Here is a 144,179-nt window from a genome sequence, read left to right as displayed (position 1 = left end):
GACCAAATCCTGCAAACAAATTCAATTTTCGCTCTATTCTCTGTTCTTTTCTCGGTTATAGTACCTCACATAAGGGTTATAAATGTTTGGACATCACAAAAAATAGAATGTATATCTCCCGAGATGTGGTGTTCAATGAGGCTTTATTTCCCCTTTCAAACTCTTGGCCCAACTCTCTCTTAACCCCCTTAAATACAGAGACAACCCATTTACCCATTTTGCAACCATCTATACTTGGACTTGGCCCAAGCCCAATGGCATGAATTTCCACATCCGAAAATCAGTATTTGTCTACCTCTTGTTCTCCTGTCATCTCCTCTGCAGCCTCTCCAAACAGTTCCTCAACTCCAATTTTACATTCCGCTTCACCAACTCTTATTGCACCACGTTCTCTCATTATCACCCCAGCCCAGACAAACTCTTCTCAACCTCGAGTCTTCATGGATGGAACCATTCCATATCCTTCTTGTTTCTGTCTTACCACCTCTGCTACTGTTCCCGATGAAACATCCAGTTACTTCATGGCTTCAAAACTCACTGAATGGAAGGATGTGATGTCTCAGGAGTACATGGCACTGCAATGAAATAAAACTTGGACTTTAGTACCTTCCACTCCATCGACTAACATTATTGGTTGTCATTGGGTATATCGTACAAAAATAAATGCCAATAGATCCTTTCAATGCAAAAAAACTCGTTTAGTAGCTAAAGAGTATCATCAATTACATGGCTTGGACTATAATGAGACATCTAGTCCAGTGGTAAAGCCGTCTACTATGCGGCTAATTCTGTCAATTATTGTCACTCGTGCATGGCCATTGAGGCAAATTGATATTCAAAACGCATTTTTGCATGGCTCTTTAACTGATGTTGTGTATATGCAAAAAACTCAAGGATTTGTTGATCCCACTAAGCCAACACATGTCTGTAAACTACACAAGGCTATATACGACCTCAAGCAAGCACTGAGAGCATGGTTTGTTCAACTCAGCTCTTGGCTTCTTGGGTATGGTTTTTTTTGCATCGAAGGCAGATCCCTCCCTCTTAATTTTAAATCATGGTGATCTTCATATATACTTATTGGTTTGCGTTGATGACATAGTCATCACCTCTTCTAAGTTTTCAGCAATTGACCTTTTGTTACATGACTTAAGTGGTGCATTTCCAGTGAAAGACTTGGGTTGATTGTCCTATTTCCTTGGCCTAGAAGTTGACTACACCGTTGCAAGTGTCTTACTTTCTCAACGAAAATATATCAATGCCTTATTGGTCCGCAGCAAGATGCTTCATGCCAAGCCTATCTCTTCTCTCATGGCAGCCTCCCTGAAGCTATCAAAATATGACTCGCCAGACTTTGATGATCCAACTCTGTATCGTAGTATATTCGGTGGCTTGTAGTATCTCTCTCTAACTCGATCTGACATCTCATTCGCCGTGAATAAGCTATGTCAATTCATGCATGCTCCCAAAACATCTCACTGGGTTGCAGTCAAGAAAGTTCTAAGGTATCTTAAAGCTACCATCAACCATGGCCTTCTCTTCAAAAAACAATTTCACCTTACTCTTCAAGCATACTCGGAAGCTGATTAGGGGGGCTATCCCAAGGATCACAAATCAACTAGAGGTTTTTGTGTCTATCTCGACAATCACCTAATCTCTTAGAGCTCGAAAAAGTAGAGCACCGTAGATCGTTCATTAACAGAGACCGAGTATAAATCACTATCATCTTTAGCTGTCGAAGTGATTTGGCTGCAGACTGTCCTTCGAGAACTGGGTGTGCCTCTAGCTAAAGCTCCAATCCTCTAGTGTGATAACATTGGAGCAACCTTCTTACCAGCCAACCCCATTTATCACTCGAAGACCAAGCATATAGATATATATGGACTTTCACTTCATAAGGGATCGAGTTGCTACCCACAGTCTACAAGTTCAGTTTTGTGGCTCAAAGGACCAAGTAGTAGATATTCTTACAAAACCTCTTGTTTAAGACAAATTCATCAATTTTCGAATGAGCCTCACTGTGGTTGATACCCCACTGGACTTGAGGGGGCGTATTAGAATAAGTGATCTTATGGTGCATTCTCACAAACATAAGGAGGGCATACACGGCACTGCATCAATCGACAGCAATCAATAGCAAGGATTTTACAGTGTACATGAGCAGTAGACACAAATGTATTCTAGAACCTAACAACAGAGAAATAATTAGTTACTATTTTGTCTCAAGTATTGTAACAAAACAATATTCTTTTATTCCTTTTTTACTGTGTATAAATACATGTAAAATAATCAATGAAATGTTATGTTGAAACCCGGCCTTATACTCTGTCTGTCTAACAGTACTTCATAAACTTTTCTAAAACTTCAGCGGGAGTAACCTGGTTTAATGGGGACAGCTTGAATACGTGACAAAAACCTTAACCAATCAATATGGATCGCAAGTTACTTATAAACTTTCAATAGGAACATCTGTCCCCACCGATCACTTAAACGTGACTCATCGTCACCAATGAGTCATTCTGCGCGTCTTACAACTTCTTGCAAACCAGAAACTGACTAAAAGAGGTGGATAATAGATCATATATATATATATATATATAAAGAAAATAAAAGATACGATTGTTGATGATCATCAGCTTGATAGTTGTGCTAGCTATTAAATTAATTAATTAAATAGAAAAATCCTGCTTTAGACTGATTTGATAAAACGTTAATAAGATGGTTTTAATGACTAATTCGACTAGTGGGCATGTTACATCTAATCATATCATAAAAATATATATATATATAAACCCTTATCTTTGCAAAAGTGGCATGTCAACTATTCTTATGGCATCCCAGGGGGGTGTTACCAGCCACTAGATCTGTGGCGAAGTCATATGAAGCTGGGTCCCACATGATTATAATATTAGCATATAGTAAAATAAAGTTAATATTTTTCGGATTTAAAATTGGGCGCAGCTGATAAATGGTTGTCACCATACATAAGGTGGTGGTAAGAAATTCTGATTCACTGAGATCCATTGTGGGTCCCAATGTCGCATGATGGCTTTGGACCCCATGTAATATGCTGCTGCATGATAATGAAACCTAACGACAGGGATTGCTCAATAATTACGTACAGAGCATGAAGGAATTAAGGAATTATGTGACATGAAAAAGGGTTTACAGAAGGCCTTTGGTGCACTAGCTAGCTAGGGGCGAGAGTGGAGATTATTAGTCAAACAAGAACTCGATTGCTGGCCGGAAAACATCCGGCAGGAGCCGGAATTGCCAACCAAGCCAAAGCCTTTTGTTAAAAGTTGTCATATCGGTATATGGGAGTGAGTTGTCACCCCGAAAAAAAGCTTAATTAATAATAATGTAACACAAGAAAGTTAATTATATGATTTGATTTCAGTACTAATAATTAAAGAAGAATATTTTTGTTAGCAAATGTTTGAATCTTTAAACTTCATCTAATGAGGTGTCGTCCATATATAGCTTGGTACGTAGTTTGTATCTTTTATTATTACTTGCAGGCTAGCTAGCTAGCTAGCTACTTCCATATATAGCTTTGTAATTGGACGGTTTATACATATTATAATTTAAAGGGATTTTTTAAGTTTATAATTAGTCATTTTTATATATATATATATATATATATATAAATATAAAGGTTTTTTTTTTTCTTTTAGACAAGAATTAGTTATAATTATAATTATAAAAAAATTTCTTAAATATAAAAGTTATAAAAAAAAAGTTCAAATCACATATGTAAAGATTAGTTATAATTATAATTGAATTTTCTTAAAAGTTCAAGAGCTCGATCGGATTATTAGAGTCTCGATCGCCAACATAATAATTAGGAAAAAAAAAAAAAAACTGTGCTGATGGATCGCCAGGCTTCAATAGTAAGCCGGCCCACAGCTAATCCGTTCAGAGCAAATTATAATTAAGCAAGTCATGTCAGCCAGCTGGTATTATTAAGCTAATGATCATCTGGGCCGGGCCAAATCGGGTTTCAAGCTGCCACTTTAATTATCAGCTGATTTTGAAAAGATCCAAATTAGTAATTATCTATATATAATTATAATTGGGATAATTAATGTTGGAGTTAAAAATTGTAACAAAATATGAAAAGAAGTATGCTTAATGCTACTTGGCTCATTTTATTTGCTCTCTCATTTTGACATTTTATGTATTTTAAATTTTTTTTAATTTTTTTTACTTAATAGTAACTAAGTGACTATTAATATATGTATATTTTTTTTTTATATTTTTTAAAATGATGAAAAATATATGAATAAAAATTTAAAAAAAAAAAAACAAAAAGAGAATTTTCAACTAATTAAGTACTATAAGATCGAGCAGTACTGCACTCTGAGCGGCAGAGTCTAGCACCGCTCATATGAAAATACGCGGTCCGGACTCTAGCCTCAGGCCAAACACCAGAAACGCTAGATGAATAATGCATATATAATATTGACAATTACAAATTGGTTTGGTTCACAGGACTTTTATAGTAGTAGTACTATTGTACTCGCTCCCGTAACTAAAACGAAACCAATTCATCAAGATCTTGGACTACTAGGAATTGTTTTCCTGCTTCGATCTTACTCAAACTCACTTGGAATTAATGCTAGCTTGCATTTTATAATTTATTACACTTGGCCGGCGAGTGAGAAACGAAAGATGATCTCGTCAAGCCAAATATATATGAGTGTGGAGTCTGTTCTGAATTATATCACTACTATGCATGAGTACTCAAACTGATCAGTCAAGATCACTGGCCGTTAGTGTAATAGTTCAAACTAGGGATTTAAGAGTTATGTATGGATTCAGATGAACATTCATGTATATTGATAAGAAAAAGATAAGGCTCTCTTCGAGGGGAGCTCCTCCATAGATGAAAACAGAAAATAATAAAAGGTTCACACACGTTCTGGATGCTCCTCATTCCGTTACAATGCCTAGATATACTAGTAATGTAAAAGGACTGGATTACCCTTAGGTTATTGGATTACAACTTGAAAGAAAAGTAAAGCAGGAATGTGTATCAGGTCTGGCCCATTCAAGGCCCACGAACTCCACCTAGCTGCCAATTGTTACGGCCCATCCATTAACTCAGCCCACGCACGATCCTAATCAAATCCGACACAAGTCTTCAGAAAGAACCCTAAGTCCCGAACGCTCAAGTACTTCTCCCTTGCTGTTCTCTTCTCTTCATTGTCGGCGTGTAACACTCCCTCCCCCATCACAACACCTTGCCCACAAGGTGTGGGTAATCGGTGCACAACTGCGTGTACGGCTCCCAGGAGGCTTCTTCGTGCGTTTGGCCAGTCCACCGAACCAAGAGCTCGACGACGGGTAAGTTTCTCACTTTCTTCAATCTGCGTTGGAGGATTTCTTCGGGTTCTAGTTTTAGTACTCCATGCTTGTCCGTGGGTGGTAAAGTTGGGATGAGATTGACCTGATTTCCCAATTTCTTCTTTAATTGCGAGATGTGGAAGACATCGTGAAGTTGAGAGGAAGGGGGTAGTTGAATTCGGTAAGCTACCTCACCAACTTTCCGAATCACCTGAAAGGGGCCGTAGAATCTCGGAGAGAGTTTCAGACAGTGGTGGCTGCGAAGTGAGGACTGGCGATACGGTTGGAGTTTCAGGTAAACCCAATCACCGACTTCTAAATGTTGTTCCTTTCTATTCTTATCAGCATATTTCTTCATTCTCTCCTGAGATCTGACCAAGTTTTGCTTCAACAGGGCCCAAAGCTGGTCTCTTTCGCGCAGTGTAAGCTCTACCTCTTCTAATCTTGTAGTTCCTGATGTATAACTTGTTAGCTTAGGTGGTGTATATCCGTAAAGTGCCTGGAAGGGTGTTATTTTACTCGAGGCATGTTGGCTCGAGTTATAGCACCACTCTGCCAAGGCCACCCATTTAGACCACTCCTTAGGTTTATCACCAACATAGGATCTTAAGTAGTTTTCCACCCATTTGTTAACAGCTTCGGTTTGGCCGTCTGTCTGAGGATGGTATGCCGTGCTGAAAGCCAACCTAACCCCCTGTAATGATAGGAATTCTTGCCAAAACTTGCTAGTGAATGTTGGATCTCGATCTGAGGTAATCGAGTTGGGCATTCCATGTAGTTTGAAAATGTGCTTGAGGAATAGCTGGGCGATAGTCTTTGCTGTGAATGGGTGGGAAATTGGAATAAAATGGGAGTATTTGGTAAACCTGTCAACAACTACCCATAATGCATTGAAACCACCAGAATTAGGTAAGCCTTCCACAAAGTCCATTGTAATGTCGGCCCACGGTATTGTTGGAATTGGTAGGGGTTGGAGCAAGCCACTAGGTAGTGTATTATCCACTTTGACAGTTTGGCAAATGTCACAGTCCTTTAGGAAATTTCTCACATCTAATTTTTGGCCAGGCCAGTAAAAATCCTTCTTGACCCGATAAAGGGTCTTATCAAAACCCAAGTGACCCCCTAAGGGGCTGCCATGTAACAAATCCAGGAGTTTGTTTATGAAAGAAGGAACTGTTAAACTCTGCCTTTATAAAACAAAATATCACTCTTCACTGTGTAAGGGGACTGCAGCTGCCCCTGTTTGTGTTTCTGTAAAAGAATCTTAATTTTATCATCCCTTGAGTATAAAGATTTGATATCATTCATCCAGTCCCAATGTGGAACAGAAATGAGAGACACCATAACCTCCGAGTCTAGCCCTTGCCTAGATAAGGCATCCGCTACCATGTTTTCCTTGCCTTTTTTATATTCCACCACAAAGTCATATCCCATGAGTTTCGCAATCCATTTTTGCTGCATAACTGTCCCCACTCGTTGGTCAAGCAAGAATTTCAAACTTTGATGATCCGTTTTGATAATAAATGGCTGGCCCAATAGGTAATGGCGCCACTTTTGAACTGCTGAAACTAGGGCCAGAAATTCTTTTTCGTAGGTAGAGAGCTGTAAAGATCTTCCTTTCAAAGCTTGACTAAAAAATGCGAGGGGTCTCCCTGTTTGCATAAGCACTGCCCCAATAGCTTCACCCGACGCATCACATTCAATGACAAAGGGTTTTTGAAAATTGGGCAATGCTAAGACAGGGGTTCAGTCATAGCTGTTTTAAGTGCATTAAAAGCTGTTTGGGCTTCCTCATCCCAAGTAAAATAGTCTTTTTTTAGTAGATTGGTCAGTTTTGCTGCTTTCAGCCATGGTGAAATGATAATATATAAATTATGAGAAATGATAATTACAATCGTGAATACACAAATATCATGTAATTATTTATATACTCCATGACTCTGTACAATATTACTTTACAAAACTATTCTAGTATGAAAAATAACAAGATATATATATATAATGTATAAGTGGCATCTTGGCCTAAACAAGCAAAGATAATTTTGTTTGCTAACTACAAGTAACCTGTAGATGTTTCAAGCTTATATATTATGATTTTTTTATTTTTTTTTATTTTTATCTTTAACTTGAGGAATATTACTGTCATTATCATTGTATTTTCAATTGTGGGTACGTATTCTCATGCATGCAATTGAGGCTAGAAGTAAACTGCATGCATATTACTGTGTGAGTGTGCCTACTCGAAACTTCATCGACTACGAGCATGCGCCTGATAGTCGTACAGTACTTGCATGGAGTACTACTTCACATTATGATACAAGAACATGTAGTACTAGTACGTAGTCAGAATTATGGCTTTTTAGTTGTTTTCATGATTTATCTTTATGTAATTAATTTGCCAGATCGGATCATGTATATATATATGGACGGGAAGTTGCACGCGCCCAAATATTAATAAATAAATAAATTAATGAACAACGTTTCAAGAAGAATATCCATCTTCTCTTGCAATTTCCAAATCAAAATTAATGGCCTTGTGTGAGAACCATCCGGCCATGCAATAGGCCGATTCATGTTACAAAAGCAAATTAGATGATCTTGTTACACATGCATGAACATATCATGGGATTACTGATCACTTAATTCTAGCAGGTGCGGAAGCAATCGTTATACCTTAATTATAGATAAATTGTCTAGGCCAATATATAAAAGGCCTCCCATGTTTTTCTCTAATCAACATAAAATATTCAGGCCGCTGGTACAATTAATATATATTATGGAGATCCAAATTACAAAAAGAAATTGATAATTAATGATTATGAGAATATAGATCTTTGAATATTTAATAGTTATTTATAACAATTTTAAATTTGGGAAATTGACTAACCGTCCATGCCTGCGAATTATTAATTAATAAATTAGCTAGCTTTTTTTTTTTTTTTTTTGAAGAAAATAAATTAGCTAGCTAGAGGATATACTGATGTAGAAACTTAACCATGCATAGCTATATATATATATATAATTTCAAACGATGGTATCATTACTAAAAAGAATGGCCAAAAGCCGCAGTTGGGGGGCCGATCTGAAAATCGTAACCAAACACTGCCTAAGATTACGTTTTACGCGGCCGCGGCAGAACCGAGCTACGCATGACAGAAACACGGCTCTAATTAAGAATAAGATCAAATGTACGTAATGTTTCACGCGGCCGCGGCAGACCCGCTAGATACAACCTACGAAAAACAGCAACACACGGCTATATATATATTATTCGAAGTGAACATGAATAACCATTGATATTTTCTTAGTAGATATGTTCACAGTCAAAATTAAGACACTTTTGTTGATCAAGTACTCCTTGATAAAACTCCACATTAACAACGTTCTCCTTTAAAACTGGGACCTCTCGATCGCTAATAGTGTCGAATAGCATCAAAAGCGTGGCTAGCTCTTGGCTTATTGGTGGGGTTGGTAGTGCACGAGCCACATATTATATATATATAGCTGATCTCTACCCCTGAAACTCGGCTGAAATGGATTAAGAAAGGTGGCCCCAGAGAGTTGAATCCGCACACTGCTTAAATTAATTAGTCAAGCGTCGACATAATAAAAGTAATACTACTTTACTCATTTTATTTTTGGGAGCTGTACGGACGAAAGGCACTTGGCAAATTCAAAAGGGGATTATTTTTAATTTGGCTTGTACATTAATTAAATAAAAACAGACTGACTTCCTACAAAAACTCAACATGCATAAGCAGCTAGTTCTACATGCAGATCAATGCTTATATTATATATACCAGCTTGTTGCGGATCAATTGATATTAATATTGGAGAACAGCATCTCTGATAATTAGACGGCCATGAACATACCTCGTTCACGTAGATGGGCATGCAGACAATTAAGGAATTCAAATAAGACGTACGGCAATGCTAGCTAGGACGTCCCAAACTGTTAGATTTTGGAATTTCTAGTCTTGCCTTCCTTCTTTTTTTTTTTACTAAAAAGAGTACGTAATTAATTATTAAATAAGGTCTGCTGTCTTGATCATAATGTTATAATTATTTATTCTATGTTTTTTTCTTATGCAATTGGTTAGATAAATAATATGTTGGTTGCTTGCAAGTTGGAGATTCCCGAACGTTGTTGGTCAAGGTGTGATGATACCGGCCGGGTTCATGTACTTAAAAGGCTAGCTAGAATTCATAACAATTAATACCGCGATTAAACGTGTTTGGGAGGTCAGTGGGTTGGTATAAGAAGATGGCATGGCTTTTGAAGGAGATTTTACTTAATTTGTGGTCTTTAGTCTTGCTAGCTCAGGTTATATGTTAAAGAACTTTTAATTGTTTGATTCTTCTACTCTGAATAATAAATATCCTTTTGAGTTACCGCATGGCAAATCGGGTACTACGAAATCATTATTAGGAAAATCAACTACGTACGCCCCCTCCCTTAAAAAAAATAATTAAATTAAAAAGCCTATGTGTTTGAAGGAAGTATGGTGGAATCACCGTTAATTAGACATCATGATATTCCTTCATATTTTGATGAAGTAATAGGTTCAAAGGGTTAACATCTGAAAACATCTCAGATATCTACCTTCAAAGATATCATGAATTAAACATGACTTCACAACGTACTCGCAAGGTGCAAGTTAGGACTCGGGTAGCTAGCTAGGTTGCAATCGATCGACACTACTAGCTACATTAATTCTAGTTTCCTTATTTGAATATATATGATCAATTAACCTTTGGCCTTGCGGTACTTCTCGCACTTTATCATTTACATATATATAGCGATTATAGTTTATCACCAAAATTAAAGCAGGAGATAATTACAAATTAGAGAGAGTTGAATAGAAGAAAGGAATCATCACCATGTTGATAGGCAACTTAATTAATGCCATGCCGATGCGATCGATATATGTTAAATAAAGACTGGAAATCTGGAGTTTCTAGGTCTAATTTTTCACAATAGTAGTATTTTGGGTTGGCTTTAAGGATTCAGATTCTAGCTATCGATCAATATCTTTTAATATTGTATTGAACCGGGGATATACAGGCATGTAGCACGCCGTCGATCGATATCAAATTAGAGTACTGAAGCATGTAATTTATTGGTTTCACATGCTAATTAAAAAGCTGGTATTTCAATGAAGGCTATTTCACTGTTAGAGATCTTAAGTGGCCGGCCGTCTTGTATTATTGACGAGAGGCGATCTAATAAGTGATGTCTCCTCTGAAACCCGAGATACTTAATTTACTTACAACAACTGTAGAGGTGATGTGTAATGCATAGTAGTGGTACTTAGGGTTCTTTTTTGGATGAGTGCATTCCTTCTCGACCCAAAAACACTACTGTTGCATGTTGACGTTAATTAAATAGTTTTTTTGCCGCAAAAACAATATAGTCCTACCCAGGTGTCCAACACAAAGCTGGCTTACACCCCCATCCTCAGCTAGCGCAGTTCATAAACAACTGGTTAGCACTTTCTCCTCAGAACTCCTTGCTCTGCAACCATGTTTTGCCCTAAATTTCCATCCACCATAAATGGCTTCTTTCGGTCTCCAACGATCCAATCTCAACTTCCCGCCAATCTTCCTCCCCCTAGTGAAATACCATGCATTACTACCAGTTATCCTCCACCTATACGAATTCTAGCGGTAATAGCAACAACGGCAGAAGTGAAGCAAGTGGCAGCAATGCCTCTGTTACTGCCGGGTCAGCACCTCCCACTAGCGGGCGTCACCCAGTTTATCGTGGAGTAAGGCGTCGGAGTACTGGAAAATGGGTGTCCGAAATTCGCGAGCCCAGAAAGCCTAATAGAATCTGGCTAGGCACATTTCCTACACCTGAAATGGCTGCAGTCGCTTACGATGTGGCAGCGATTGCTCTCAAGGGTCAACGTACTGAACTTAACTTTCCCAACTCAGCCTCTTCTTTGCCGGTACCCGCCTCCACTTCCCCACGCGATATCCAAGCAGCAGCAGCCTCTGCCGCCGCTGCTTTAGGGGCTGCAGCAGCTGCTATGGGGGCTGCAAGAGATGCTTCAACCGGAAATGAGGGTGGTGGGGCGCGAAGCACACTTGAGCCAGAAATACCAGATTCTGATGGATTTGTTGATGAGGATTTGATCTTTGACATGCCCAATGTTCTTGTGAATATGGCTCAAGGAATGCTTCTTAGCCCACCTCGCTTGGACATTGCAGGCGATGACGCTGAAAACGCCGAGTATCAGAACCTTTGGAAATTTCCTTAACTGCTATATATATCTACAATATTAGGAATTTTCCGCCAAAACAAAACATGAAGAAACTTAGCGTCAATAATATACGAGTACGCAGTGTTCCATTGAAAACTTAGAATGCAACATGACAGCATCAATCAATGCATGGGTGTGGTACTGGCTTGTATGTTTTAATAATCTGTGCAGGAATGTGTATTGGGAATTTCTCTTTCTACAACTTCCAGATGTTTTCTTCCTTTAAGAGTCGCACAATGAGATCAAAGAAACGTTCTTATATATGTAATTCATAGAGCAGCTTGAGTTGATTGCATCCGCGCGAGACTGAAACATAATATATATATACATCCAATCCTCGCCAGAAGAAAAAGCCGAAAAATCACATTAAATTCGCCTCTGATTAAAATTATAAAGGTCTTGATCTCGATTCCAGGTTACTATGCTTTGATTGAAACTCAAATAAAATATACAACAGAAAGCTTTAGCTAAAATTTAATGTTCATGAAGTTGTCCATACCACCATTAACTGCCACCAACTAAATTTGCAACTTCCAGCTTCCAGAAGATCGATCTAAAGGAATCCAAGGGAAATTTGAGATACGAGATATTCTTCGAAAATAACTATATTCCCAGGAACTGAATCATAAACAGCACCTCAATTTGCATCATTATATACCATGCATCTATATATACTTGCTGCATAATGACTCCCCATCACAATCCCTCTAAACTTTTGTTATAATACTAGCTAGAACCACAGTACATCATGCCAAGAACACACGATCAGATTCAGTTTTGCAATAGCAATGCGAATGGAAAGGTTTCTATAATTGTTGGGATGCCCGATATTGATTGTTCTGTACCCGAGGTTCCATATTAAGCAAAAATAGGATGAATGGTTTGGTGAAGAAAAGCATGTAAGTTGGGGAGCCTAGTCAACAAAACAATCAAGATGTTGATTTTTTTGGGAGCTTTATATATATTTCCTCTAACCTTGTAGTTAATGACATGACTTCAATATTTCCTTCCAACCATATATACTTAATATGTGATTATTAGGATGGAGCTTCTCAAAAGGTAATTATGGCCCACCTTACCCTCTGTTGACATGTCATTTTCACCAGTGTGGTTCGTACGACGTGGCACTCGACAGTGGGGGATAGAAAACATGAAATTCGAGATGGATGTTGACGCTTCACCTAGCTTCGACCGTTCGACGGGGTCCACAAAAGTCATGCATCGTAGGAGTAGTAGGGCTCCCAAGAGAAATAATATATATGGTAGTTTTCAGTTTAGGAAAGTGGGATTGCAAGGAGATGAGACTGAGATCAGGGTTAGTGGGAAGCAGGAAGCGGATATATATGGTTATAAACAATGGTATACGCACCTAGACATAATTAATCTTAGCACTTGGGAGATCATGGAGCTTTGTTAAGATGAAATTTAACTTTTTTAATTAAAAAAGCATAAAATTAATCTTATATCAAGAAGCCTAGCTAGCCAGCTAGTTAATTAATTGGAATATTAATGTTAATTAGCAGCCGCCCGCTAGCTAGCTCCTGATTTTTGTACCAAATTAAAATAAATGCGTTTGTAACATCAAACGTACGTTCATCTCTCCCAATTCAAAACCATTCTTGACACATGCACGTACATCACCTAATTAAAAGCTTTTTGGATATACTCATTTTTTCCTAATTAAACAACGTTATGATCAAGTACTTTATATAATTTAACATGATAAGTGTAAATATTAAAGAAAAATCAAAGGAGCCACCGTTGTGACGATTGCTAATTAATCCTCATGTTAATTAGATACAGCACAAATTAATATGGCTAATATATATGATCTAGAGTATGAGCAATAATAATGTCACGGTAGTTTATCCACAATCATACCAACTTATGTGACTCATTTTACATATATAATTTTAAAGTACTATTATATATATATACATATATGTAGCCAAAACACCACATGATAAATAAGTGACTTCTACATAGCAAGCCGCCGCCATTAGGTTAGCATGATGTACTAGTACTCCATGCATCATCATATAAGTTAATTATGACTAAAAAAACATACTATATATATTGTATTACTGATCATGTGTTTTCAATTACTTTTAATGGCCCGGCCACAGACATAAATATATATATGTAACCAGTGCTATCTAGACCGGCCAGTAGAAAAGCTTATATGATACTGGATGATTATTATGGGGCAACATTTTTTTCTTAATTACTTTAAAAGGACGGACAGTAGGCGAAACTCCATCAATATAAGAAGTCAATAAAAGTGATAATTAGGCACATTAATCGATGGTTTAAGCACCAAATAAAGGCTAATTATCAACTTTATTGACTGAGCTATTTAACATTTTATATATGCTGCTTCTATTCATGCCCAAGGATGACATGGGTCTCCCATTTTTGTTTAGTGCCTATACTGCGGCTTTGCCAATATTTGAAGGACTTGCGTTGATACAACCCAGAACATGACAACTCATGATGTCTTGATTAAATTAAACAATCCGCATTTTGAAATTTGATTTCCTAACTTTGCAGTATTAATGTCCATTTTCGAAATATATATGTAGTTTGGCCCCAGATCATACAGTACTGTGCATATCAACTAATAATTTATTCGATATATGTAAAAAAGATTGGGATAGCTACAAAAATTATGTCCTTGATTGGGATTAATCTATTTGATGGATCTTATAAATATATATATGTACATTCCCCTTGTTTTTTAAACTATATAGTTGGTAAAAGAAAAGCTAAATGTGCAATTAAATGACGCTAATGTTGGAAAATTTAGGTATATTGGTGGTGACGGACAACATAACCTGCCTACCACTTCCTAGCTAGCATATTGACAGACAATCCTTCACATCTTATTGTATTTCCATCCATCCTTTTTTTCTTTTATTTATTATTATTATTTTGGATAGGAAAAAAGAGTAACGAGTTTAAGCATTCCCAATGGATCTTTTATAATACATTTTTTTTTTTAATATAAAGAAATGCTCTCAAAAGTGCCCTCCATTAATGGATCTTCTATTTTAAAGATACTTTTACATTCTACTATAGTAAACCTATAGATCATGTAGAGAATACTATTTATCATTGTAAACATTTTTAATTAATTTCTCTTCCCTCATCTTGCTAAGTTTTCCATTTCTTCAACTCTCTTTATTCACATTATATAATCATTTAGAATGGATATTCTCATAATATATTTTGAGAATATTTTCATTATATAATCTCTTCTTTTTAATTAATTTATATTTTGATTTAGCTTATAAATTTGGATTAATTTAAAATATGACATAATTATATGACATTTTATATGGAAAGATATTGTAAATATCAAAAGATACGATAATATCATTAGTAGTTAGAGAAAATATTTGAAATAAATAAAAAATATTAAAAAGTATAATATTTAAATGATATGAAGAAAAAATAGATAAACTAATATATGGTATATTATAAAAGTTAATATGTAAAATAAAAAAAATAAATTTTGATGATATATTTTAAAAAATAAGATGAAGAATATATTAAAAGTGATCTGATTTTAACCCTATCTCGAACCCATAACTTCGTAATGTGTTATGGGTTGTTTCTGTTGGCACAATTAATAATGAGATAAATTGGTCACCACACAATGGCTTGATGGCACGGATTCTCTCCTTGGGACACTTTATGCGCTGACTCCTGTTCTTACGGCCTGTACTGTTCTCTCTTTTTGCTAGGCCCAAATCAGATAAGGCAATTATATTCAAGTAAATGGGCCCAAGCCCGTCGAATCTGGATCTGTCATTGATGTGCGCATGCTTCCGGGGACACCTGCTAGCCCGTATAGTTTTTAGCAAGTTCTACTAATTAATCATAGTCGCACTGTTTGTGGATAAGAATTAACTCGTTTCTAAGCTAATGAATTCCTAATCATTATGTTAAATTATTTTTTGGTTCAAAATTCTGTCCAAATTAAATGCTGAACGTGGTGTAACAAATGGATGCAACAAGCTATATATTTTACAGTCGTGACCAAATGCCTTTCTATGTTATCATTTTGGTACGTATCACCGCCTCATTTTTAAAATCAAAATAAGTTAAACATAAAGAAATCCGAAACATGATTAGAGAACCAGAAAGAAAAATTAAAACAAAAAATGCTAATAATGTATTAAAGATATAATCCAAGTCAATAATTTAATCAGATTATTATTCTTATGAGATATCAAGACAATTGATTTTCGTGGATGGTTGCTGATGTGATGAGGCATTTGTGGAGGCATGCATGCAATGCAGAGGATGGAGCTCATACCTTTGTGCATGGATTGAGGAAATTGAATCGGCCCATAACTATTTTATTATTTGATGTTTGTGGTCTGGAAGCCTTCGCCTGCTTAATCATATTTTGATCTTATTCCAACTGTATGACAAATCGTTTAATATTCACAATGAGTACTAATGATTTCCCCCATCCACGTTCGAGACGGCAATTTGTCCAGCACACTAGACTAGGAGCAAGATCTGGGTTTGTCTGGTTGGAATGGTTTGAATGTTAGTTGGCTTGACGTAAACAAAATGACTTCCCTCTCTACGTTAGTTAGGGAAAAGAAAATTAGTTGGATAAGTATTGTGATTGGGTGCATCGATCGTCAAAGCCCCAATCGGAAACCATGCCATCAAACACGTGCGACGGTTGAATGTGTGGTACATTTTATATATATATATATATAGCAGATACTCCTGAAAAAGATCAACATGTATAAAGAGGGGATCGAGCATCCTTTTACTTTCGATATATATAATGTCAGCAATATAGCGAGGAAATTGTAAAGCATGACCTATATATATATATATATATATATATATATATATATACATCTCCGAACTTAATTCCCTTGGCAAAATACTCTAAATATGACAAAACAAATACAATAACTTTACACTAAAAAAAATACGCGTTCCTCTTAAAATGAACTATGACCGGACAGTACTGTTCTATGCAGCGCATTGGGTTATGCATGGATAAAAGCATAGATGGTGTAAAAGGTCTGTAAAAACGAAAGCACTAAGAGCACAAAGGCAGCCAATGCCGAAATGAATGACCATGGGGTGTCAAAGTATGTATACTTGAAGCTTGCCCACTGCACGTGCCAGCTATTCTGATGATAATCATGCACATCATTGAACAATTTGGACAAATAACACTTGTCGATATCAAATGCTACCTCCTTGCCCATGTTGTTGATGAAGTGTGCAACCTCACCTTCGGTCCCATAGTTATTCTCAATGATGTTGCGGTCGGAAAGGTACTCTACGTCCTTGGCTGAATTCACAAGGTAGTCCAACAAAGTAACATAAGTGGTGACATGCTTGAAGCGGCTTTTGTGACACTGCTCGAAAGCCACACAGTTGACCAAGAAAGAGCTCATGAAATCGTCGATGGTTATGCTGGGCATCTCAATAACGCCATGTTTGAATTTCACCACCATGAAGCTCTCTGCCTTACCCGGGTTCAGCCTAATCCCTGAACGGCGAAGCTTCGAGATACGGTGAATAATATGGGTCGGTACGATACCTTCGTTTGGTGGAAATTCATGATCGGGTGGTATAAAGCTTGATCGTACCAGGTCCAACAAATGCAAGCCTTTGAGATTGCGCAACCCATCTATGACTTCCTCGTCTCTTAACATTGCGTTGTTGAAGAATCGCATAGCGAGCAAAGAAAAGGATGGACCAAATTCTTCGTCGGGCATCTTAGAAATTTCAAATAACTTTTCAAGAACAAAGAACGGAATCTGATTCTCGAGTCGGAGAAAGTCTCTGTAGAAAAATGGTAATATCCACGCCATGGTGGCAAGAGGGTCGTCTTCTACAAAAAGCGTCGGATTGTTGACCTTCCGAAATAACTCTAACATAAAACAGCCATCAAGAATCATCATTTCCAGAAATTCATCGGAATCGAGGTGGATGGTTTCAGAATAAGAATCTCTAGCATCCTTTTCAAGCGGGTGTATGCTTTGGAAGTAGTTCTCTAAGGATATACCCATGGTCTGGGTTCTGGAGAGCAAGGAGCGGAGGTACCGCCACTTGTGCTCCTCAATCATCTGGAGGTGAGGCTTGCCGCGGTGGTAAGGACCGATGGAGACGATGCGGGGGTGGTAGGAATTGCCGCCGTTAATCTCGACGAAGCTCTGGGGGACTCTGAAGATGCAGCAACTGCTTTTGCCGGCTGCTGTGCTTAATAACTGAGGGGTGGTGTTGGAGATCCTGTCTTGCATCGACTCTTGGTGTTCCTTGTTGGCCACCCAAATATCCACGACATGATTGCCCATCGCGGAGTTTTGGTTTCTGTGACTTTGAAGCTGTGGTGTGCAAGGCCGTGTGCAATTAATTCAGGGTCCAGTGTCTTTCTCTCACGGTAATTGATTCTAATTAACTCCGTGACGAAGAAAGAACGAACTTTCCCAATGGATCTGTTGGGATGTAAAATAACCCCTTTTTTTTTTTTTCTTTTTAACACACATCACTTGTCTTAATACATTATACAATTATATTTTAAAATGAATAGTAATTTAATAAAATACTTTATAAAAATAACATCACTTTATAAAAATATCTTCACTTTGAAACATTTATTGTAAAATATATTATGAAATCATGTATTGTATGGTTATCCTTGCTCATTATCAATTGTCTAGCTGGCATCTTAATTTCCGACAATGACAGCTAATTTTTCAACAAGCGCCCGATCGAGGATATAAACTTGAAGAAGTTTTCCCAAGCCTCAAAAGTTATATTATACAGACAAACAATGAGAAAATACTTTAGTAAAGATCTAGAATCTTATTTTTCCAACATAATTAAATCCTAGCCGTATCTATAGATTAATATCCAGGGCTAAAGTAAGGCTAAATTCAATTCTTACAATTAATTAATTGGGTGTGTATGCTAGCTACATGTTGCCGACGAATGCAAAGAGTACTGGTCATATCTTCATCTAACCACCCTCGTCACTTTCACTAGAAAGACAAAAAACAAAAAACAAAAAGAAATTACGTTGGAAACAAAGATTTAAGATCAGACAGCGTACAACATGCGCGTTGTCAAAAGTCCACGAATAAATAAGAATTGGACCTGCTTAATTACAATGTCATTGAATGAGCTATAATGATAGGCCGAAGAATCACCAAGAACACGAGGCCCATAAATTTTTCGCGACTTTGCATGGGCTTCTAAAAACACCAATATTGGTCGAGGGAATTAGATTCTACCAATTTAACTTTTAGGTCTCGTTTATTTTTTTTTATAAGAGAAAGAAATTAAAAATTAAATTAAATATTATTAAAATATATTTTTTTAATATTATTTTTATTTTGAGATTTAAAAATACTGAATTTTTTATTTTATTTTATTTTATGTAAAAATTTAAAAAAATTATAATGATTAGATGAGATGAAAATAATTATAAAAATAAATAAACTTTTTGACACGCTTTGGTGGATTCTTTCGGCCACGAGGACAGGCTGAAGCTGCGTGAAATTACTTGGTACATACGTTGAGAGAATTTGGAATAAAGTGGGATATTATATCATCTTAATTTGTGCTTTATTAATCGCATGACAAGAGCTGCGTTAATTATTTCGTTCCCATACAATTCAGTAGTACTAGGTACAAATTTACTACGAACACAAACGGCAATAGTACTAGAAACGCTTGAGCAATTGCATGCATGGATGTATGCCTTTACCATGCATTAACTGCATGTGCATGAATTACATTTACATGCAACCTTATAGCTCCATATAATATATATATACTTGTATTTTTTGGTGCGCCTCATGAGTTATTGATCATCTCAATATTGGAAAACACTACTTTGATTTTCATGACCCATAATCAACTTTAATTTTTATATTGCGCGCAATTACTTTCAGCTAAGTTATTAATTGGGACCATTAAGCTGAAGTTTTCCTTTATTTCTCCATAGAAGGACGACTAAACTAAATGATCGACTGAGGGTTTGTCTGGTTGGAAATTTTTGAATGTTAGATAGCAATTAAGCATAATTTGCTGGATTTTGGTAAAAATAAAAAAGTTGAACAAAAGAATATATATATATATATATATAACTTCCCAAAAGGTTTAGGAGGAAATGAAAAATAATCTGATAATTATGGCTCTACTTTAGTTCCTTGTAGAAGCCCTAATCCGATGATCAGCATTCATACACGGCCTGTTTAATTCACGACCCTAGCTATATATTTAAACAGGATATATAGTTGAATGTTTGGTACTAGTGCTTGTGCTTTTGATTTCTTTCAAGCATTGAATGTTTGGTACTCATGTTTGTAGCATGCACGGGCCATTTTTCTCCTTAAATATTTTTATTTGAGGAAATAATAAATCGCATATTGATGATTCCCACCAGATGAGCATTTCATACACATCCAGTTTCACATCACAAGAACTGAAAATCAAGACCAAAAAGTACGACAACTTATTACTTTTAAACATTCATGATTCTCTTAAAACTATATAGCAGATGGTGTTTATTATATATGGTGTGGAGGGGGAAACAGAATTCTCAGATGACCCAGCTTATGGTACTCTAGGATGCACATAAGGATAGATAGTGAAAAAAGTCTGTGCAAGCGTGAGCAATAAGAGCACAAAGGCAGCCAACGCCGAGATCCCCGACCATGGTGTGTCAAAATACGTATACTTGAAGCTCGCCCACTGGACATGCCAACTACTTTGATAATACTCATTCACATCATTGAACAGATTGGAAAGATAGCACCGATCGAAATCAAACGCCACGTCCTTGCCCATGTTGTTGATGAAGTGTGCAACCTCGCCTTCTGTCCCAAAGTAATTCTCAATTATGTTGCGATCACAAAGGTACTCTACATCCTTTTGAGAGTTCACGAGACAGTCCAACAAAGTAACGTAAGTGGTAACGTATTTGGAGTAGCTGTTGTAGCACTGCTCAAAGGCCACACAATTCACCAAGAAAGAGCTCATGAAATCATCAATCGTTATGCTAGGCATTTCAATTACACCGCGTCTGAATTTCACCACCAAGAAGCTGCTCTCCGTCTTACTCGGGTTGAGTTGAATCCCAGAACGGCGAAGCTTTGAGACGGAATGGATGATATGGGTTGGTGTGCAGCCCCCGTGTGGTGGAAGTTCTTGATCGGATGGTATAAAACTTGAACGAACCAATTCCAACAAATGCAAGCCCTTGAAACCGTGACACTTCTCTATGACTTGGTCGGGTCTTTGTATTATGTTGTTGAAGAATCGCATGGCAAGCAAAGACAAGGGCAGACCAGAATCCTGGACAGACGTTTTGGAAATTTCAAATAGTTTTTCAAGAACTAAGAATGGGATTTGATTCTCAAGTCGAAGAAAGTCCCTGTAGAAAAATGCTAATATCCAAGTCATGGTGGCCAGAGGATCGTCAGGGCCGAAAAGTACTGGATCGTTAACCTTTCGAAACAGTTCTATTATGAAGCAACCATCGAGAACCATCATTTCAAGGAACTCATCGGTGCTGAGATGGATGGCTTCGGAATAACACTCTCTGGCATCCTTTTCAACTGAGTGTATGCTTTTCAAGTAGTCCTCCAAAGTTATACCCATGGGTTTGGTCCTGGAGAGCAAGGAGTGGAGATACCGCCACTTGTGCTCCTCGATCATCTGTAGGTGAGGCTTACCGCGGTGGTAGGGCCCGATGGAGACGATACGGGGCTGGTACCAGTTGCCGTTGATCTCGATAAAGCTCTGGGGGACTCTGAAGATGCTACAAGTTCTTCTACCCGCAGCAGTGCTTAGCAAGCGTGGGATGGTCTGGGAGATCATCTTTTCCATCTTGTCTAGGCGTTCCTTGTTGACCTCCCAGATCGTGACGACGTGACTGCAACCAGCTTCTCGTTCATCGGAATCCGTTGCCATCTGAAGGCCGAAGTCGAAGCTGGTGAGGGGCTTTCTGAAAAGTGAAAAAGAAGTTTGAGGCCTCCCCACTTGGTTTGATATTTGAAGCCTCCAATTTAAGGGCTAGTTTGTTTTCAGAGATGAGATGAGATGAGATGAAATGAGTTGAGATTAAAATTAAAAAGTTGAATAAAATATTGTTAGAATATATTTTTTAATATTATTGTTGTTTTGGGATTTGAAAAAGTTGAATTGTTTATTTTATTTTGTATGGGGATTTGAAAAAGTTGTAATGATGAGGTGAGATGAGATGAGATGTTTTTGAAAAACAAACAAGGCCTAAATGACCATTAATGCCCAGTCCCCCTTTTTCTAATTTTCTCGTAAGGGCATTTAAGCCCCCCACACACCACATCTAATTATATATAATAATTTTTTTTTATTTTTTTATTTTTTAAAAATTTTTTTGATTTTATTCTTCTTAAAATAATTAAAATTTTCTACTCATCATCTATATATTATATATTTAATAGAAAATAAAAATAATAAAAAAATATGACATGTGGTATATAAAATTTATAAATAAAATTTTTTTTCTCTTGTAATAGCCTGAGCATACAAGAGAAAAATGTACGTACATATTCAGATAAAGGGAATTAAATGTAGTCGAATAATTGCACGTTTGAGTTTGAGTTTGGTGGCTTAAAAATTTCTTTTAATAGTTGAAAAGTTTTTTTTTTTTTTAAATATGTTTGATAAATTTTTTTTTTTAAAAAAGTGCTTTAAGCACTTAAAAAACTTGAAAAGTCACTTTCTAAAAAAGCATCAAATTCAAGCTCTTGTTGAAAAGTTGTCACAGATAATGTGTTTTTTAAAAACTACTGTAATTAACTTTAAAAGCCCTTTAGGTGCATGTTTATGTAAATAATTTTTAAAAAATAGAGATTTTTACAATTAAAAGCACTACTATAAAAAACTCTATTTCTTTCTGCAATCTCAGTCGGGCCAAATCAAATATATTTTGACAAAATCCCAGTATGAGATCTCAGTTAGAATCCTCCGTGATGATCCCCATTACTTAGGAATATATATATATAAATAAATAAATAAAGCTTGAATATATATTCATTAATATTTTTCAATTAGAAGAAGGTAGGCACAAATAATCCATGCCACCTACCTTCTTCAATGGTTAGTTGTGAACTTGTGGAGTTGTAAACATGAAAATGAGTCTAACTAAATGCTGATCTGGCCATGTGATTATGTGAAACTGTTGATCAGAAAATTGCTAAGAGGGTCACAGATTGATGAAAAGTGAATTGCTTTGATGGTGTCACCAATTAGTCTTCCCCGTGCTTGATCGATCGATCGCATGCATGATATTGTATGATAAATCATGTACGTACGTCCACTGGCAGTACAGCAAGCACCAAATTTGGCAGCAATCACTTGGAATATTTATAATTGCAGAGTGTTTGTTTTAGCAATAGAAAGACATGGAAACCATAACGATATCGATATCGATGGGGCAGACGATCGAAAGGTGAACAACAGCTAACAATAGCCTTCTCTTCATTCCAACTTCCGACAGGTCAAAAGACGTACGTAGATCCAAAAAGAACACCACTCTGAGCACATGGAATCATTCAAAAAGATTTTTAATTATCCGCAAGTTTTGGAACCTTCTGTGAGCTTACCCATGGACAAGGACAATGGCGAGGAAGATATCTAATTTATAGATACGTGACACAATTATATATTATATTATATATATATATATATGTATGGCCGTAGGTCCCGTTTGGATTGAAAATTAATTTTAAATTCTCAATTTATCTCATCCCATCTCATCTCATCTTTACAACTTTATCACATAAAATATAATAAACAATTCAACTTTCTCAAATTTTAAAATAATAATAATATTAAAAAATAATATTTTATTCAACTTTCATCTTAACTCTCAGTCCAGACAGGACCTAAAAGATATCTAATTTCATATTAATAAGTCCAATAGAGATTTATTTGACATTGAAGATGCATACCGACTTGGACCATTGCAAAATACCCACTCAGACAATTAATTTCATCATGATCATGATCACCTTATTCACTGTCTTCCAGTAATCTTCTGAAAGAATTTGAAAAAATAATGCTTAAATCCCGAATCTCATCAAGTTCATTCTCGATATAAATTGATTGAAATTTTGTTTGTAGTGACGGGAAATATTACCTTTCTAATTTAAGCCCATTTTGAGCAAATGGGCTGAAATGGCCCAAGAGCTGTCCATATCAAAACGGACCCTGTTTCTGTTCACATTGCCCTCGGAGAGTTTCACCCAACCCATTTTAAAGGTTTATTCGATGAGCACGAAGAAAAAAATTCCAATTCTTCTATCCAAAATGCAACTTGGATGATTTTTCTTCATAAATGATAGAAGAACTTCCCTCGAGAGTCGTGACGTTGTTGGAGCTGCAGCCCGATGCTGTGCCCCCATTTTAATCACTTTTGGAATAGCTAGATTCAAACAGCATGAGCCATAAAAGAATCATCTCTCTGGATATGAAGTCAAGCTAATAGTTTATTGTTGGGTTATCTCACATCGATTGTGGACGTGAATGATGATCAGTTTATAAGTGTGAAAGAAAATCTCATCTCTTGAACTAATTTTTAGAATTCAAAAAGGTTCAAAACGACCTAACACTAGTGTCAGAGTCCAGGTTTACCAACAGTCTTCACCCAACAGTCCATGAGAAAAATAGATTGTTGATGCTCCGCCCAAAGGCCTGATATGTGAAGGATTGTTGGAATTATCCGACTTTGATTGTGAAATGAATTGGTGGTCAATTTATAATTATGAGAAAAAATCTCATTTCTTAAACTAGTTTTTTATATTGGAAGAGGTTCATGACCACCGAACACAAACAAAATTACGAATCAAACACGAGAAAGTAGCTAATATCTACTACGTCTCTCCTACGAGAAGTATAAAATGTTGTTAGTATGTTGCTGGAAAATAGTAAGCTCCCTACAACCAGATATATATATATATATATATATATAGAAACACCTGGGCTGTTGGGCACGCAAAGGCATCCAAGATATGAAATAAAATCTGTAATTACAAAGCGGGCCAATAAATTGTACCCATCACGTTTCATTGAGCAAGGATAAATACACGAATATTCCCCCACTGCTTACATGATTCATATACATAGTACCTGTTACCACCTCTTCAGTCACTTTCCTGTTTAGCCTATTCCTACATAGTGCAAGCCACACTATGCTCCAATTGAAATCTAATTTTAACCCCCCAAAAAAAAATAATAATAATAAAGAAGGTTGTACTACCCAAAATTCAATTATTTGAATGTAACCTCAGCCCCAGTCATTTTCCTCCAAGAGAAACTAGTTCCTCGAACACTTCCTGAACCAGCAGTTCAAAGATAGCCATCTCAATCTCAAGTGCTGTCTCTCCGACCTGCTCCTGATTTCTCTTCCACCCATCAAGCCCTCTTCTAAGATCTTGCTCTACCATCATGTTAATGGTGTTCGATTCTACCTCCTTCCACGCTTCCAACCTCTTGCAAACCCTATTCACCAACTCTTCTCCATCGTTATCAAAGACACTCTGTTCTCTTCCCTCCTCAGCAATGAGATCTGAAACCAATCTCTTCATGTCCTGTGAGATTTGCAGTGAATTCTGGAAGCGTGATTTGCCAATGACTTCCATAACAAATGACTCGACATTCTTTTCTCGATCTGATATTTCTAGCACATATTCACATTTATCTTCTTCCTCTAAGTCGTCTGCATTGTGATCACTGTCATCATCATCTTCATCTTCTTCTTCTAACATTATTTTCTCAAGCTCAATTGGATCTAATCCTGCCAATTTCTCAAATCTTCGAAGCTTGAGCAATAACTTTTGCTTTGCTCCTGTAAATATCAAATGCATATTAGTTGGTTGACAGTTGCACAGTCCAATCCAATTAATAGAAGAGACTCCTACAATTAACACAGACCTGCTGTCATCAAACGTGGGTCATATCACAACTTTGGCATGGTCCGTTTTTCTCGACAAAATTAGGTCACATTAACAAGACTACAGGACTTGATGCCACATACTCAATGACTAAAACATAAGTGCATGCTCAACATACAATCTTTCCACGGATCCCACGGAGATACCGTGGCTCATAATCAACACGATCATTCAACCATGACCGTAACATATTACTGTACTAGTCTAGACAATAAAGTAGACATCAAAGCACAAGCAACTTGTACAATTCTAAGTTAGTTCATTGATAATGACCGCACAACCAACGAAGAATGATACAAAAAGCCAATAATTTATTACGCGTATAACTTGTTACATACTCTGTACAATGGCATAGCTACTGCTGCTGCATTCATCATCAAAACTGTCGTCCCCGTTCTCGTCCACATCCTCCTCATCTTCATGTCGATCATCGTCCTCGAATGGAGGGTCCAACACAGATACAGGGCTGCACTGTTCCTTATCTTCCTCTTCTTCGAAATTTGAGCCACAACTAGTCTCTTTTTCCTGTTAGAATCCATAACAACCTTAATTAAACCACAAATACTTTCACTGATGAGTTTAGATTAGACCCGGATCATAATTTAGCTGATCGTTGACTTTGCCCGTGAGTTTTACCGCTCGTTAAAAATTATCTCTATCTCAATTCATAATTATAATTTTTTTAAAATTTTATATAAAATATAATATATAATTTAATTTTTAAAATTTTAAAATAATAATAATATTAAAAAATAATATTTTAATACTATTTTATTAAATTCATCTCATCTCAATATTCAAACGAATTCCAAAAAAATAAAACACAAAAACCATGTTCTAGTAAAAGGGACGTCGGAGTTTATCAATCAGAACCAAATACAAGAATCTGTCCACTTCAGGAAAATAATTATCCAAAAAAGGCCCTAAACAGATTGGCATCGGACGCAGGAATGGTCTGGCGTAAATTACATTGAATAGTCAATGTTACAAATGAACAATGGAGTCTAAAATCTAGTTCGGTGGTCGATCCAGAGATACGAAGTAACGTTTCGGTTAAAACCAAACTAAACTATCACAATTATATTTAAATTATAAAAAACCCTAGCCCCTTCAATCCTCATTTTTTTTTTCTTTTCTGTGTCTCTCTATCTTTGCACCATATAGCCCTCTCGATCTTGCTATCTTTGCACCGTCGCTGACTAGCCGTTCAGACTCGCCGCTCTCTGTCTTAATTAATTGATCTATCATGAGGAACACTCCGGCCAATTTCGAAGGACATGGACAGGTAGCCGACAATTTAGATATCGAGTCAGCTAGGTCGGTCCAACGTGCACAATATTTTTTTATGAGGTAAATTTAAATGCTTCCATTCCTTAAAAAAAAGTCAGCACTAAAAGAAATTGAGTTTGGTTTATTTGGATAGTTATATTTAGTATAAGTCCAACTCCAAAAAATATTGGTAACAAACTAAAAGTCTAAAATAAGACAAACCTCAGTTTTGTGGTGAATAGGGGACGCCGTCGGCGACGTGAACTCCGGCGTCCGGCGACCAGAAGACGGGCTCCTATGTAGCACGAAACGGAAAGAGCTTTCGCAAAAGCGCTTTTCACAGCAATAGAAATCCGTATCTTCTCTCCGTCTGGATAACAATTCGAGTACTTCAGAGTCTACGGATTGGCTACTGCTAGAGAAATCCATATCCAGAGACCTGTCCTCATTGCTTTCGGACCAAAAAGCACTACTAGGCCTACTATTACATGAACAAGAATGGTTTGTCTCACAAGCATTTATCTTAGACGCACTTTCGTCACCCTCGGCCACTATTTTTTTCTGCATTTTTTTCAGGCTTTCATTGCAAGTTCTTCTGCGCCCAACCGAAGAATCCCACATCAGAATGTCCTTCACTGATACGTTTCCCTCATCGCCTTCGATCTCGCGCTTTCGGCTCCGATGGGTTAATCTCTTTAATATTGACCCAAACAAACCAAAGGCCGGGTTTTTGTTTTGGGTTTTGGGTTTTGTTGCTGATGATTGTTTCTGAATTCTGAGAGCAGCTTCTAGAAGAAGAGCCGCGGTTCTTGCAGGAATGTGAAGGAGAATGGCATTTGGGCTTCTGCAGGGGCTTTTTGCGGGAGATGAAAAATCGAACATTGGGGATTTCCTGTCATTCCTGAGGTCCGGGGAGTCGTGGAAGGACAAAAAGCAAACGTTTTTCCGAAAGTTTCCTGGAAAGCTTGGGGTCTCGGAGATGGGTTTTCGTTTCTTGACTTGTAACTGGGTCTTGGGTGAGGGCCTTCCGAGCTGGCAGCGTCTGTCGGTAATGTAGTTCTTGAGAAGGAATGGTTCTTGATCTTCTTTCAGTAGGTCGTGTAAGTTCTTTTGAGCCATCATTCAGAGTCTCTAACAGCACTGGTTTTGCCAAGAGAAGAAACTATATTACAAAGCTGATCTCAGGAGAGAGCTTGAAACTTTCGGGTGGGTATATATGAATTTCAGCACCGAGGAAGATTGAAGAGGCTTCAATTGAAGTGGAAGTTCCAAAGGGAAGGGCGAAGGTGGACTTGGGCACAAATATACTGCAGAGAGGGGAGAGAGAGAGAGAGAGAGAGAGAGGGTAAAGAATGAGGAGAACTGATTCAAATCTGAGAGGAATATAATATCGAGGTTAACGTTGATAAACAAATTATTATTGTTAAATTTGGCAGCAAATGGTAAGTGAGTTTAATAGTATAGTATAGGAGTGAGTGATGATAACTTGATCAGAGAGTAGTGTCTACACAGAACGAGGTGGAGTACATCAACTGCATCATAGATGTCCCCATGTATATTGTACGATAGATATTATCATAGATGTCCCTCTGTTTGTTTTATTTATATTTATTGAAATCTAAGTATTACTGTTCTGATTAAGGTGTTGTTACTGCGAAACAGAGGAGGGTCAGTGTCTCACTGACTCGCAAGATGCCTGGCTGCACCAAATAGCTCACTTCTTTCCCGAGATCTTGACGCCACGTCAAGTATCTTCTTTTCTTTTCTTTTCGTTTTGGTAACTGACCTTGACACCAAATCCAAATCATGGTTTTCTACATTCCAAGTTTTTTAATTGGATTGCAGCAGTTGAGTTCTTTTACCCTTTTTCGCAGCGCATCACACAAGTAAATAGGTTGGATGCCTGTTTTGGTTTTTCTAGTTAGTCTTGAATACGTGTAACTCTCAAGTGTCAAGAGTGTCAAGATATAATTATAATTTTCTTTCATATTATCAATAAAATTGAAATACTGTCCTCCTTTTAAAAGAAAAAAAATTCAAGTAAACAGAAAAAAATAACAAGGTTATATAGTAAAGTTAAAACCAATAGTTGGGTGGAGAATATGGCCAACCCGAAGAGTAACAATATTGATGTTGATGGCAAGGATTACATCTAATTATTGGATACGACTTTTTTTTTTTTTTTTTTGGTCTCTTTGAGGTCAATTAATAGCCTTTATAATGGAAGTATGCAGAGCCGGACTTGCACTGAAAATCGGTTTTTTTTTTTTTTTTTACCTCATAAGCATAATTCTGAATAACAATGAACCCATCGAGACAACTGAGTGGCCAATCATTATAATATAAAACATAAGAGAATAGCAGCTATAAGCAGGATGTTGTCTTTATATAATTGGATTGAACACCACACCAGGCATCTTTGGCACAACTCTCTGGTGATTCTGAAAGAGTTTAATTTTATCACTTTTGACGTCTGAATGTCTTACTCAGGTGCTTGCAAGTTGCAACATAAACATGGGGAAAAAGGAAAAAGCAAGTAGCTTACTTTGTAAAATAGTAAATGCGTAGTAGTAGTAGTACCACCACCTGGTCACAGTTTGTGGGTTCTGGACAAGCAGTTGCACGGCCATTGAAGTGGGGAGTGTGCTATTAACTATTTCATCCAAGGCAAAGTTGCCCATTTTTCCATTGCTGAGCCTGAGCTGAACACTTTATCCTTACCCCAAAAAAAAAAGAGGAGAACACTTTACAGCTGTGACACTTTTAAAGTTCACAAAGAAAAGCACTGCAAGTAGGCATAAGAATTGTTCTGTGACAATGGTTCTTTACTCTTCTTTCCCAACCTACTCGCCCTAAAAGCTATACATTACAACCTGTAATAAAATACACATAAATCAGTCTCCCTCGTGAGTTCTATTTTTAAGTTTTTAACCAACTAGTTATCCAACTCCCATGAATAAAACTCCGAGGCATTCAGTCTAATTATGATCTAATTTCACTAAAAAAAGCTTTGAGCTTTTCCTAGTGACTGCATAGGAAAGCTTAACCAGATCAGTGTCGAGAGAGTCATGAACCATTTTTTTGAAGAAAAGATGCAAGGCATTGGAAGACGTGGGCAGTCTGGAATGGAAGTGCAGTGGTAGAGCCAAAAACTGAGGAAAGGAAACGACAAACACATGAGTTCCTGCGCCTGCAGCCCGTCTGACTACTTACCCACACACTTCTGCACTCCGACGAACCGCATCTTCACCCTATCATTAACCATTTCTCTCGCTTTAAGAATCCACTTTTTTTATTTAAAAAAGAAAAAATTGTTTTTTAGTTCTACATCTCATTTCATAGGTCTCTACCTGTTTCATTTAAACATTTTATTTTATTCTATTATTTCTTGTTTATTTTTTACTTTATTTTTTTTTTAATTGGATCTCCGTTAATATTTCTTGACCAAAACTAAATAGTGAATATAATCTAACTAAATATTGAAAAGAATCCAAGTTGGCTTAAATGAAACTTCAAAAATATTAAGAAATATATCAAAATTCACATTTTTTTTGAAATTTTGTATTTTTCCTATTTGTTGTGTACACAGGCCAGAGGTAAGCCCTCTAGAAAAATATTATATATTAATTTCTCATTAGTTATTATTTACTATTACACACTCCACATTTTATAAAAAATATTTTATATCTTATAAAAAAAATTATAAAATATGTGATGTGTAAGTAAATAGTAGATGATGTATATCATTATATATATATATATATAAATCAAAAATTGAAATAGCAGACACTTTGAATATGTTCAAAAGCAAAAGCACTAAACTAACATAAATCGAAACAGAATAATCTATATATTGCGAGTTCTCTCTTTTAGTTCTTTGCTATCAGTGCATCGTACATGATGATTAATGTAATTGATTAGCTCCATTTTTTTTTTTAATTAGCTCCATTTAAAAGAACGCATTTGAACTTATAAGACGTTATATGAATCACAATTTAGAAGTGCGTGAAATTTGATCACCTTAAAATTATATTTAATATTATTCTATATATAAAATATATTGTCTAGTGAAAGACCACCATCCCCTTCTTCTTTTTTCTCGTTAAAAAAAATTAAAAAAAAATTATTTTCAGTAGCATTCATGCATATGCACGACCATCCTGAAAACTATGATTTCTTAATTTTGTTCAATACTATAACCAGAAAACTTTTGGTTCTCCGGCCCCTTCCGGCGACATCAACTTGAATTTATAAGAACTGTAACACATAAATAACGTTCGACCGGGCTAGCTACCTCAAGTCTCAACTACACAACAAATTAAGCACATGAGTACGTACCTACCATTAATGCATATTATAAAAATAATGTATAATTTGTATATTGTTCAGATCGAGTTTATGTTACTGTTCTGCAACTCTTCACGTATAACGTCCTTTGACTTTCTGTACGCATGCAGCTTATTTAAGTTTTACAGTTCCACATGATGTCAGGTACGTGTAGGCCAAAGTTTAATATTAATGCAGTTAATTCGCATGTTGCATAATTAATACAACAACTATAACTTGGTACAATCTCCCTAATATTGGTTAATTAGCGTTTGCATGTTGATCTCTAGCTAGCTATGCATGTAGTAGTAATGTTACCTTTTTGTAGTTTTTTATTTATTTATTTTTATTTTAATAAAAGTTACGCTCGATCGAGAATCATAGGCCAGCTGGTGGACTTCTTTTGTTGTCATAATATTATTTGATGATCGAAATTAATCAATCCTTCCACTGGCCAGTACTACTACTAGCACGCCTAATTAAGTGCATGGAGTATTTATTACTTTTACACTATATATATATATATATATATATTTGCCAATCATCATTCATAAAAATAAAAGAAAAAGAATAAAGTCACCCAAACTAGAACGCTGGAAAGTTGGGAATAATTAAAGCTTAAGAAAAAATTTTTAAGGTAGAGCCAAATTAATTCCTGTGCCGAAAGCTCTAACCACAGACAGACATTACGTACTACTTTAATTAAGCTTTTTCCCATTCACTGCATGCTTTGCTTTAGAGTAAAACCTTATCCAATTCCTAAAGTTAATTAGTGGGACTAAGCTGTATTAACATGTATATTTATTGCCACTAATGATTTCCAGCGTCCTCGATCGATCCCTGATCGATCATCTTAATTAATATTATATATTATTGCTCCCGAAAGAACCATTTGCTTTTACTTCAATATTCATGTATAGTAATTAATTTTAAGTCGTTTTGAGCTTTTTAATAACTCAGATTATATATATATATATATATATATATGCTCAAGTTTACAGTACTACTATATATATAGTGATAAAAAAAAAAAAAAAGTAACAATGAAGAGCATATAAGTAATGATCAATGGGTAATGATTGATATGAAGGAATATGTTACTTTGGCAAAAGATATTCAATGAAGAATAATAAGTGACTTGTACCTAATTAATTCGGTAATTATTATTGAGTTGAGTACTTGGCGAAAGCTGCATGCTTTTTCCATTCAAGTCGATCTTTACAATCAGTGCTATAGCTACCTAATCCCAAGTTGCGGGGTTAATTATTTGTCAATTACTTTCCTTGATTTCCAAAGGAACCCAATAAATTGCTAACATATTAACTTTTTCAATACACACATGACACTTAATTAATATGATGATGGTGAATTTCATGGTTCTTAAGTAGTTTCAAGTTATGCTGCATTAGTAATTTCCTGTACGTATGATATATATTGGGGACCAATTCATAAAAAATGCCAAAAAAAATTAAAAAAAAGATTGTTCTAGTACCACCATGTGCAAGAAAGCACGGCTCTTATGTAACCAACCGACACTTGATATTACTAATTTGATGATGATCAGATCATCATGGTCAAGGCTTTATGCATAAAAAAAAGACTTTAAAAATTAAAAATAAAATTAAAGTAGAGAATAATTATGGTCATATAACATTAATTTTGCAAATCCACAAGAGGGCCGAAAGTCCCAAACTTTTCTCAAACGTACGACAAAAAGAGACAAGACAAACAATTTCCTTCCTATAATTGCACAGATTAATTAAAATACAGCCAATCTATGGCGGGTTTGGATGAACTGCATCCATCCACGTGTCAGATTCTGTTTCATATTTGTCCCCTCGCTGTACGTTGTGGACCCTTTTTTAAATGCAAACAAAACTTTCGATTTAAACATTGTTTTATTAATTTCCAGAAATCTTTTAGCTCTATCTATCGACATTTTATTTCTAATTATCATCAGTAAAAATAAATCCATTTACGTAAAAATAAATAATAAGAAATTTCACTAATTAGGACAAAAGAAGAGCAAAATTGACTTTGCGTCTACTCTCTCTTCACCAATAATAACTATTTTCAGTTGTAAAGTCCAAATTAAATAACTATTTAGACAGAAATAATATAGTATTTTCACCGGAAAATTAGGAGAGATCGTGATTTATTTACTCATCCCTTTCAGCGGAGAATTTTGTTCCTTTTTTAATTACCAGCACATATATATATATATATATATATATATATATATATAGATCGAAACGTTTTTTTTAATTTATTGATGTAAAAACAGGTGGAAGTAGTGTGAAAGGAAAGCCCACCCCACCTCACCTCAACTTCTTCACGATGAATTAAAAAGATGAGAGGTTTTGTCGTTTGTTTCCGCATAATCATATCATAGAGTACCACGTACTCTTGATCTCAACGTGCATTCGACTCTTCTATTGTACTAATTAGATGCCCACAAAAGTACAAAGTCTCCAATTGGCACTCTTAATTTTCTATTCAGACGAGTCACTCTAACAGGAGACATGCAAATCCTCCAAGGTAGCTAGGAAAAATGACACCACTCTCTCTCTCTCTCTCTCTCTCTCTCGGAGTATTCACTTCATCTGGTCAAGATCGAGATGAGGTACTGCTTCAGAAGAATGGGCAGTAGTGTTAAAAGACATATATATAATATAAATCAATGAAGGTTAAGATACGGAAATGGATAGATTTTGCTTGGAACATAAATATAAGAACATAATTAATTAAGATCATACATATTCCAAATGTTTTTTTGTCCAGATACTTTTGATTATTTACTATATTCCAGTTATGGGGACATAAATGAGTCTTGTCGCTTCATTTATATTTGAAGAGATCAAGTCCGGAATGTTCCTCCATACTGCATAAAACGAAGATGCATGAAGATCATGAACACTGAACAGTTATCAGCAGCACGCACACCGTCGATGATCATCAGCACCTTCCCGACAAAAACAATTTGTTTTATAAGCTTCTTATCCAACATGCATGCATATTGGTGTTGTAGACAAAGATATGATATTTAAATTAATTAATCAGTTCTCCAGTACTATTATATTCATCAATTTTTTTTTTTTTTTTTTTTTACAGGAAATATCTTGGAGGCTTCTTACAAATCGTTAATATAATTTAAAGACTATACTTAGAACTAGACAAAAAGCAATAATTGATCAGCCTACCTCTCTCTGTCCCAAGCCGTTTCAACGGGCCTGAGATATTTAAACAGTGTGGAGTACTGCAGACGTAAATGCCGATGAGAAATTTTGCAGAGCATGGTTTTTAGGCCTTAAGAACGGTGTCTATGGAAAACTGCAAAATGAGACAGATGTGAAAAACTAAAATAGCAGAAAAGAAAAAGCGAGAAAATTTTCTTTTTTCTAAAAAGAAAATCCCAGACCTTAGACGTGAAAAAAAAGGGGGGGAAATGAAGAAAAAATAATATTATTAAACGAGTAATGCTACTATCATCCTAATTATTTTTCTCATTTTATGATGTGATTTTAAATAATCAGAAAATATTTATTATATTTTATTTATGAATTTATCATCTAATATATGAAAAAATAGATAATTAATAGATTTTTTTTCTTATTAAATATGTCCTGACGTGATAGAAACTTATTCCTCGTAGAATAAATCATCATAATTCACAACAGGCCATCACCAATACAAAAATTTAAAGCAGGGCCTTAGAGCTTATAGATCTCACAATTATTCACTAATCCCTCCGTCTCTAGAGCCCAGACTAGTTGGGCCCATGAAAGGCTTTGAAAGCGCTTCAGCAACAGCGACTAGACAATGGTGGGCTCAATTCGGAAACTGGAAAATTCAAATTTGTAGTTTTTGCTCTCTCTCTCTCTCTCTCTCTCTCTCTCTCTCTCTCTCTCTCTCTCTCTCTCTCTCTTTTCTATATAAAAAAGAGAGCTTGTTTGGTACGAAAGCATGCATATTGGAGTAGTTAATTTAACTAAGGAACTGATCTGATCGGATTGAGACTTTGTCAAACTTACAGATTTCATGGACCAGAATGTTTTAAAAAGTAACATAAAAATGGAACTGGAAATGGGACAATAACTGTGAGATGAGGTACAATTCTGACATTGATGGATATCACAACTTGGGGAAGTTACATCATAACCATCTCGTGTTTTGACCCTTTTCCATTTTAGCATATGATTTCTCAACTTCTTGATATTAAAGGTAGACAATATTAAAGGTAGAAATTAATTTGTCCCAGTATATATGATAGTACCTCCCCTGGAATTTTATGATCAAGGGAACCAATTCTTTGATGATCGGTTGTTGTTCGGGGAGTGGTCCATGCAGTATGGTATTATCATCTGCATTTTATGGGCAGAAAATACAGGAATGTAGATATATATATATGCTCTAAGAGTTCTGCTATATACAGTTATTTTTACGTATTCCTTGCGTATTTCACTCATGTTATTGGTCAAAAAAAATTATTTTATATCTTAAAAGACTAGACGAACTTGCTTGGGCTCCAAAGCCGGACTTACTCGACAAAGCACCCAAAAAGATAAATTTGCAGTTTGAGAAAGTGAAGTTCAGTGCAACTCTACTTGTAATTTATTGGCTTCATCATGGTTGTATGTTCATGGAGCCATTGTAAAACGTGGCGCAGTTTAGGTTTGTCTTAAACAAATTTGAAAAAAAAAAAAAACCAAAATTTCAAATTTGTAGGTAATATCAGAAACTAAATTAATAAATGATTTCACTTATGACAACTTTCGCCTATTTTAGGGACCCAACTTTCATCACCCCCCCTAGGCCTGTTCATTCAGGCCAAGTTTTTTTCCAACATCCCGATTACGGGTTTCGGTCCTGAACAACCTCGGGCTGATACCCACGTAGAAAAATTCGGGTACACCCGATCTGAGTATAAGGTTTAAAATCTGGTACCCTCTGTTTTTTTTTCTTAGTTTGAATGTTTTGATGTTTCTTTTTCTTCTTCTTCTTCTTTTCCTTTCTAGCAACTAAATGGAGAAACTCAAAACCAATATTCCCATCAACAATAACCTCCGTTTTTTGTTTAATGCTTTATTCCCGTAGGAACAGATGACATTTTAGAATAAGTCATGCATCCAAGGACAACAACTTAATGAAAATCTTATAAAAAGTAGACATTTTAGAAGAAGTTAATCTCATGAAAACCAGCCAAGCGGCTCAATGCTCGATGAGTTGAGCTTTTTTCAGGCATCAAATAGCAATATAGATCTAGAACTACTGGTTAATCTAAAGCCCAATTGGATCTAGTACTACTGGTTAATCAAATAGCAATATAGATGCTTTGAATATTTGGGAGGGAAGAAATACAATTCTTCAACAGGGGCAACCAAGCCCAATTGGAGATGACGATGCTTATCCATTCAATTGCTATGCTGAACGCGATTGAGTCGCTCAGTTTTTTATGAGTCTTGCAATCACTTGTTCAAAACTTCAATTTCCCTTAAGTACTGACCATTCTCTGTAATTGAACAGATTCAAGAGTAAGGGAACTCCTGTCTTTTAATCCCAATCGCATCACAATTCGAAACGAGAAATTATAGCCTATCACTTAGTAGATCCTACTAACCACGAATCATGATGATTTATGGTATGGTTAGTCACCAAGTTGAGTCCTTATTTGTTGATAGCCTCAACCGACACTGCTAGCTGCTCACATTAACGCAACTTCTCTAGTAATGGGGAGTCACCGAAAAACATGAAACCTCCATTACTATCGTTGGAGAATCCAAACGCAAGTGAACTTTTTACAAACTATTCTAAGAATAAAGTGATAGCCTCGATATGTACCCCTATTGAGAGTGCCTTGGAAGTAAGCTCGGAGAGAAAATGATTGTCATATACTCATGAGATTGCTGTACTTCACCGTAGATATCATATTGGAGACTCTGAACTCTTACTTAAGACTCTTCATGGGAAATACTTCTTTATCAACATTAACATCTACACTTTTTGAAGCAGTTGCTACCTCAAAAATTTCAACTAGTTAACAAACTAACAAATTTTGTGGCCCTTTAGAACCATTCCTTTGGGGAGGTTGCAACAAATCAAATTAAAGTGGACTTCAATAGAGAACAACAGAGTTGAACATAAAGAAAAATGAGAAGAAAATGCTAGATCCAAATACATTTAGTTACAAAGCTGTTTGTAGGGCATTTCCCTTAAAAGGTGTTTATGGGGTATTTCCCTTCTAAAATCAGCCAAGTGTTTTAAGAAATGCTAATGAAACAAACAAAAACACCATAGAATACACCAAACCGAAAACACCCACTTGTAAATATGAAAACAGCACTTAAATACATCACACAAACCTACACAAACCTAATCAGTTATTAGCAGCAGGCTATTTCACTGTAATGAATCAATGTTCTTGCTCAGCTCCTCCAGCTTCTTCATCCTCAGCCTCTCACTTTCACTCACCAGCTGCTCGAATTAACAATCATTGCCAAAATGGTAAATTTATTAGATGGCAGAACGAAGTAACATAATGACCCCATATGCTGTCATTTTAAGTACGAAATCTTTCAAACACAAAAACAAAAGTCATTTTAACTAGAAAGTTATTTTACTGACCTCCATTAACCTGGTTATGAGTTGTACTTTTTCCCTGTTCTTTTCATTGTAAGCCTCAAGAGCATCTTTGTATTCTTTCTCCTGTACCAAATTACAAACCCAAATTGAAAATTCAGAGACTCTGATTCGATTGACATGCCAATCAAGTAAGGAGTTTGTGCTGCTATATACTACGACTAGTGAAAATTAATAGCGATCAAATTGGGTATATTCAGTGAAGTCTTACCTTCTTCTGGCAAGAATGCCCCAATGGCTTTAGTTCTTTGTTCACTGCATCAATCTTCTTACGGACTGATGCAACTTCTTTCCTCGTTGGATCGCCTAGCGCTTCAAGCTCCTGGTAGTTCCATAAATTTTGTTTATCATCAGGGGGAAAAAAAGAAAGAAAGTCCTACATTTTTCACAACAATAATTGTACATGGCCGACTTCAATATCCAATGTATACCACTTAAAGTCTATCTAGTATATATCAATACCGATGTCAATATCACCACAAACAACCTACAAATGGTGCCGAATATTTGGCTTTTGGCTTGCTTAAATGATTCGAGTGGCCAACTTCAAATTAAATTCAGCGAGGCATCTTTGAATTATCAAGTTACTGAGGAAAAAATGTTTAATGTATATTTCTTTGCCATGAAAAGGTTGACGAAAAACGCAGCTTTCTAATGTTTTTTGGTCACTTATGAAAATTACCTGCTGCAAGCTGAATCTTTTATGCATTTTGTTCCCGAACCTTACTTTTGGTTACCGTTTGAGCCTAAGTAAGTCTTTCTTTCATGTAAAGTTTCATGGAAATCAATATCAAGAAAATAAAATTCCTTGGTAGAATCTAAATTTTCTAGAAAAATAAATTCACATCTGAATTTAGCAGGGAAGATAGAAGAGAAAAAAGTGCTTCAAATTTCTCAAAAGTTAATAGAATAATTAAAAAGAGGGGTGAATTTCCCGGTAGTCGTTAAAATTCACATAAGCGTTTCATTAAGATCATAAATCTAGGCAACTTCGAGACCCTTGATCCTCTTATTTCAACAAAAGCGGGAAAAATCTTGGCATACCTCACGAATCGTGGCCAAACGCTTGGTTTCTTCTTCAACGCGGCCCAAATGCGCTTGAACCTTCTCTCTGACCTCCATCTTCTTCTTCTCAATCTCTTCCTCCTTGGCCCGGAACGTAGAGAGAGCCGATCTTGACATCTCCTCGTCTTCTCTGGAGAAGTTGCTGCTGAAACTCATGCTTCCTGAGTTGTGCAGCACTAACTGTTGCGAGTGTTGAGGATGCTCGCCTGTCTGCATGGTCACCCAGCTGCAAAGAAACCCTTCTTCTTCTTCCTTGAATCCCCCCTCTTTATCTTTCTTTCTTTCTTTGCTTTTCTCTCTCTCTCTCTCTCTTGCCTTTGCCTTTGCCTTTGCCTTTGAATGACGGGGTTCTCTGTTTCCCCTGTTGCAAGTACTACTTATTATAAACAAGTCCGGCCTTGAAAAAACAAAAAGCAATTGAGAAATGAGTTTCCAGATAGCTTTTCTTTATGAGCCGAAAACAATAAAAGAGAAAAGGTGTATGAAAAAAAATGAAATCAAAATAAAAATATTGTAATGTGTAGTGTATGAGATTTATAAATAGTATGTATTATAAAAATTATATACTTAAGTCTCATATACTACACATTATTATTTTTATGATTTTTTTAATTTTTTTCTCTTACCAAATATATGTTATATGGATGATGAGTAAAAGAATTAAATTATTTTAAGAAAATAAAATTAAAATAAATTTTTTTAAAAATTTAAAAAATATAAAATATAAAAATATTATGGTGTGTGGTGTATAAGATTTATGAATAGTAATGCTCAAGGTATTAAACGAAATGACAAATTAATAATTAATCTTTGTATTGATGTTTTCTTGAAAAATATTCGTCGATTTTCTTTTTAATAGGTTGCGTTTAAATAGTAAAATGATTTTAAATATTTTATAAATAATAATAAAAATATAAATAATAAAATAAAATAATAAAATAATAAATAAAAATAAAAATAAAAATATTTTATAATACTTTACTACCCAAACTAGCTCTTAAATATTGCACAAATTGGTCCTCCATCTTTAAATATTGCACAAAATTTGTTGATGTGGCAAAGTGTGCAAGGATGGATTCAAAAATTAAAAATATAAAAGTAATTAAAAGATTTTAAAAACTAAAAAATTGAAAAATAGTAAGTACATAAAAAAAAATAACCAAAAAAAAAAAATCAAAGAAGAAGAAAATACTAGGACAACAAATTTACTAAAAGAAAAGGCTTCCATATAATTACCAAAGTTATATTAAAGTTTTTGCATATTCATGAGTAGATTTGCATACTCTAAAATTTTGTATAAGCTTTAAAATATCAGTTCACTTATATGATGCCCTCTCTAATAAGATTAATTATGCTCATAAATAATTATTCATTACTCTATATTTTGCACTCTATGAAAAAAAATATCAGATGTGAGGTGTGATAGTAAATAATGACTGATATATAGCAAAATCTCTCTGATAAACTAGAGTGTTTTGGATTACGAAACCAAACTCAAGCAACAATGATTACGAGTTTTCTGGGCTAGTAGGTGGTTTAGGCTGTGTTTGGATTATGAGATGATTTCAAATAATTTAAATTGATAAGTACGTAATAATATTTTATAAGTTCTATTGACACATATTTGAATATATAAAATAATTGAAATATGCTTTTGAATATATAAAATAATTTGAAATATGTTAAATTTTTTATAAAAAGTTGATAAAATAGTAAACATTATTAATAATTAATTTAAAATAAATTAAAATGAATTTAAAATCCAAACATAACCCAAAGCTATTACCAAAGTCGCTTTAGGTTGGAGTGCCGCGGATGTCCTTTTCTCGAACCAGAGTGCCTTGGTTCAGAGGGAAGAAGGCATCCCCTGAGGAGAGAAGTCCAACATTCGCTAGCTGGTGTGGAATCGTTTTTTTTTTCTTTTTATTGTTTGTATAATCGTTTTTAAAAATTTGTATGTTATTATTCTTGTTGGTTATTTAATTTAATTTCTTTATTTTTACTTTTATTTTAGAGTTTTGATTTATTTTGTTACGTTTTTTGTTAATTTTTTTACTTTTGCTATATTATTATTTTAAAATCTGTAACTGTCCATTGTTAGTTGACCTCTTAGCATTTTTGTTAAACATGCTTTAATAAAAAAGAGATTTTATACAAATAAACTCACAGATTATTTTATAAAATTATTTTTATTATAAAATATATTTAAAGTATCATATAAAGTTATGCATTTTGTAAATTTATTTTTACGTGTCATTTTGTAGCATTCTTATGCTAAACACTACTTCAAGATAATGCCAGTTTTTGGAGAATACTTAAACTGAAGGACCAATTATTAAATTTGTATTAAAAATATTAAGGAAGTTGAACATTCAGTTTTCCAACGGCTTTTAAAACGGATGGAACATGAATGGCAATGCTCACTTTGTTTTTTTTTTTTTGTTTTTAATAAACAGCTGTCTCCGCAATTCTATATGAACCCCACTTGATGAACAGCTTTTAACAATAATTTCAAAATCAAAAAGTCAAATTATGCATTGGGATGGAATATGAACATCCACTTTAATAGAAAATACTAAAGCAATTTTCTCTCTTTAATTTACTTTGTTAATTTTCCCGTAGTTTACCAAATTTCAGATATATATTGGAATTGGATGGACCTGACTTTGACGAGCTTGTTTCTAATTTTTCCATAAAGTTGGTACACGCAACTTCAGGCAACTCTAGATAGGTGACCCAGCCACTGCGTGATGGACACACGGCACACGCACAGCCACCGCCACATCCATGAATGTTTTTGAAATGCTTCGATCGGTCCCATTTTCGGTCACATTATTTCACTTATTTATTTAGTAATTAAATAATTTTTTTTTAATGATATTGTAATTTTTTAAAAATATAAAAATCAAAGAAAAAAATGACATTTAGGGAACCCATTCTCGTGCTACACATTTGGAGCACTCTCGTTTGTTTTCACAAGTATTCTTATTTCATCTAATTTAATTATTATAATTTTTTTAAAATTTTTACATAAAAAAATAAATAATTCAACTTTTTCAAATAATAAAATAAAAATAATATTATAAAAATATATTTTAATAATATTTTAAATTTTTATCTTAATTCATCTTATTTCATCTCATTTGTAAAAATAAATAAATTAAATATTTATATATAAAAATAATTTGTATAATATTTAAATAGATAAATTTGAAGTAGATGCTTATTTTAAAAAAATAGATATTTCTACGTACGTTAAAAAAACGTAAAAAAAAAAATATATTCTTTTTTTGACAAAGCATCTGAGTGAGTTGGTCTATTTTGTTGGTATTTTAACACTGATCACATACTTATATCTGCAAGTAGTCAGCGTATTCAGTTCTTTTGCCTGCAACTTTGTCATTCCTGTTATAATTTCTACTGCATTTTCAGTCCTGCCATGTCAGTTTGGTTTGCTCACACTTGTTTGTCGATTATGGAAACCGACACTAATATTATGTTTCTATACATGAACATTAATCTTACCCTTTCATATATATAATAAGATTTTATGTCACCAATCAATCATATTTGTTGACATATTAATTTTTTAAATGGGTTTTTTTAAAAAAAAAAAATTATATCAGTAATTGAAATGATAGTGACTTAAAATGTAGCAACTTAACTTGAGGGGAGGAATTAAATGGAAAAATATACGGGAGATCGATCAGTATAACAAGGGAGGAACGCGAAGGCTGAAAATTTTGTGAAGGAGCTGCCATCCAGCTTGGATCCGAGGTGCCGGCCTAAATTATAACAATAATAATAATAATAATAATAAAGTCTTCCTCAAACGTCGTCGTCAAACTTGAGAACATTGGACGTCGCCCCATGGTTGTGTATTTAATGCAGTACTGGATAACATGATAACTCACATAACAGCTTTTGGCTACACTGAAATATTGGATCGAGATTTCAACATTCTATAATTGATTGTCGTGGCCGGCGATCGAAGGGACGTTGCCTTATAGTTCTAACAAAAATAATTAATAAATTTGAGAGTTCAAGATCAATTTAGAATGACACGAAGTACTACTAGTCTGGTATTAATGTTTGGGTTTTTTTAGTCAGTACGAGATTGTGATATATATAGGACGTAGCTGGTTTTTTAGATAATGCCACAGGGGTGGGTGTATCCATAAACTTTCGACCGTAATTCCCTAGCTAGCTGTCTTAAATTGTTTGGTGCGAAATGGTCACCTACGTACGCACGCCGGCAGCTTGCACAATAAAATTAAGAAAGAAATTAGCCGCAAATGCCAAATGCATGGCAAAGTAGGAAAGAGGCATGCAGTACTTTAATTCGTTTCCGGTCTTTGGGAGGGCCTTGGAGGATCGGTGCAATTAGAATCTGGACCTTTATTATTATCCCACCCACCCAACTCTTTTTTCACTACAATCTCTATAGCTAGCATAAAATTCCTAGCTACTAGGTCAAAAAAGAAAGAAAGAAAGTAATTAAACCAGGAAATTCGATGGTCACGATCTCAGCCAGATCATCATCTAATCAAATAATAATGGCCGGCCAGCCCTACGAATCTTCCTCGGCGTGCTATATATAGTGGTATTCGTACGTGTTATGGTAATGATAAATTTAGCAGCAAAGACAAAACTGTTGCTAATGCCATCATAAGCATTGGATAATTAGGAGGCCAGCATGCATGCTTGTGCTCTCGATCGAGTTAATGCAACCTGTCAAGTCAGACCCACGTCAGGGTCTCAAAATTCTTCATACGGGGGTGCATTAAATGTTTGAGAGATATATAAACTTTGCATAATTATTTTAAAAAATATAAATTCTATTTTTTTAAATAATTAAATGATAATTATTTTAATATTATATGTACGTAATATTACTCTTAATATTTTGATCTGGCAAAACCTTACATGAACATCACTGTCAGCTTCTAGCTTCTACTCATAATTTTGTTTGGTGGCAGTTATGTTTTGGCCAACTGTATGATCTTTTGGATTCTGATCTGCCTTGTGACTCGGATGCTTGCATGGTTCCATTCATAAAAAACAAAAAACAAAAAACAAATAAATATCCCCCTTGTCCTCCAAATTGTCGAATTGTAAGGACGTAGTCGATGCAATTAACAGATCAGAGAGTCGCACGGTGCATGTATGGGTACGTACGTGCATCACCATTGTCACTCTCTCCCTAACTGGCCTCATCATGTTTTGGAAGATGAAATTACAGCATCTTTATTAATTATTCAGAGGAAATAATAAAGCAAGTACAGAAAAAGGGATCTTTAAAGATTGTAGGGTTTCTTAAAATGATCAGAATTATAGTTTAGATGAATAGTATGTCTTCGATCTGATCCGATTGTCGTAATCATATATGTCAGTTTTTTCTACTTTGGCATAACCAAGTAATCCATCACGTACATGCAGATCAGTTGGTGGGTTCTCTATAATCAATCTGGTTTCCGATTATTGTAATCCACGTGCATGGGGCCACAAACTATTATTCACCCTGAAATTCCTACCCTGCATTCTCTAATTTTTCCCGCAAAAAGATTTTTTTTTATTATTATTTAAAAAAAAAAAAAAAAACCATACATGCATCTACAGCACTTAGTAGCTAGGTCGTATCATGATCATTTCGAACGTATTGGGACTTTTATAAGCTGGATTCAGAATGAATCCATTAATAATCGTAACATGCAGGATCGTGTTCAATGGCTAACTTGATCCATTACATGCAACCCAACAACAGCTTTGTTAATCAACGGTGGGTAAAACAAGCAAGCATGCAGTACTGAGCATATAAGTACTTGTTCGTTCGCGTAACTGCTGCATGCAGAATCGCCTCTGCATTTGATTTTTTTTAGAACAAAATCAAGACGATATGTATGGATCATAATGATTGGCAGTAAGACGATCGATGTGAATTTTGGGGTCGAAATGGGTCCGGTTTCAGTGCAAGCTTAGCTTGTAACAAAATCAAGAGCAAAGATGGAAACTGTTGGGCCAATGTGTTTCGGCCTTTTCTGGAAAAGGCCGAAACTTACCAGTCGGAAAGCGGGCCTATAAAGTGTCTAAATCCAAATGCACCGCATAGGTAATTTGGGTCGTGTGACAATGAGATAGGATTGGTTCTTTCACAAATAGGATGATTTGTACTTTACGAACAGCGATGAAGATTGGAAAGCACTGAATGGAAACATGCTTGCTAGAAAAAACGCCGAAAAATAGAATTTGAAAGAGGTATTCTAATATTATTTATGCACAAGTATAATGTTGTACATGAGTGAGAGTGCCTCAGAAAGAGACCAAATGTAATAAAAAAAGTATTTATATATCAACATAATCTAAATATATAGTATTATACTCAAAAGTAATGTAAATCAACACATCTAAAAATTAAGTCCCGTGCACGCCCCAGCCTTTTTATTATTCACAATTAAGTCTATTTGATATGATATGACTCCATTAATCTCATCATTGTTGCCGAACCTAATATGGCTCATATCTTGCTTGTGTTTTTCTTGTCGCGTTCAATATATATTAGTTAGGCAGGATTAAAATTATCAACTATTCTTTGATATAAATAATTTTTAGAATTTTAATAAATATAGGCATTCTAATCATATTGCGTTAAATGCTGTCGACCGTGAATAACATGGATCTTGCATTACCTTGCCAAAACTGCTATAGGCAACCGAGGGACAAAACTGTGGGGAAATCGGCTGGCCACATCAACTAATATATTAAAAAAAGTGAAAACATAACCCAGATGAAAACGAGAAGAGGGAAAATTCAGATTTCAAAAGAAAAAAGAGATTGCGTTTGGGTCTGAAAGAAAAAATTTACAATTTTGGGTCTGGAAGAAAGAAGAGATCGCCTTCATCATCGTCTTCGAGTATGGAATTCAACAAGCAAATAGACGAGGCAATCGCTAAGATTCCAAAAAAAAAAAAAAAAACGCTTACTGCCTCAGAGTCTCATAAGTGAACATTTATGTAACAAAGTTGATGTTCCTATTTGCAATATCAACCCAAGAAGTGTAAAATTTCATAATGTTCGGGTGTTTCAGTGTCTTAAGGAGATGAATCTCACAATAGAGTCTTTCAAGATCTTCAGGGCCATGCAGGAAATCATAAAGCTTAACTTGGTTCCAAGCAACTTCAATGCCTTCATACTCATCAAATGCATGCAATGATGAAACACCAAAAACTAACAAATATATCAAATACTCATTCACAACAACAATAGAAAGGCCCAAAAGAGCTCAAATTTTGAAGAAACTTGGGTATGCAACAAGTCAGGTGAAGGACCAAAAAATGTTTAATTTGAAGGAAAATCTAGAATTGGTGTTCATGAAACTTAAACGTAAATAAAGATTTAAAATTCATACAGTGTCTTTGAAGATCCTTTGCCAAGGATTTCATTGTAATGCAACAAACAAATGAGCCAAAAAATATTTGACTCAAAGTGGAGAGAGAGAGAGAGGTGTACTCTGCCATATCTACCAGTTGGATCAATTTCAACAAACTCAGAGTACTCCGATTCAAGATGGTAGGATCATTCATCCTCTACTTTTTTTCCTCAGAATTCTTAGCTCACTTGTTTTCATTCATTTGACTAGCTTTCCTTCTATGACTCTACTTCTACAACCGTTTTGACATGCACACATAATTTATCATAAAAAAAATAAATTATTTAAGAGAGAGAGAGGGGCATCGAAAGTCCTTCGTCGTTGGTTTTGTGTGGTAGATTTCGAGTGGGGAAGGTGGAAGACGAAGAGGGAAGATGGAAGGGAGATCTGGAAATGAGGGAAATAGGGATTTCGAGTGGAAAGGTGCAAGGGAATTCTGAAATACAGGAAAAAGATGGAGAGAGAGAGAGAGAGAGAGAGAGAGAGAGAGAGAGAGAGAGAGAGAGAGAGAGAGAGAGAGGGGTGTCGTTTATATTTTACCACATGTAACGTGATTTTTCCACAGTTCCTATGACTAGTTGTATATAGAGTTTTTCTTATCTTGCAGCAAGTTCCTTGGCACGTATGTGTGTGTATACATGACCTTGGAAAGAAGTTAGAACGTCTCCATTTTTTAAATGACCTTGGAAAGAACGTCTCCATTTTTTCTCAGAACTTCGTCTACATCCATTCCATGTAGTTTCACTGCACTTGTTCTCAACAAGGTTGGTTGGGTTGATTCGATGGGTCAAAGATTGACATCTCTTAAAATTTGTCTTATTCAATGACTAGAAAGACTATGATTTAAGTTAATGAGAGTGTTTATATTGCTTTTTTTTTTTTATTTGTTTTATTATAATATATATTCATATTAAATATGCAAAAAGAAAAATTTGAGAGCATTGATAATAGCTTATGAATTTTTATATTTGCATAATATCTCTTTAAATTAATCTATATTAGATTATACATTTTCAAAATTTTGCATACTTATAAATAGTATTTCTTCAAATTACTATTCACTCTCCAAACATTATTTTACTTCTTTTTTTTTTTTGTTTCTCCTACCCTTTGATCTCTCTCAATAGCAACTCAAACAAAGAAACTAAAGAGGATCGATTGATAATGGCTTATTTGAAGCATGTCAAGAAAAAAAAATTTAGAAAAAAAAATCAAATAAAAATATTTTATTATTATTTAATTTAAAAATACATAATCTAATATAAAAAAATTTTTAATATATAAAATAAATATCTAAAAAATATAATTTTATATATGCATACAGAAAAGTAATGATAGTGCTCATGAGAGATCTATACATTCAAAAATGGAGAAGGACGAAACACAAAACTCGAAAAAATGAGACACGTTAAGGCACGCGAGTGAGCGGCCGGCCGGAAGCGCTCGTTTGCCCAACTTTTATAAAGGGAAAAATTTATTATGATGTCTCGTTGGTATTGCTTAAGTGTACTATTTAGAAAATTTTATTTTTATTTTTTTATTTAATGATTAAAGAAGTAATTTTAAGTATATTGATATATTTTTTTTATTTTTTAAAAATATTTAAATATATTAAAAAAATATGAATTGAAAAATTAAAAAAAAAAAAACCTCTAATGTACGGTCCGGTCAGAGGACCCACGTGGAGGAAGCTGCCCTCCTCTAACCTTAACTGCCCGCCTCCCAGCAAACATTTTTTCTGACAATTTGTGTCAGACTTGCCCTCTTATATTTTTTTTTCCAAAAACAAGAAAATATATATATATATATAATGTTACACGTAAATTTCAAATAAATAAATTCGTAACGTATAAAAAGGAAAATACTATAGATCCCGAGATATTGTTCCCATGATGGGTTTCAATTGTGCGTTTTTTTAATTTTTTATTTAATAATTAAAGAAGTGTTTTTTAAAAAATTGTGATTTTTTAAAAATATTTAAAGAAAAAAATGCATGAAAATAAGTGAATTACATTTATGGGAACACATTATTGAGAGAATCTGTCGGCGACTAGAATGATACTTATAAAAAAGTTAAATCTGTATTTATATGTTGAATTAAATTGAGTTGAGATGATAAAATATAATTTTTTTAATATTATTATTTTGAGATTTTAAAAAATTGAATTGTTTATTATATTTTATATTAAAATTTAAAAAAATTGTAATAATAAGTTGAGATAGGTTTAGGAACCAAACGAAGCAGTCTCATTTAAAAATACTAATTTTTTTTTTACATTTTTTTAAAGAGAGTCCACTTTTTTATTTGCATAAGACTTATTTATTTAAAGTTGTACTGTACAAATATTTTTTGCATATTATTACTCTTTATTTAAAAAAAAAAAAAGGGTGTTGGAGATTAAATATCGGTACAAAACAGAAATTGATCAACTTAAACTTAAATGTAAATAAGGATTTAAAATTCATACGATGTCTTTGAAGATCCTGAAGATTTCATTGTACTGCAACGAAGGAGCCAACAAATATTTGACTCAAAGTGGAGAGAGAGAGAGGTGTACTCTGCCATATCTGCCAGTTGGATCAACTTCAACAAACTCAAAGTACTTCGATTCGAGATGGTAGGATCATTCATCACTACAAGAAAATTAGACTTTTCCAGCACTCAAAATCGTCACAAATGATGATAAATTTCGAGTGAAGAAGGTGGAAGATGAAGAAAAAAGATGAAAAAGAGCTCTGGAAATGAGAAAAAGAGGGATTTCGAGTGGGAAGGTACAAGAAAAATGTGGAGAGAGAGAGAGAGAAAACGGTGTCGTTTACATTTTGCTACATGAGATGTGGTTTCTCTGCGGTTCCTATGGCTGATTGTGTATAAAGTTTTTCTTATCTTGCAGCAGGTTCCTTGAAACGTCGTCCTCATGATATATGCTACAGCCAAGCCATATATATGTGTATTGATATGTGTGTATATATATATATACTAGCGGTGGTAAACGTGCAAACACATTTGTCAAATTGAAGAAAAAAATAAAATGTAACTTTAAATATTAAAATAATCTAATGTATAAAAATAAAATTATTATTTATTTATGTTCATCATTTATTATGAAATTTAAATTATATTAAAAATTTAAATTAATTAGATAATTTTTTTTCTTAAAAATGTACAGTAAAATTTTATTATTTATTTAACGATAAAAAATTAGTATTTTAATTATCTATTTTATGTTAGTTTAAATCAATATTTAAACTTATATCTTTAGATTAAATCTGAAAATTAAAGATGAAGAGTTGTAATTTAAAACTTATAAACTAATATTTTTCCACACCTTTCATTTCTCCCTCTCTCTCATTCTCCACGCACGATTGTAGTATTACGTCGCACATTGATATTCACACAGACGAACCCAAAAAGAAACAGAAAAACAAAACAAACGTGAAAAAAAAAAAAAACAACAACATCTTTACTGTTCATTACTGTTGATTGAACAGTATAGGGATATGCGAAAAAAAACCACACAGCCTCTTTACTATTCATTACTGTTGATGAACAGTAATAGGATAGCATCTTTTAAGATATAGGCAGATATATATATATATATAAATTGAAGTTAATTTTAAGTGTATGATAGAATATTTATATTTTAATTATCTATTTTATGTTAGTTTAAATTAATATGTAAACTTTTACCGTTAAATTAAATCTGAAAATTAAAAATGATATATCACTTTTAGTATTACTCTATAAAAGTCTAAATAACTTAAATAAAAATCTAAAAAATACTTATCACACAAATTTGATCCAATAAATTCAATTATATATACTTGTTTTTACAAATTCTAATACAATTACTAAAAATTCAAGAATTATAAATAAGAATTACATAACAATCCGACTATAAAGCATGCATTTGATAGAAGTAATAATTTATTTTACTCTTTAGATGAATACAAAAAAAAAAGTCTATTTAAAGAAAAAGAGATAATATAAACACTTGCTAAAAAAAAAAAAAATTCTATACTGTTCATTACTAAACAGTAATGAAGGTAATATAAATACTTGTGGAAAACAATACGTGAAAAAAAAAAAAAAAAACTCTAAACTGTTTATTACTGTTGATGAACAGTAATATCAACAGTAATAGTACATATATAGCGACTTAGATTTAAGTATTGGCAGAGATATTAATGTAAGGTCCATGAGTCTGCATTTTATCACTGAGCCAAAAATTCGAAGGACCACTTAGATTTTTAAATGACCTCGGAAAGAACGTCTCCATTTTTTCTCAGAACTTCGTCTTCATCTATTCCATGTAGTTTCACTGCACTTCTTCTCAATAGGGTTGGGTTGATTCGATGGGTCAAAGAATGACATCACTTAAAATTTGTCTTATTCAATGACTTGAAAGACTATGATTTAAGTTAATGAGAGTGTTTATATTGCTTTTTTTTTTTTTATTTGTTTTATTATAATATATATTCATATTAAAAATGCAAAAAGAAAAATTTGAGAGCAATAGCAATAACTTATATATCTTTATATTTACATAATATCTCTTTAAATTAGTCTGTATTAGATTATGCAATTTCAAAATTTTACATACCTATAAATAGTATTTCTTCAAATTACTACTCACTCTTCAAATATTATTTTAATTTTTCTTTCTCTCTCCTACCCTTTAATCTCTCTCAATAACAACTCAAACAAAGAAACTAAAGAGGACCGGAATGGGATTGATAATTGTTTATTTGAAGCATATCAAGAAAAAAATAATTTGATAATTATTTTTTTATTTGAAGCATATCAAGAAAAATAATTTTAGATAAAAAAATAAAATAAAAATATTTTATTATTAATTAATTTTGAAATGTATAATCTAATATAAGATTTTTTCTTAATATATAAAATAAATATTTTAAAAATGTGATTTTATACCTGCATACAAAAAAATAATGATAGTGCTAAAGGGAGATCTATATATTTAAAAATGGAGGAGAATGAAACACAAAGTTCAAGAAAATAAGACACGTGAGTGAGCGGCCGGAAACGCTCGCTTGCCCAGCTTTTATAAAGGAAAAAATCTACTCTACTGCCGCAATGGTGTATTGCTCAAACGTACTATTTGGAAAATTTTTTTTTTTTTTTTTTATTTAGTGATTACAGAAGTAATTTTAAGTATATTAATTTATTTTTTATTTTTTAAAAATATTTAAATATATTAAAAAAATATGAATAAAAAAATAAATAGAAAAAAAAAAACTCAAATGTAAGGTCCGGTCAGAGGACCCACGTGGAGGAAGCTGCCCTCCTCTAACCTTAACTGCCCGCCTCCCAGCAAACATTTTTTCTGACAATTTGTGTCAGACTTGTCCCTCTTATATTAATTTTTTCCAAAAACAAGAAGTATATATATATATATATATATATATATATATATATAATGTTACCCGTAAATTTCAAATAAATAAATTTCGTAACTTATAAAAAGGAAAATATTATAGATCCCGAGATATTGTTCCCATTATGGGCCGGTTTCAATTGTGTGTTTTTTTAATTTTTTATTTAATAATTAAAGAATTGTTTTTTAATAATATTGTGATTTTTTAAAAATATTAAAAAAATGCATGAAAATATGTGAATTACATTTATGGAAACCCATTATTGAGAGAATCTGTCGGTGACTAGAATGATACGTATAAAAAAGTTAGGCTCCGTTTAGATGTTGAATTAAATTGAGTTATGTTGAGTTTAGATGATAAAATATTATTTTTTAATATTATTATTATTATTTTAAAATTTAAAAAATTTGAATTGTTTATTATATTTTATATTAAAATTTAAAAAAATTGTAATGATGAGTTGAGATGGGTTTAAGAACTAAACAAAGTAGTCTCATTTAAAAATACTAATTTTTTTTTTTTCACATTTTTTTTAAAGTGAGTCCACTTTTTTATTTTCACAAGACTTATTTATTTAAAGTTGTACAAATATTTTTCGCATATTATTACTCTATTTAGAAGAAAAAGAAGAAAAAAAAAACGTGTTGGAGATTAAATATCCGTACAAAAAAGTGTTGGAGATTAAAAATCCGTACAAAACAGAAGTTGATCCCGGGGGGTCCTGGGTGTGTAATTAATACTTTATATGTTGTAGCTTCGTAGAACCAACCACATATTCAACCTCCCAACAAACTAATTCCATTCCTATAATCTCATGCCAAGTCCCAACTGTTGAACTAATTCCCAACTCTTATGACATGGTTCTCATAAATTTTCTGATCCAACACATGATCAAGTAATTAAGGGTTGTGCAGATCAGCTGCATGAATGCATTTAAAACATTTCACCAACATCCCTCACCCTACGGCCTAATTACTTAGTTTGGTGCAACCAAAACGGTTAATGTGACAAGTAATTACGGTGTCCGGTTCACCAGCTGTTGCTCCCTGCTATATATATATATATATATATATATATATATATATATATATATACTAGCGGTCGGGCAATGTGCGAGGCACATTTGCCTAATTGAAAAATAACTTATTTTGTAAAATATAAATATGTTTTAGGTTAAAAAAAAAAAACATAATCATAAGTAAAATAAGTAATATATAGAGAATTTTTTATGAACTCAATTTCTGCACCTAACAAGTGAAAAGAGATATGGAGAATTTTTGTGATAGTGATAGTACTTCACTGCATAAATCGAAGCAATCCAACCGAAGAAAAAAAAAATGAGAAGTGGTAAAATGAAGGGTTGGATTTAAATCTTAAAAATTTTAATGTACCAGCAGCAGCCTCGTCCTTCAAAAAACAACACATGTAGACATCATATCCTTAGATATGATTTGGATCGATGTATTAATAGTAGTGACATGGTTTGTGAATAGTAATATATAAAATTATTTGGATTAATATTTTTTATTTGATTTTAGAAAATGAGAGAAAAAAAGTTAAAATAAAAATATTATAAAAGTTAAAATATTATTGGAAAATAATTTTTTAATGTAGTTTTTGTTTTAAAATTTAAAAAATTTATATTTAAGAAAATTGTAATGATTAGATTAACAAATTAAAAAATATTTTATATTTAAATAATATTTTAAAAAATATATAAAAGTTTCTGAAACTTAAGAATCTATTAATTTCTTCCTCGAACTCAATAATTTTGTTTGGGAAGAGATAGATTGTCAATTCCCTCCTGACCCAATGATGTTGTAAATTTTTTATTTTTTTTAAAATGTTTATGATCATTAAAAAAATACATGAAAAAAAGAAAATAAAAATAAAAAAATGAAATACATATTCATGACATATTTTCAGGTTACTTTTTTATTAGTTGTAGCAGTTCTTTTTAGTTAATTAAGAATATTATCATATTTAAATTATGTTAAAACTCTAATTATTTATATAGTTATACTTTTTTAAAAATATTTAACAAAATTTCATTATTTATTTAATGATGAAATATTAATATTTTATAAATGGCTTGGTTATTTTGAAATTAGTAGTACTTGTGTAAAATCCTGTATGTCGTAAGATTTTCTAATTGATAAAAAAAAGTACATTTGCCACATCTGTCAAATTGAAGAAAAAAATAAATGTAATTTCAAATATTAAAATAGTCTAATGTATAAGAATAAAATTATTATTTATTTATGTTCATAATTTATTATGAAATTTAAATTATATTAAAAATTCAAATTAATTAGATAGTTTTTTTCTCTTAAAAATGTACAGTAAAATTTCATCATTTATTTAATGATAAAAAATTAGTATTTTATAAATTAAAGTTGATTTTTAGTGTATGATATAATAAACAGTAATAGGATATGCGAAAAAAATATGCGAAGAAAAAAAAAAGCTTCTTTATTGATCATTTAAAACTCAAAAATCAATATTTTTTCCACTTTTTCTTTCTTCCTCTCTCTCATTCCCTACGCACGATTATGGTATTACGTCGCACATTGGCATTCACACGAAAAAAAAATCTTTACTGTTCATCATACTGTAGATGAACAGTAATAAAATATATTTAAAAAAAGGTTAATTTAGATTTACTGTTCATAATGGACAGTAATAAATGCTCTTTTAAGTAATAGGCAGATATATTTATATATAAGTCTTCAATTAAGAGGAAAAATAAAAGAACAGATGGGTTTTAAGCTATTTCATTTCTATTTCCTTTTCCTCAGTTGTCCACCAACAAAATAGAAAGATCAACGAATATTTTGTCAATCGGCTCTCTACTCTGCACATACCGTTCAAAGTTATCATTTGCGTGTTTTTTTTTAAATATATATATATATAGTGGTGATAAACGTGCAAAGCACGTTTGCCACATCTATCAAATTAAAGAAAAAAAATAAAATATAACTTTGAATATTAAAATAATCTAATGTATAAAAATAAAATTATTATTTATTTATGTTCATCATTTATTATGAAATTTAAATTATATTAAAAATTCAAATTAATTAGATAATTTTTTTTTCTTAAAAATGTACAGTAAAATTTTATTATTTATTTAATGATAAAAAATTAGCATTTTAATTATCTATTTTATGTTAGTTTAAATCAATATTTAAACTTCTATCGTTAGATTAAATCTGAAAAATAAAGATGAAGAGTTGTAATTTAAAACCTATAAACCAATATTTTTCCCCACCTTTCATTTCTCCCTCTCTCTCATTCCCCACGCACGATTGTGGTATTACGTCGCACATTGATATTCACACAGACGAACCTAAAAAGAAATAAAAAAACAAAACAAACGTGAAAAAAAAAAGAAAAAAACCTCTTTACTGTTCATACTGTTATGAACAATAATGAACAGTATAGGAATATGCGAAAAAAAAAACCACACAGCCTCTTTACTGTTCATTACTGTTGATTAACAGTAATATGATAGCCTCTTTTAAGATATAGACAGATATATATATAAATTGAAGTTAATTTTAAGTGTATGATAGAATATTTATATTTTAATTATCTATTTTATGTTAGTTTAAATCAATATTTAAACTTCTACCGTTAAATTAAATCTGAAGATTAAAAATGATATATCACTTTTAGTATTACTCTATAAAAGTCTAAATAATTTAAATAAAAATCTAAAAAATACTTATCACACAAATTTGATCCAATCAATTCAATTATATATACTTGCTTTTACAAATTCTAATACAATCACTAAAAATTCAAGAATTATAAATAAGAATTACATAACAATCTGACTATAAAGAAAGCATTTGACAGAAGTAATAATTTATTTTACTCTTTAGATGAATACAAAAAAAGTCTATTTAAAGAGAAAGAGGTAATATAAACACTTGCGGAAAAAAACATGCAAAAAAAAAAACTTTACACTGTTTATTACTGTTGATGAACGGTAATGAAGGTAATATAAATAATTGCAAAAATAAAAAAAAAAAAACCTCTACACTGTTTATTACTGTTGATGAACAGTGACATCAACAGTAATAAACAGTACATACATAGCCACTTTTAAGTATAAGCGCCTCTTGAGGCGTAGATATATATATATATATATATATATATATATAGACACACACATAATATACTAGCAGTAGGGTAAAGTCCAAGGGACGTTTGCCTTTTTTTATTTTTTTATTTTTTTTATCTAGTGATTGAGAAAGTGTTTTTTTAATGATATTGTGAATTTTTTATTTTTTTAAAAATGTTTATGATGATTAAAAAAATACATGAAAAAAAAAAGTGAAATATACATTCCGGACATATTTTCACGCTACTTTTTCTTTAGTTGTAAAAGTTCTTTTTAGTTAATTAAAAATATTATCATATTTAAATTATGTTAAAACTCTAATTATTTATATAGTTATACTTTTTTAAAAATATTTAACAAAATTTCATAATTTATTTAATGATGAAATATTAGTATTTTATAAATTAAATTTGAGAATTTATTTATGATATGATATTTATATGTTAATTATCTATTTTAAATTAATTTAGATCAATATTTAAATTTTTACCATTTGATCAAATTTGGAGAGTTATGATGAAGGGTTTGATTTAAATCTTAAAAAGTTTCATTTTTATCTCGCTTTCTCTTTCTCCCTCTCTCACCTTTTTTTTTACATAGTGATTAAGGAAGTGTTTTTTAATGATGTTGTGAATTTTTTTATTTTTTTTCAAAATGTTTATGATGATTAAAAAAATACATGAAAAAAAATAAAAATAAAAGTGAAATACACATTCAGGACACATTTTTGGACTACTTTTTTGTGGCCGTAGCAATTCTTTTTAGTTAATTAAAAATATTATCATATTTAAATTATGTTAAAACTCTAATTATTTATATAGTTTTATTTTTTTAAAAATATTTAACAAAATTTTATTATTTATTTAATGATAAAATATTAGTATTTTATAAATTAAATTTGATAATTTATTTTTGATATGATATTTATATGTTAATTATTTATTTTAAATTAATTTAAATCATTATTTAAATTTTCACCATTGATCAAATTTAAAGAGTTATAATGAAGGGTTAGATTTAAATTCCAAAAAATTTCTTTTCCCCTCACTTTCACTTTCTCCCTCTCTCTCTTTCCGCTTAGCCACAACTTCTCTCTCTCTCACCTGATCTCCTCCCTCAAGCAGTCGTGCGCCACCGTGGGTGTCACCGACCACGTTACCGGCTTCCCCTCACGCCGACGAGCAAACCCCACCGTCGAAGCCCCTTAGCAGCTCCTCCCTTCGCCGAACATGAGCAACCCAAAATGGATCTCAACGCTTGCGCCACCGCACCACCACCATCGAGCTCATCTTCCTCCAGCGATCACCCCTATGGACCTAAGCCACCGTCGAAGCCCCCATGGCATCCCTCGTCTCCCCGCATGGGTCTCACACAGTTTCTCCACCATACTACCGCCATACATTGTCCCCACGCCACCGCACCCACCATCGAGCTCCTCTTTTTCCGGCGACTACCCCCATGGACCCAAGCCACCGTCGAAACTCCCATGGCAGCCCTCGTCTCCTCGCAACTCCCTCTCCCTAAATGGGTCTCTCCGTTTATTGATTATTAAATATAATTCAATCAAGATATTGTATCCAGTGATTTTGTGATCTGTTGTGGTATTTTGTAATAATTTTGTGATGATTTTGTAAAGATGATTGCTGTGAGGATGTAGAGATGGACGAAGAAGGGAAATTTAAAATAAGAATACTGTTTATCATTGTTCATTACTGTTTATCTTACTATTCATCAGACGATACACACTTTTAAATATAAAGAGATATATATACGCACACATATATAAAAGGTTAATTGGCATCCTAGTATAGTAAGGTCGACAATGATAGAAGCGTTAGATCGGCCAGACGACAGTAATTAATTAGTTCATATTTTATTATTATTTTTATTTTTTTTTATTTTTTTTTTGTTTGTGCTATTTATTTGATTCAGTGATTGCGCTGATTTCTAGAATGAGCTTGGTTACTTTGAAATTAGTGGTACTTATGTAAAATCCTGTATGGCGTAAGATTTTCTAATTAATAAAAAAAAGCACGTTTGCCACATCAGTCAAATTGAAGAAAAAAATAAGGTGTAATTTCGAATATTAAAATAGTCTAATGTATAAGAATAAAATTATTATTTATTTATGTTCATCATTTATTGTGAAATTTAAATTATATTAAAAATTCAAATTAATTAGATAGTTTTTTTCTCTTAAAAATGTATAGTAAAATTTTATCATTTATTTAATGATGAAAAATTAGTATTTTATAAATTAAAGTTGATTTTTAGTGTATGATATAATATTATTCTCTTAAAAATATTCAGTAAAACTTTATCTTTTATTTAATGATGAAAAATTAGTATTTTATAAATTGAAGTTAATTTTAAGTGTATGATAGAATATTTATATTTTAATTATCTATTTTATGTTAGTTTAAATTAATATTTAAACTTCTACCGTTAGATTAAATCTGAAGATTAAAGATGAAGGGTTGGAATTTAAAACCTAAAAACTAATATTTTTCTCCACTTTTCATTTCTTTCTCTCTCTCATTCCCCACGCATGATTGTGGTATTACGTCGCACATGGACATTCACACGGACAAACCCAGAAAAAAATATTTACCGTTCATTACTGTTGATGAATAATAATATGATATGCGGAAAAAAATCATGCGAAGAAAATAAAAAACAACTTCTTTACTGTTCATTTGATAAACAGTAATAAATATAGTCACTTTTAAGTAATAGGAAGATATATATATATATATATATATAATTTAATGTATATATTAAGAAGAATTTTATACATCAATTACTATTCACTTTTATATTATTCACTTGTAATTTTTTTTTTCCATAAAATATATAAGTATTTTTTATAGAATGTGAAATATAAAATAATGAATAATGACTTACCCATAGAATTTTTCATATACCAATTAATTAGTATTTGTCAAAAGTAAAAAGAAATGCTAGCTCCCAGTTTCACCGGCTGTTGCTCGCCACACACCATTAGTGACATTTTTCATATGCTTTCTTTTTCCACAACTTGATCTTCGTTTTCGAGGCATAGGATGCTTTCATCCGTTTAGAATATGGAAAATGATACGCATGCAATTTTTTTTTTATAATTTTTTTTGCAATTTTAATTTAATTAACGGTCATTTTTATAAAATAATTCGTTAAAATAACTCACTATATATACATATTATGATGAACTAGTTATGTTTGGTTGTTGAACAAACTTGAACTCATCCCAATTCATCTATTCAATCATTAATGAAGTCCACTATTTTTTTAACTTCTCATAAAAAAAATAAATTCATCTCAACATATTTCATACATTTCAATGGGACCCAAATTTCAAACACATATTATAGATCAACTTATTTATATTTAAACACATTTCAATGTGACCTATAAAATATTATTATTTATAGATCAACTCAAATTATCTGAAACTATCTTAACGATTCTAAATGCAACCTTATACAAGTACGTACATGGTAGGGGTGTAGGCATCATGTGATATGTTAGAAATGACAATAAACTATACAATAGAAAAAAAGGGTGGCATTACAGCCACCAATTTTGGGTCTGGACTAGTGTAATTCATATTATTTTTTTATGCATTTTTTTAATAACCTTAAATATTTTTTTAAATCATAATATCATTAAAAAATACTTCATTAATCAATAAAACAAAAAAGTGTTAGAGAGACTTTCTCTCCGGATACAAAACATTTTCCTAAAAAAAAAAAACATTTTAAGGAAGGGGAGAAAAGTAAAACAAAAAAACAACAGAGATCAGTGAGTCAATGACAATGGATAAGGTTTATAATTAGCTTTTGAATAAGAAGAAAATATATTAATAAATATAAAGTATTACGTCGAAATTAGAGTCTCATTGTCATAATTGGATTTAATGGAACTGTAATGACAGTTGCAACATGGAATTGCAATATGAGTTTGAAAGTGTGAGGGGAGAAATCCCCAGGGCCCGGGCCCAAGCCCAGGCCCAAGCCAATGTATAAGGTTTGGAGTGGGGCCGGGTTAGCCCAACCCAGAAGGCTGAACATAAGGCAGGGTACCCTGACAGAAGGATATAAGGTGAGCAGGACAACCTGACACCTAACTGATCGACCATTAGGGACATCTCCGTCCCTGACACAGCTGTCCGGGCGGCATAAGAGGATGAACATGCCTGACTAGGACCACGCTACATTTAATGGAACAGGAGCGAGCACGTCATGACAGGAGCCACGCAACATTCAATGCGTTATGGGGATTGGCACACTACAACACGCCCCTTGGGTGTCAGCAACAACCATGGTCTGGCCTGGCAGGTCTGCAGGGAAGCAGGAGGCTGGCAAGGACACCTGATCCACGGAGCTCCATACCAACACCATCACCTCGGGATTCACCCTGATCAGGTATAAATATCCATCTCTCAATCGAGAATGGAGTTACTTATACTCTTAAATACTTCTACTCTTATTCTCCCTAAGTTTTAATTTTCTCTGTCTCCTATCTTAAACCAACTTGAGTGTCGAAAGTATTACAACTTCCAAGCCCCCCATCCTCTATCTTAACAAGAATCAAGTTTGAGCACTACATCGTGGAGTTGCTCAAATCACTAAACACGACATCAACATAAAGTTTTAAAGTTATAAACAAAAAAGTAATTTAGGATCTCTTTTCACTCTCATATACTATATTCATTTCTCTCCTCTCTTCTATCCAAAATTGCAGATTATTTCCTCCTGTTCTCTCTCTCTTTAAGAGCATTCTCATTGGATTAGCTAAAAGCTAAATCCAATGAGAATTTAGCTATTAGGTCAATAAATTGCTCACATTGAATTAGCTATTTGGAATATAGCTACAGTAATATCCAAACTAATTTTCAAATTTGGAACACACTATTCATTCATCAAATCCTTTTTATATTATTTATTTATCTCTCATTTTAATATTAATTATTTATCTCTCTATTTTAAATGACAATTGAAAAAATATAATTAGAATACAATTACAAATTAATATATAATATTATAAATAGTAAAATATGATAAAATAAAATAAATTTATAATTAAAAAAATTAAAAAATTTTCAAAATTATTAATTACTCATTACTATATAATGAATAAATGGATAATTCAATTTGGAAATTTGATGTGAATAGTCAAAATTAAATTCATCTTATATTATTTTATTGTTATATAATGAAAAAATAGCTATTTCAATATAAAAATTTATAAAAATAAAATAATTAAAAGTTAAATTCATCTTACATTCATAAAAAATATATTTTAATTTAACCATTCCAACGAGTGCTCTAACTATCTACTTGTTCCAGTTTTTAATTATATTCTAGTTGTCTTTTTCTCTCAAATGTCTTGTCTGACTGTCTTTTGCTCAAGTGCCCTAGGCTTCTCCACGTGTTAAACAAACTTTGCAGGCTTTCCTGTCAGAAGCTCTCTCTCTCCGAGGTATCGGCCAAAGATACAAAAGAACACGGAAGTCTCTGCGAATGCTTCTATAAATTCTGTTAAAATGCCCAACACACCAGGCTAACTACCGCCTCCCCGGCTCTCTCTCCATGGACTTCCATCCGAAGGAACTGAGAAACCAGCCTGACTCAGACAAACAACCTTCTGCAAAGGTACCAAAGCCCTTCCTTGAGCCCCACCAACAGCAGCCACAACCATCTGGCTCTGCTCTCCCTTTGTTAACACCCGAACCCAACAGCAAAATCGGCTCCCTGTTAGCATTTCCTGATTCAGCATTAGCTGCAACCAGGTTTCCCGGTAAGATTTCCCCCTCTTCTTTCCGGCCTTTCTTCTCAATTACCTTTTTCCTTTTAATTTGGTTTGATGCGTTTAGCCCTATGATCTTTTCTGGGTCTGTTTTTATATTTTGTCTGCTAGGGATGGGTAGCTATTTTAGCTTGGCCCAGAGGCAGGAGCTTGAGCTGCAGGCTTTGATATTCAGGTACATGTTGGCAGGTGCTGCTGTTCCTCCTGAACTTCTTCAGCCAATAAAGAAGAGCCTTCTTCATACTCCATATTTCCTCCATCACTCCCTTCAGCATTACCCACATTTTCAGCCAGCTAGTAAGTTCTGAGTATCATTGTACTTTACGAGGCAGTATTTTTATGCCAATGAGGATAGCAAGAACACCCTTAAACTTTTGCAACTCGCCATTTCGTATTAATTATAAATTAATACGATGTCACTTGAATGCATTTGGACTAGTATTTAATTTTTTTTCTTATTTCATTCATTCCTTTTAAACACTTTTGCATAAGATTACAATACTATGCTCGGTGCTTCGACATGTTGCCTGGGCGCAGCGAAAATTATAAATTTTTCTTCCTTTCCTCGGTCATGATTTGTCTTGAACTGCTCGGGATCGGCTGCATGAATTATTACGGAAGCAAGAACTACCGTATTTGACAAGTACTTTCCGATTTTATTAAATCTATCTCATTCATGATTTGCTACTGAAATGTGTAGCCACGGTTACATGTTAGTTGTTTGTTGTATGCATAATATATATAAATGATTGCCGCTGTTGCATAACTTTATCTGTGGTTGAACATTTTGTATCAGTGATGCAATCAGGGTACTGGGGAAGAGCTGCCCCTGGATCCAGAGCCCGGGCGTTGCCGGAGAACGGACGGCAGAAAATGGCGGTGCTCGAGGGACGTGGTGGCTGGTAAGAAGTACTGCGAGCGCCACGCGCATCGAGGCCGAAACCGTTCAAGAAAGCCTGTGGAAATCCCCACATCCATCACTACTAATTACTCTGCTACCGAAGCTTTTAGTGGTGGTGAGACTCTCAAACTCAAAGCCACCACTCCCACTGCCGCTCTGCCCTTGGAAACGGTGGCTGGTGCAATCCATTTTGCTCTTTCAGGACCGTCCCCTTCCAGTATTGATCTCCTCCAGTTTAATCCAAGGTAGATAAATAATCTTTGTTTCTTTTGGGTGTAATTACTAATTATTATGCATTTTCTAAAAAATTAGGCTTCGTTTTCGTTTCGACAGTCAAAGTGAAAGTATTTTATCTATTTCATTATTATAATGTTTTTAAATTTTTATATAAAATATAATAATGTTTCTAAATTTTAAAATAATAATAATATTAAAAATAATATTCTACTAATATTTTATTTAACTTTCAACTTTCATTTATCATCATTACAAAATACTAAAGCTTATTATATATCGCCATCATAAATTATTATATATACAATTGGATTATAATATTGAATAATGATATGTCTTTCTCATTTTGACTATTTATATGTTTAATTTTTTTTAATTTTTTTTATTAATTAAAAAAGCGACAATTAATGTGTTGATATTTAAAAAATAATATTTAAATATATTTAAAAAATATTTGAAAAAAAAAAGAAAAAAAAGAAAAGTATAATTTACACTCCGGGCACACTGAGTGAGCGAATTAAGAGTGCATCTAGCCTATAATATTACCAATTCTTCTACATACAACCGGGTTGAGGACCCATAGCGGAACTGGCTGCCACGTTAGTCGATAAAATAATAATAATAATAAAAAAAGACAAAACATGAAACATATTGTATGCGAATTGGGAGGGAAACGAAAACAAAATAAAGGAAGAGATTTCGAGCTAAATCGATGACTCTAAAACCTTACCGTGGACATCACGACACTCAAAAATAGGAAGACAGCCAGAGGAAACACGGGTATGTGGCAACATACCAATTGGATGGGGGTTCCATGACCTTGACACAACCCATTTGTTTATATTTTCCGCATCACCGGATCTTGTTACCGCAACTTTGCTCTTCATCTGGTTAAGTTTGACCAACTCTAGCTTCTTAGATGCTTGATTGATGGATTCCTCTTGCTGGTGAATAGATTCGTCATAGAAGGGATTTCTTCTTCAGTAACATATAGATTTGATGAATCTTAAGAGGGAAGTTTTTTGAATTTCTCGATCAAAAAGCTCTGTCCCATCAACTGGGCAAGATGGAGGGCTGAATCCATAAGCTGCTTATAGCCTGAAGTTGATACCAGAAGACATTTATGCAGAAGCTCTAAAAGAACGGTTTTCGATACATTTGTTTCTGTTGGAATCAAAGGGGTCGGGGGGAAAGGGAAAGTGGGATTCTATACGTGGAGGGGGGGGAAGAAGGGGGGTCGTTTTGTTTATGCAAAACGATGCGTTTTCATTTTGCCACGTGGGCGTCGATTCCGCACCGGGTCTTCAAGTCGATTGTATCTAGAGTTTTTGTTTGCAGTGGGATCTCAATGGGGATTTTTAGCCATGTGCTATTCTCTACAACAGAACGCATGCAATATTATAGGCCTAGCAAAACATGTCTCAAATATGGGAAGAGCTTTGCTACACAACTTCTACCACACTCCACACTCCACACTTCACATTTTTTTAAATTTTTTAAATTTTTAATATTTTTAAATTTTTTTTGAGTTTATTTTTTTTAAATTATTTTAAAATTTCTAATTATTATTCATATAATAAATATTTGATAAAAGAAAAAAATAATAAAAATTAAAAATAATGTGGAGTGTAGAATATTAAAAAGTTGTAAAGATTTTTTGATATGAAAAAGACTCTAACCATTTCTCTTTTTTTTTTTTTTTTTAATTTTAATAGAAGACTCCAACCATTGCTTTTGAATAGACGTTGATTGTGTTGTCCAAGCTTTGTCTTTAGGTTGTGTTTGGATGTTGAAGTGAGTTGAGTTGAGTTGAGTTGAGATGATAAAATATTGTTAAAATATTATTTTTTAATATTATTATTATTTTAAAATTTGAAAAAGTTGAATTATTTATTATATTTTGTATTGAAATTTGAAAAAGTTGTAATGATGAGTTGAGATGAGTTGAGATGAGTTTGAGATCCAAACATGTTGTCCTCAGCTTTATTTTTTGCCTTATCTTGTACTTTCGTCCGTAGTTTCGCAGGGTCCAAAACTGATAACAAGGGCCTCTTTGAAGCCCAAAATAAAGAATCTGCAGATGGTAAATCTGATAGGCATATCCTGCGCCCTTTTTTCGATGACTGGCCGCGATCTCTTCAACAATACGATAATGCTGGAAGCAAGGCGAGCCCCATGAACTCTGCCACCGGCCTCTCCATTTCAACGCCCGGAAATTCATCGTCGGATGTGTCGTTGAAATTGTCTACTGACGTTCGAAATGAGCCAGGCTCCCGGGATGGCAATGCAGAGCCGGAGCAACTACATATGGATTGGCTGCTGCTGGATGGGCAACAAACCATGTGACTTCCATGGGGGATCCGCTAGCAGAAGCATTCAGATCTTCAACGTCCAATTCATCGACAAGGAGTGTTCTTCATCAACTGCCCCGTGTATCTGCCTCTCAGGCTAGCGTTGTTGGCACCTGAATTTAGTCGAGTCTTTACGTCCTTGTGATAACTCGCTCTTGTATAATTAGTTGCGTGGAACTCTGTGTTTGATTGTTTTAGATTGTGTCTGAGTAGTGAGATATTTTTAAGTAGAGAAATTCTATTTGCAGTCCTGAAGTGGGGACTGTATGTGCAGACACATGCTTAAATGAGAGAAAACATTATTTTAGGAGGGATAATTTTGTAACTTTACAAAATTTTAAAGTTAAAATAGCCTAGGCCTGCACATGCAGTCCCCAAGTGGGGACTGTACCTAGCATTGCTCTTTTAAGTATTATGTGAATAATAATAATAAAATAATAAATAATATATTTTAAAAATATCTAAAATATTTCAATACCTAAACTAGGGCTTAACTGCAAGAAAATTGGTACCGTCTCTTTTGTCTCGTATCCCAAATAAATTTGCGAGTTGGAACTTGGGCCATGATCCCGATTCCCGGGGCATGCAAAATCCTCTGGGATCAATTGCTGTTGCAGATCAGACATGACATCCCCGTACGAGGATATAAATATAGGGAAAATGCTAAGTCTACAGAAATTCTTTACCGAAACCATTTACCGAAGGAAATTGCTTCTCCCACAGAAGGTGGCCACCGAATGTATTTTTTTTATTTTTATTTTTTTACTTAATTGTTAAGTAATTATTTTAAAATGAATATATATTTTTTATTTTTAAAAAATAAATATTTAATAAATTTTAAAAAAATGTTTGAAAAAAAAGAAAAAAGATGAAAAAAAATTTACCTATTCGGGGGTAGTTTCGGTTGACTCATTCTGTGGGAGTAGCACCGTCCAGAAATATACATGCACCTATTCCGATCAGATATATTACCTCGTAATAAATCAGAGCATTAACATAAATAAAAAATCTTTACAACCTCTTAACACTCTACACTCTACATTATTTTTAATTTTTATTATTTTTTTATCAAATATTTATTATATGAATAATGAATAGAAAATTTGAAATAATTTAAAAAGAATAAACTCAAAAAAATTTTAAAAAATATAGAGTATGGAATGTGGTGGAGGTTGTGTAGCAAAACTCTAACATAAATATAAACAACACATTATACAATATAATATATAATAATATTTTTTTAAAATAATAATATTTTTATAAGATATTTTACAAAAGAGTAAAGCTACTCTCACCGCTCTCGATCCCGTTATATTTTTTTTAATATTTTTTTACTTAATTATTAAATAAGTATATTTTAATGATATTATAATTTTTTTATTTTTTTTAAATATTTTATAGTGTTAAAAAAAAATACATGTATAAAAAAATAAAATAAAAAAACACCATTTTACACTATGGGTGGCTCCCAGCGGGATTGGGAGGGTAGCCACCCTTTACAAAAACATCTACTTTTATAAAATATTTTATAAAAATATCTTTAATTTAAAACATAATTATATAAAATATTATAAAAAATATTGTGTAAATCATTTTCCTAACCTTATTAGTGTTTAGTGCCATACATAAAAGTCTTTCTGACATCCACAGCGCCTACAATAATTCGGCTTTAGCTTACGAGATAATGTTGAGTTTTTTTGTGTGTTCAGCCTAGTTTTGTTTAGTGGCAACCCGATTTGATGATGCAACCTAACGATAATTGGTTGGTTTCAATTTTCTTAGTGATTTTTAATAAAGCTTGTCCATGTTCAAAATTTAAAACTTGGTTTAGCTCTTGAACCGGTCCGACCCAACCCGCAATTAGGGTTTATGTGCTAATCATCCTGATTAGGATTTCGCCACACGTACACATATATTGTACTTTTGTAAGGCCACTCATATTGTATTGTTGCATAGTATATTTGACTTAAAAAAAATAAAATTATATGAAGTAGACGTAGACACGTTGTCGAACCACATAAATCTTTTGTTCGTGTGTGATTGATTTCATTTTTCGCTGTATTTTTTCTTCTTACCGATCCCAACATATAATACATACAGAATGAATGCCACATTTATGATCCTAGGATTGGTCTACCTTGTGCTCCGGAATGATATGTGTGCTGAATGTTCTACGTCTACTCCTGTTCTTCTCATGTATAATCTCTGCAAGCTTGGCTAAAATTTACAGGGATCGAATTGCTTCTAGTAGCCATTAGATATTAGGGCTATATCCAAGAGTGCAGCAAGACAAACATTGCATGGGGAAAAGGTTGATTGAAATCAAATCAGCGTTTCAGTCTCCAGTCCATCGTCTGCTAGAGCATAGACCACTGCTGTTCGACACGGTGCATATACTAGGAAAGAATGGGGCCGATCATCATACCACCCATCCTGCATAGGCATCCACCAAAGTTCAATAACATTGTTCACCACAGGGGAGAAAGGCAGAAAAAAGTGGAACTAAATTTGTGTCCTGAGAGAAGTTTCTTACAGAGCTGAAGTAGTCGGCACGGTGATCAATCCTACAAAAGCCTCCAAATAAGGGGTCATCTGAATCCAAAACAATCTGCAAGAAGGGATGCAGCATAGTTTATTTATTTATTTTTAAATAAATAAAAAAATCATCCTTTGAGAAGGAAACAGAAACTTGAAGTATGCTCTAAATGTAAAATAATAATTAAAAAAAAAAAAAACAGAGACCGTTATTGACAGACATATTGGACAGACATGCGCTCTACATGCCCATGCATTTACAAAGTTCGATTGTCCACTCAAAATGGTAATGAATCGAATCTCCAATTGTGCACAAACTGTCTTGCCTGATCCTTTTCCCACGCATTACCACCATCGCCAATATTTTCTAATTTAAATTGTTGCCAAGATCTTGGGTGCCTCAAGATGCAGCTTTCAAAAAATCCAATGGCAATGACCACCAGAAAGGTATCTAGTTTTTTGGTACACATTCTTTAAGCTATAAAAAACATCTGCCGAGTGAAAAGTTACAAATATGATACCTTATATTTTCCTGGCTTCAAGCAGCCCACTCGGTAGTCTGAATAGCTGTTGCTCCAATGAAAATTAAAGACAAAGACAAGGTTCCCCCTTTCGAAGACTATAATCCTATCTCCTTCATCCTTTCGTGACACATATTGGTGCTCAGAAGTCATGAACTGCATCAACAGTCAACCACTGAATCATTTTCCATTCTAAAAGGACCACTTAATGCCACGAGTAGCATAGATCTGCAGGGAAAGCAGCTCTCAAATAACGATGAAAAATTATGCAAATCTGGCATACAATAACCAATTACTTCAGAAAAGTTACAATCATGTAAATCTATGAATTAAGAACCATATCCCACAGACTGCCCGTGATAAACCTTTGCCCAGCAAGAAACTGAATCACCTGATTTGGGTGACAAATAACTCTTTCTGGATATGTGAAATACGATTTGATAAGGGCAAAGTTAAAGGGATAGATAAATGAATAAATCGCCACAATAATGATTAAGGGACATGGAATAAATACCAAAATCCAAGGATTCCAAAGGCGCTCTCTTTTTTTCCTTTTGCCCCTCTCTTCTCATCATTCAGTGGAACCAACAAAATCTTAATTTTCATATGAAACAGATAATCAATAAGGACAATAGATTTTTTTATCGGTAAGTTTCATGTGCACTTGGTGGCTCTTGAAACGCAACCTCAACCTTCGTCCTATTCTTGTAGGGGGAGCAAGTGCGGTTAGAGCTGGAGTACAGTGGTTTTGGGACTTTGTTTTTAACCAAGATTCGAAACAGCAGTCAATAGATAATATCACACAAAACATCATCTCAGGCTACTTACTTCTCACAAGATATTATTGGGGTTTCACAAGCTTACCTAACAAAAGAATCAACACAGGCAAGTAGATAGACAAATACACAATTAGGACCTCTGCAACTGAATACAGCTTTCTATTTAAGCAAAGAAAGAACTTACACCATAAGTTTCTTCTAGATGCTGCATTGCCTGATCAAATTCTTGCATTCCATGATACCTTAGATAATCTGCGTCCCCCTGGTGCATGTAATCAATAAGCACAAATGTAATATTTATCAAGTTGCATTTAACACATAAAGAAGAACGTAAGCAAGTGCATATTTCACTGCTGAGTGTTACTGTGACTTGGATGAATCTCAGTTAACCAAAAAACTGATGCTTAGAGGTAAGTGATAACTGATGACAGGCATATCAAGAAGGAACTTACAAGATCAAATCTTCGCCTGCATTTATCAAAACTGAAATTGTTCCCAGGAATTACTTTACCACCAGGAGGATGTTGATCACCCCTAGGAAAATCAATCCACTCTGAAAAAGGAAAATGAAAAAATAGTATCACATCTACATCTGTTGAGAACAATGAAAACCGACATTGATTCAATTTAACAGTCATAAACAAAAAGAGGAATCATAAAATAAATTGAGAAGAGTACAAAGACATTGACTTTTAGTTACCAGGATGTCCAAATTCATTTCCCATAAAATTCAAATATCCCTCTCCACCCAATCCCATAGTAATCAGCCTGATCATTTTGTGCAATGCTATTCCACGATCAATAAGGGGAGTTGCTGGTCTGTCTAAAGCCATGAATTCGTACATGTCCTGAAACAGAGATCAACAAGATTGGAATGAGCATGGGAACGTGTTGATGCACCAGTATATGAGCAACAAAGCTTTAACAATACAAATCAAATCTCCTAATCTTTTGTCTTTATCATACAAATATCTTCAAAAATACCGTGAAAATAAATAATGGCATTATATACCAGAATGACGTGCAATCACCAAGCCTGATTTATTTCTTAAGAAAAAATCAACATGGTAACTAATATATTGATCAAATGTTAACTTGGAATAAAATTTCCTGTATTAAGTATGTCAAGATAAACAACCAAAAATTGTAGATATATAACATTACTGTACTTGACATATGGTACCAGATAATGCTCTCATTTAGGCACAGCCGCACAAGATACTGATCTTCATATGCAGAAAGCTCATATAGAAGAAAAAAAAGAGGATTTTTCTTTAAAATGGCATCAATACAATTTTAGAAGGAAATCATTATGAACAGTACATGTAAGAGCTTACCTTGTCCATCAACCAGAATGCAATTGTCTTGTCACCAACAAGAGCTTGGTCATGACTTTCGGCATAAGCAATGCACTTTTCCAACCACCTTCTGTTGGTGAGCGTGTAAACAATATCACCCACTTTCCAGTCCTCATCCCTCTTCCTGCAAACATATCCATAACATATCCATAAAAAAGCCAAAAAAAAAAAAAAAAAAAGCATTTGTTAAGTCATATAATCCCCATGTCCTGCAGAAGTTGTATTCTCCTTCTGCTTGCTTTATTGCTAGCTTCCTGATTTTCGGCTTACCTTTTATTTGAAAGTGAACAAGTACATGAAATCACTTGTAATTAATGTTAAAGAAAAATGTCACTTTGAGAAAGAAAACAAAAATCTGACTTTTTAGCCAGAACAATTATATTGGGACATTTAAAAAGGGAAAAATATAGACTATTGTAGAGGAATCAATTTGAGAGTGTTAGAGAGAGCACGATTTGATGTAAACTTCCCACGAAAAAACTGAACATTATGCAACAAGTGTTGCTGATCCATGCTCTGATGCATTTCTTTTCATGAACGACCTACCTGCCCATCCTTCCAAACTCAGAGATGTGTGTTAACAAATATCACAGCACCAGAACATCAAATCTATAAAACTTTGTTTATATCATCTACTGGCTGGGGACTCCATGTTGACGTGTTTGAAGGAGGTTTGTGACTATATCTAAAAATCACAATAATAGTGAAGTAAATTCCAGACCACCAAATACGTTATAAGATTTGGGGGCTTATCCCACTCGATTACCTTACAATCTTCCGCCTTCACCAACACAAGAAACCTTATGTAGAATTTACACGCATGCACTAAAACTTCTCCTACGCTCTTCTGTAGATCTTTGACACTTCCTAGCCCTCTGTCCACTGTTAGGAAGACATGCTTAAATTCCTGGATACCTCTCGAACACTTCTAGGATATATTATTATCACACAGTAGACGTAATGAAGGGATTAGCACGTGTCTGCCTCTCATTTTTATAATGAAAGAATTTAAATAGAGCACAAATTATACAAATGCATATAAAAAATACAGAGGCGAAGTTTTAAGCAGCAAAAGTGATATATAGATATGGTAAAGTATGAACTAAGAGATGGAGGAACAAAAGGCATGTCTCAAACATATGATAGATTTGCAAGTAAATCTACATATGAACACTAGGCCCACAAGTGTCTTTATCTTTGGGACTTTTTATATCAGCACGTCAATCACCATAAGCAAGTTTCGCTTCCATGTCTGTGCTTCATAGTGGTACTGAGTCTCTTCCTCGTTTTCTTATTCCAACTTTTTCATGCCCTCCGACTTTAATAATTGATGGCAAGTGATTGAAGAGGAATTCTAGTTTGAAGGTTAAGTAGTATCTTCTCAACTTGAATATGAATTATGACTCAAAAAATAAATGAAGACAAATCTACAAAGACAAAAATTCCTGGTTACTTATAGCAACGTACTTGAGAAGCTCAATCCATTTATCAGCAATCGCCATGTGAAGGCGGTAATCAAAGCCCACACCACCATCTTCAACAGGAATGCAGAATGTTGGCATTCCACTGACCTGTAGAGAACAGAATTTTCAAGATAAGCATAACAGCCAGTGAGAAGGACTAACAGTCTCATCTTATCAAGTTGAGACTTCAGAGTCATAATTTCTACTTGTGTCCTTCCACTTTTCTGTTCTTCAGACTATTCCCCTTTCTGCATCATTTGGCTCATTTTCACCATCCCAACGTACTCATAAAAGGTGAAATTGGTTGTCGAGGACTATTACAAAATGTACTCATATTCCCATTACAAAAGAGTTCAGATTCACCCAATTCAAATCTCCTTACCAAACCAAATCACTATCCTTCTTGTACAGAGAGCAGATGCCAACCATTAACCATTAAGAGGATACAAAAGGAATTATGATGAAAGGGACATTCAAAGCAATCAATTATACCAGGAAAAGTGGTATAAAGAAAAAATTTTCATCACAAAGATGAATATTCGCAGTTGAACATAGTAAACAAAGCACTTTTTACTAAATGGAAGTAAAGGTCTGAAGTGAGACAATTCATATGGAGCAGTTACTTTTGCTAGCTATAGGCTTCATCAAGATGACTGTTGCAAGCTACTAGAAATTTTGAGAATTCATGGTTATAGGTAAGATACACTAACTGCTCTCTGTACAAGATGGTCTTAGGTAAGATATAATTAAACTTGTAAATCCGCATCAGACACTCCAAGGGAGAAAAATGACTTTTAGAAAAAGGTGCTTAATATGATTCAGATTGGATGGCATACATCTTCACCAATGCTAACAGCTTCAGGATGAAGTCCATGAATGACATCATTGACCAGCATCAAGTAAATCACAGCATCTACATCAGTTGTGAATCCAAAATACTCACTATAGTTTCCAGTAAAAGCTACCTAAGGTAAGAACAGAAGAAAGGTACTGTCAGGGAAACTAATCATAATAAAACACCAATAAGATATGTACACTATGCAATCTGTCCTTTGGGAACTATCAACAACTGAATATATAGCTAACTCTTAGGGGTAGTCAAATGTAGTTAAAAAAGTATTATTAAAATATACTATGAACAGTTAAATTCACCTATTTTGATCAGATTAAGCTCATAGAACTAGTAATGATTCAACATGGTATTAGAGCAGAGGTCTTGAGTTTGATCCCTGATTCAACTCTATACTTTTTGTTTGTGTTGGGTCAAATTACTAATGTGGGGGTTTGACCTACACACGAGGGAGTGTTAAAAAATGATTAGATGATTAAATTCGCATATTCCCGTTAGTTTAGACTTTTGGGACAAGTGGTGATTTAAAGTGTACAAATAGATCCCTTACAAATTATTTCCGTTATTTATGTTGTATGTCCCCCTTGGTAGTTAGACATTATTTTTGAACTTAAAGCATGTAACCAACTCATCATATCACAACAAGAAACACAAAGGTACACCACTGAAGCATATAGATAATACCTGCAGTCCATGGTGCGTGTACATCATTGATGTCACACCATCAAATCTGAACCCATCAAACCTATATTCTTCTAACCACCATCTTGCATTTGATAGGAGAAACCTTAGTACCTATATTAAGAAGAGCAATCTAATCCCATTAGCTATAGGATAGTATGAAAAAATAAAAGCAAAATTCATTATTATATATATATACTATGAAGAAGTATGCTGAAAAAGCAATTAAAATTCATCATTATTATATAATATAAAGTAAAGAATCCATAAGTTAAAATAAAACAAAAAGGTGTTCATAGATATTTGTCCTAATTAGTTTCGGGCTTTTTCTCTCCGTACACGGTTCTTTCCTTTCCTTTCGTTTCCGATGGAGGTTATGGGCATTTGAAGGCGTTCTTTCTGGCAATATTGGAAGGAAAATGTCTTTCCACGAAATGTGTTACTATTGAATCTAAGTTGTTAGAGGTGAGTAGGGATGGACATTATGTGCACTTAATCGAGAAAGAATGGAAAGTTGTAAAAACTATGAGCTTGGGGCTAGAGATAGTGCGTTGGTTTTCTATAACCTTGGAGGAGAGTCTAAAGGCTATGAGAAAGGGTTTCTACACTGCTCATCGGGATGGGGACAGGGGTTATATTGCACAACGTGTATGTTTTGATCATGGGTGGAGGTGGGCTTTTGTGGGTGTGTATGGGCCTAATTTGGATAGAGATAGAAGTTATCTGTGGGAGGAATTGGCGGGTTTGTATTCCTTATGAAATTTGCCTTGGTGTTTATGTGGAGATTTTAATGTTGTTCGGTTCCCTAGTGAGAGGGCGGGGGCATCTACGTCGACAGGGGCTATGGAAGATTTCTCGGAGCTGATTTTTCATTTGAATCTTGTGAACCTCCCTTTGGTAGGGACTTATACTTGGTCCAACAGTAGAGGGTGGTCAAGATTGGATAGATTTCTAATCTCTTCTTTTTGGGAGACGCACTTCCTGGATTTATGTCAAAAGAGGTTGCCACGCGTATGTTTTGATCACTTCTCAATTTTGCTTGATTGTGGTGGCATTCATGGGGGTAGGTGTTATTTCAAATTTGAGAATATGTGGCTTTATGCTGAAGGATTTGTAGAAAAGGTAAGGACTTGGTGGGCTGATTATTCTTTTGACGGTACCCCTAGCTTTATTGTTGCGGGTAAACTTAAAGCCCTTTAGACTGATTTAAAGAAGTGGAATGATGAAGTTTTTAGACATATGGAAGTGCAGAAAAATCTTCTTTGGGAAGAGTTGCATGCATTGGAGGAGGGGGAGGATAATGAGGAGTCTTTGTTAAGAAAGACCGTGGTTGTAGCTGAAATTAAGAAGGTTTTGTTGATTGAAGAAATATCTTGGAGGCAAAAATCTAGGACGCTTTGGTTGAAGGAGGGAGACAAATGTACTAAGTTTTTTCACAAGGTGGCTAACTCTCATAGGTGCAATAATGCTATTGAGGTTCTCCACTCCGGCTCAAATGTGATTCATTCTCCCGAAGAGATTCAAGATCATAGTGCAGTACCACAAAGACCTCCTTGCTGAAACAGAAGTATGGCGTCCCAAACTTGAAGGTTTGAGTTTTGACCAGCTAGATTCGGGTGTAGCAAGCTGGTTGGAGAGGCCGTTTGATGAAGAAGAGGTGCATCTAGTGGTGAGATGTATGTGCAAAGATAAAGCCCCGAGCCCAGATGGTTTTTTTATGGCTTTCTTTCAAAAGTGTTGGGTCATAGTGAAGGAAGAAGTGATGCAGGTTTTCCATGATTTTCATACTTTTCATAAGTTTGAGAAGTCACTAAATGCTACTTTCATTGTTCTTATCCCGAAGATAGCCAGTGCCTATGAATTGAAAGACTTCCGTCCTATTAGTTTGGTAGGTGGGATCTATAAAATCTTGTCAAAGGTGTAAGCTAACCGTATGAGTATGGTGATGGATAAACTCATTTCTAAACCTCAAAATGCTTTCGTTCAGGGCCGGCAAATCTTGGATTCAGTTCTGATTGCTAATGAGTGTTTGGATAGCCAGATAAGAGAAGGCATCCCGAGGGTTCTTTGTAAGCTGGCCATGGAAAAGGCTTATGACCACGTGTGTTGGGACTTTCTTTTATATATGCTCAGAAGATGCGGCTTTGGGGACAGGTGGTGTGAATGGATTAAACATTGTGTTTCGACCGCTCGTTTTTCTATTTTAGTCAATGGCAAATTATGTGGATTTTTTCCGATTTCGAGGGGTTTGAGACAAGGGGATCCATTATCCCATTTTCTTTTTGTCATTGTTATGGAGGCATTGAGCCGCATGGTGGAGGCTGCACTAAGGTGGCTTTATTTCCTGTTTTTCGGTGGGCAACAATAGTAATGGTGTTAGTTCCATTTCCCACTTATTATTCGCGGACGATACTCTTATTTTTTGTGATGCAGATAGTGGTCAGATTCAAGCTTTAAGCGATGTTTTGAAGTGGTTTCGGGACTTAAGGTGAATTTGGAAAATTTGGAATTGGTACTTGTGGGGGATGTGAGTTATCAACTTGCTTGCGGACTTGGTGGGTTGCAAAGTTGCCTCTCTTCCTATGATATATCTTGGGCTTCCCTTGGGGGTGTCTTTCAAAGCAAAGAGTATATGGCACGGTGTGGTAGAGAAGATTAAGAAAAGATTGTCGGGTTGGAAGTGGTTATATCTATCAAAAGGGGGGAGATTAACACTTATCAAAAGCACCCTTTCCAATATTCCAACTTACTATCTTTCTCTATTTCCATTACCGGTGGGAGTGGCAAACCGGATTGAAAAATTGTTTAGAGCTTTTTTGTGGGGAGGCATGGGGGAGGAAAACAAATTTCATTTTATGAGTTGGCAAAAGGTGAGCTGTCCACTTGTGAATGGTGGCTTGAGGGTGCAAAATTTGAGTATTTTTAACAAGGCATTATTAGGAAAGTGGTTGTGGAGGTATCAAATGGAAGGGAACTCGTTGTGGAGAGAGGTTATTGATCGGAAGTATGGAAGTGAGTGGGGGGGATGGCGCTCTAATGAGGGTAGGGGCCATTTGGTGTTAGCCTATGCAAGTTTATTAGAAAGGGGTGGAACATTTTTGAAAAATATCTCAAGTTTGAGGTGGGTGATGGAGCAAGAACCCGTTTTTGATTCAATGAATGGTGTGGTGAGAGACCTCTTAACACTGTTTTTCTGATCGTCTTCAACTTGGTTGGAAACAAGCAGGCTGCGATTTCAGAGGTGCTGTCTCGTGCAAATGGGACTGTACTGTGGAATGTTACTTTCACTAGAAATGCTCAGGATTGGAAACTTGATGAGCTTGCAGGTTTTTTCAGCTACTTGTATTCAGTGAAGACAGGAGGTGATGGGAGTGATCGCAGGCTGTGGAAACATACGGGGAGCAAGAAGTTTACTGCTAAATTGTTTTACAAGGTTTTGACAGTCCAACAGCCTAACCTTTTTCCGTGGAAGAGCATCTGGAGGGTTTTTGTGCCGTTTAAAGTCGCCTTTTTTACATGGACAACTACACTTGGGAAGATTTTGACGGTTGATAATCTTAGGAAGCGTGGAATGGTTGTTTTGGAGTGGTATTTCATGTGTAAGAGGAACAGGGAGTCGATTGATCATCTGCTTTTACATTGTGACATGGCTAGGGAGTTATGGGCTGGCATTCTTAGTAGAGTTGGGCTGAGTTGGGTTATGGCTAAGAGCGTGGTGGATCTACTAAGCATGCTAGAATAGGCACCATAATAGCTCTCAACTGGCAGCAGTGTGGCGATAATACCTTTGTGCTTAATGTGGTGTTTATGGACGAAAAGGAATGATAGGTGTTTTAACAACAAGGAACGTGCAGGGGGGGAAATCTGGAATTTATTTGTACTATCTCTTTTACAGTGGTTTTCTGCTTTTGTACTAAAGGGTGGGGGTTTTCTACCATTGTACTAAAGGGTGGGAATGTTCATGAGTTTTTGTCTACTTTCCAGCTTTCTAGAATGTAATTAGGTGTCTCATTTTGTATACTTCCTGTGTACATAGATTTTGCCTAATTTCATTCGATTCAATAAAGTTTCTTACTTATAAAAAAAAAAAAAAAAAAAAGTACGCTGAAAAAGCACCTACTTCCCAGCTTCCGTAGTTGAAGAGGCGAGAATCCCACATCCAATGATATCCACGTGACCCAGAGTGGAAGTAATGACTATCGGTTCCATCAAACATGTTCAGCCCATCTAACACATTATTTGATGCATGGCTGGATTCATTCAATATGCAGGCAAACATAAGAAGGCCGGAAGTAATGTCACATATATGGAACATAACATGAGGGAAAAAGAAAGTTGACTGTGATGCATATCACACAATTAATGATACCTAAAGTATCAGAGTCAGAGTATGGTAGCACATCAAACTGACCAACAATTGCAAAACACTATTTTCACCATACAACACACTGGGGAACTTGAAAGTCACTTTCATTTACACCCCACTTTTTTTGCATCACCCAGAGAAGTTTGGGAAGGGGAGAAGACAACATGAGATTGAGCATATAGCAGATATTGAATGAATTATTACGGAAGACATTCTGAGGATGAATTTGATGATATAAGATATGAGATATATGACTGAGACAAGCTCAACCTCTGCCTTTCACAAATAGTTTTTTTTTAATAAGAACCTTTCATAAATAGTTAGTAGAGATCAGTAAAAGTAAACTCGCTTTCGCTGTTATGAGTTGCTTGATTCCCTTTTTCTTCTCTCATAACATATATCCACAATTTAAAAAGGAAAAAAAGGGGCATTTATTATCTAACTCTCCCATTCAAACTTCCCTAGACTATTGTTATGAATATGTGGGTTTTTCAAAGAATAGGCACTGCATGCCATCAGGAACAATTTCTGAGCCACTTAAAAGAAAAGACAGTGAAGTCCAACTCAGATTGAAAAGCATCAGATAGGGAAAAGCCATAAAAGTTTCTGGTTTGATATATGGATTCTGTCAAAGATGTCAGAAATCAATATGTTAAAATTGAGGAAACATGACATCTGAATACCCTAAAAAAGCCAGTAAGTAAAGGTTTTCTCAATTTATTATTTTCTAAATTTTTTTTTACCAGATGAAATTACAAAGGACAAATTTGAAAATCAAGCATAAATGACATTACAGCATCTAAGCAGTATGTGGTTTCATCCTCAAACTATTATTAACAACATTCAACTTCACTAGAAGACACAAATCTACAGCCCAACTCAACAAGACCTTGGTCCAAGCTACCCAAGGTTGGCTGAATGAGTCCTTCAATAAATGAGTTGTTCCTATGCACACATATATGTTTTTTGAATCAATTTTCATGTAGTTGTATGGGTCTCCGAATTTATAAGTTTATACTAGTGTTAGTATGGGTTCAAGCACCATAAAAACACATCACTCATCAAAATGCAATAGCATGAAAAACATAAGAGATGTTATTAGCAAGCAGTACTAGCCTTATAATCCCACATTACCTATGTACGATATCCATAAGAACAAGCAGACCTAGTTCATGGGCCCTATCTACTAGAGACTTGAGATCGTCAGGAGTTCCGCACCGACTGCTAGGGGCAAAAAAGTTCGTGACATGGTACCTGCAGCATATGAAAAAAAATTCAGGTATATCTGTCAAAAATCTTGCAACTAAGAGAACATGATTCACAAACACCAAAATATAGAGGGATCACATCTACCCATCCACGGTACTATAATGAAAGCATATGCTGCAGAGCCAACAAACAAAGAGGAAACAAATGAGGTCATAATGTTGAAGCTACAAGAATATTACCCAAAGCTAGCATAATATGAATGCTCTTGAATAGCCATGATCTGAACAGCATTATAACCAAGTCTTTTGATGCGTGGCAGCACATCATCTCTGAAGTTGACATATGTGTTTATTTTTGGCTCCTACATTTGCAGTTGACAAGGTTGTGAGGAACCTAAAAGAAAATTACAAAAGAAAAACTGTCCAAGTGGAAGAAAGAGGAAGATGTGCAGGAAAGTCTAGTCACAATATTCTATGTATCAGTTGCTAGAACCTTGATACATGCAATAGATTGTGACTTCTTAACCAAAAAGGACACAGAATACAGTTCTTCATTTCACCACAGAGTGGCTTGCACACTCACGACCTTGCCTCCACTCCATAGAAGTACCATTTGAGCTAGAAATAACGGGCAACAATGATCATGGTTATTAAGAAAGGATCAACATTTTAAAGAATTTCATATATTGGTTGATTTGTAAGAGAATCTTAGAATATTTCTTTGGGTAATTTTATTTCTATGAAGAATTCAAAACATTTGGTGCATTGATGTTAGCCCATAACTGCACAAAACAAGAAGGTTTTATTTTTAGTAGTGGCACCACTTATATGTTTTAACATAAATGTAATAAGAATATGCTTCTGTGAATGGAGTTTTAAACTTTCAAGTTGGGGAAATAGTGCCGCAAACGTAATTGAAAATCATTTCTTGGCATAGTCTTGGAGCAGCACTTTATATCTTTCAATGTCCCAGTACATACCCTCTGTATGTTGGATCAAGACCCTCCTTCTATAGGAAAAAAAAACGTATTTATCAAAGACTGTAAACAAACGTTTCTATGCACTCTAGTTATTAATTGGTCAATCATATAATCTGGATAAGCTGTATCTAAGCTTTGGACACAAGAGAGTAAGATTGCTCTAGGATACTATGCTATTAGCTTCAACATAATTCTTTTAGTAGAAAGCAACTTCCCAAAGTACTCTGAAATCACGAAATTATTACATGCAATAGCATCTTAGAGATCAATAACAATTTATTACAAGCTAGAGAAAATGGGGAGATGCACACCGTACTACTCATTCCGACATGTGACTCATATATCCTAATTGACTTCGGTTTCTTGGGCCGAGGATGCTTAAATACATACTTTTCCTGTAAGAAGTGAAAAAAAGAATTAAAACCAAGAATAAGTGGTAGAAATGTTAGACGTACTCAAGTCCACTAGGCACATTCAAGTCAGTTTAACATATGAATTCTGTTAATATTAATACAAGCATTCACCATGAATGGATATTATACAACCTACAAGGCAACTAAGCTGATGAGTTGTTAATTATTGACATACTTCCGGTTAGAATGATTGGCATCGATACTCAGGAGCCACTATAACAGTTGTTGAAAATCATATTAGGTTTCAATGCTCTGGAATCTTATTAAATACTATCCAAATTACTGCAGATTATTGTTGCTGTGTCTATTTTACCTGGATTCCTCAAAACTATCATTTTTGTTCAAAAGGTGAAGAAATGTTTCACCAATCAAAATCCCCAAAATTTATCAGCACTTTGGAATTTCAAATCCTGAATTTTGCTGTTTTTAAGCCAAACAAAGAAGGGAAGAAAACATTGCAGAACCAAACCTCTTCTGGTGGGTCATAGTATATGCCATTGTATGGGATTTCACCTGGAGCCTGTACAGAGAACTTGATCCAAGCAGGAATGGAATCCTTGATGCCAGATGAAGTATCCATGCGGATCTACAGTTCAAGATTAAGATAGTTATTTGACAGCACTTCCATTCAGAAAGAAAATTATTCAGGTAATTACTAATAAATAATGGTTAGGAGTCACTGAGATGGTAGTATTGCCAGCTAAGTTTTTGAGCTGGAAACTGCTGTGTGAAATGCCACACCCATATTTGGAGTTATGGAACTTGTAAATAGAATGGTTGAGGCTATCTGAGAGGTGGCACAATAGCAAAATGCTTAAGCTAGCTGCTATGACCACTAGTCATTTATCTAAAACTTGAAAAGTAATGTAAGATATTAGTCCAGGCACTGAGTAAAGAATCATGGTGTTTGCTTTGATTGTTTCAATCTTCCATGTTGTTGTTCTACATATCTGTATGTTGAAAACGTAATATTTTCAAAAACTGTTTCTTGATAGGGGATAATTTTCCAGGTTTCATGTGATACTTAAAACTAACTGTGTTGGGGAGTAGCCTTTATAAGACACATAGCATCATCTCATCTGATAAGATTTTACACAAATAACAAGCCAAAGAGACACATAGAAACCTACATGTATGCTAAGAAACCTCCATTGGGTGGAGGTGGGCTCTTGCGGGTGTGTATGGGCCCAATGTGGACAGTTATAGAAGCTTTTTATGGGAGGAATTGGCAGGTCTATATTATTTATGGGATTTACCTTGGATTTTTTGTGGTGATTTCAACATCGTTTGGTTCCCTAGTGAGAGGGCGGGGACATCTACATCGACAAGAGCAATGGAAGACTTCTCAAGAGTTGATTTTTGAGTTGAATCTTGTGGATCTTCCTTTGGGGGGGGGGGGGGGGGGCTACACTTGGTCCAGCAGTCGAGGGTGGTCAAGTTTGGATAGATTTCTAGTCTCTTCTTCGTAGGAGAAGCACTTTCTAGATCTATGTCATAAAAGGTTGCCACGGGTATGTTCCGATCATTTTCCAATTTTGCTTGATTGTGGTGACATTCATGGGGGTAGGCATCCTTTCAAATTTGAGAATATGTGGTTGGAAGTTGAAGGATTTGTGGAGAAGGTAAGGGCTTGGTGGGAAGCTTATTCTTTTGATGGTACACCTAGTTTCATAGTGGTGGGCAAACTTAAAGCTCTAACGGTTGATTTAAAGAAGTGAAATGAAGAAGTATTTAGATACACGGAAGTGCAGAAAAATATTCTTTGGGATGAGTTGTAAGTATTGGAGGAAGGGGAGGCGAATGAGGATTCTTTGTTAAGAAAGAATGTGGTGGTGACCGAAATTAAGAAAGTTTTGTTGATGGAGGAAATATTTTGGAGGCAAAAAACAAGGGCGCTTTGGTTGAAGGAGGGGGATAAATGCACTAAGTTCTTTCATAAGGTGGCCAATTCTCATAGGCGTAACAACGCTATTGAAGTCCTTCATTCAGGCTCAAATGTGTTATAGCCCCCAAAGAGATCCAAGACCATATAGTGCAGTACTACGAGGAGCTCCTAGCTGAAAAAGTAGAATGGTGCCCCAAACTTGACGGTTTAATTTTTGACCAGCTGGATTTGGAGGTAGCAAGTTGGTTGGAGAGGCCGTTCATTGAAGAGGAGGTGCATCTAGTGGTGAGAGGTATGTGCAAAGATAAAGCCCCGAGCCCGGATGGTTTTTCTATGGCTTTCTTTCAAAAGTGTTGGGAGATAGTGAAGGAGGAAGTGATGCAGATTTTCCCTACTTTTCATTCTAATCTTAAGTTTGAGAAGTCATTAAATGCTACTTTCATTGCTCTTATCCCAAAGATAGTTGGTGCCCATGATTTGAAAGACTTCCGGCCTATTAGCTTGGTAGGTGGGATTTACAAACTCATATCAAAGGTGTTAGCTAATCGTATGAGTTTGGTGATGGACAAACTTAATTCCAAATCAAAATGTTTTTGTTCGGGGTCGACAAATTTTGGACTCTGTTTTAATAGCGAATGTGTTTGGAGAACCGGTTAAGAAAATGCATTCTGGGGGTCCTTAGACATGGAAAAGGCTTATGACCATGTGTGTTGGGACTTTCTATTTTATATGCTGAGAAGATGCGGCTTTGGAAACAGGTGGTGCGAATGGATTAAACATTGTGTTTCAACCACTCGGTTTTCGGTTTTAGTCAACGGAAAATCTTGTAGTTTTTTTCAGCCATCGAGGGGTTTGCAACAAGGGGATCTGCTATCACCCTTCCTCTTTGTTTTAGTAATGGAGGCTTTAAGCCGCATGGTGGAGGCTGCCGTTAGGGGGGTTTTATTGCTGGTTTTTCGGTGGGCAACAATAGTAATGGTGTCAGTTCCATTTCTCACTTATTATTTGCAGATGATATGCTTATCTTTTGTGATGTTGTTAGTGACCAGATTCAAGCTCTTCGGTCGGTGTTGTTGTGTTTTGAAGCTGTTTTGGGACTTAAGGTGAACTTGGAGAAGTCGGAATTAGTACCAGTGGGGGATGTGAGTAATATTGCTTCTCTAGCAGAGTTGTTGGGATGTAAAATTGCTTCCCTTCCTATGAAATATCTTGGAATTCCTTTGGGGCCGTCATTCAAAGCAAAGAGCATTTGAGATGGGGTGGTAGAGAAAATTGAGAAAATATTATCGGGGTGGAAGCAGCTATACCTATCAAAAGGGAGGAGGTTAACACTTATTAAAAGCACAATTTTCAACCTTCCCACTTACTATCTTTCTCTTTTCCCATTACTGGTGGGTGTGGCAAACCGAATTGAAAAGTTGTTTAGAGCTTTCTTGTGGGGTGGCATTGGGGAGGAAATCAAATTTCACCTTGTAAGTTGGCAAATATTGAGTTGTCTGATTGCGAATGGTGGATTAGGGGTGTGAAATTTGAGCATCTTCAACAAGGCACTTCTTGGAAAGTGGTTGTGGATGTATCAAATGGAAGGGAACTCGTTGTGGAGAGAGGTAATTGATCACAAGTATGGTAGTGAGTGGGGGAGATGGTGTTCTAAGGAGGGTAGGGGGTCTTATGGAGTAAGCTTATGGAAATTTATTAGAAGTGGGTGGAACACCTTTGAAAAACACATTAGGTTTGAGGTGGGTGATGGAGCAAGAACCCGTTTTTGGTTTGATGCTTGGAGTGGGGAGAGCCCTCTTTCCATTGTTTTTCCAGTCGCATTTAACTTGGCTGGAAATCAGCAAGCTGCAGTTTCAGATTTGCTTGTCGTGTCAATGGGACGGTAACTTGGAATGTCACTTTTACTAGAAATGCCCAGGATTGGGAACTTGACGAGATGGCAGATTTTTATAGCTACTTGTATTCAGAAAAGTTAGGAGGAAATGAGGGTAACCGTATGTTGTGGATCCACACGGGGAGAAAAAAGTTTACTGTTAAATCCTTTTACAAGGATTTGACAGTACAACAACCCTCATTCTTTTAGTGGAAGAGCATTTTGAGGGCATTAGTACCATCTAAAGTTGCATTTTTTACTTGGACAGCTGCGCTTGAAAAGATTTTGGCGGTTGATAATTTAAGGAAGCGGGGTATGGTGGTCATGGAGTGGTGCTACATGTGCAAAAGGAATTGAGAATCGATAGATCACTTGCTTTTACATTGTGAGGTGGCAGGGGAGTTATGGGCTAGTATCCTTAATAAAGTTGGACTAAGTTGGGTAATGCCTAAGAGTATGGTGGAACTACTAGCATGCTGGAACAGGAGGCATATCAGTGCACAATCGGCAACATCGTGGCAAATGAAACCTTTGTGCTTAATGTGGTGCCTATGGTCGGAAAGGAATGATAGGTGTTTTAACAACAAGGAGCGTGCAGTGGGAGAAATACGGAATTTTTTTATATTCTTGCTTTTACAATGGTTTTCTGCTATTGTATTGAAGGGTGGGAATGTCCATGAGTTTCTATCTTCTTTTCAGTACACTAGAATGTAATTAGGTGTTTCACTTTGTATACTTCATGTGTACTTGGGTATTGCCTAGTTTCATTCTATTCAATAAAGATACTTATTTACTTATAAAAAAAAAAGATCCATTCTACAAAGGTCATAACCAATTTCTAGCTACATACTCTCAATTCAGAAAAGAAAAAAAAATTATTTATAGGGAAAAAGAAGTTCAAAGAACATTAAATACTCACTGTATTGAACCATGAAAATTCAACCGAGCAGACTCATTACAGAAGAATGTTACCTTCACTCGAGAACCATGTGGAATTGGCGGAGAACCATCAGCATTATTTGGCAAAAAGATCTCCCAAACACCAAACTCGTTCTGTTCATATAACTAATGAGTTTGCAAGGGTACATAAACAAAAATGGAAACAAACAAGGAAAAAAATATGCACACTAGAAGAGTACACAAGAGTCATGCCAGCAAACATAAAAGTCAATTGATTTTAAAACACAATTACTGGCCCTCGATTCTCTCTCCCCTCCCTCCCCAAGGCTCAGTTTTCAGAAGAGGAAGTTTCCTTTAGACTGTTGTCAAGTTGGAAGGTGGAATACCCAATCCTACGCAACTGCATTTTTTTTTATGTCAGGGAACCTCTCCAAGGCAGGGCCCTTCGGACCCACCCCTGCAGAGTAAACCCCGATCCCGCGCACCACACCCTTGAAAGTTTCCCTACACGGAACTGGTTAAATCGTTGGCTTTTCACCAAGGGGTGTGGCCACAAAGGATTGTTTGCACCCATGAGGTGTTGAACCTTGGACCTTGAAGATAGTGATACCCCAAGGCCAAGGCCTTCACTACATGGGCCAAACCCTTAGGGTTTACGCAACTGCATTTATTAAAGATCCTATGTATAAATACCATCCATATTTCGTTGTATAATAGATTATAATATAGGTAAATACTATATATACTAACAAAAAAAACATACTATACAACATATAACTTATATATAATGGTGTTGGACCAAGTTGGGCTATTGACATGCCCAAAAAATTGACTAAGCTACTATTGAGCTATCAATTAGGCTGCAAAGAAGATATAAAAATGGCCAAAAGTAAACATTGAAAAATGGCCCATTATGATTTTCAATCCATAATTTAGGAAATCAGTTTTGCTTGGAAACACCTCAATTTGGGTCAAATCAAAAGTCGGGATTGAAAATTTTTTACTTGTTGGGCGGGAATACTTTCCCCATGTATTTGTGTGTGTGTTCACAAACTGATCTACTTTTTAGAGGACAGTGTATTTTGCACCCTTAAACTACCTCCAATTTTTTTTTTTTTCTCAATTTGCATCCAAAACAATCAAGTTGTAAATTTACAACCCAAACTATAACTTGTTGACAATTTGCACCATCAACTTAGATCTGACTGTTAAGGTCAATGAAAAATATAACACAAGGCACACTATCGACAGTGGGATCTAAATCTAGTGTGCATACCAAAAATTGATACGTCAGAACGTAAATTGATGATTTGGTTGTTTTAGGTACAAATTGAAAAAATGATGGTAGTTTGAAGGTTCAAAATACACCTTTCCTATTATTTTATCATCAGATTGAATCAAAATACTTGTAAAAGAAAATGGCATTTGATTGAGCACCATATAGATATTGTGGTTGGACTCCCTAGATAATGTGAATATAGGTTGTTCCAACCTCCTACTAATGAGTGAAAAAAAGAAGAAGAAAGGAATCATACCTGGGTCATAATATCAGCATTAGGATTCCAATTGTTAAAATCCCCAATCAAGGCTGCTGACTGCAAAATGCATTTAATGACGACATGATATGTAAGTAAGAGGAGAAAACAATAAGCTAATACTTCAATATGCCGCTCAAGAACCACAACTTATGGAAAGGCATTCAATATTTATGACTATGAAGATCTTCTATCATAAATATCTCCACAAACCTCACCAAATTACATTGCGAAAAATGTTAAAAAAGCCAAGCTACTTTTAACATGCTCATCCAAATTACCAAAATAACGCTCAAAATGGGTCCTCAAGGCCCATATTTCATTCAGTTTTATTCTTATTCTTTTGCCTCCTTAGGTTCCTTCTTAGACTTCATGATTCAACTTTAGAGCTTGATTTCTAACTCTCTCCCCTTTACTTGTATTTTTGGATGTCCTTTTGTATAATTGCTAAATACCCCATTTCACCCTTTCAGCACCTTTAATAAATTTTGTATTTATAGAAAAAAAATGAATGCTAATTTCAACATAATTTTTATTAGTAATTACACCAATCATCTACATTATGCTAAATTGCAGGTAATACGAGCATAGAGATCTTAGAAGTTTTGACTTCAATCATCTAAAGAATGTTACCCCTTTTTTTCTAATAAAAGGATGGATACACTACTCCAAATTACATTTGATAACATTTTCCATCAGTTCATCCATATCTTTGACTGCAGTCATGAGCATGGTAGGGATGCCTGCACCAATACTTCTTGTAATACCGGTACTTAGACTAGGCAGAACATGGTTCCAGCTTAAATCTTTATTTTTCAGTACCCTGTTCTTTTGAGCAGCTTCCCAACTCTTTTTTTATTTATAGTTAGGTGTTTCTCTTGTACACTTCCTCTGTATTAGGGCTCCACCTTTTTGTATGTTTTTTTAATAAAACCTTCAATCAAATATAAAAAAAGGAAATAATAATATCATTAGTAAAAGTAAAAATAGTAGAAAAACAAAATCTCCCTAAAACAGAACTGAGGTCAAACAAACCTTAGCTCCAGGTGCCCACTCTCTATAAGTTATACCTGTGGCACTGGAAAAGCATTTGATATTATAATCATCAACTGAAATAATACTTTACTAAAAGAGAGAGAGACCGTAGCAGTGTCTGACTAGGAGCACATAATAATCCACAAGATGTACGCAATTGAATTTAGGAGCATATAAACTATATATGGAAGAGCTATGCTGTGACGAGGAAAAGAGTATCAGTTTGATAGATATACTTTCTGCCAAAGGTCCACTTGCATGCAGAATAAATTGTTCTGCTTACCAATCTTTTGTTTAACCTAGAAGAAGCATGCTAATCTATCAAAAACCCAAGATGAATTGATTTTTGAGTTCCACCCCTCCTATGCGAATCAATCACAAGAAGGTTCATGGAGCAACCTCACTTACCATTGTCTTTTATTTCAAAGCCAAACATATGTTGCATTCCCAGCACTTGGAAATAAATACTCATGGTCTTTTAATCAGGGAGTGGTGAGCAAAGGTAAGATGCATTTAAAAAATACTAATCATGCTTAAATAAGTCTAAGCAACAATGAATTGATAGTCATAATCATCAATCTTTTAAGCAAGCTAATGAGAATTTTAACAATGAACTAAAGGACAATAAATTCATAACACCAGAAAAGGAGGTTTGTAATACAAATAATAAGCCACATCATAGGATTTTCTATGCTCTTCTGTACCTCGCCAATATGTTTGCTTCATCTCCTGATCAATTAAAGAAAAAAATACTAATACTTTCTTCTTCTTCCCTTCTTCCATGAAGATGTAAAATATAATACAAGTAATAACAGATCACAAACAACTAAGAGAAATGTGCACAATATGAAAACAATTGAATTCAGGACATACGGAATTTAGAAAAAAATCAACCTTCCAAAATGGTCATCAGTAATACCTGCGAGTGAAACCGAATTTCTCATAACCACGAGAAAACACCTCCAAACCACCTTCATATTTGTCAATTGTGTCACGCAGTCTTTTGTACTGTTCATAACTGTAGTTGAAAAAAATATATTGGCATACGATATATATTGAAGTTTTACAACTGCCTTGGACATTATCAAGCATATCAAGAATTTAGGGGGAAAACAAAAGAAACATAATCAAAGAACTGTTTAATCAACTGAAATCAATAACAAAACAAAGCATTAGGTAAGAATAACCCTCAAGTATTTACTTATACTATAACGCCCCAATGGAAGACCCAAACCACATGACCTATACTCCAAAAGAACTAGTCAATGATACAATTGGAGCCCCATTAGAACCTTATAAAGAGCAAGAACTTCTCCTTCCCAAGTAATGTGGGATCCCATACACCACCTACCCTTATCCATATCATATGGGGTATCACAATCTACCCCCCTTAAATTCCCGACGTCCTCGTCGGGCCTGTCCATTGTAGGTGGCACAGCTCAAGTCCCACATTTCTGGTTGGAACCTGGCTCTGATACTATTTGTAACGCCCCAATGGAAGGCCCAAACTACATGGTCTATGCTCCAAAAGGACTAGTCAATGATACAATTGGAGCCCCATTAGAACCTTATAAAGAGCAAGAACTTCTCCTTCCCAAACAATGTGGGATCCCATACACCACCTACCCTTATCCATATCATATGGGGTATCACATATACAAACCACACAGTCTATGAGTCACACTTTTAAATGAAGAATAATCATCATTATTCACAGCTTTGGGTTATCATGGAGAGTGATTAGCCATCTGTGTTTGACCCTTAAAAAAATTCTCTGGATACAGTTTGACCTACCTCACCACTTGTTAAAGCTAGTGCAGGAGAAACTGACAACACAAAAGGTAAATGGCTAGCAATATAATCAAGTGACAGAGAAGAGGTGAGATTAAACCTAGCTTCCATTCCGATGAATGAATAGAGTAAAAGGAGGAAGTTAGGTTGGGGCTCCAAAAAGCTAAATAAAATCAGAATATCTAGTTAAAAATGTCTTCTCTTGATATTGCTTTAAAGATTCCCGGTTGACATGCTTAATTGTCTATGAACAAGATCACAATGCAAGGACTCTTCACATAGCCTAAGTTTGATGCTTCAGCACGAGTTCTATGGATACTCCTATTCAGTTTAAAATTGAATCAAGTCTCTATCTGCATTAATAAGTTCTCAAAAAGAATGAAAAACTGCAATAACTCCATGTGAACATTAACACCTTGTAAGGAACACAATGACACAACTGCATGAAGATCCAGCAAGATATAACAGAAGAAACACACATAGGCATCAACAGAAAGTTGATAACTGCAGCCACAATGTTCACAACCTGAAGCAACTAATCATGCACCCTTTATTATATTAAGCCCTCAGCCACTTAGTAGCTCAGACATTCTTTCTCAGGTGTATTACTTGTATAAGCAGAAGATCAAAATGCATCTCACCGGTAGTCAAGATGTTCGCGATAATTGTTCAGAAGTGGGTCTATTTCATATATCCTTTGCCCAGTGCCAGGTGGGGGAATAGTTCTTGTTCTAGCTTCATCCTCTTCTATACTTTCTGTTCCATCAATAGGAGCAGATGCCTCCTCACCTGCAAGTGTTGAAGAAGCAGAATCTTGCTCATTATCAATCTCATGGTATCTACTGGGTGGTTCAACAAACTTTTCTTCATCCTCAAGCTTCTTTTCATGTTCAATAGTTGGATCATTTACATCATGCAATACCTAGATCATCAAGAGACAGAAAAAGACAATTAACTCAAGCACGTAAAGATTGTCAACAAACCAATTCTGTTTTGAGAATTTGAAAGCAAAGGAGGCATTCGGAGAAAAATGACGATAATCACCGATCTAATGAAACCTCTATGCTTTTCTGTAATACCAAGAATCGGTATCTGCTACTTTGCAGATAACTCAAAAGTATTTAGCCTCAATGGCCACCCAGCGAGAATAACCAGTTGGTGATTTTAAAATAAAAAAGAAATTAACATGCATAGGAGAAGACTGTTGGGGAGGATTTGGGTCTGGGTAGTTCAAACTCTCTGCTAGAACTTGTAGCACCCATCAGTGGGACACAGCATGTGGCAGGATGGTGTGGACACTACAGAAAATCCTGCTCCTTCCTATTTAATTTTCTATACGGGGGAAGATTCCAGGTTTTATGAACCTTTAAATTCTAGTCCTCTTGTCTCTTGATTACAGGAGTCATCTGCTTGGATTTAACGGAACACTATACATTTCATAAATTTGTGGGGAGTATCTTGTAATGGGTTTGAGAATGAACTACTGGATTTATTCACAAATATGAATGTGTCCGCAAGACTTCCATTAAGAATAAACACTAATGCTTAATTTTAGAAACCACAACACTATTAAAGATACTGCTGTTTCTCTCACTCAAAATAGATCCTTTGTATATGTCCTGTGTACTTGGGCTTATGCCTATTTCTTTGAATAAAATTATTAATTATCAAAAAAAATACATTGAGGAAGAGTACTCCATATCAGCCCCTTAAAGATTAAAGATTTGTCATTATCGTTCACACTGAGTAAAAAACTAGTTCATTATTTCTAGAGCACGTATAAGACATTAAAAACATGAGCACAGGAAAAATTTTCCACCATAAAGGTCGATGTACGCACATAATATGCCTTTATTGTACATCTGGGCATGTACTCACATACCAGGTGATCTTCCAGATCTGTTTCAGGGTTTTCCAACTGATCTGTCAAGGATAAAGAACCATCTCCCTGGCCGCCAGGAACTAGGACTTTATTAGATGCGGCAACCTTTAATGATGAGGAATCAGGATCAGGAGAAGACATTCGTGCAAAGACCTTCCCTATAAACACTCATCAAATTAGATTTATATTTACGATAGGAGGAAACAGTAGCAATATTTGAAAATCATCATCTGAAAATAAATATAAAAAAAACAACATGAGCCCCAACATAATGCATTCAGAATTTAAATTGATCAATACTAACTATTCAATCTTACTGGTCAAAAAGTAAACAAAATCAATTCTAGTGGAAACCACCGATGAAGAAGAAGCTCTGCATACAGCTGTTAAGAATGTACATCTGAGGACTGTCCCTTATTTATCCTAATTTAACAAAATCTACAACTGGAAGATGTAACTACCCAGCTTAAAAACCAAAGGAATGAGAATGATGCCACATCCGGCATTCAGTGTGAATCTAGGTCATCTCATGAACATGTTCTTCAATTTAAATGTCCATGGAGTTCCCGCCAGCTTTTGGAGCAACTTGCAACTTCCCAAATTTCTGTAGAGGTTGAAATAACAAGCTTGACAAGTTGCAGCTTGCACCTTTACTATTAACAATATTATCCTTCGAATTCTACTCACTTAACATCTCCACAAGTATAATTTCACGCCAGTGTAACCACCATGGTTGAGCCTAAAACCTCATTTCCAATTACCGGGTGCCTAGAATGTTGGATCATACACCTTTGCAGCCTTGATTTGTCACTCGAAGAAAGTACCTAACTCTAACACTCCATAATGAAGAGGTTCCGGGCATATTCTAATTTAGGAAAAGAAGTTTCTACTAGAAGGCAAAAATTATATCATTGAGAGGTAATAATGGTCCTTCGTAATCACAATTTGGTACCTACAACAAATTTGTTCTATATATTTTGAAGTCTATAGAACAAGTTTGTGTATGTATGTTTTTTTTTTTTTTTTTTGATAGGTAAACGATAGTATTAAATAAGAGATAGCATTAAATAAGAATAAGCAAAGCCCAAGTATACAAGAAGTTATACTAGAGGTAAGACCTATCTAAGTTGTTATAAAAGAAACAAGAAAATCATGTACATTTAGGCCATTAAAATCTACAGCCATAGCCCAAAGAAGTAAGGTACAGAAAAATAAAGCTTGAAGCTCCTCTAAAGTCCACTCCTTATCTTCGAATGTCCGCTCGTTACGCTCTCGCCAAATACACCACATAATGCAGCTAGGAACCATCTTCCACACAGCTTTGATTTGTGGAACTCCCCCCAGTATCACCCAACTAGCCAATAAATCCACCATTGTAGCAGACATCACCTAGTTTTAACCCTATTCGACTGAACACTTCACTCCACATGGCTCTAGCTGTCTCACAATGCAGGAGATTATGATCCACTGTCTCCCCATCTTTCTTGCACATACAACACCAATCAAGAATAATTACCCTACGCTTTCGTAGATTGTCGGTAGTCAAAATCATACCCAGGGTCACTGTCCAAGTGAAGAAGAATGCCTTGAAAGGTGCCTTATTCCTCCACAATTTTCTCCAAGGGAAATGAGTATTTAGAAATAAGGTAAGGGACTTATAGAAGGAATGCATCGAGAAAGTGCCCTTACCTACTGGTGTCCACCACAACTTATCTCCACCCCTTCCATTCATTTTGGTAGTATACACTAAACTGAAAAAAGCCTCAAAACTGTCTAGTTCCCAGTCTTAGGCTGCTTTGTTAAAGATTATATTCCAATGGATTTGGTCCCCTGAACGCACCATGAGATTCGCCACCGAGACTTCTTGGTCACGTGCCACTCGGAAAACCAAAGGAAACAAGTCCATGAGCGCCTCTTCCCCACACCAAATGTCCCTCCAAAATTTTATATGAGTACCCTCCCCCCACCATAAGTTTAGTATATAGCGAAAACACCTCCCACCCTCGTCTTATGTATTTCCAAACCCCCACACCATAAGACCCATTCCCTTCACTAGAACACCAACCCCACCATACCCTGCCATATTTGCAATCAACTACAAGTTTCCAAAGAGATTCCGGTTCCATATTGTATCTCCAAAGCCATTTCCCAAGAAGTGCTCGGTTAAATTTTCTCGAGTTCTTTAACCCCAACCCACCTGAGAAAATTGGTCTGCACACCTTATTCCAACTGACTAGGTGGAACTTGAATTCATCTCTCAGTCCATTGCATAGAAAGTCACGATATAGTTTTTCAATCCTCGTCACCACACAAACTGGGATTGGAAATAACAACAGAAAATATGTTGGTAAGCTAGAAAGAGTGCTCTTGATAAGGGTCACCTGGCCACCCTGCCAATTTTCGTTCTATTTTCTCAATAATTGTATCCCAAATAGCTGAAGCCCGTAATTTAGCCCTCAACTGTAGCCCCAAATATGTCATAGGCAAAGCAGCAACCTTACACCCAAGTATATTAGCCAACTGCCGAGAATTATTGACGTTTCCAACTGCCACTAACTCTGTTTTATCAAAATTCACTATCAACCCTGACGCTGCTTCAAAACAAAAGAGAAGTGCCTTTAAAGAGGGGTTGGAGGGTGGTGGCTAAGGTGGTGTTGGGTTCTGCAGCGATTTAATGGCTGGCGAAAGCGATGGAGGCGTGTACAAAGGAAGAAAAAAGAGATTACTATACCATAATCCGGGAAGCCAGTCGTAGTTTCATAGCCCAACGCTGCTCGAATGCTCAAGGAAGATATATGGCGGTTGTGGAATATGGCGGTGGAGGGAGGAAGAATTTCATCTTTGTTCCTGAGGAAGAAGGTAGGGGCTGGAACATGATGGGAGAGGCATTGCGGGAATGTTTCTTGGATAGAAATCCACATAGGGATGGGCAAGGGAAAGAGAAGGTAGCCATGGCTCAGCCATTGTAGCACTCATACAAGGAGGCATTGAGGGTGGAACAACCGCCTGTGTCACAGGTTGGTTACGTTGGCAGCTGGGTCAGAGTGGAGCGTTATCAAGACAAGAGTCTGATAGAGGGGTGTGTCCAGTACAGTGGCAAGGTGCTGGTAGCAAAGGGGGCGTGGCTAAGGGAGAGAACTTGAATGTCTTACTGGAAGCAAATACGCAACTTGAAGATCTGCAAAACAAAATAGAATGGTTAATTAGGAAGGAGATGGCGTCTAATAATAAGGGACTAAGAGGGGCTTTTCCTACTGGGGCTGTGGTTGTGGGTGTTGGGCCTCAATTAGTTGGATATGAGCCCAGAATTATATCACCCTTTATTGAGGTTAATGGGCAAGTGGCCGTATTGGGCCATAATGGAAGTGGGCCAGTTAAGCCCGTTTTAGAAGTTAATAGTAATGGGAGGATCCGAATGGAGGTGAACCGAGACCCATCTCCAACAGGAATCCCATTTACGTGTTGAGACCAGTAGGGAAAGCATAGAGGTTCACGGTGGGACCTTCGCCGGTGGCCCAGACAGTGCCGACGATAATGGTGGAGCAGATTCTCCCTTTGCGTGAACCAGAAAAAGAAACATTGAAGGTGGGTCATAGAGAAAGAGAGGTTCACGGCGGAGCAGATCCCTTCCTCGCAGCGAGGTTCACTGTGGGTCTTTCGCCGGTGGCCCAGACAGTGCCGACGAAGGTGGTGGAGCAGATTCTCCCTTCGCGTGAACCGGAAAAAGAGATGCAACCACTCAATTTTTTTCCAGAGGAAGGCTTTGTCGGTACACAGTACATTCGGATAGAGGCCTTGGATGTATTATCGGCACAGTCTAAACAGAGTCGAGGGAAACACAGTGCAGAGGGGTTTTCACAGAGGTCTACAGGGCTTAGTGAGAAGGTACTAGAAGGAGGGACGCCGAGAATAGTAGAACTTGGGGATGACAGTGTAGAGGGGATATCACAGAGTTTCGCGGAGGCCAACGCTGACATAGTCGCGGTTCCAGAAACCCAGGTGAACACTTTCCCTACTAAAAATGTGGTGGTCAATTTGGGTAATGGTGTTGAATGGGAAGGAAGGAATCTGTTTGGAGGGAGAGGGAGAAACAAGTGATAGAGAGTCATTCCCGTTAACCTGTTTGTTTCCTAATGAGTTTGAAATTTCCGAATGGGTATTCAAAATGGTTAAGGATATTTAACATGTGGTGGGAATGGAGAGTGTTGGTTATGAAGAGCAGTTTATGGCCCTTCTCACAGCCATTGAGGTAAGCCATTCTCAATCCAAGAAACTAGTTCCAAGAAGTAGAGGGAACTTAATAGACTTAAATGGTCTCTGAATGAGGGTAGCTCAAGTCGTGATAGGAGTAAAGGGAAGGGTACGCATGTTTCTTTATGAAGCCAAAAATTGTTTCTTGGAATGTACGTGGGTTGAACGAGGCTAATAAGCGCCTTCGTATAAAGAATTTGTTACGAGATTGGAAAGCGGATATTGTGTGTTTACAAGAAATCAAGTTGAAGTTGGTGTCTAGAAGAATAGTGAGAACTGTGTGGGTATATTTGGCTTCAAATGGGGCATCGGATGGGATTCTAGTGATGTGGGATAAAAGGGTGGTGGAAAAAATGGAGGAGTTTGTAAAGGATTACATAGTGGCTTGTTCCTTTAAGATGGTGGAGGATAATTTCCTTTGGGCGCTTGCAAGTATATATAGTCCAAATGCTAACAATATCAGACGTTGTTTGTGGGAAGAACTTGCGGGAGTGTACAGCTAGTGGGACCTCCCCTGGTGCATAGGTGGAGATTTTAATGTGGTTAGATTTCCTAGTGAGAGGTCTGGTAATTGTCGGATTTGTTTAGCCATGACAGAATTTTCAGATTGCATTTTTTATTTGAATCTGGTGGATCTCCCACTGATAGGTAGGCCTTTTACCTGGTTGAATAGTCAGATGTGGTCTCTACTGGATAGATTCCTAGTATCGCCGGGTTGGAAAATTCATTATCCGGAGGTATGTCAGAAGAGATTACCGCGACTATTATCGGATCACTTCCCCATTTTATTAGATGGAGGTGGTATCCAAGGAGGTCGTCGCTATTTCAAGTTCGAAAACATGTGGCTCAAAAGCGAAGGCTTCGTGGAAAGGGTAAGGCAGTGGTGGTCCTCTTATCAGCTTTTTGGTACCCCTTCTCATATACTTGCAGGCAAACTAAAAACTCTAAAGAATGATTTAAAGCTTTGGAATCTCCATTCTTTTGGTGATATAGGGGTACAAAAGAGATCCAAGATGGAGGAATTACAGAACATTGAGAGGATCACTGAAGATAGAGTTCTCACTGCAGAGGAAGTCTCTCGTAAGGCAGAACTTGTCTCAAAGTTGGAGAGAGTATTATCCCTAAAGGAAATATCGTGGCGTCAGAAGTCAATGGCACTTTGGTTAAAAGAAGGGGATCGAAACACAAAATTTTTCCATAAAGTGGCTAACTCCTATAGGAGAAATAATACCATTGAAATGCTTAAAATCAATGGTAGTGAAAGCACAGAGGCTTCAGAGATCTGGGAACATGTGGTGACTTTTTATGAAGATCTGTTTAAAGAAGGCGAGGGGTGAAGGCCAAAGTTAGATGAACTTGGTTTTAAACTAAATATCTGTATGTATATTTATATATGCATATATATACATATTTTGAAAAGTGTGTGTGCGTGTGCGCGCGCATCTGTGTGTATTATATATATTATAAATAAGAATAATTCTACTTATCATTTCCACACATCACACTTATTTTAATTTTTTTATTTTTATTTTTCCTATAACAATGTGGTGTATGAATGATAAGTAGAACAACTCAATTAGTTTAACAATAATAAAATAAAATATTAAATAATATTAAAATAAGTAAAGTGTGTGGTGTGGGATGATGAGTAACATCCCTCTATAAATAAACACTTGTGTATTGCTGAGAGTAGCACGAACTGTCCAAAAGTCAGATTCAGCCACTAGTGCGTGCGCTCCTGCACACGGCTAGGTTTGGATACCAAAACCATCTCAACCTATATCATTTTATCATTATAATTTTCACAAATTCCTACATAAAATACAATAAGCAATTCAACTTTTTTAAATTTTAAAACAATAATAATATTAAAAAAAATAATTTAACAATATTTTATTCAATTTTCAACTTTTATCCACAACCATCTCATCTCATCTCACTATCCAAACCCCACATTAAGCTACGTAATAATCGCATATCGTTCTTTCTATACTGCAATTACAATTTGCCAATAGCTACAAGGATTTGGACCGATCAGGAAGTCCGTTGTACTTTAATTCTTTCTCTTTTCAAACAGAGCTCTCATGGACCGAAAAGGCCTCAATCTACAGTGAAACAATGCTCGAAATTGAACATAAAAAACACGAGAGAAATCAGAATCCAATCATACATAGCACATACATGCATACATAATTGTCGAAGTTACTATTTGTAGCAACCTACCCTCCAATCAAAAGGTAGACTTCCCGTACTTGCATGTCACACGTCATAAATGAAATAAAGTATCATTTTCAATATCACAATGGCAACTAGAATATACTCCTTGCATTTGTTATCAAAAGTTGTATGAACGTTGTTTATATGAGCAAATGAATCAAGACGCCAAAGCTCAAAGCATCAAGGATCAAGCAGTGAGGCAAACAGAACAGAAAAAACGAAAGAAAGAAACTCGAAAACAATAACATCAAAAATATTGATAGAGACAGTTGTATTACGATAAAACGGTTCCTTCTTCGGCAAGAGGGAGATATTAGTATTGCGAATGCCATTAGAGGTGGATCGACACCAGTTGCACACCGTTGGAACGGACGGGGATCGCATCGCCGAGATTGAGTAGACCATTTTGCTAGTATTTTTGGTTGAGAGCTTTGAAAACCGAGAGAAGGGTCTAGGCTATGCACTGAGTCAGAGAGAGAGAGAGAGAGAGAGAGAGTACTGGTAAGTGTTTTTTGAGTAGCGGGCGCCGAGAGAAGCGTGAAGAGAGAGAGAGAGAGAGAGTGTGTGTGTGGCGCAGGCGCATGGAGAAGGTGCTACATGTGAAGTAGAGGATTGTATGAGGTGGGATCTACCGAGGCTGATCTTGCGTCGTCCATCGTTTGGATTTTGCAGACCTACCCAGACTGATCTGCACTCTGGTGTCGTTGCAGATCAGGAACGAAAGGCAGTGGGCGTGCGGTTCCCTTCTCCTTTTCGGGAAAGAAAAGTAAAAACAGTTCAGTTCATGATTAATCCTATTTTTATAACATATAATTAAATTTCACTACTTTTAATTATATTTTATATGTCCGTCACTCTTTTATTTTTCCTTCTGAGTTTTAAGATTTCCAAAAATCTAATGGATCAACGGTTCTCTACTCCTTGATGGAGCATAACATCCACTTACGAATATACCATCCCCGTCAAAATCAATAGTCGCCCTAAACGGCAGATTCATATCCCCATTTTTTGAAAAAAGAAAAACGATCTTTTGGGTGATTGGTGAATAACCTTATGAGAGGATAAGATAAGATATCAATCACTATTTTAAAGTAACAATGTTAACACAATGATTTTCATAAATTCTCTTATTAATATATTCGTACGTTATTAATAATGATAGGAAACTTTGAGTAATAAATAGAAAAAAGGAAATCGAGTAAAACCCATTCAATGTTGAATCATGACTCAATAAAAATCCTTATAGAAATGATAGTACGGACGTTACAAACTTATGAATTGGTAAAATCTATTATTAAAAAATTAATTTTTAAAAAAAAACGATTACAAATTATATAATTCATAATTGTAAATATTTTTTACCTTTGTACAAGTAAAATGCCTTCTAAAAAAAAATAGAGGGGCGGCAAAGGTACGTTACTTTAGAGTGACAGGGCAGAGCTAGCATACTGCAATCTGCATGGACAAAGGAATATGCGAGAGACTATCGGGATGGAGAAACTTACTGAGAAAAATTATGTGCTGCACTATTAATGTTGATTAGCTTCTTGGTCACGAATTAAAATTAAAGAGTATAAAAAGTTCATTTTTAATGATTTTTATATAAGGAAAATTCTGTAAAAATATATTTTTCCCAAAAAAAAAAACATTTTTATAATTTTACCTCCAACTTCAATTTTCTGGTTTCGCCCAATGAGTAGAACATTAGAAAAGAGCACAAGTACTCGATAAATACTAAATAGGCCCACAAATAAAAACTTTAGTGAATAGAACAGTGAGGAAAAGCATAAGATATCTATCCTAACAAGCACGGGCATTCTGAGCTATGATCAAACTCTATGAGATTCATAATTGCATTGCTTATAACATCTTTGCTCTTAAACAAGGTGGATTTATAATTGTCTTTCATTCCAAGTAGACTTTGAGAAGATGATGATCAAAAGAATGATCAATGGCACTTTTTTTTCCTTTCTGATCATGTATCTGTGATAACTGGATATATAATATTCAACTTATTCCACCAATTCCATTATACATTAATTCCTCATGTCTCTATAACCAGCATCCATCAGCTAATGATGAGGAGTAACCTCCATTTTCGATCTTAAAATCTTATGCTCTGCCAAATTTAGAAAGAAAGCATATAGATACTGCATTATGACCGTTTACCACAAACCCGAGGACTAATTTGCCAAAATATCGGTGTCACGGACAATCTTCATTGAGGGGAGCACGATTGCAGCCACTGGCTTTTCCTCATATCCACCACCTTCGTCAATGATCAGCCTAAGGCCTTCAACATAGAGTTTTCCATGGTGACCACTTACCACAATGGTTGGATTCTCAGTTAGTTCCTGTAAGATACGAAATGCCAAATATCTAGACTTCAGTTATTCTTCGTATCAAGGATTCTACCACTATAATTTATATCTCAATAAAGCTGCAAAAACAACGTTCTGTATAATCAGGAATGACTGTGAGCAAAGTAACCTCTATCCTAGAAGAAATTAGCAGCAGAAGAAAGTCTTGTTTGAGTACATAGGATAAAGAAACTGAGAACCATCACCTTTGGGATATTCCATACATTTTTCCTCCCGCTAAGAGCCTCCACCTTAGGAACCCGGGTGTCTCGGGCTCTCAAGAAATCCAGCTGCTCTTTGATGTTTTTATCTCTCTCCAAACCAGCATGCACAGCAATCAACTTACAGTGTAGGATTCCATTCTCAGTTTCCAAACAGACATCATCCTGAAAAAATAGAACGCACATCACCAAGATGGCAAAACCCACTAATTTAGCAAGTTGCTCCCATAATTCACTCCACTATACAATCAATTGCCTTATCAAACATTGTTCATGAACGTTTTTCTTGGGATTTAAATGATATTTTTTTGTAAAGTTGGAAGCTTATGGTTCTTAAAATAGATTTTGATTGAATGGCGCACAGTGTTTCTCCCATAGTCCCACCCCAATGTGTGGGGCTATAGAAAATCTTTCATTGGGGCAAAAAAAACCCTTCTCATGGTTACATCATATATTGCCGGCGCTTATAAGGGGTTTTGAAGAACAAGAAAAGGGGAACCCAAACAAGCCTGACCTCTTCGTGAACCCAAACCAGATCAGCAAGAAACTTCTTGTGCTCGTCAGGAACTGCCTTAACCAAATCTGTGCACAATTAAAGTTCAGAAATTTAATCCAATAAGACAGCAACAGTAATGATAACACGCGACCGCTAATCGAATACGAGCATCGATTACCATTGAATATCTAAAAATAGCACCAATAAACCACAGAATCTCATTGAAGATTTAATAACTACGAATCGCCATTCGCAGTCCATCAAGCCCAGTAACCCAATTGTCCATAAATAGCTTGAAATCATAACTAGCCAAACACGCAACAACAAGCAAGAAAAATCGTATTGAAAACATGAACAACTATGAATCATAATCACCCACATTCGCAATTGAGTAACCAAGAATCGATCAAACAAATCAAACTCCAGAGTCCAGAGTACCGCGACCAATGAAATCAGATATACCTTCCGGTAAACAGAATGAAACCCAATCAAGAACGGAACAGATCGTACCAGAAGATCCGTGAGGAACGCCATAGGACTCGAAAGTGGGCCCGGCATCGTAGATCGAGCCCTTATACTCTGTCCCCTTAGCCGCATTAAACCTAACCTTAATAGTTCCACCCCACCTCCTCCCTTGCAAGTGCATACACTCGTACCCGTCACCCTTGAACCACCCTTCTCTCTCCTCATTGCCCTCGTACTCCTCCCACGCCTCGGAGAACTCGAACCTCGGAGGCCGAGGCAAGACTCCGACGAATGCTGCGAAAGCGAGGTCGTGGTTTCCGGAGAGAAACACATGGGTCTGGTCGGGGTAACGGGATGGCAAGCGGAGGAGGAAGTCGATGACCTGGCGGGTGTGGGGCCCGCGGTCGCAGTAATCTCCGAGGAAGATGACGAGGGCTGTCCGGAATTCTTGCGGGTCGATGAGGGATTCGAGGTTGGACCAAAGGTTTTGGAGCTTCTTGATGTAGCCGTGGATGTCACCTATGCAGCACACCACTCTAGGCTTGGTGGTGGTGGTGGTGGTGGTGGTGGTGGAGGAGCTGAAGTTGGGTTCTGATTTTAGGTCCGTCATTTCTTTGCTTTTCTTTTGTGAAGTTTTCGTGCGTATATTTATAGGTTTGTGTTCTTTCGGGATTGGGTCTATACGGATTCTTGACGTTGGTTGCAGTGGTGTGGAGATAAGGGGGTTTTTTTTTTTTTTTTTTCAATTATTATACCATATATTTGTATATTATAAATGCATACTTATCTCTGTGATAATTATTTAGATTCATCTCTTAGAATTTCAGTTCATTTATGCATGATTCTTAGAATTCTTAAATTCACGTATCAACTCTTGAAATTTATAAATTCATGTATAATTTTTGAAAATTTTAAATTCAATGTATCTTATTATTTTATATATCACTCTTTCATATTCTTTATCTCTATGTTCATATAAGGGGATGTCTTGAGAATCGTTTGTACAATACAAAACTTCGAAATGAATAATTTTAATAGCTATTTTTATATTACAATCTTTCAATTCCTTGCTAGTACTTCTTATTGCGTATTACTAGAATACTTGCTCTCATCTTCATTACAATATTTCCTTTGCAGCAAACCATTGATCAAAGAGAATAAAAATTGTATAATTACCGACTTGAAAGAGAATATGCAGTACCATGCAAAGAGAAAAAGGTATAACTTAGGTCAAGCAATGAATGCTGAAGTTTTTGGGTGCGAAAATAATGATCATTTACAAACATTTTGGTTGCCTGGATTGTACTGCAGGACAATATCTGCTCTAATTTTATGGACAACCACGACGGAAAGAATGAAAATACACGAGATGAGAAAGAAAAATAATTCTGTCCTATTTAAGCAATTCCGAGACCAGAGCATGAGTTAACTGAAGCTGGGTTATCTTCTTTGGAAGTTGAGGAACTTGATGCCGTAGGCAAATACAAAGAAGAAGAGGAGAACCCAGCCAAGATGAGCCACGGCAACGGCTGGAAGGAAGTCATAATCAAAACCCAAGCTTTCTTTAAGGAATAGCTTCAACGGTACCTCACCAACTCCAGGTACCTCAAGGACGGAGTCTTTGTCACCCACTTGAGAGGTCACAAGGCCATATAGTGTCCATGCCACTGGAGAAGCCCAGTAGTACCACCTCCACCAAATAGGGATTTGCTGCGATGGTAATGTGTAGGTAACCGTGAGTTCCATATGCAGAGAGAGATTCGAAGTTCCGTGAAAAGTAGTGCAGTATGCAATATATATTGGGTTTGAAAAACATACCGTCCTGGGAATGAGAAAACCAGAGAACAAGTTCCAGAAACTGAGGAAGAATGACATACAAATCGCAGCAATTTGATGTCCCGGTGTCAGTGCAACAATCATCATTCCATAGAGTGTGAAGTAGACAAAGCACATGAATATGTAGTAGTAGAACCACAAGAATTTGTCTGCCTTCCACTCAAATCCGATCATGGAGTAAAGAAGAAGAGTGTAAGCAAGAGTTTGAACTGCAACATAAATTGCCTCAATGGACACCTGCATAATTTCAACAGATTTTTGGTCAGAGTATGAAATAATAGAGTTTCATTGCTTGAACCATATCTTTAAAGAACATAGTTTTCTTTACTGCAAGATATTCTGTGGTGTCAGTTTAGAATTACAGTCTGATCGGAAAAGAGACGAATTGAATTAAAGTTACCTGAGCAAATGCGTAAGGCAATGGAGAATACATTCCAGCTGCTCTTTCACGGTAGAAAACAGTTCTTTCAATGGCAACAACTGACTGCACTGAAGAAGCATTGGTGGCTCCAAGGAAAAGCACAGCAGCATACATGGCTCCCAAAAGATTCATCAGATCTTGTTGTTTGGACCTGTTTTACAAAATAATCAGAGTTGTCGATGTCTGATACTAAAAAAACTTGGATAAACCAGGGGTGCTCCTAGCATTTGAATATATCAATTTTCTGACCTCCGGTTCAAATTTCATGCACCCTTCCAAAGGATGGAAGTCTAAATAATTAAATATATAACAACAAAATGACTTACATCTTGCCTCCTTTGTTCCAGAAGATGAGACCAAATAATGCACCAATGACTATTGTCATGAAGAACCGGATGGCATTGTACTGAGGATTTCTCCAATAAGACCAATGTTGTTTCCAGAAACAAGCTTTGCACTGAACAGGGAAAGGTTGGGAGTATTCGGTTGGGAAGTAGAGGTCCTTAGAGCCTGGTGTTGGAGTACTTAGCTCTTTGATGAGTTCCTGATTCCTCCTGAAAGAGTGTCGAGAGAGGAATCAGAATCTTAAAATTTAAAATCCCAGGAAAATCAGAAAGCAATAATTAATTATCAAAATAACTCATTATAACTCACTGGTAAAGCGAGGAGTTGGCATAAACTTCAGCAAAATCCACATCAAGTTGAGCCTCGACTGCAGGAGCACTGACTTCAAGCATCCATGTAGCAGGATTATAACCATCCTTGATCTTAGTGACCCTGGGGACAGCCTGTCATAGTTTATAGATATTAGCCACAGGCTAGCAAAACACTTGTAAGCCAACTCTAAAGAGGTATTATAATCGGTTATTGCATGTCTCGTGAAATGGAGGTCAGTGATTCGAATGCCCCCATCCTCATTCTCCTCCCTTTGAAACCGCTCACTCATCCGAAAAATAATATCCACATACATCCATACATACATACATACATACATAAATACATACATACATATATATATATATATATATATATATATATATATATTAAACTTCCTAGTTATACCACCCAGATTCTTGAAGCCAAGACTTTGTTAGGAATTTGTGGAAGTGGAAATGAAGAGCTTATATATAGGCATCAGACATACCGACTAACTCTATCACTTGGTTATTAGCGTAAAAAAACATATAAAACACATGAAACAGATACCTCAAAATATTCTACTAGCTGGTGAGAATGGCGACCCAGAGGTCCAGCATAAATTACTTGTCCTCCTCTTTTCATTAGCAATAGCTGCAACAAGCACAATATCAAAGTTGAAAATATATTACATCATGGATGCATGAAGAAATAAATAACTTTTAACGAAAATGTGAAGAAATGGAGGCAGTACCTCATCAAAAGCTTCAAAAATGTCTATGCTAGGCTGGTGGATTGTGCATACAACAGTTCTCCCAGTATCAACTGTATTTCTCACTGTACGCATAACAATAGCAGCAGCTCTGGCATCCAGACCAGATGTGGGTTCATCCATGAAGATGATAGAAGGATTAGCAACCAGCTCAACAGCTATTGTTAGCCTCTTCCTTTGTTCTGTTGAAAGGCCATCTACTCCAGGAAGGCCGACTAGAGCATCTCTTAGTGGTTTAAGCTCAACCAACTCCATAACTTCTTCCACAAACATCTATACCACATATAGAAAATTCTTTTTTAAGAATTGAAGAAAGCACTCCAAACTTGGATCCTTTTTCTTCTGGGTAAGCAAACTTGGATCCTTAAACAATAGGATTCCAATTTTCTGGTGATTAGAAAAGAAAAATGATTGTGCATAAAGGTCTAGAAAGAGATTGATGCTAACTAGACAACCATGCAACATACCTTTCTTGTTTGTGTCTTTACGTCAGAAGAGAGACGCAGCCAAGCTGAATATAGGAGAGATTCGTAGACAGTAACATGCGGTGAATGAATGTCGTTCTGTTCACAGTAACCACTGACCCGGGCAAATGTTGATTGGTTTTTAGGATAACCGGATATGGTAATGGTTCCTTCAATGTAGCCACCGGTCTTTCTTCCTGCTAACACATCCATAAGGGTTGTCTTCCCAGCACCACTGACACCCACAAGTGCCGTCAATATCCCTGGTCTGAAAGCACCACTAACATCCCGTAACAATTGAAGACGATCTTCTTCAACCCCTTGAGTCTTCATTTCCTGGTATGAAAGACCAATCTTTTACATCACTGTTTGGAGAAAAAGTAATTTTTATAGGAATGAAAAGAATTTCAAAAATATTAGAGAAAACTTGAATCAATATTGTCAGAGCATGAAATGATTAAAAATGAAGGACTTACAGCAGGCATATCCACGTAGTAATTGACATGGTTAAATGCAAGTGAAAGGGGTTGGAAGGGTAAAATCATTCCTCTTCTTTGGGCATCATCTGAAGCACCGACAATTTCTGAAGAGCCTCTCACAGCCATATCAATACCTGTAACGTTTCCGTTACCTAACAACCTTTATGTATTTTGCTTTCTTCTCAAATATGTCTTGGGCATAAATAAAGGCCTTTTTTTTCTTGAACTTTCTTCCTCTTAGGGGAAGAGATGGATAATTGGCACAGGTAGTAAATTCCTCAAAGTTCGAAATATTGTTCTATTCCAACAAATAACAAAAGAGTCAATGTAAAATCCTTGGCCTAATCTTGGCTCTTGTTGGGTTACCCCAATACTGTCTGGTTTTCTCCAGTTCAAACGTTATGTTAATGCATTTAACCCTACCAGCTCTCTTGCTCAAAGTTGTTACAACTACTCGCATAGCAAACTGTATTTTGCACAGAGAGGCGGTGAAATGTTAAAACTGGTACAAGTACTTTAAGATCTCTCTCTCTCATTGACATAGAATTAACGATTAGTTATTTTATGAGCTAACTTTGACCGAATTCCAGCAGAAGCTGTGGAATAAGGGAATCATGTAGTAGAAGGGGAAAGGTAAAGGATTAAACCTTCTGTTCTATGCTGTCTAGCAGATGTGTTGTTTTTCTTCCTGCTATTATCTTCATCCACGACGACAGCTTTTGAATCACCCAAAGCTGAAATTTATTTACCACAAAAGGCTTTGTCAACTCCAAAGTTTCATTTTTACAAATGAAACAGCGAGTAGAAATGGGATGAGTTAACTTACGATTTAGGAAAGTCAATGCTGCAATAAATAACACGTTGAAGAGAAGAGAAAATCCAAAAAGTGCTCCAATACAAATCCAAAACCAATACTCCTCAGTAAAGAAGCCTCTGGACTTGAGCAGGACTTTTCCAACGGTAGTTGCATTGATATGGGGGTCTAAATTGGGCTGCAACAGATAAAAATTTTGATATGATTTTCACATGATGTCTAAAATGCCCAATTCAAGCTTATATTTTCATATTCATGTATGAAACGTAGATGCAATTCGGAAATCAACAAGTTAAGACAATTAAACAACGAAAATATCTTACCGCACTCCATCTTTCATCAAGAAACTCATTCATAACTATGGCATTCTGTCCATACATCATAGGAGAAATATAATAGCCCCATATCATCCATGGCTCAATGTCATCTGCAGGCACACAAGGAAATGAAGATTCTAATTTGCCATCATGTAAATTAACGCTTGAAGTACTAGACTGGAAGAGATGAATTACTTTTGGCAACAATGAACCCTCCAAGCACAAAAACCATTAGCAAGGTGAAGGTGCCCAGTGTATTTGCAACAACTTGTGTTCTCCCGAGTGCAGCAATGAACCGAAAGAGGGACAATGCCATTTGATGTATGCCAAAGAATGCCAAGAACTGGCGGAAGAACCTAAAGCAATAAAGGAAGAGATGGGTCGACGAAAAAACCAAAGTGAATATACTTGAGTTTGAAGAGCAAAATCCCAACATCTAGTAAGTGCCAAGTGGGGAATCGATTTCTCATAGAGAAGAATTTGAAAACGTATTTACCTGCTAGCAGACGGAGCAAATCCAATCGTATAGTATGTAAGAACGATCCATATTGCTGATTCCATGAACGATAGAGGGATCCTGAGGACCCAAATGGGTAAGCCAAAAGCCCATGCTGGATAGAACAAGAAATCCCTCTGTTTATAGAAGACAGGAAGCCTGAAAACAGTCATTGCCAGCTCTGCCATCCCATTGAACATCACGTTAATCAGACTGAAGAACAGAGCTCCAAAAAACTTTCCTCCATTTGTTACAGTTCCCACTGGCATTTCTGTCCTAAGGAACACTGTAAAGGCAATTATGGACATGATTGTTATCTGGGTAGTCTTGAATATGTACACAAAAGAATTACGCTTCATTAGCAGCCACTCCCTTGAAAAGCAAGCCTTGAATAGTTCCCAGTTTGAAATACCATATTTCTCTGTGACCAATGCAGCTGGGTGGGTTCTAGATCTTTCATAAGGAACACTAAGATCAGCTGCAAGCTGTTGGCCAATGTGGAAAGAGCCAAAGGCCTGCGCAAAATCAGGAACTGAGATGTATCTGTAAGGTTGGTTCTTCTTGAACCAATATCGTTCTTGATCCTTCTTGGACGTAACTTCTTGCAAGAAGTCAGCGACCCCTTTCCTTTCTGGGCATTTGAATCCCATGTACTCAAAGAATTCAAGGACATTTTCTTTTGGACCTTGGTAGACTGCCTGACCTTCTGAAAGAAGGATGATATCATCAAAAAGATCAAATGTCTCTGGTGCTGGCTGTAGAAGAGAAATGACCATGGTCACTTCCATAATGTGAACCATTTGCCTCATGAACTTGCATATCTGGAAAATGGTAGAACTGTCTAACCCCGTTGATATTTCATCCATAAAAAGAGCCTTTGCTGGTCCAACCAACATCTCCCCTGCACCCAGTGATAATAAAACAATCAATCGGATTGGTATTGATGTAATGGACAACAATACTTTGATTATTCCGATTTGGAACAATATGTAGTCTTATATTAGCAACAGGTACGTGAACTGGATCTGTGTCTAAGAATAATAACTCCATTTCCATCATAAACAACTTAGCATTGCCAAGAAAAACATACCAGTTGTCACACGCTTCTTCTGCCCACCTGAGATACCTCTCCTCATCTCATCTCCAACCATAATATCGGCACAGATATCCAATCCAAGTATCTGTCAAAGATTCTTAAGAAGTCAGCTATCTTAAATTGGATTCTTAAATGAATAAAAACAAAAATAGATGTGGCAACATGAGAGAGAGACTGCGGACCTTAAGAATATAATCCGTTACCAAACTAGTTTTTTGGCCTGACATAGCTGTGGCCTTCATGAATGCATCAATCTCGGGATCTGGCTTAATTCCCGCTTCTTTCTCTCTTCTTGAGAGTTCTACCAACATTTCATATCTTGTGCCAACCCCTAGACAACGTCCAGAGAAATCCAGTGTCTCTCTCACCGTCATTTCTCCATGGTGAAGATCGTGCTGACTGATATACGCACAAGTCCTTTGAGGAATAAATTCATTCAATTCATGACCACAGTAGGTGACTCTCCCAGATTCCTGTATCGAGTTCAAGTTAATTTCTAGGTTGAAAAATTATTCTTGAATACAGAGGATTTATGCAAACTGAGATACATATAAAAATAGCGCGAGAATCGGAAAGAACACAAACTCTTAGATCCTTGTCAAGTTTCCCAGCAAGTGCAAGCAACAATGTTGTTTTCCCTGCGCCTGGAGGACCCAGAAGTAGAGTCATCCTGGAATCACCAGATCAGTTTATAAGAGCAATCAACTTCTGTCTTTAACTAACACTAGCTATTTTTACCAGATTCAAAGCACGCAACATCAGTTTACTGTTAATTTTTCCATCATGGCTGTTTGCTTTACACAAATATTATCTTGGCAAGTTCACTCCCATATCATAATTGAAAAAACAGAGAGAGAGAGAGAGAGAGCTGAAATCAAGTGCCATTTGAAAAAGAAACCTTGATGGTTTGACGATTCCATTAACATCCTGAAGTATCTGCATTTTTCTTTTCTTAGCTGGAGCAAGGTGAACTAACCCGAGGATACTCTGTTGTCACCATTACAAGTTGAAAATAAAATCAGAAACAATTATCGGCAAAAGCTTGGTCAAAGTGTCTAACAAACTGAATAAAGAGGTTGAATTACGAAATAGGTAAAAAAAAAACTCTTTCTCCTGTAAGAAGTCTACCAAAGAACAACCCGAGAAAAAGGCAGGGAGCAATAACACAATTAATACCTCTGTTTTACATTATACCACAAAAATCTAAACCCAACCAAGAAAAGAAAAGTTCAATTTTAGAAAGAAAAAAACAAAGGAAAATCGAAAATATACCTCAATTGTGTTCAAGGTGACATTAAGAAGAGTGGGAAGCGCTCGGCTTCCAACATACACATCCCCCTCCACCGATAAATGCTCATACCGAACTTCAATTCTAGGAATCTCAATCCCCACCCTGCCAGAAGTCCAAGCCAAACCCACCAAATTAGACCTTAATTAAACCTTAAACCAAACAAACGAAAAAAAAAAAAAACTTCGAACCTGTCGATCCTGTCCCTGAGTCTCCTAAGGAACTTCTCGTTGTCGTCCTCCGCAACCTTGAGTATGCTCTCCATTAACTGCTTCTTGTCCTGGATCCCAAGATGGGCGACGTCCACCTCATTCCGCACAACTCTCCCATTGTCAAGGACCTGCCTGAGCATCCCCTTCCTTAGCCGATCGTAGGTCGGTAGCCGCTCAATGGCGGCCCATCGAAGCTCCTCCTCGTCGCTCTCCTGCCGCCCGCTCCGGTTGAACACGTCCGGCGGCGGGGCCCACACCTCCCGGAAGCTGGCCGACTTCCAGCTCCTCCGGCTGCTCGTTGACCGGGCGAGATCGTCTCCCGCCAAAGCCGACGCCATTACGCGAGCGATCTACTGTCGTCACCCTAAAGATAAGCTTATTGTCCGAGGGGGCTTTACAATACGTTTAAAGTCGATCACACCAACTATACGAGCGAGTGTAGACAATAGCGTTTATGTTTGTTTTATTCAGGTTTTTTCTGAAATCTTTGTTCGTTCAGAAGTACTGGATCTATTGTGTGCCGAACCAAACTCCCCCGACGACGCCGACGATCGTGAAATATTTTTGTCTTAATTCTTAGAGCCTCACTTGCTAATGAAATTAACTGGCTCCCCTATCCATGCACCAAACCTCTCTCTCTCTCTCTCTCTCTCTCTCTCTCTCTCGATCTCTTCCCGAAGCTATTTCAGAGTTGCTTTTTTTGGAGAAAGTGGTGGAAGAAAGACGGAAATGGTGGACGGAAGGGTGGTGGAGGAAAAACTATGGCGAGGAAGGAAGGAGTACTTGCTAATGAAATTAACTGACTCCCCTATCCATGCACCAAGCCTCTCTCTCTCTCTCTTTCTCTCTCTCTCTCTAGATCTCTTCCCGAAGCTATTTCAGAGTTGCTTTTTTCTGGAGAAAGTGGTGGAAGAAAGACGGAAATGGTGGACGGAAGGGTGGTGGAGGAAAAACTATGACGAGGAAGGAAGGAGTGGAGGAGGGTGATTTTATAAACGCATCGAGCTGGGGGTCAACGCGGAGGTCAATAACTTTATGGTGCGCGCGCTGCTGGGTGGCTCTCTCTTTCTCTCTCAGTTTGAATCCATGCAACACAACGCAAGCTTCTCTCACTGTATGTTAGATGATAAAGGATAATAAGCTACAAGTCGTTTTTATTTCTAATTTTATATTCTTTTCATTTTTTACTTTACATAGCTGTAAATATAAAATAATTTTTTATTAAAGAATTTTAAATATGAACCTCACATCTTGTATACTATTTAAAAAATATATAATTTTATTTTTTTATCTTCATATTTTTTATTTTAATTTAATATAAAATATGAAGATAAAAAATAAAATAATATATTTTTAAATAATATATAAGAATGTAAAATTTTTATATAGTATAACTTTCTTTATTTTCTGTTAATTTGTTACTGAGCCGACTTGTATATAGGCTACGGCCTCTCTTTCTTTTTCTGCAATGAACAGTACTGCAAATACACAGAATAAATTTTTCCAGAACCTCCATCAATGCTCTCTGTTTTCGGTTTCCTTCTTGTAACCGATCACTTACACCGTATCTGATCACCCTCTGCCCCAAAGCAAGCTTTGCGGCTCGTCGGTTAAACCGCGTGAGACCACATCATTAATTTCATGTCTCGAACAAGACAATAAATTATATCTTAAAAAAATAATTTCATTTATTAAAATAAACTTTTTGGCTGATATATTTCTTAATGGTAAGTATAAGTTTTTAAGTTTTTTTTTTTTTAAAAAGAAAGTGGATTCCATAAAAAACAAAAATGTGAATTTTTTATATTATTTTATAAAATTTTACTACTCATCATCTCATACATTTTCTTTTAATATGATTTATTTTTTATAAAAAAATTTAAATTAAATTTTAAATTTATATATATCATTATTTATTTCTAAAGGAGTGTTGAGTTTAATTATTACATCTGGACAAACTAACTATTTTCTTGTCCAAATATATATCTTCTAGAATGTGTTTCTAGAGAGTCCGTCATGTGTGTGTATTTAATATTGGTCACTGTTGGCGTTGAAAATACGCCGACAACACGGAACATATCTGCATCATTGGCTCAACTCAATCAATCGCGCTCTGATTCTATTACCATAAGAGAAAATTATTTGTAATAGTAAATAATATAATTTTCGCATAATAGTTTTAAAAAATATATAAAATATAAAATAATTATTTTTTTAATAATAAATTTTATTATTTTTTTAAATAATTACAAGATATTTTCGCACTTCATAATTATATAACTTCATAATTATATAACATATATTTTCAAACTCTTGAAAAGATCTACCAAGCCCATGGATAAAAGATACGAATATCAGTAGGCGTCTTTGGCAGGGTTGAGTACATTATATATCACATGTGTGTGATCGAAAATGTATCGTTGTCTGATCATGTCGAGGGTGTATCAAGAATTGGTCCACTCATATATTTACTCATATAAACAACATAAATATACGTTGTACGATCATCACTGATTAAACAAACAGTTAAAGTCAATACATTTGGGATCTCAAAAATATTTTTTGATTCAATCATTTAGCTAAGGTAGCCACTTAAACAATATGATCACTAGTACTACATATTCTTATATTATATTTTGTCGTTGTTAATGACGTGTTTCAAAAGTCTAGTATATTAATCAGTATCTCTTTATGTGGAAACGCATGACAGTATAAACTCGAAGCAATAAGAATAATATTTTATTTTTTTATATCATTATCGACATTAAAAATCTTGGAGATTAATTAGACTTTCAATTGGATTAATGACTAATTTGCTTATCATGAATTAATGATCTCCCACTACTACGTACCGAAGGTGTTTAATTAATTATACGTTCACGATTGAGCTAAATCTTGATCATCTTGTACATGATCTAGAATTTCAGTAATAAAATCTCATATATATATATATATATATATATATATATATTGTATGATGGTTTGGCATGGGTGTCTTTAAAGAAAAGCTCGCAAATTTGGAACATCCAATTAAAAATAAAATTAAAAGACCCGGCCATGATCATCATGTTATACATTCAACGTACATTTACTTAATTCATTCAATTAATTTAACGCAATATATGATATCTTATATGATATGAATAAAGGTAGGTGGTGTATAAAATTTCATATTATTTGAGAATGAGAAGTTTTTACTCTTTATAAAATTTTAATAAAATTCTAATTATATCATTAATTAGTGATTTTTTTTTAAATATAAACTATGTAATTTAAACTTTCTGTTGAGACATTACACAGTATACATCATCACAATGATCTTTTAGTTTAAACAAAACTTTATTCGCACTTTTCGTGTTATATTTAAAAAAGTAAAACACTTGCAATAATATTCGCAACATTTTATTGACTCAATCCCGCCAAGGGTGGTGTATATAATTTAGTTATTTATTGATTTCTGAAAGGATTAATTAGTTGTCGTATTTCCCTTAAAATAAAAAATAAAAAAATAATTATCGTATTTGCATAGAATAATATTAGAGAGAAATCACTATAACAATATATATTTTGTACTCACTACATAGTTTATTCTAGTTGATTGTTTTCAACACTTACTTGGAGATATATGTGGTCTAAATGATGCTACATCATATATGTAAAATATATGCTCTTAACAGTGATTTTTATTTATATTTATTCTTTCTAGGAGTGTAAATTCAAATCGAAAAACCGGTTCGGACCAGATCGATTTTACCGGTTTTGAACCGGTCCGGTCCGAGACCGGTTCTTAGAATGTGAAAACGGGTCAATTCCGGTTTAGGAATTTTTTGGACCGGACCGGTTGATAAAAAAAAATATAAAAAAAATATTTTTATATATAAGTTTTATATATAATGTATAATTATAAATTTATACATCAAATGTTAATTTATAATTTCATATATATATATATTCATATATGAAATAGTTTCATATTATAATTTATAAATTATTACATTAAATGTTAATACAATATATAAGTTTATAAATAATACTAATAGTCTAATATAGACTATAGACTAGTTATACTTATAATTAATACTAAAAGTTTATAACTAATACTAATATTAAATATATAATTTATAACTAATATTAATATATAACTTATAATCATACCAATAGTCTTAAAAAAATCAAAAAATCTGATCGAACCGGATCGGAAACTGGTAAAACCGAACCGAACTAATGCGTAATCGATTTTAAAAAATACAAAATCAATACATACCAATTAGATCTTAGATTTTATTCAAAATCAGATCTGACCGGATGGTTACACCTCTAATTCTTCCTATATAATATGAAGTGATCGGCTCGAGTTGGCCGCAGAGTATGCGCAGTAACGTACGTATATACCAATATTTAATTATTATTTCTTTTCAGCCTGGCTAGCTTGCTTTGCTTCAACTTCAACCTCGATCGATGAGTACCAAGGGGAGTAATTAATAATAGAAAAAATTATACTTCAGCATATCATTTAATAATATATAAATGGATATTTAATTGATTGAGAAAATATAAATCGCACTTTACTGTGTATAACATCTGCTGCACACTAAGTGTATTGGGTGAAAAAAAAAAAAAGCCACAGCACTGGTATGCTGCGGATATGGGCTGATGCCCAGAATAGCTCTTAATTGATTATCTATGATTCTATATCTGGTCCTATCCTATGAATACGACATGCCGTTATCTGTTTTGTTTTTTTTTTTTTTCTACAAAATCAAATGATATAACATTATTAGGCCCTGGCTCTCCCCAAGCTATGTAGGCTATAAAATATGTAAGTATCACGTATTCTTTTTTTAAAAATTAAGTAAATATAGAATTTACATAAAAAATTTAATTTTATAATAATAAATCTTACTATTTTGAGTGTGTAGTACTTACACAATTCATAAATATATCTAATATTACTCAATTGTAAAATAGTGCCAACTACGTACAAGATGCACAATGATTCTTGTACATACCTACTTCAAGTGGTCTAAACTGATTTGGTAGAACCATTATTTATATGCATTTTGTGATGATGTTGAACCTCACCAAGGAGTAGGACCGTTAGAAGTATTATTTAAATGCATTGAAGGTAACTAGAAAAGAAAATCCCTAACTGAAATATCAATGTAGCTAATCATAGAATAAACAAGTATGTATGCTTATAATTTACCTTGTTGCTGCACCTGCGGCACCTGCTTCAGTTCGAAAGCAATGGGAAAATGCAGCATACTTCAATGGTAATAGTGACTCAACAATAATAGAATTCATATGAATCCCCCCACTGGAATCTCTGTTGTATCGATGAGACATTGGTCACTACCCTAAATAGAATAAACATGATACATGTCCAAGAGTTAATCAAATCTATATATGAATTACAGTGAAGTTAGTGTGGTTTGAAAACATAACTAAAGACATCTTACACCAATAAAAATCTTGGAATGAGATTTTTTTCTTGCCCAAACTATAATACGGTAAAAAAGCTTTATATTTGTCATATTTGCATATATATTTCTGCTTGCGATGTGTATTTTATCATGTTAATGGGGAGTGCGCACTGTGTGCAAGGAGATGCAAGGTGAGAATTCTTCGTATGTGGTGATATACTTAATCTGCTATGCTGATATACTTAATCTGCTAGAGGAGAATTTTCGTATAAGATAGAACAAGACTTCGAAGACGTGGGATGATGTACTACAGCGCGAGTATGATGTTCAGAAAAGGGAAGATAAAGTGAGAGAGATAGTAAAGAATCTGAAAAATGAAAAGTAAAAATTATTATGTTTGTACTGGGTTGTGACATTTATAATAGTGTTAGCTTGGTTCGGATAAATTCCATGTAAAAAACACATTGTATGGATTAATTGGGTAGTTCATGAATGGAAACAACTTGTAAATTGTATGGATTAGATGGGTAGCTCATGAATGGAAATAGCTTGTAAATTGTGTTGTGCATATGGATGGCTCATGGATTAACACCATGTTATTATGAAAACCATGTAAATTTTTTGTTGCTAAATCAACCTGTGTAAGGGTTCTTATGCGTTGTTTCTGTTTTTTCCCCTGCTATCTTTCTATTGTTGGAATATGGTCTTACAAAGTAAATTAGGCCACCAAAGACTGCAAAAGATATGCCAAAAATGCGTCCAAGCAAGTATTCATGTTTTCCTGTTGATGCAGAGCATTCATTTGTTCAATCTGCCATTAATTACTTTACTTACTCTTCGGCCATCTTGTATAACAGAGATGATAATCCAATAATATTTGAGACTATTCAATGCTACTTGAAAGATGCAAAAGTAAGATTGTTGCTCGCATCAAAGGCTGTAGACAAAATGAGTGTTCCCATGGGTTTCAAATTGGTGAGGGAAATGCTGAATCTTACAACAAAAGTAAATGTTTATTGTTTGTACTGTAATGACCATAAGCCACAATGATGAATCTTACAACAAAGATACATCGCCACTGTCCATTACAAAGTACAAACCAACCCCACCAATTTTTTGAAATTGAAAACCATTTTAAAAAAAAGGAAAAAAAAACTTACTCTTAATAACATATAGAGATGACTTAAGAACTAATTCTATAACAAGGAAGGTGAGCAAAATTCCTAAACCCAAAAGACTCAACACTCTCTAGAGAGGTTGCTGCATGATCACAACCAAGGGGCTAGTGACATTATGCTTCCCATAAGACCATACAATAGAGCTAGTCCGCATTCTAGTACTACCTGGGGGAGCTTAACTGCCCATTGTTTGCACCCACGTCCTTATGGCAACCATTCATCCTTTATCAAGCTTCTGCAACCATCAAATAGAGTCATTCCTTGCCTGTCATACATTTTTAAGCAGGAGAAGAAAACTAATCATTTGTATACTCTATGTTAATTGCATTAATTAAATCTAAAACAATTGAACTAGAAGTAACATACGTACAGTTACTGTTTAAAACTGCACAAGCTAGAAATCAAATAAATGAGCTCATGCTCTTAGACCTGCATTAACCCATTAGATACTATCATTACATATAAGTCATGTCCAAGCTACTAAGGAGAATTCCACTTTGTAAGTATATAATAAAACACTATATTATTGCTACTTGGAAGTGTTCCAGCTAAATGTAGAAAAGAAAAACTCACCATTCTTAGGTAGTCATCAACAAAACATTTAGGGTAATCCTAAGCTGCTCCAAAGTCAATAAGATTGATTACTTTTGTTGCCTCCTTGAACAATAAATTACTCCAATTAGAATCAGTATGCACTTGATCAAAGACAAAAACACACCATAGTTAGGGGAAAATCAGCTAAGTGTCAACAAACAATAGCAAACTCATCATGAAGTAACAACTATACCATCCATACAAAACCATGCGTGTGCTAAACTTACCCTTTTATTAACAATGGTTCATTAAAATCCTTATCAATGGAACCATTTCCTTAAGCTTCAAGCATTTTGATCATGTTTGAACGAATTTACATAGCAATATTAATATTCTTCAAAATTAATTTCCATTCACGGATTAGCTAGTGATCTATTCCTAGGTATTTTTTAGCCTTCAAGTACATTCCAATTGTCTCTTGTCTGCAAAATCATTTCATGATCTTCCATATGCCATGATAGGTGCAACATGCACCAGATCTAAATGTAGGTGTTTCTAAAAATAAAAACATCAAAAGAATTTATGTCCAACATCTTACTAGAAAATGTGCCTCAATAAGGGCAATACGCACGTATAAGAGCAGAATGAGTAGGCCACTGAAACTAAACAACTTCAAAACTATTTAATCCACTATGTAGTTCCATTCATGTCTTCAAAACCCAGGTTGTATTAACAAAAAATAATAATTTAAAGACCCCTTTTTTTGGAAAAAACAGTGTTTTTCTCTATGCCCTAAGCCACAATTCCCATTTTAGAAAACACAAAAACCACATATCGATGTACACATGAAGAACATAATAGTATGGACAGGAAAATGGTACAATATTTACCTACGAACCTGGTTTGGCGAAACAAAGTTGTTGGAGATGTGATTTTTGGTCCGTTCAATCAGCTCGCAGGGAATGGTGGCGCTAGGCAGACTTAGGAACATTGCGAGGTGGCATTGAACAGAGAGATGCCATTGCGAGGTGGCGTTGGGAAGAGGAAGCCAACACTGGTTTGTGGTGAGGAAGAAGTGTGGGTTTCGCGAGATTCAAGTCTAGTTTACTCCGTTCAACAAGTTGGTGGGACTGGCCAAACCGAGGAGCGCCGCTTGATGGCGGTGACGAGAGATACGAAGTCGCCGAGAGGTGGTGGGTTGAGGAAGCTGAAGCGGGTTGGTGTCGAGGAATGAGGGTGTTTTTGCGGGATGAATTCAAATGAGGATGAAAAGAGGAAACCGATTTTCAAATTGAATCAAAATAACACACGTTTTGGTTAAAAAACAAAACAAAAGACCAGATGCAACCACGTAGTGTGTGCAATGTGTGCACAACTACAGTGGCCGGTCTGTAGCAATACTCATCTATTTAAGATGAATTTTTATATATTTGGATGTTAATATGAGTTTATATGCATTAATGAGAAGTTAAAGAATGTTGTGGGTTCTGCGTATAAAGATGAGTTGAGTTGAAAATAGTTGTGGGTCTCACGTGTAAAGAGGTCGTGAGTTAAGATGAGTTTAGTGATTTGAAAGTTAAGTGTTTGAATGTTAAACTCAACTTAAAATTTAAATGACCTGAGTTGATCTTAGTTCAATCTAAATTCCAAACGAAACCGAGGATATGTTTCCCTTTTTTTCAAATAAAAAAAAGTATCTAGTTAAGAAATTACCATGTATTTTTTATATTGATATTGATAGATAACAAAATATTAAAGGATTAATCTTTTCTGATTAATTCATTATATAAAGGATTATTTGTCCAATTAAATAAACAACTTAGATAGATCCTAGAATCCCAAATACCACCAAAATTTCATAATATTAACCGTATGGGGTATATAAAATTTTGATATAAATTTCGGTGTCCCACATTGTGCCTGGAACTCAGTAGATGGGGTGGTAGTGGTACATGCAGAAATCATTTAGCGCTTTTTCATTTTTATATAATTTTTTATCTTATTTGATCTAATTATTATAATTTTTTTTTAATTTTTATATAAAATAAAATAAACAATTTAATTTTTTAAAATTTAAAATAAAAATAATATTAAAAATATATATTTTAACATTTATTTAATTTCTAATTTTTATCTTAACTTATTTTATCTTATTTATAAAAATAAATGAAGCTTTAGACGCTAATGTCTCATTTAATAGATTAAAGTTTTTTACTGTGTTGCGTCTTTATATTTTTAATATTTATTTATGGAAAGATGGATTTAATATATAAAAATTTATAGTATTAATTAATTTTAAGATTCTCGAAATTATTTATATATCTTAAGGTTATAAAAATATTTATAATACTAAATTTTAAAGAATTTTTCTCATTCTATGGAACGACGAATATATATATTTTGGACGATCCTATTTTTTTTTATTTCAATCTATAATTTAAACTCGAGGCTTCAGCGTGGTTTTCAGTGCCTCATTTATAAAGGACATTGAAAGACGTTGTCATAAATGCTTTTTGTGAATTACGATGTACTTGTTAAAGCCCTGAAAAACAGACTTCAGTAGTTCAGTTTTTGTTCTCTTTTTCCGTTTCTTGGCAAAATGGTTGCAAAAAATCTACTCAACCTCTTACTATTCATACAATCTTCACACTTAACATTATTTTTAATTTTATTTTTTTTCTTTTATTAAATATTTATTATATAAATAATGAATAAATAATTTAAAAAAAATAAATTCAAAAAAAAATTTAAAAAAAAATATTAAAAATTTAAAAAATTTAAAAAAGTATGGAGTGTGGAGTGTGGTGGAGGTTGTATAGCAAAGCTCAAATGGCTGAGGCTCTTAGCTTGATTAGAGCACTCTCGTTAGAATAGCTAAATTAAAATACATTTTTTATGAATGTAAGATGAATTTAACTTTTAGCTATTCCATTTATATAAATCTCTACATTGGAATAGCCATTTTTTCATTATATGACAATAAAATAATATAAGATGAATTTAATTTTGACTATTCACATCAAATTTCCAAATTGAATTATCTATTTATTCATTATATAGTAATGAGTAATTAATAATTTTAAAAATTTTTTAATTTTTTTAATTATGAATTTATTTTATTTTTTCATATTTTACTATCTATTCATACAACCTCCACACTTAACATTATTTTTAATTTTAATTTTTTTTTCTTTTATTAAATATTTATTATATAAATAATGAATAAAAAATTTAAAATAATTTAAAAAGAATAAATTCAAAAAAAAATTTTAAAAAAAATATTAAAAATTTAAAAAATTTAAAAAAGTGTGGAGTGTGGAGTGTGGTGGAGGTTGTATAGCAAAGCTCAAATGGCTGAGGCTCTTAGCTTGATTAGAGCACTCTCGTTAGAATAGCTAAATTAAAGTACATTTTTTATGAATGTAAGATGAATTTAACTTTTATCTATTCCATTTATATAAATCTCTATATTGGAATAGCCATTTTTTCATTATATGACAATAAAATAATATAAGATGAATTTAATTTTGACTATTCACATCAAATCTCCAAATTGAATTATCTATTTATTCATTATATAGTAATGAGTAATTAATAATTTTAAAAATTTTTTAATTTTTTTAATTATGAATTTATTTTATTTTTTCATATTTTACTATTTATAATATTATATATTAATTTGTAATTGTATTCTAATTATATTTTTTCAATTGTCATTTAAAATGGAGAGAGAAATAATTAATATTAAAAGGAAAGAGAAAGAAATAATATAAAAATGATTTGACGAATGAATAGTGTCTTCCAAATTTAGAAATTAGTTTAGATATTACTGTAGCTATATTCTAAATATTTGGAATATAGCTAATTCAATGTGAGCAATTTATCCACCTAATAGCTAAATTCTCATTGGATTTAGCTTTTAGCTAATCCAATGAGAATGCTCTTAGATTTGAGAATTTGAGAGACGGTATGTTGAGAACTTGAGACAGTGGCCGGAGCTTTTGAAAATTTCAAAAAAAAAAAAAAAGTAATACTTTTTATAGTTAGGAGTGGTTTGAGTTTTGGGTTGAAATGATTTGTTAATAATAAAATAGAAGTTGAATTATTTATTATATTTGATGTAGAAATTTAAAAAAATTATTTTAGAATTTAAAAAAGATGAATTATTTATTAGAGCATTGGTTTTGGCTTCATCAAAGTTATCTCTAAAGTTTGATGAAAAGTACATGATTTCTATAAATTCAAAACTTTCCTAGCTATAACTACACATTGAATTAGTCATTGAATTCATCAAAATAATAATATAATATTATTTTTTTTCCATATTTTATAATTACACTAATCATATGTTGATTAATAATTTAATTTGATTATTATATTATTATTACAAGATGGTTGGAGATTAAACATGAATAAAAAAGACATTTAGAGATTAAAAGTGAATAAAAAATAGATTTGATGAATGAATAGTTAACCTTCAAATTTGAAGAAACCTATACATTTATTGTAGTTCAAAGTTTCACATTTATCTATTTGATTAATCCAATGCAGCTATATTTTAATGAAATTCATCAAATTTTACATTTGGCTAGGCTTTTGATGAAGCCAATGCTAATGCTCTAAATTTTGTGTGAAAATTTAAAAAAATTATAATGATGAAATCAAATAAGTTGAGATGAATTGATGTGAATTTTGAATGCAAACGACTCCTTAGTCTATATAGACTTCTCAAACGAATAGTGTTTATATAAGTTTATACAATTATATTTAAAAAAATTTAAAATTATAATAATATATTTTTTAAAATGATATTTTTTTTCTTTTAGCAATGAAATTGCACACGCAATTTTCTATTCATGACTGTAAATAAAATTTCTTTATTTCTTTTTTTAATTTAAACGCGTTCAAATTTCTTTTTTTTTAACCAAAAAATATTTAATTAAAATATTTTATCAAGTACTTATATAATAGTTGGGTGTTGGTATGATTAGCAGTCGCACCGCACGCAATGATTAACGTCATCCTAAAGAATTAAACCAGATCCATAGTTAAAGATATCTCACATACATTGAAGAACGAAAACCCACATGAACATCAATATCAAGGGAATTCAACCCATAAAAGAAAATAAAACGACAAGAAATTGAAACATTCCATGTCAAAAATAAGGCGACACGATACAGATCACTTTCTCAATTTTAATGGGACAGACAATGAATAGGATTGAGCACTCAAAACTATTTAGCTACTAAAAATAATAAAGGGTCCCCTATAAAATCCAACCTCATCTTCTTCATAATTCCAACTTAGACCAAAAGCATCAAGCAATATGCCTTCAACTGTAAGAAAGGAATTATACCCACCTAGAAAATAAATATTCAAATATGTTGGTCCTCTATATAAATATTTAACATTATTCAAAATAAAAAGACACTTAAAATGCGCTACACAAACGAGTGTGATTAGAGATGATAATTAATGTACAATAAGAATTAAGATGGATGAATAAGTCAAACAACTAATAATGCTGAAATAAAAAAAACTTATATTTCTATTTGAAGTTTGTACCTAACATTACTCTAAGAAGTCGATACCCTAACTTTCCCACTTATATTTTGTCTTTCAGTAAAACTATACCTTAATTTGGATGTTTATAGAACTTGTAGTAGTGGCAATCACTGGTGTTACTTCCACCAATAACAATGGCAATTGGACATTGATTGGTAATAATTGTCTATCTAAAATGCGCTCCACTCAATAATACATGCTCCTTTATTTTTACTTATAGAAAGTACTATTTTCCACGTAAAAAACTGTTAAATTAACACGATAAAGTTATGGTAATCATCACAGCTCAAATGTCACATACAAACTCACAAAGAGATGGCTGTCACCTCACCCATCCTAACTGATAATATCTAAAGAACAAATTTAACTAGTCGACCGCAACAGACTATAGCAAACATTAAGGTTTCATAGTACTTTATAACAAATTTAAAACTTGAGCACAATAAGCAGCATCTAACCATCGATGGTGGGAAACATCGTACTCGATGCAACTCAAAACTTTAAGAAAGATTTTCGATTCATGCTCTTTAACTCTCAAGCTATGTTTTGGTTAATTCTCAAAACAAATACAGAAACTCTGCCACCAGTTACCTAGGGCCAGCTTTAGAATGATTACCAAGAAGAGACTTTACACATTGCCGAAACCGGGAATCTTGTCATTCTTGGAAGACCAGCAGAATCAATCCCCACTTGCACAGCCCTTACAACCACAATGGACACACTCAATAACCTTCTCCTCTCTCAGATGCTGTGGCACCCGGCACACACAAGTGGTAGCAAAATTGTGATCCCGTGGTTGAATGCACCTCAAGCAGCAGAGACGTTCATAACCTGGCTGCAATTTAAACAGAATTCTGAACTTCAAATAGGGAAATTGATGTAGAAACTTGCGAGGAACCAATGATATCATTTATAATAGTTCCATAGATAAATAGACAGGAAAATATTCATGCTTTCATGGCATATTCCTTGGTTTTCCAAAGAAGTTGTATACAGTGACATTTCATGTTAAATATTTCCCCAATTATGACACTAATTTGAATGAATCACGTATTTTTTCCTTATACACCAATCGCTAACATCAGGATTTATTTATTTATTTGATAAGTAAATCCTGATGATGATGATGATGATGCTAACATCAGGATTTATAATATGATTTTGAACATCTTGCAGGTGTTTTTTTCCCGAAATCAAGTTCATGCTTATACTCTTCTACTATGTGAATTACGTGTTTATGAACTACAGCTTGAGAATTAGAGAATTAGAGACAAGCCTTTTTCCATTTCGCAATTAGAGCCTGGTCAGCATAGCCTTGATCCAAACAGAACTCGTACAATTCCTTGGATATTTCCTTCCTCCGGTGGTAAAGGTCAAAAATGTAGCGACTCTTCTGGTGTGCTATTTTAAAAATAGGCCATAATGTTTCACATTTTCTCTTACCATCATGTGGATCATTCTCAGCTGATCAAAGAATAATGACTGTTAGTTTCACTGTGTTCAGTGAACTATGTGAGAATGAATAAAATAAAATAAAAGCTGTGCCAACTATGCACTAGATGGGAAGACGCCAACCTTCTCTCATCTTTGCTTGCAGTTCGCGAAGAGTTGGCTCAATTAATTCCCAGCCCTCTGGGTATTTAACACGGTTTGTTTTCACCTTTGGCATTCTTCTACCTGCCAAAGTGCGGACCACGTTTAATACCTAAATTGATACAAACTGCCCGACCTTCCCCCACTAATTCCTTAAATACATCTACCATTTTAACATGAATTCACAAGGAATAATGTAAAATATATCCAACAAGAATGCAATACTATAAAATTGTTTATATACACAAGCATGAGCATATGTTTGAATGTCCAACACAAACTCAAACCCAATAATGGGCAATGCTTCATCTCCACACAAAATAGGTCTAGTATTTTCTATATTATTATACAATGTTTTAAAATCATACTCAAGGATAAATGTACTCAAGTAGCATTACTAGTTTACTACATCTACGTGCAGCAAGCACAACAAGAGGGTGTCCAAAATACAATGTATTACAGCATACTAAATTTCTATGACATGAAGCAGATAAAGCCCTTGTCCAATGACCACCACCAAATTTCCTTAACTATCCTCAGAGCATTTCATAATCAAAGTTGGTAGATGTAAAATAGAACTTTAATCGAATTTAAGACTTTGCCATCTAATGTACATTTTCCAAGCATATTGTTAGGAAGACAAACACCCGAGGCCTTGATACTTCAACCCAAAAGTCAAAAGAATATCAATCGTTCACTCTTGTTTTTTTTTTAATAAGTATCAACCACTCACTCTTGTTACTACCACATGATGCGCTACCTGACCATTCAAAACTCGTAGTCACCCTCACACGACAATCTCAGCCCCATCAAATACTATATAATATTTATCACCTTTGTGGACGGAGATGGGCACGGTAGGAGCATATATTGTGAAGTAGATCAGTCCCTAATCCAGAGACACCCAGAATAGGATTTTTCATATAGTTCTTATGCTTTGCTTCGGCGCAGAAGCGAAACATACAACAACTCAAAAGCCATATTAAAGGCATGTCCTTCATAGTCACAACGTAAAAGAATTAACACGCGCGCGTGCGCGCACATACACAAACACGAGAAATTCCCCATTAAGGATTAAAAGTCATATAACAAAACTAAGAAAAAATTCTTGAAATTGCACGATCTCTTAAAATACACCCAATTTTCTGATTCCCGTTGCCTGAAACATGAATCCCACACCAACCATACCCCTAAAATCCCGCTTTCAATGGTATTCAGAAGAAAATACAGAGACCATAATGAGCTCAAAACTTCAGAGTCCCAGCAGTACGATTCTTACAATGGAAAACAAAGTGAACACCCAAAAGCCAAAACTCAACATACCTCCGAGTCTTTAATCAGTAAGAAATTTTGAGATTCGAGGTTCAGAAGCTTAACTCTGCTGCAAAACTGCAAGAATTAGCTGGACGTAGGGTGTAAGAAACTTTAAAGCACAATAATATATAGATATATAAATATACATATACCGGGAGAGAGAGACGAATTCCGGGCGAGAGAGCGAGCAGTGATACGAATGTTTGTGTTTTTCACTTCTGCAACAAAACCTTGATAAAGCTCTAGCAGGCGACGCCCTCATATATGGTACAGTGGAGGTGGGCAGCTGGACCTGACCGGCTTAGATCCGTGCCAACATTAGGAACAAATATTCAGCATCGGCCCATGAATACAATATCAAGAATAAAAATAAAGAAAAACAGATCGGGCCCATCAGGAATCATATCTCTCACCCGTTAAAAGGATGTTGGGCTCCGACTCTTTTAACTCAGAAATTCTGAATCGGAATAGAGTTGGATTTATTAAGATTATAATATAAATAATTAAATGTATATATTTTTTTTAATTTAAATATTTGAAAGAAATAGTAATTTTATATAATATCAGAATAAATATCTTAAATTCCAACTCTTTATTCTACACTCTATCTTATTTAATTAAATATTTTATACATGTTGATCTAAAACAATAATCGATGAACCAAGGATCATAACACTCTTTTAGCACGTGAGCTATGATCTAAAATAATAGGCATCGTTTCATTTTTCACGTAGAAGTTCCTGCATGATCCCTGCGCCAAGTCTTCTACGGATATCATTTTCCATCCTCAAGTTACCGGACGATATGGAAAATAAAATAAACCGAAAAATTAAGTTAAGAAAGAGGCCGCCTCAAAAACTCTTGAGTGCAGTCTCTAATGGCAAGAACAAAAACTAAATTCGAAGAAGGTGGACACTCCATGCGAAGCTCGAACGTGATGGTTCCATAATTCCATTGTCTTCATCCGAATAATGTTGATTGTTTTACGTACACTTTCATATATAGTTTTGCTTCAAAGTACCAGCATTTTCCAGCCCCCTCATATCATGGAATTAAACAGTGAGATCTGTAAAAAGGTTCAAACGCCAACATGTGAAGCCCTTTTCTTGTTAGTTAATATTTTGGTAATTTTCTCTTCGTCTTCATCATAATCAAAATGTTATCTGTATACTTATGTGGTACTTAATAACTATTGGAAAGTTCTTAAAGGCTAGATGATCAGCGCCATAATTGGATCATATTCATGAAATAAAAGAATCATTTTTTATTCAAATAACAAGAGTTTTTTAGAAAGTACTTGTGTCTTCCCAGTTTTCTCCCATCCCAACTTGTGAAGCTGAAGATTTTTTTTCCCTTTATTTACTCTTCCAAAACCCATTAATCATGCATGGAAGGCACGTGGATAGCACCCTTTGTGCAATGTGTTTTGTCCCCGTTCCTTGGCGAAGAAATCTACAGTGTCTGTACGCACGTGCAGCAGCAAGTCTTATACCTATTTAAAAATAACTGCGTGAGTGTCGTTTATCCAAAGATCAGATCTGCATAATTATCCGGTTAATCCCAGAATCAGGAAAGGGAAATAAATTAACATGTTAAAAAACAGAACATTTTGTGTTGTTTTTCCCCCTCGAAAGGGATGGTTGTTGCTTGTCTTCTTCCGTTCTCACACGTCCACGTCGTCATCAAATTACCATAAAAAAAACCCAAAAAATGGTTGCATTTTTAAGTTTATAAACATTATAGTAACGTGAGGAGTCAGGTGGCCATATTAACTCAACATTAGACATGCACTTCACAATATCCCATGAGTCACATCTGCATTGGATTCTCTAACAACCAAATCGGATCTAATTATTTTATACTTAACGTGAGAATCGATGAAATTAGCCAATGAAGATGGACAAGAGAAAACAATAACTATGGATTTGGTTCCACCCTCTCCCCTCCTTTCAAATGTCGGAATTATTTATAATATTTTGTTTTATTATTTATTTTTATTTTTTTTGTTTTTTATTTTTTCCTGTTATTTAAGTGTTTTCTGTCCATAATACCAAGAAGCATTGATCTATTGCATACCTGCCTCCTACGACCACCACGTGTCAAGCCAGTAAACTTTCCAGCCATCGATATGTCGAAAGGTTGAAGAAAACTGCTAAAAAAAACTACACGTGAGCCTCACACATCGCCACATCAGTGAGTGTTTGCTAGCGTTACGCGCAGCACCACTAAGATCAGTGACTTCAGATCTCTTAGATCCAACCACCGTTTTTTTTTCTTAGAGTGGTGCGTGATCCACACGTGCCACCACAGTCAGTAGGCATGCGCAGAAAATCGAGTGACCCGGCCCGTTCGAGACCCTACTTGACCCGACTCGACCCGAACCAAACTGAAAAATACGGGTTTAACTCTTGATTGGGTTTGACCCATACAACCTGCTTATAAAATCTACAGATGAAACCCAAGCCCCTTCCAAAATCTGTTTTAACCCTTCTCTAAATATCGAAAATTATTTCAGGATAGTGAAAGCTGTCGTTGAAGGTATTATCTACGAGATTTCATAGAGCTAGCTTTAACTTCTTTAAAGCTAGCCTCTCCTTGAGCTTCGACATGCGTATAGAGTCTCGAAGTCTTCCTTAATTTTGTAGTAGCTGTGGAACGCGTAGGTGAAGTTGAGGGAGGAAGACTAGTTATAGAAGACGGGACCAATGGTGAGGTGGAGGACTTTGTCGATGGAGACTAGGTTGTTGAGCTTTGTGAGTTGGGAGTGTGACTGTGAGAGAACCAAGATTGCTACACAAACATGGCAATAGACTCTCCTTCTCTAGTTCATCTCCTCTTCGTTTTAGGCTTGCAGTAGCTATGCTGGTCCTCTTTTGGACTCTTGTTTTGAAGAGAACAACATGCTCAACATGGGTCTTGGACGGTGCAGAGCGGCTCGAGCGGGAGTATGGCTTGAAGGAAAATGAGGGTTGAAGACGAGGGGAAAAAAAAACACTGGTTGACCTAATCAAGAATATGCGGGTCCGGTCAATTCTGTCCAACCATCAAGAAGTGCGGGTCGGGCACAAATGTTGAACGGGTTGCTCGGGTTATAGCCTTAACAGTCAGTGTTGGTTCTATGCTGGTGTATTGATGTGTCATCCGGTTGCTATGTCCTTATGTTCATTCTTTCCCTAACCGATGATAAAGATAAAGTGGTCGTGGAAAACTTCTACAGCTAGTCTAAACAAATAAGATGCAACACACACTGTCTGACTACGACTTTTAAGTTTAATAGTCTGTTTATCAGACTATTCAAAAACTTGGCTTCCCCTTATTGGAAAATGGGTAGGAGCCAAATCTTGCCTCCAAATCCTTTTTTTTATTTTTACCGGTGTTGTGTTTGTTTACTTTAGAATGATTATTGGAGACTTTCACCTCATTAAAATTTGTATCATGTAATTCTTAATTTATCTATAAAACTGCTTGCTTATGGTAAAAAAGAAAAAAAAAAACTGGTTTCCAATTGGCTAAAATCCATTTGATTGCTGCAGTCCGCAGACCTCAAGCTAGCTATTGTCTTCCATGACAACACTTCCAAATAATTAATGGAAGATGATTTATATATAATATTTTTTATAATATTTTACATAATTATATTTTAAATGAAGAATATTTTTATAAAATAATTTATAAAAATAATATTATTTTATAAAAATATTTTTATTTTATAATATATTGTGAGGATATCATTATTTATAATTAATTAGCTGTTTAGTCTGTCATGGAACCCTGGAAGTATATTTGATTATCACTAACGTGGGATCCATATATAGAATAGTCCATTATTATTTCATGCTACATTTTCGGAAAGAAATATAAATGGTTACTAAAAAGTGAGGTCAATCTGTGACCCTTTTCATTGGTCCATTTTGTCTGGTAGGCAGAAGATAAATATTGAGTTGGGCAGAATTAATGGGGATGTCAGTGATGACAGGAGACCAGTGATGAATAGATGTAGTTGGCATAATGTGATGTTTTGATGTAGCCAATTACGTCCTTTCTTGCTCGTTTGGGTTGCTTTCACAGGTGGTGTTCTTAGATATGTCCAAGTCCAACCATATACATCGCAATTAATTGAGATGATATTTTATATGGAATAAATTTTCATAATCTTTTTATACTCTATATTTTATATATATTTTTATTTTTTATTGTTTTTTTCTTTTATCAAATATTTATTATGTGAATTATAAATAGAAAATTTAAAATAATTTAAAAATAATAAACTCCAAAACAAATTTAAAATATATTAAAAAATTTAAAAATTTTAAAAAATATAGATTGTAAAATGTGATGAAGGCTGTGTAGCAAAACTCTTTTATATGAAAAATCTATTCTATCGTTTTTTTTATTATATATTCTTATTATTCTATGTGATATTAGATAATAAGTTCATAAATAAAATATAATACAATCATTTAATATCATATTATAAAATAATAAAATGATGATAAAATTTAAGATGATGAATAACATTATTCATTTAAATATATTTATTTATTTACAATAATAAAGCCATTTATTTTTTTATATAATAGTTAGGTTATCCATTTATACGATTCATTCTTTAGTTAACTGATTTAGTTAGTTTAGATAGTGAGTTGATATGAAATGAAAATTCAAAATTAAATAAAATATTATTTTTATTTAGAGATTTAAAAAAGTTGAATTGTTTATTATATTTTGTTTAAAAATTTAAAAAAATTATAATAATTAAATAAGATAAAATGAAATGAGTTGATATGATTTCACTATCTAAATTAGACCTTAGTGTCACCAACATTGAAGATAGAAAGAAGCTCATTCTCTCTCTAGAAAAACCCTCTCCCTTATTTCTAAAGTCTCCAAAACTCCAGATCAAACAAAAGGGGGTGAGAGCTTCGGCTCATTCCCCCTCCCATCTGTCTATTTTATTTGTGTAGTTCTTTTTTTTAGGCCAAATAAGGGAGGATCGCCGTTCGAGTTTTTCTAACCGTCGCACTTCTACACGCGCCCCACCAACATGACGTCCAGCTGCCAATCTTCAAGACTACCAAATTCGACGTCCATTGGAGTGGAGCGTAACCCGCACGCGTGAACAGTCTTATGCATGAGCCACTGTCGACCCATTGTGCACTCTTCATCTGTTTTTATTTTTCATGTTTCTTTCTTGTTTTTATTTCAATGTTTTGTAGTTGTTTTGTTTTTCTGTTTTTGTTGTTGTTTTTTGTTAACTCTAGTGAGGTGTTGGGCCTTTGGATCGGACGTAATTCGGGCAAGAGTTATTCGAGAATGGTGGGCGATGCTACGACCGGTGGTCATACGGCCGGGCTGTTATAGTCTGTGCGTGAGCTGGGTGCTCGTTCAGTCAATGCTCGAGATGTCGATACTTGCGGTGGGCATGACGTCCGGGGTCTCACCAGTGCTTGTGGTCATGTAGTTGTTACTGTGTTTATTTATAATTTGTTGTTAGTTTAGTTATTAATAAAATAGAAATAGACTATTGAAATTGGTGTCTATAGCAGTGTCCCGTACTCTTTCTATCTGGGAGGATAGAGGGAGCATTTAAGTTCTGTTTTATATAACACTTTTTCTATTATGAGAGAGTTTGTTTAGAAGTTAAGACAATGTCCGACACAAAAAAATTTATACGTGAGGAAGATCCAGAGCTGATGCGTAGTTTGACTTATAGTATGGATTTTCCATGTATTGAATTTTTTATGTATTGATAAGTTACAGTTGTAACTTCAGTTCATTAATGAAATGAATATGTTTCTATTAAAAAAAAAACAAAAAAACATAGAAGATAGAAATTAATTGAAGGTATATATATTGTGTAAAGTTAATAGACATACCCGACATTCACAAGATTCTGTTAATTAAATTAAGGTTCATAGAAAAGATGACAACAAAAACATATCCCGCTAGGATTATCAATGCAAATAATGTTCATTCGTAATATTGTAAATATTGAATTATATCACGAGAATACCTCGGTCCATTTTAGATCTACTAATTCAATGTTTATAATTCCCAATTATAAATGAGATTGCATAAATATATCAAGCTATGTAGTACATTAGATCTACTAATTCGTGATATCTAGATTTATTTTATAATAAAAGTAATTTTATAATCTAATATATTATATCAAAATATGCCAACTTGTATAATTAATTTTTTTAATTTTTATAAAATCTCTTTGTATTTAAAATATTTTTCATTATAAATTATACATGAAATTGTGAATTAAAATATAAAAAATTAAGAATAAAAAATGATAATAAGATTTAAATAAATAGATTATGAAAATATTGAGGAAATAAGAGCACGATATTTTTGAAAAGAATAATGTTATACATATCATTCTCATCTCATTTTTATTCTATGAGCAATGTTATACAACCTCACAACTTCCACATACCACATTTTTTAAATTTTTAATTTTTTTTGAATTTATTCTTTTTAAACTAATTCAATTCTTTTATTTAATATTCATATATTAAATTTTTTATAAAGGAAAAAATAACAAAAATTAAAAAAAATATAGTGTGTGGAAGTTGTATGAATAGTAAGAAGTTGTGTAGATTTTTTCATATAATTTTCCTTTTGATAAAAAGTTTTCATCCTCACATATTATTCTTTTTTTTTTTTAAATAGTTCTTCAAAAATTAAAATAAAAAATAATGAATTTATTAAGCAAAAATTTAATGAAATTTAATAAGTATGTTTATTTTATTTTATTTAAAAAATTGTCTTCCCTCTTCCTCGATACGCCCCCAACAGCTTTATATGGTGGGCCCTCATCTTCAAAATAATCAGAGCCGGTATGAAAGAAGAACAGTAACATTGTACTTAGCTCCTCCCTTCCCCCCTCTCTCTCTCTCTCTCATTTCGCCCACCGCTTCAACCTCACTTCTACCTTTAGGGTTTCTATTCCTTACTGGGATCCTGATTCCTTCCTCATTCCTCAGATTTCATGAATAAAGTTCTGCCTCAATGTATAAGCTCAACCGGAGTTGATTCTGGTACTGTTCCTCTTTCCGATCTCACGCTTCTTGCACTGCTTTAATTCATTTCATTACATATATTCATATATGTGTATGCATTTTGTATAGGCAAGTACTTAACAAATACATATACAGTGTTGGGACTTGTTCGAGGTTCCTTTGTCGAGATTTTGGTTTATGCAGATATTTTCAGAGTGTTTGTTTTTTCCTGGATTAGCTTTGAATTTTCATTATCTGTCTAACCCATTTCTCCTTGATTTGGTTGAAGTTAATATCGATTAGTTTTCTGAGCGTTTCTGCTTTGATTTGACTCGTTAGGTTAGTGAATCCCGGATGTGATTCGTTTTAATCAAGCCTAACTGGCAAAAGCTAAAACTTTAGCTGGTTTTTTGCTCCACGCTATTTCTGATCTATTTATTCGAGCGACCAATTGAATTCATCATCGGAAAATTTCGTAGGCTTCTTAAGTGCAAATGCGTCTACTTGCTTCTTTTTCGTTGTTTTGCTTTTCTTTTCATTTATTTATGATGTGTTATTTTCGGAGCAGACTGCACGCCATATAAATTTTTGATTCGTGATTAGATCACCGGACTGACCAGAGATTATTACTAAAGTATTCCTACTTCGTAAAAACCAAGATTGTATTTTCATTTAACATTTTGGTTAAAAACAAGTTATAGACGCTGCTGGTTAGATTCAAGCGTCTCGGATCTGGTACTAGGACGAGGGTTCTGTAAATTTGATGGCCGCTTTTACGTGCCATCTCAATATTTTTTATCTTGTGTAGCAGTGAAGGTTATAAAAATGTGAGCAAACGGGTAATTAGCTTATTGATGGTGTATTGGAATTTCATGGTTGAATTCAAAATTAAACTACTTGAAAATGCTCGTGAAAGAGATGTTAATGTATGCCATCGATAAGTGCACCTTCTGTTATGGTCATCAACCAATCATATCTCTGTTTTTTTGTTTTATCATGTAGACTTTTTGTTAACTAATGTTATCTAAATCTCGGTTGTCATTTCAGGGTTTGGATGCCACTGTTGGAGCCAGTGAAAGAAGTGGACAGAAAGGACCAGCTTTGAACTTTTGTGAAAAAGGGATTTACATGCAATGTGTTTTTAGGCAGCTGGCAATTTGTGTCTAAAATATAATAAACTTAGAAAACTAAAATTACACGTTGTTTGGCACCACATCCAAACAGCTTGAGCAGAGTAACCCAGTAATGGGTTCATTTTCTGGTACTTGTGAAATTGTTGAAGCAGGGGAAGAGCTGAATTTCGGTCAACATTCTAGGAGATCTTATGACAAAGATCAGAAGCTTCATAAGCTAAAACTCGGATATAAAAGTTCTCTTGAAGATGATATTAATCATCTTTTTGAGGCAATTAATCTTAAAGCTTCAACTAAGAGTGTAGTTCTTTCACAACACGAGGGATCGAGTCCTTTAAGGAAAATTCCCTTGAAACGACCAATTACGGTTGGAACGCCCCGTTCACCAGGAATGGGGAATTCAGAACCTGTGACTTTGAAGCAGGCATTAAGGGAGCTATGCCTTTATAAGGCATCAGAAACTGCTGCTATGAAACGGCTGTCAAAGTCAACCAGTTCTCCTGGAGTCTCGGAAGCCGGAAGGATAAAAACACTGTATGATGCTGTTGTAGTGGAAGCTAGTGGATCCGGTTTGTCCTTAGATGATGGTAAAGGGAGCGGGGTTGAAATATCAATCATGCCTGAAGAAACGAGATCCAATTCTTCTGGGAAGATGCCTGAGAATCTTCAAACGCAGACAATGAAGTCATCAAGCCAAGGTTCTCAGAATTCTCCTCGTTTTGCTGGTATTACAACACAGAATAGTACTGGGAACATAGCAGTGCATAGTGGGATTATTTCTTCAATATGTAAATATGTGGGTCATGCACAAAAGATCGAGCTTGCAAAGAAAGAGAAGCATACATCTGCACCTTCCCCACCTTCTCCTAGTGCCAGTGGCCACCTATCAGAGCTGCCTGAAGAAGATCCTGCCTCGTCCAATATATCATATAAAGCATCGGCACCAGAACTTGTACGGAAAGACAGGTTGAAAGTAGCACCTTCTTCTAGTTCACTTGTTGGCAATAGGGTAAGCAAGTTATCCAGGAATAACTCCCGCTCAGTCAAATCGGTTGTTAGAAACAAGAGTTCTGTTAAGAAGAAAATAAAGCAGAATCCAGGTTCTGCTGCCTGCACTTCCGGTTCATATAACAGTGTTAATATTGACTCGAATCCTAGTAAAATTCCAGTGGTTTGTGAGAGGTGCCAGTGCACTTTGAAGACTGAAAGTAAAGAGTTCATACCAGATTCTCTTATTTCCCACTCAACCAAATCTAATGATGAAGTAAACCCAAGTAATGGGAATTCTGTAGCAAGTAAGCCATGCATTGCTTCAAACAGCTGTAATAAAAGCAGAGCTGTTGTTATGAAAGTAAAGAAAAACATAAAATCAAAAGAGAAGGGAGAATTTTCGCAAAGTTCAAAAAGTAGCCAAGGTGAGTATAGTAGTAGTACAAGTATTAGTGATGAGAGTAATGTGAGTGGGTCTAATTGTGGAAACAGACCTCACATGTCAAAGGATGTGAGATGGGAAGCCATTCGTCACGTACAAATGCAGCATGGAGCCCTGGGTTTGAGGCACCTAAATCTTTTAAAGAAGCTTGGTTGTGGAGACATTGGAACAGTATATCTTGCTGAGCTGATTGGTACAAGTTGCCTATTTGCTATAAAGGTCATGGACAATGAGTTTTTGGCTAGAAGGAAGAAGATGCCAAGGGCTCAAACCGAGAGAGAAATATTGAGGATGCTGGATCATCCATTCCTTCCAACACTTTATGCCCAATTCACATCAGATAATCTATCATGCTTGGTTATGGAGTATTGTCCAGGTGGAGATCTTCACGTCCTTCGGCAGAAACAGCTTGGCAGGAGCTTTCCTGAACCAGCTGCAAGGTAGAATACTCGAATGATGGGTCCACTTAAACTTTGGTTTGCTTCTATTTTTTTTCCCTCCTGACATCACACACAATCAAGCTCTGAATTTAAAATGAGATATATCCAAGAAACAATAATTTTTTTTTGATATGTAAACAATTTGTATTAGTCCAAGAATAGGCCTAGCCCAGTATATACAGAGACAACCCTAACTAGGGGTTCTCAAGAGATATATCCAAGAAACAATAATTAAGCTAACATATTCTAACTCATTATACATAGGCTAGTTGATATGTGTATTTACTGGATTATGAGCCTTTTTCAGTTTACAATTTGGTAACTCTTGGAATATATGTGTAACGTCCCAATGGAAAGCCTAACTCACATGACCTATACTCCAAAAATACTAGTCAATGATTCAATTAGAATTCCATTGGAACCATTATAAAAAGCGAGAACTTCTCCTTCCCAAGCAATGTGGGATCCCATACACCATCTACCGTTACACATCATATGGGGTTATCATAATTTCCCCCCTTAAATTTCGGACGTTCTCGTTGGGCTAGTCCATCGTAGGTGGCATGGCTCAAGTCCCACATTTCTGGTTGGGCTAAACTTTGATACTATATGTATCTCCTAATGGAAGGCCCAAGTCACATGATCTATATTTCAAAAGAACTAGTCAATGATACAATTGGAGCCCTATTGAAATTATTATAAAGAGCAAGAACTTCTCATTCCCAAGCAATGTGAGATCCCATACGCTACCTACCCTTACATATATGGGGTATCGCAATATGATATGTGAATTAGTTATTGAGTACATTATTTTGCACTAGGTGGATTCTCTTACATGCTTAAAGTTCTTCATATCCTTATTTTTCGGTTCATTTGAAGTTAATGAAGCAACAATGATACTCATTTGGTGATCGATAGTCACCTGTTTATATTATCACTCATTCCATGCACATTTGTTGATTCAGTATGGTAAAAATATTTAAACGGTTGCTGCTTCCTGTGCGCTTTTCTATTTTAGTGTTTCTCTAGCCAATCCAACATGGATGCATCTGTGTCTGTCTGTCTCTCTGTCTCTGTCTCTCTCTCTCTGTTTTTTTAAATTGGTAAGTCGCATGTGTGTCCAATGGATCTGGAACCCACTTCTTTGGGGAAATGGAAGAAGTACCATTTGAGTTGGAGCTGACTAGCACTAAACCGAGCCATTTTAGATTCAAAGGAAAATATGTCGTGCCTCCACCTTCAGCTGACAATATGTCCCTCTGCCATGTTGCAACTTGCTGACTTGCTTCTTCACTGCCACGTTGAAATTAAGCAGCATTATTGCTAGTGCTCTGAGATGCTAAGATGCTCACTGCCACCAAGAGCACCTGCATTTAAATTAACTCAGCACCTTCTGACCATCTATGAAACCGCTTAATTCTGCATTCTCCACCTTTAGCCATACTTGGCAGGATCTAATGGCCACTAATTCAGTAAGAATGTTTTGCTTATCAATGTCCACTGTTCACCAAATTATGTATTTACCTATGATATGACTGCTTTCATGAATTGCTTCAACATCTGCTTCATCTGAAAATAGAAAGAAACCCAAGATTCTAGTGACACATTAATTTGTGTTAGATGCTAACTTCTGCCCCGCATCCTTATCATGAATGCTCGGCATGCAGAGCAGCTCTGAAGGGTTTCGATAGCTGTGCAAATCAATTGGGCAACTGCATATCGAGTTTGGGTCCTCTGAGCCTATATTTCTGAAGTATATCTGCATCTGTTTTGTTCGTGAGCATTGATGCTAGGATTTTATCTTAGCAAAATTAGGCCAAATGGAGACTTTCTAATAACTTTTCTCATTGGGATAGATTTGGATAGTGAGATAAAATTTTTTGGTTTTGGATGTAAGTATAAAATATTATTTTTTAATATTATTATTGCGTTGGCCATCTACATCCTTGAAAACTAATTTGAACTTCCTCTGTAATTTCAGGTTTTATGTTGCTGAAGTCCTGCTTGCTTTGGAGTACTTGCACATGCTTGGCGTTGTGTACCGGGATTTGAAACCAGAGAACATTCTTGTTAGGGATGATGGTCACATTATGCTCACGGATTTTGACCTCTCACTCAGATGTACTGTGAGCCCTACTCTCCTGAAATCATCTTCATCAAATGCAGATCCTGTAAGGATGTCCGGTCCATGTACAGGTTCTAGTTGTGTTGAGCCTTTCTGCATCGAACCATCCTGTCAAGTCCCATGCTTCAGTCCTAGTTTTTTACCTGCTGCTGCAAAAGAAAGGAAGTTAAAAGTTGATCTTGCTGCCCGGATCAGATCATTGCCACAGCTTGTGGCTGAGCCTACCGATGCACGATCCAATTCCTTTGTTGGCACCCACGAATACTTGGCCCCTGAAATCATCAAAGGAGAGGGTCATGGAGCTGCAGTTGATTGGTGGACATTTGGTATCTTTCTTTACGAGCTTCTTTATGGAAAAACACCTTTTAAAGGTTGTAATAATGAAGAGACATTAGCCAATATAGTGTTGGAGAGTCTCAAGTTTCCCGACAGCCCACTCGTCAGTTCCCATGCAAGAGATCTTATCAGAGGGCTGTTGGTAAAGGAGCCTGAGAATCGGCTGGGATTCGAGAAAGGTGCTGCTGAGATTAAGCAGCACCCGTTCTTTGAAGGCCTGAGCTGGGCATTGATACGCTGCACCATACCACCAGAGCTACCCGAGTCTTGCGAATTTGGATTTCCAAACACTTCTCCCCACGAAACAAAGAGCAAGTATTTGGACTCCAAAGCTACAGAAGAGCACCTGGAGTTTGACTTGTTCTAGAGAAAAGCACCTGCTTTGGGGAAGAGAGGCTTTGTGGGTTAGGTCAGTTCTTTATTCTCAACTCTCCTCCTTGTTGTAACTAGTCTGTAGCGTAAATGTAAATGTGCTGGTATATACTTGGGTAAAAGCTTGTCGGTTAAGGTAGAGAAAGTTGTAGCTGAGGATTTGATATACGTACGGTGTCGTTCTCCGTCCAAACTCACGGAATATCGACACCATTAGACACTCTAATGTCAACCGATCGAATGTCAACATTGAATACACATTCATATTCGCAGCGAATACCATCAGATGTCGATTTAGTTGCGTGAATTTCATGGATATGAGATCCTTAACATTCGTTATAAAGTGAAATGTTGGGTGACATGTTTGGCAAGGAAGTGAAGATTTGAGTTTCTTCTTAGAATTGGTTAAAAGAGTAAAATCCGGACATCCATCGCGTGTAACTCTTATAATGTCTTGTGAATCTTCTGGAGAATATTTAGGATCACATAGAGTTTTAGATATGTTTGGTCTGGAGAATATTTAGGATCACATAGAGTTTTAGATATGTTTGGACAGTGAGATGAAATATTTTGATTTTAGATGAACGTATAAAATATTATTTTTTAATATTGTTATTGTTTTAAAATTTAAAAAAATTAAATTGTTTATTATATTTTACGTAAAAATTTAAAAAATTATAAATATGAAATAAGCAGAAAAATGCAGATGATCTCAAATTTTAGCCCAAAACTTACTCTAATGAGGACAAAAAAAAAAAATAAATAAATAAAAGAAAACAAAAACAAAAAGAAAGATGCAATGATGATGTGGAAATGGATACAAGAAAAACTTGTTAGAAAAACTTTTATGAAAAGGGTGCGTTTGGAACTTAAACCACTCTCAACTCATCTCAACTCATCATTATAATTTTTTCAAATTTTAACATAAAATATAATAAATAATTCAATTTTTTTAAATTTTAAAATAATAATAATATTAAAAAATAATATTTTAATAATATTTTATCATTTCAATTCAACTCAACTCAACTCACTTCAACATCTAAACAAACTTTTATGAAGTGTTTGCAGTTGACTCATGCACAAACATATGCACTTCACCGGTTTTAAAATGTTCTGGCCGACGAAACTATTAGCTGTTGCACCACGGGATAGGTGTAAAAGGAATATTGGTCATAATACAACCTTCATCATCATCGATGACGACAATTTTGCCGTTGGAATTGACCATCATGTTCAAATTGGTAGTGCCTATGACTTTACCAAATGATGTTTCTTGAAATTTGAACCAAGACTCTCTCTTGGGCATTGTCCACTTTTCAAATAAAACCATAGCTGAAAGCCTGAAATTCAGATATTATTATAGTTATAAATTATATACATTTTCTTATATAAAATATTTTCATGATTAAAATATTTTTTATAAAATAATATTGTTGTTTTATATATAATATATATATTTTATTCGAAGATTTCTAACATTAGTTAAACAAATATTTATGTTTTAACTTGTGAAAGTTGTTCTAATAATTTGAGACCTCGACAGCCGTAACAATAATAGACCGCTAGTTTTATTTTCATAATATATCTCATTTTATCTAATTATTATATTTTTTTAAATTTATACATAAAATAAAATAAAATAAAATAAATAATTTAATTTTTTTAAATATTAAAATAATAATAATATTAAAAAATATATTTTATTAATATTTTATTTTAATTCATTCTATTTAATCACATATACCACCTGAATTTAATTAAAGATCGTGCTACAGCCTCTGTTGGAGGCTTCCACTGGGAGCTTTCGCTGGGGTGTAGTATTATTTTATATATATTTTGTTTAAGTTATTTTTTATATAGATCTTTTATTATTTTAAAATATTTTAAAAAATTAAAATAAATTTAAAATATCATTAAGAAAATATTTTCTTAATCCAAAAGTAAAAAAAATAAATATTAAAAAATACTTTCTTGATCACGAAGTAAAATAAAAAATTATTAAATATTTTTAAAAAATAAAATAAATTTAAAATATAATTAAAAAACACTTCCTTAATCAAAAAGTAAAAAAAAAAAATTATTAAAAAATACTTTCTTAATCAGAAAGTAAAAAAAAAAATTATTAAAAAATATTTCCTTAATCACGAAGTAGAATAAAAATTATAAATTATTTTTTATTCTATTTCGTGATTAACAAAATATTTTTTAATAATATTATATTTTTATTTTATTTTTTAAAATATTTAAAATTATTAAATAGATCTATATAAAAAAAAATCTAAAACAAATATATTTAAGTTTCGTTTAGTTTTTTAATCCCTCTCAACTCATCATTACAATTTTTTTAAATTTTAACATAAAATATAATAAATAATTTAATTTTTTAAATCTCAAAATAATAATAATATTAAAAAATAATATTCTAATAATATTTTATCATCTCAATTCAATTCAATACAATTTATTTTAATATTCAAACACAATCATAAAAAAATATTAAATTCTAACGAGAGCTTCCAGCAAAAGCCCCAACCGGGCATCTAGCATTATCCATCCTTTAATTAAATAAGAGACCGACAGACATTTGGTTCATTGACTCGCCACGTGGCTATATTCCATTTATACACGGCTTCTTCAGCTATAAAAATCAGCCGTCCAAAAAAAATCAGGCCACTCTCACATTTATCAAATTCTCTCTATTTGTCATTATTTTGTCTAGCGCACAGCACAGAGCAAAAAGCTTTCCCAATCATCATCAATGGCGGAGAAGGGCTTCAAGTACGTGATCCTTGGTGGCGGAGTCGCAGCCGTGAGTTTCTCGATCATCGACTCATTTTTCATTTTCGTACTCATTGTCAGATACTCTCACTTGTCCTTCATACGGTTTCCTTGGTGCAAATTCCAGCGTTTTATATGAATTTTGGATCGCTTATTATTATTTTGTTCTGTTTGTGTTCTCAAGCCTGTGGTTTTGGATTATGACTAATTTAACCTAACCTCGTGTTTGGTTTGTACTTTATACATATATGAATGAATTTTTCCCAATTTTATTTTATTTTTCTTAGCTTTTTCGGTCAACGCTATGCGTTCTAGTGGTTCGTAGGAGAGATGTATTTTTAAGAAAGAGAGGTTAAATTAATAACGCTACCATTGATGGAAAATGAAGTAAAAGGGAAGACTTGAGCCTTGGGTCTTATGGTAGGTTTGGGGGGTGAGATGAGAATTTTGTGTTTTGTTTTGAAGTTTAAAATATTAAGTTTTAATATTATTATTGTTTTGGGATTTGAAAAATGTGTATTGAGATTTGAAAAAGTTGAATTATTTATTATATTTTGTATGGAGATTTAAAAAAAGTGTAATGATGAGATGAGATGAGATGAGAATTTTGTGTTTGATTTGAAGTCCCAAACTTGCCCTTAGTTGTCTGCCGGTCGGTAATCTACAAATTGAAAAATTGGTGTTGGTTGTAATAATTTAGGCTTCCATTAATTTTTTTTTTTTTGTATTCTTTTTTTTTTGATAAGTAATAATCTTTATTGATGTGAATGAAATTAGGCGATGCCTAAGTACACAGGAAATATACTAAGTGAGGCACCTAATTACATTCTAGTAGGCTAGAAAGAAGATAAAAACTCATGAACATTCCCTCCCTTCAATACAATAGCAGAAAACTACTGGAAAATAGAGAATACAAAAAAGTTTCAAATTTCCCCCACTGCACACTCCTTGTTATTAAAACGCCTGTCATTCCTTTCCAACCATAAACATCACATTAAGCACAAAGGAATCATCCGCCACACGGCTGCTAATTAGACACTACTATGAGGTCTATTCCAGCATGCTAATAGGTCCACCACACTCTTGGGCATAGCCCAACTTAGCCCAGCTCTACTAAGAATACCAACCCAAAGCTCTCCAGCCACCTCACAATGTAAGAGCAAGTGATCTACCGATTCTCCACTCTTTTTACACATGTAGCACCACTCCGTGATCATCATACCTCGTTTTCTTAAATTGTCAACCGTCAAGATCTTCCCAAGAGCAGCTGTCTAAGTAAAAAAAGCAACTTTAGATGGCACTAATACCTTCCATATACTCTTCCATGGAAAGAAAGTAGGCTGTAGGACTGTCAAAATCTTGTAGAAGGATTTAACAGTAAACTTTTCTTTTCTCGTGTGGGTCCACAACATACGGTCACCCCCATTGGCCCCTAGCTTTGCTGAATACAAGTAACTATAAAAATCTGCCAGCTCTTCTAGTTTCCAGTCCTAAGCATTTCTTGTAAAAGTGACATTCTCAAGTGACCATCCCATTGGCACGACATAGAACTTCTGAAACTGGAGCTTGCTGATTTCCAGCTAAGTTAAAAACAACTGGAAAAGCCATGCAAAGAGGACTCTCCCCACTCCATACATCGAACAAAAAACGTGTACGTGTTCCATCACCCACCTCAAGCTTGAGATGTTTTTCAAAGGTATTCCACCCATTCCTTATGAATTTCCACAGGCTTACTCCGTAAGACCCCCTACGCTCCTTAGAACACCATCCCCTCCACACACAACCATACTTATGATCAATAACCTCTCTCCACAGCGAGTTCCCTTCCATATGGTACCTCCACAACCACTTCCCTAAGAGTGCCTTGTTAAATACACACAAATTTCACACCCCTAACCCCCCATTCGCCAATGGACAACTCACCCTTTGCTAGCTCACAAGGTGAAGTTTGGATTCCTCCCCCATTCCACCCCACAAAAAAGCTCTAAACAACTTTTCTATCCGGTTTGCCACACTCACCGGTAATGGAAATAGAGAAAGATAGTAAGTGAGAAGGTTGGAGAGAGTGCTTTTGATAAGGGTAAATCTCCCCCCTTTCGATAGATATAGCCGCTTCCAGCCTGAAAGTCGTTGCTCAACCTTCTCTTCCACTCCATCCCAAATACTCTTTGCTTTGAAAGACGCCCCCAAGGGGAGTCTAAGATATTTCATAGGGAGAGAGTCAATTTTACAACCTAGTAACTCCGCTAAAGAGGCTATATTATTCACCTTCCCCACCGGAACCAACTCCGACTTCCCCAAGTTCACCTTGAGTCCCGAAACAGCTTCGAAACACAACAAAACTGCCCTTAAGGCTTGAATCTGACCACTGATATCATCACAAAAAATGAGCGTATCATCTGCAAAAAGTAAGTGAGAAATGGAGCTGGTATTACCATTGCTGCCCACTGAAAAACCAGCAAGAAATCTCCCCTTAACAGCGTCTTCCACCATACGACTCAATGCCTCCATTACAATAACAAAAAGAAAAGGAGATAGCGGGTAAACCCCTGGAAGATTGAAAAAAACCACAAGGTCTTCCATTGACTAGGATCGAGAACTGAGCGGTTGAGACGCAATGTTTAATCCATTCACACCATCTATCCCCGAAACCACATATTCTAAGTATATAAAGGAGAAAATCCCAACACACATGGTCATAAGCTTTTTCCATGTCGAGCTTACAAAGAACCCCCGGGATGCCCGCTCTCAACCGACTATCCAAGCACTCATTTGCTATCAACACTGAATCTAAGATTTGTCGATCCCTTACAAATGCATTTTGAGGTTTGGAAATGAGTTTGTCCATGACCAAACTCATACGATTAGCTAACACCTTTGATATGATTTTATATAT

The 144,179-nt window shown here is 34.9% G+C and overlaps 11 protein-coding genes and 1 pseudogene across 15 annotated transcripts in view; 4 read left to right on the top strand and 8 right to left on the bottom strand.

Moving 5' to 3' along the window:
- Window positions 1–10,973: 10,973 nt before the first annotated feature.
- LOC109005141 (ethylene-responsive transcription factor ERF024) lies at window positions 10,974–11,612 on the top strand. Its single transcript, XM_018983943.2, has one exon. It carries the CDS (start codon window positions 10,974–10,976, stop codon window positions 11,610–11,612), a length of 639 nt encoding a protein of 212 aa, XP_018839488.1.
- A 4,889-nt stretch (window positions 11,613–16,501) lies between these two features.
- On the bottom strand, window positions 16,502–18,108 carry LOC109005148 (UPF0481 protein At3g47200-like). The gene has a single exon (XM_018983950.2). It carries the CDS (start codon window positions 17,954–17,956, stop codon window positions 16,637–16,639), a length of 1,320 nt encoding a protein of 439 aa, XP_018839495.2. The 5' UTR covers window positions 17,957–18,108; the 3' UTR covers window positions 16,502–16,636.
- Window positions 18,109–20,112: 2,004 nt separating this feature from the next.
- Window positions 20,113–21,669, bottom strand: LOC109005147 (UPF0481 protein At3g47200-like). Its single transcript, XM_018983949.2, has one exon. It carries the CDS (start codon window positions 21,579–21,581, stop codon window positions 20,223–20,225), a length of 1,359 nt encoding a protein of 452 aa, XP_018839494.1. The 5' UTR covers window positions 21,582–21,669; the 3' UTR covers window positions 20,113–20,222.
- Window positions 21,670–24,652: 2,983 nt separating this feature from the next.
- LOC109005146 lies at window positions 24,653–28,454 on the bottom strand. The gene is made up of 3 exons (XM_018983948.2): window positions 27,098–28,454; window positions 25,945–26,131; window positions 24,653–25,500 (listed from the first exon to the last, which is right to left on the bottom strand). Exons 1-3 carry the CDS (start codon window positions 27,995–27,997, stop codon window positions 24,950–24,952), a joined length of 1,638 nt encoding a protein of 545 aa, XP_018839493.1. The 5' UTR covers window positions 27,998–28,454; the 3' UTR covers window positions 24,653–24,949.
- Window positions 28,455–37,299: 8,845 nt separating this feature from the next.
- LOC109005145 lies at window positions 37,300–39,263 on the bottom strand. The gene is made up of 4 exons (XM_018983947.2): window positions 38,882–39,263; window positions 38,049–38,159; window positions 37,823–37,903; window positions 37,300–37,672 (listed from the first exon to the last, which is right to left on the bottom strand). The coding sequence occupies exons 1-4, from the start codon at window positions 39,116–39,118 to the stop codon at window positions 37,598–37,600; spliced, it is 504 nt and encodes a 167-aa protein (XP_018839492.1). The 5' UTR covers window positions 39,119–39,263; the 3' UTR covers window positions 37,300–37,597.
- Window positions 39,264–61,445: 22,182 nt separating this feature from the next.
- Window positions 61,446–65,311, top strand: LOC109005143 (annotated as a pseudogene).
- Window positions 65,312–67,159: 1,848 nt separating this feature from the next.
- On the bottom strand, window positions 67,160–98,441 carry LOC108990696 (1,4-alpha-glucan-branching enzyme 2-2, chloroplastic/amyloplastic-like). Of its 2 annotated transcripts, XM_035689324.1 has the most exons (22): window positions 97,950–98,441; window positions 91,204–91,361; window positions 89,963–90,243; window positions 88,450–88,548; window positions 87,531–87,573; window positions 86,496–86,555; window positions 85,033–85,113; window positions 80,772–80,888; window positions 80,201–80,284; window positions 79,150–79,271; window positions 78,836–78,955; window positions 77,456–77,585; window positions 73,339–73,449; window positions 72,641–72,769; window positions 71,809–71,912; window positions 70,321–70,465; window positions 69,684–69,831; window positions 69,436–69,536; window positions 69,168–69,245; window positions 68,205–68,360; window positions 67,682–67,756; window positions 67,160–67,581 (listed from the first exon to the last, which is right to left on the bottom strand). In XM_035689324.1, exons 1-22 carry the CDS (start codon window positions 98,074–98,076, stop codon window positions 67,471–67,473), a joined length of 2,580 nt encoding a protein of 859 aa, XP_035545217.1. In that variant the 5' UTR covers window positions 98,077–98,441; the 3' UTR covers window positions 67,160–67,470. The 2 variants fall into 2 exon arrangements, with proteins under 2 accessions (XP_035545217.1, XP_035545218.1); XM_035689325.1 differs by lacking the exons at window positions 67,160–67,581; window positions 67,682–67,756 and having other exon boundaries at window positions 68,319–68,432.
- A 1,173-nt stretch (window positions 98,442–99,614) lies between these two features.
- Window positions 99,615–101,897, bottom strand: LOC108987512 (tyrosine-protein phosphatase RLPH2-like). Its single transcript, XM_018960435.2, has 4 exons — window positions 101,259–101,897; window positions 100,767–100,834; window positions 100,238–100,417; window positions 99,615–100,025 (listed from the first exon to the last, which is right to left on the bottom strand). The coding sequence occupies exons 1-4, from the start codon at window positions 101,821–101,823 to the stop codon at window positions 99,855–99,857; spliced, it is 984 nt and encodes a 327-aa protein (XP_018815980.2). The 5' UTR covers window positions 101,824–101,897; the 3' UTR covers window positions 99,615–99,854.
- Window positions 101,898–102,418: 521 nt separating this feature from the next.
- On the bottom strand, window positions 102,419–110,986 carry LOC108987511 (pleiotropic drug resistance protein 2-like). 2 transcript variants are annotated; one of them, XM_035689489.1, is made up of 20 exons: window positions 110,024–110,986; window positions 109,817–109,937; window positions 109,443–109,531; window positions 109,130–109,214; window positions 108,727–109,017; window positions 108,539–108,629; window positions 107,449–108,349; window positions 107,148–107,308; window positions 106,959–107,062; window positions 106,648–106,813; window positions 106,469–106,555; window positions 105,819–105,973; window positions 105,346–105,678; window positions 104,861–105,151; window positions 104,677–104,760; window positions 104,125–104,258; window positions 103,797–104,024; window positions 103,450–103,621; window positions 103,032–103,286; window positions 102,419–102,923 (listed from the first exon to the last, which is right to left on the bottom strand). In XM_035689489.1, the coding sequence occupies exons 1-20, from the start codon at window positions 110,380–110,382 to the stop codon at window positions 102,654–102,656; spliced, it is 4,377 nt and encodes a 1,458-aa protein (XP_035545382.1). In that variant the 5' UTR covers window positions 110,383–110,986; the 3' UTR covers window positions 102,419–102,653. The 2 variants fall into 2 exon arrangements, with proteins under 2 accessions (XP_035545382.1, XP_018815979.2); XM_018960434.2 differs by having other exon boundaries at window positions 105,819–105,955.
- An 11,990-nt stretch (window positions 110,987–122,976) lies between these two features.
- On the bottom strand, window positions 122,977–125,912 carry LOC109005338 (protein BUD31 homolog 2-like). Of its 2 annotated transcripts, none has more exons than XM_018984222.2 (5): window positions 125,807–125,912; window positions 125,664–125,721; window positions 124,323–124,424; window positions 124,024–124,211; window positions 122,977–123,582 (listed from the first exon to the last, which is right to left on the bottom strand). In XM_018984222.2, exons 3-5 carry the CDS (start codon window positions 124,414–124,416, stop codon window positions 123,427–123,429), a joined length of 438 nt encoding a protein of 145 aa, XP_018839767.1. In that variant the 5' UTR covers window positions 124,417–124,424; window positions 125,664–125,721; window positions 125,807–125,912; the 3' UTR covers window positions 122,977–123,426. The 2 variants fall into 2 exon arrangements, with proteins under 2 accessions (XP_018839767.1, XP_018839768.1); XM_018984223.2 differs by having other exon boundaries at window positions 125,664–125,718; window positions 125,807–125,909.
- Window positions 125,913–132,519: 6,607 nt separating this feature from the next.
- Window positions 132,520–138,865, top strand: LOC109005334 (serine/threonine-protein kinase D6PKL1-like). The gene is made up of 3 exons (XM_018984214.2): window positions 132,520–132,703; window positions 133,712–135,669; window positions 137,651–138,865. Exons 2-3 carry the CDS (start codon window positions 133,910–133,912, stop codon window positions 138,495–138,497), a joined length of 2,607 nt encoding a protein of 868 aa, XP_018839759.1. The 5' UTR covers window positions 132,520–132,703; window positions 133,712–133,909; the 3' UTR covers window positions 138,498–138,865.
- Window positions 138,866–141,145: 2,280 nt separating this feature from the next.
- LOC109005337 (monodehydroascorbate reductase, seedling isozyme-like) overlaps window positions 141,146–144,179 on the top strand; it is a 6,850-nt gene continuing 3,816 nt past the window's right edge. Inside the window, exon 1 of one of the 2 annotated variants that reach the window (XM_018984218.2) lies at window positions 141,146–141,314. In XM_018984218.2, coding sequence (XP_018839763.1) covers window positions 141,264–141,314 — 51 coding nt within the window. In that variant the 5' untranslated portion in view covers window positions 141,146–141,263. The remainder of the gene's footprint in view (window positions 141,315–144,179) is intronic. The other variant, XM_018984221.2, reaches the window with a different exon arrangement.

Source organism: Juglans regia, chromosome 4, assembly GCF_001411555.2.
Source record: "Juglans regia cultivar Chandler chromosome 4, Walnut 2.0, whole genome shotgun sequence".
Classification (NCBI taxonomy): domain Eukaryota; kingdom Viridiplantae; phylum Streptophyta; class Magnoliopsida; order Fagales; family Juglandaceae; genus Juglans; species Juglans regia.
This window is presented reverse-complemented; position numbering and strand designations above follow the sequence as displayed.

Excerpts from the sequence above, each read along its gene's own strand:
- LOC109005141 (XM_018983943.2), top strand. The coding sequence starts at position 10,974 with ATGCATTACTACCAGTTATCCTCCACCTATACGAATTCTAGCGGTAAT.
- LOC109005148 (XM_018983950.2), bottom strand. The coding sequence starts at position 17,956 with ATGGGCAATCATGTCGTGGATATTTGGGTGGCCAACAAGGAACACCAA.
- LOC109005147 (XM_018983949.2), bottom strand. The coding sequence starts at position 21,581 with ATGGCAACGGATTCCGATGAACGAGAAGCTGGTTGCAGTCACGTCGTC.
- LOC109005145 (XM_018983947.2), bottom strand. The coding sequence starts at position 39,118 with ATGCAGACAGGCGAGCATCCTCAACACTCGCAACAGTTAGTGCTGCAC. Across the intron at positions 38,160-38,881 it reads GTTTGGCCACGATTCGTGAG|GAGCTTGAAGCGCTAGGCGA; the intron begins GTATGCCAAGAT and ends TGGAACTACCAG. Across the intron at positions 37,673-37,822 it reads TCATAACCAGGTTAATGGAG|CTGGTGAGTGAAAGTGAGAG; the intron begins GTCAGTAAAATA and ends TAATTCGAGCAG.
- LOC108987511 (XM_035689489.1), bottom strand. The coding sequence starts at position 110,382 with ATGGCGTCGGCTTTGGCGGGAGACGATCTCGCCCGGTCAACGAGCAGC. Across the intron at positions 106,814-106,958 it reads TTGATGAAAGATGGAGTGCG|CCCAATTTAGACCCCCATAT; the intron begins GTAAGATATTTT and ends TATCTGTTGCAG. Across the intron at positions 105,152-105,345 it reads TAAAGACACAAACAAGAAAG|ATGTTTGTGGAAGAAGTTAT; the intron begins GTATGTTGCATG and ends TATGTGGTATAG.
- LOC108990696 (XM_035689324.1), bottom strand. The coding sequence starts at position 98,076 with ATGGTCTACTCAATCTCGGCGATGCGATCCCCGTCCGTTCCAACGGTG. Across the intron at positions 69,832-70,320 it reads CATTCTGGTTGATGGACAAG|GACATGTACGAATTCATGGC; the intron begins GTAAGCTCTTAC and ends TCTCTGTTTCAG. Across the intron at positions 68,361-69,167 it reads ATCTAGAAGAAACTTATGGT|TTCATGACTTCTGAGCACCA; the intron begins GTAAGTTCTTTC and ends CTGTTGATGCAG.
- LOC109005334 (XM_018984214.2), top strand. The coding sequence starts at position 133,910 with ATGGGTTCATTTTCTGGTACTTGTGAAATTGTTGAAGCAGGGGAAGAG. Across the intron at positions 135,670-137,650 it reads TTTCCTGAACCAGCTGCAAG|GTTTTATGTTGCTGAAGTCC; the intron begins GTAGAATACTCG and ends CTGTAATTTCAG.
- LOC109005146 (XM_018983948.2), bottom strand. The coding sequence starts at position 27,997 with ATGATGGCTCAAAAGAACTTACACGACCTACTGAAAGAAGATCAAGAA. Across the intron at positions 26,132-27,097 it reads CTATTCACCACAAAACTGAG|GAAAAAGAGACTAGTTGTGG; the intron begins GTTTGTCTTATT and ends GGATTCTAACAG. Across the intron at positions 25,501-25,944 it reads TAGCTATGCCATTGTACAGA|GAGCAAAGCAAAAGTTATTG; the intron begins GTATGTAACAAG and ends TGATATTTACAG.
- LOC108987512 (XM_018960435.2), bottom strand. The coding sequence starts at position 101,823 with ATGACGGACCTAAAATCAGAACCCAACTTCAGCTCCTCCACCACCACC. Across the intron at positions 100,835-101,258 it reads CGTTCCTCACGGATCTTCTG|ATTTGGTTAAGGCAGTTCCT; the intron begins GTACGATCTGTT and ends AATTGTGCACAG. Across the intron at positions 100,418-100,766 it reads TGGTTTGGGTTCACGAAGAG|GATGATGTCTGTTTGGAAAC; the intron begins GTCAGGCTTGTT and ends CTATTTTTTCAG.
- LOC109005338 (XM_018984222.2), bottom strand. The coding sequence starts at position 124,416 with ATGCCAAAGGTGAAAACAAACCGTGTTAAATACCCAGAGGGCTGGGAA. Across the intron at positions 124,212-124,322 it reads GCAAGCAAAGATGAGAGAAG|CTGAGAATGATCCACATGAT; the intron begins GTTGGCGTCTTC and ends TTCTTTGATCAG. Across the intron at positions 123,583-124,023 it reads TAATTGCGAAATGGAAAAAG|CCAGGTTATGAACGTCTCTG; the intron begins GCTTGTCTCTAA and ends TTTAAATTGCAG.